Source organism: Pogona vitticeps, chromosome 5 (assembly GCF_051106095.1).
Source record: "Pogona vitticeps strain Pit_001003342236 chromosome 5, PviZW2.1, whole genome shotgun sequence".
NCBI classification, from domain to species: Eukaryota; Metazoa; Chordata; class Lepidosauria; order Squamata; family Agamidae; genus Pogona; species Pogona vitticeps.
This window is the reverse complement of record NC_135787.1, coordinates 134,813,273-134,947,046: the sequence shown is the minus strand read 5'-3', so window position 1 is coordinate 134,947,046 and position 133,774 is coordinate 134,813,273. Positions and strand designations below refer to the sequence as shown.

General features: G+C 39.0%; 2 protein-coding genes and 3 long non-coding RNA genes across 21 annotated transcripts; 3 read left to right on the top strand and 2 right to left on the bottom strand.

The window, feature by feature from the left end:
- The first annotated feature begins 1,636 nt into the window (after positions 1-1,636).
- LOC144583298 (uncharacterized) lies at positions 1,637-13,298 on the top strand. Its single transcript, XR_013537008.1, has 3 exons — positions 1,637-1,742; positions 4,956-11,751; positions 13,220-13,298. It is a non-coding gene; the product is annotated as an uncharacterized LOC144583298 (long non-coding RNA).
- Positions 13,299-16,432: 3,134 nt separating this feature from the next.
- Positions 16,433-26,379, top strand: LOC144583297 (uncharacterized). The gene is made up of 2 exons (XR_013537007.1): positions 16,433-16,509; positions 19,512-26,379. It is a non-coding gene; the product is annotated as an uncharacterized LOC144583297 (long non-coding RNA).
- Positions 26,380-31,382: 5,003 nt separating this feature from the next.
- Positions 31,383-44,720, bottom strand: TMEM168 (transmembrane protein 168). 12 transcript variants are annotated; one of them, XM_073000512.2, is made up of 6 exons: positions 44,600-44,720; positions 40,927-41,060; positions 39,794-39,920; positions 37,721-37,863; positions 36,095-36,369; positions 31,383-33,888 (listed from the first exon to the last, which is right to left on the bottom strand). In XM_073000512.2, exons 2-6 carry the CDS (start codon positions 40,953-40,955, stop codon positions 33,341-33,343), a joined length of 1,122 nt encoding a protein of 373 aa, XP_072856613.1. In that variant the 5' UTR covers positions 40,956-41,060; positions 44,600-44,720; the 3' UTR covers positions 31,383-33,340. The 12 variants fall into 12 exon arrangements, with proteins under 12 accessions (XP_072856613.1, XP_078232953.1, XP_072856612.1 ...); XM_078376827.1 differs by lacking the exon at positions 44,600-44,720 and adding an exon at positions 44,025-44,551 and having other exon boundaries at positions 40,830-41,060; XM_073000511.2 differs by lacking the exon at positions 44,600-44,720 and adding an exon at positions 44,025-44,551.
- Positions 44,721-45,272: 552 nt separating this feature from the next.
- Positions 45,273-74,356, bottom strand: SAMTOR (S-adenosylmethionine sensor upstream of mTORC1). 6 transcript variants are annotated; one of them, XM_020810446.3, is made up of 6 exons: positions 70,070-74,356; positions 63,663-63,764; positions 54,750-54,891; positions 53,693-53,857; positions 49,445-49,559; positions 45,273-48,921 (listed from the first exon to the last, which is right to left on the bottom strand). In XM_020810446.3, coding segments are annotated over exons 2-6 (1,053 nt in total). In that variant the 5' UTR covers positions 63,664-63,764; positions 70,070-74,356; the 3' UTR covers positions 45,273-48,291. The 6 variants fall into 6 exon arrangements, with proteins under 6 accessions (XP_020666105.1, XP_020666104.1, XP_020666106.1 ...); XM_020810445.3 differs by lacking the exon at positions 70,070-74,356 and adding an exon at positions 69,058-69,196; XM_020810447.3 differs by lacking the exon at positions 70,070-74,356 and adding an exon at positions 68,651-68,795.
- Positions 74,056-94,777, top strand: LOC110088245 (uncharacterized). The gene is made up of 2 exons (XR_002302062.3): positions 74,056-74,190; positions 74,295-94,777. It is a non-coding gene; the product is annotated as an uncharacterized LOC110088245 (long non-coding RNA).
- Positions 94,778-133,774: the final 38,997 nt, after the last annotated feature.

Genomic DNA, 133,774 nt, shown 5'->3' with positions numbered 1-133,774 from the left:
ATGGCAAGGTGGCATCTCAGCTAGGGGATTCTGGGAACTGTAGTCTTAAAATAATTTTTCCAGGCTCTCTTCCTGCCATCCACAATCTTCAGCATGCTCACCTTCATCCAAACTCCTTGCACTGTTTTTGTTCTGTTTTCAGGCAATTGAACATTATAGAAAGCTATTAATTTCCTTGAGCCAAAAGAAGTTTCCATCGCAATATGTACCTGGTCCTGAATGTACCAAGCTGGTAAATTTCAATATAAACATTTAGAAGGAAAAACGTATTCAGGGTCAAACTGCACTGTATTAAATACACACTTGCTTATATAAAACAGAGATGGGGAATCTGATGTAGAACTATAACTCCCAGCATTCCTGAGCCTTTACTAGGCTTGCTGGAAGCTGAAGTCCACAATTGTTTGAAGAACCACAGGTTGGTTCTGTATCATTTTATAACCAGTGAATGAATGTGCAGCACGGAGGGGTGGGGGCGTGAGGTCTGTTTCTTCTCTGCTATTTTATAGTTTCTGCCTCAGCTGCCTTCATGTGTTACTTGGGAGACTTGGCTGTGGTCTTAACTTCACTGCTTATAAGGAATTATGTCCTAGCTCTGTCTGTAGCTGCCTTATATTAGTGTGTTTTGTCTGCATAGAAAAAGCCTACTCATGAGCAGTTGTTCACACTCAGATTTCTGTTCACGGAATTCATATCTATCCAGAAATCCCCACAGTCCATCATGATCTGCTCAAGAGGTCTTGCTGCCCACCACAAGGGTAGGGAGTGTGTGATCCTCCAAACATGGATAGCTTGTGAATAGGGTAGACTCATCCTGAAATGCTGGTGTGTGGCACTGTCATGGCACCCCTCCATGAGCCACCTCTACCTCCAAGTGTTACTCCATTGCAACTCCCATCAGTCTTAGCCAGCACAGCTAATGGTGACCATGACAACGACAACATATGGATGGTCTCCCACCTTGGCATATAAGATACATTGAAAGTAGAGTAATATCTTTATTAGTATCCATTAAACTGTCTGTGAATATCTCTCACAGTTTGGAAACCTTACTGTTGTTGTTTTGCACATGCTGGCTAGAGAATTCTGGGAGTTGTTGTCCAAAACAGTAAGGTTGCCAAATTCCGGTACCTTTGATTTCTCCAAATATGTTAATCAGGCTGGATGTTAGAATGGGAGGTGTCGTGAATATTATGTTGTCCTAAAGTCTGTTGTTTATAACAGTCTTAAGAGCAAAGTGCAACAGGTCCAGCCAATGAAATTCGATTAAGCTAACTAGGTGCATGTGGGTAGTAGGGTATATTTTCCCACTCCTGAAAAATGTGCCCTATTAATCACTTAATTCTTTTCGTATATTAAACAACATTTGTATATTTCTTGATTCCTTGTAGCCCCAGCTGCAAGCTTAAGTTGCAAAGATTTCATTAGTATAATAAGTGTAACTCCTGATTTTGAACATCTGGAGTTTACTATTGAGACTAAAAACTAGTTTTTTAAAAAAGAGATTTAACAGCAAACTTCAATAGCAGATAGAAATAGTGATTAGGCATGTTTATAAACATACAGATTTTTCTGACTACAGCTTGAAGCATACAGCTAAACCATTGGGAATAATCCTGGTTCTTTCATTTCAGGTGTTTGAAACCTATTATCACATAGGTGTCGCTTTCCAGAAAGTAGATTACCACCGTGATGCTTCAGAGGAGTTTACAAATGCAATAGAAACTGGAAACCCTTCCAAAGTAGGGAACTTTCATACTCGTTGTACTCTGTATACAATCCATTGAGCTTCGGTCATTGCCTTGTCGAGGCACAGGGACCCGGAATTCATTGTATTTCAGTATTTCGGGAAGTGAATATATAAAACAGATGCAGTAGTAGATATGCACTTCTGTTCTGCATGTTTTAGCTGGCATATTTATCTCAGCTGATTGAGACAACAGGGTACTGCTAACATAACATTAATTATACACCAGATTAACAAAGCCCTTATGTTGTGGCACGTGTGGACTCATAGGCGACTTCCAGATGGAAAGTGGCTAGCACTAACAGATGCTGCTATTGCATCTTCTCTCCTTAACAGATTGTTTATGTTAAGAAAAGAGGTGGAAGTAGCAGTGGGAAAGCCCAGGAAGCTTAAAAATAGAGAACAGCATTTAATGGATTCCTCACCCACTTGCCCTTTTCTAAAATTGTCTGAAGGGGGCAGAGACAGTGAGGTTATCCTGGACTGGACTAGTCTAAACAGGGTTGCTGAAAGTGTGGTCTGAGATTTAGAATGATCCTTGGATCCATATAGAAAGAGCAGGTGGTTTTAGGACCGGAAGCCACACAGTAACCCTGTTTAGCCTGTTCCTGTCTATTGGCTTCCATGTCCCTTCAACCTCTCTTGTCTCCCTGTCTGTTGGGGAGCAGAGGAAAACTGGATTTTTTTTTAAAAAAAAGTATTAGCTACATACTGACATATTCTGTACTTTCTCTGAGGTCTTCCCCTTCTGTTTCTCTTTCATTTCCCCTTCCTTGAGGGGCAAGAGAAAGCTGGATTTTATTTTGTTTATTTTTTATTTATTAGTGAGTGACATAACATGTCATTAGATTACCATTAAAGTGAAACAATGCTAGATTGTAAAGACAACAAAAGAAAAGATTGCCCTCCACATCCTCTGCTTGCTTGTTTACTTGCTATACTTGCTATACTTGCTATACTTGCTATACTTGCTATGTATGTATGTATGTATGTATGTATGTATGTATGTATGTATGTATGTATGTATGTATGTATGTATGTATGTATGTATGTATGTATGTATGTATGTATGTATGTATGTATGTATGTATGTATGTCCCTGCCTGCCTGCACATTTAATATCCCACTTATCTCTCAGTACAGGAGCCCAAGGAGGCTTACAAAATAGGGGAAAGAACAGATGTGGATAAAACCAATAATAAATTACAATGTTAAATTCAAATCAACATACTGTATATTAAAGCATCTGTTGAATAAAAATACTTAAGAACAGTCTAAAGCAATGGGAAAGGAGGGATATTTAGTCCTCTTATACAACACACCTAGAATTTGATCACACCTGGCAAAAGAACCCCAATTATATGCCAGTTTTTAGATCATTTCATAAATTTTGAGCACCAAAAATATAGCCATTTTCCTGTCTAGCAGTATATTTCTAGTTTATTTTCTCCTCACTGGTTTTAAATTGTACTGATGATGAATCACTTCATTTCTTATTGTTTCAGTGTTTGTGAACATTGATGTTGATTTATTTCCTTTGCAAAGGGATCAAGTTTCTAGGTGCTGTGGCCATTTCATGGCCACTGTGCTTATACCCTTAAAAATACGTATATTTTAAAAGGCATATCAATACATTGAAGCTGCCACTACACACACACAAAGGAATGCATTACTCAGAAGCATCCTTGTGAGTAAGGAAAGAGAGCTTTGCAGAAGAGAAAGGGCCATTCCCTCTTGGGAAAACCCCTGCCTAGAAGTATGAAAAGAATCAGTATAACTGGGGTTCTTTTCTCACATGGGATCGAGCCCATAGTCAAGTCCCTCTCACCCCTCTGATATGGTTTCCAGTTTTTATGTGCAGCCATTCAAAGAATGGCCTTAGAAAAGCTATACCCACTCACCCTTTGATGTGACACAATCTTCATTCCTATATAGCTCACCATAGAGATTCCAGGGAGTTTGTACTTATGCAGCATTAAAAGTTAGCAAACTGCAGTTACCATGTGCAGTGGATTCTTTTTTATTTTAAGCTATTGTACTGTGTGCCTTTTAAAAAATTCGCTATGGATCCAAAACCAATAACTAGGTATGCAGTTCTGTCTAGTTGAACTGGGAGTGTATGGAACATCAAGGAGGTAGATTATGTGATCAACTTTGACAGCAGTGATCACCCCAGTCTGGAAGCTGGAGGCCTCTTTTTCCCTTGGACAGCAATAATCAACTGTGCATGACAAAAGGAGGAAAAGGAGAGACTGGATTCAGAGTCTGAACATGCAGTTTCAAGCATCCACAGTAGATTGTGAAACTGATCCCCTATGGATATAGGAGTCCAACTGTACAGACAGCTTATGCTGAGCCTCAGGATCTGGGTATCACATCCCATGTTTAAAATTATTGACTCTTCCAGATACCCTCCAAAAACCTATTGGTAACACCAGTGCTGTAGATGAGGTGGAAAGAAACAATTGTTATATTTACAGTATATATCTATATACAGTATCTATATTTTCAAAACATATCTTTGGGCAATATTTTATTAGGGCCAAAGAGACACATGACTATGGTTGCTTTTTCAAAATGGCCTTTATAGGTGCATATTGTTATGGTGAGGAATTGTAATAAAAACGTTGCTGAAGTAGTAATAAAATGTATCGGACAATAGAAAAATACCTTTGAATCTTATAGTTCCTAGGGTTAGTACCTCTTTATTCAGTTTAAGTTATAGAAAAATGACTGTGTGAATTGTTTTGCTTTCAGAATATATTCCTGTGATCTCGTTATATTCCTACAAGTTCTAATACATATTGTGGTGCCTTTGTAGTTCCTGCACAATCTCATTAAATTCTTTCTCATTCTTTTTTCCCTCTACCAGGAATAAATTGATTTATATGAGCATGCTGCTAATGCTATAGTTCCTTGTCTATCCCCTGGGGTTCTAATGTTTTTAAACTCAGTACAATTATGGGAAATGCTACCCTGGAAATGATGAAATAAATCATCCCCATAGGAGCCTGAATGGTCTAGAGAGTAATATTATAGAACCCTGCTGAGATAAATAAGACCAGTAATTTGGAATAAATAAAAGAGCAATGGACCTAATGTGAATGGCTGGAGAATTCCATTATATTCACAATGGCAGTATTTATATGGCACAACATTAGAGTGTATCACAACAATGGAGCTCACAATGATATCCTCTCGTCTCCAGGTTGGCTGCAACATGGCCTGTGCTTCCATTCCTTTCTACCAGACACCTGCATATGCAAGGAGAGCTTATGCGTATGTGAAATGTGGTAAGATGGTACACTTATTATTTTCTCCTTAGCCCCACATTGTGATGTAGGGAAACAAAAAAAAATTGAAATACAGTTGTTCAACCTTGACATAAGTGCAGAACCACAGGAAAGGGTGGAGGTTTAATATGTTATGTTGCTGCGTTAAAAGTCCTCGGCATATGTTTTTCTGTCTTGAGTGGCAATCTGAGGACGTTGTGGGGATTCCAATAATAACCTTTGACCCAGCTCCACGCACTCATTTAAAGGGGCTGCTTCCTTGATGCACGTTCTGCATTTTGAATTTTTGCATGTTACTCTGGATACATCCTACATAATTTCTACGTACTCATAACTTGTCCACAATTAGGGCTTTTCTAGGTAGGGGAAAATTCCCCTTTCTTCTCGTTTGTTTGTCCCTGGTCATTGTGAAGGAGTGCAGGGTTTATAGGAATCTGTATTCAAACTTCACTTTTAAATGCCACATCAGAAAACCGCTGGTGTTCAGTAAACAGTAGAAATCTTTCTATAACTACGTAAGAAATCAATTTCCATGCTATTGCTCTTTTCTAAAGCTTGCTTGTTTCCCTGATAATTTGAAGCTAATGAAAGGCTTCTGACCAGGAAGCTCTTGACCACAGAAATGAACTTTAAGGGAAGGAGATATAGCACAAACAAAACCCTCAGAGCAAATCTCAGAACAAAGCAAACCTTTTGGATGAAGAACAAAACATGAGAAGGCATAGATTTTGTCACTGTTGTTATTGAGACAAGCATTGCATTATATGGATGGTTGGAAAAATACTGATAACATCAGCAATCAGCAGCTACACAACAGAGAACAAATGATCGGTTTGAAATAGACCTTGTCCAGAAGATGAACACACATGGCAGGGTGCAGTCAATAACTATTTGTTATTGTTTAGTCATTTGTTGTTGTTTAGTCTAAATTTGTTGCTGTTTAGTCGTTAAGTTGTGTCTGACTCTTCTTGACCCATGGACCAGAGCATGCCAGGCCCTCCTATTTTCCACTGCCTCCCAGAGTTGGGTCTAATTCATGTTGGTAGCTTCGGTCACAGTAACCAACCATCTTGTCCACTGTCGTCCCCTTCTCCTCTTGCCTTCATACTTTCCCAACATCAGGGTCTTTTCCAGGGAGTCTTCTCTTCTCATGAGATGGCAAAAGTACTGGAGCCTCGGCTTCAGGATCTGTTTTTCCAGTGAGCGATCAGGGTTGATTTACTTCAGAATGCATACGCCTGATCTCCTTGCAGTCCAGGACTCTCAAGAGTCTCCTCCAGCACCATAATTCAAAAGCATCAATTCTTCAGTAGTCAGGCTTCTTTATGGTCCAGCTCTCACTTCCATACATCACTAATGAAAAAAAACATAGCTTTGACTATGTGGACCTTTGTTGGCAAGGTGATGTATTTCCTTTTTAAGATGCTGTCTAGGTTTGTCATCATTCTCCTCCCCAAAAGCAGGAATCTTTTAATTTCACAGCTGCTGTCACCATCTGCAGTGATTATAGAGCCCAAGAAAGTAAAATCTGTCATTGCCTCCATATCTTCCCCTTCTGTTTGCCAGGAGATGATGGGACCAGTGGCCATGATCTTAGTTTTTTTTTTTTATGTTGAGCTTCAGACCGTTTTTGCACTCTCCTCTTTCACCCTCATTAAGAGGTTCTCACGTTCTGCCATCAGAGTGGTATCATCTGCATATCTGAGGTTGTCGATCTTTCTTCCAGCAATCTTAATTCCGGTTTGGGATTCCTCCAGTCCATCCTTTCACATGATGTATTCTGCATATAAGTTAAATGAGCAGGGAAACAATATACACCTCTAAATTACTCTAAGGCTAATATCCTATTTGCTAGTCTATACTACAGAGTAGGTCCATTGACTCAACTGCTGAAAAATACATCAACACATATGTAAACATCACTAAATCATCACTAATAACAGAATATTGGCCTAAGTATTTAGGAGGATTTGGAATATGCCTATCTTGGATTGTAAAAATCAGTTTGGGATGAAATGACAATAACTCAGAGTTGAGAAAGCAACTTTTTGCACAGAGAACATTCCAAATAAAATTCTCAGCCCCTGAATTTAGCAGGTTAGGTAGCAGGTTCTAGAAAGTTGCCAATTTTAGCTACCATTACTGGACTAGATAATGACCTAATAGAATAAGCCAATTTCCTACATGACTAAAATTGATATGGGGATATATTCTGTCTGTACAAGTGGCTTGTCATCCATGGAAGCACTGGAAAAAATGGTTAATCTTTAAAGTGCCATAATACTTTTGTTTTTCTTGCTGCTGCTGTTGAAAGAGACTCAAAAATGCCACTATATTGATTTCGAGGCTGCTTTTGGACTGAGTTGCACCTCCTTGTGCACAGTTACAGATCTCTTCCCTCTTGTTATTTTAATCATAAGTGTGGGTTGGCACAGTGCTTTTGTGACTGAAGAATCTAACCTTTCCCCCCAGTGAGCCCCTATATTTTCTAATGAGGAGAAGGATGAGAGCCCTTTCAAGGCTAATGGATGTGACGTCTCTGGTTCGAGCAATATGGAATTAATTAATCTTTATAGGCTAGTTTTAGTACTGTAGCCTTACTAAAGACCGTACTACAGAAACAAGATGACACAACTAAAAGCCCACACTTTTTGATGTGTCAAAAAAGCTACATAATGCCAAAATAACTTTCTGTACTATACATTGGTGATAGGCAAACTGTAAGTTGGGATTTCTACATAAAATGTTGGCAGACCTACATGAGACATTCACTACAAATCTGCTCATGGTGGGGGCAATAAAATGCAAGATTCTGCTTCCTTAAAATATGCTGCTGAAGCTAAGAAGTCTTGGGGAAATATCAACATTTTTGGATTATAATGATAACAAGCTAAGGTCTGGCTGCCCCACTGATGGGGAAAATTACCTGTTCTTTCTTTGGATGACACCCCCAGGACACTCCTGAGTCAGCATGGGCACCGATCATACAAGCTAAGGTATTCTGGGATGTGTACTCCAAAAACATTTTCCTCTCCCCAACCCTGTTTTGCACCTGGCTTCAGATAGGTGACCAAACAGGTTTTAACAACAAACCTGTGGTCTGTTCAGTGGTCCTATGTTACAGATGGGTGTCATTTTCTGAAACAGTGGAGCAAATTGTATTCTATTCATCATCTAATCACAGAGGATAAAAAGTTCTTGCTTCTGCAAGTAAAAAACAACAACAACAACAACAACAGCAGCAACAACAACAGCAACAACAGCAACAACAACATAATAAAAAGAAAAGAAAGAAAGAAATTAATGCCTGCAGGTTGCTAAGACATGGTTAAATTTATTTTTAAACAGAGTCAATTATTTACTACCACCTGTTGAAGAGATTATAGTGCATGGCAATCTAGGTACATGCCCATTTAGGCATGTAAGTGATCGTTTACTTGAGTAACAGCAGTGCAAGCTCACATATTTAGTCCACTCCCTCTCTCTCCACCCACCCAGTTCAAAAGCCAAAGTGAGCTGAAACAAACTAGCAAGGTTGATGGGGTCTGTCCCTGAAATGAACAGAGATATAGAACACATTTATGTACACCCATGTTGATTTTTTACGTATGCCCATTTATCATCCAAAATCCTGAAATGAATAAGGAAACTAGGCATTGGGAAATGGTAAAAAGACAAATAACTTTATTGTTTCTAACCAAAGGCCTTTGCAATGCATAATAAAAAGTCAATTTTCCAATTTTAAAAACAGGAAATTACAATAGCTCATTAGCATGCTTATCACCAGTCAAATCATAACAGCCTTCAAAACAATCATCCAGACTCATTGATCATACTGATGGCATTTATACAACGTTATGGTCCTTAACAAAACAAGAACGCAGCTTCTTGGCTGCCAGTGCAAATTGTTCTCCAGCCAATGTGATAAATAACTGCTTATCAGCGAGCAATCCTAATGCTACTTCCTCAAAAGTACAGTTGGACAAACCACTGGATGATGGATGACAAGAATCTTCCTTTAGGATCCATATGAAGGGGAAAGAACAATAAATAGTGAATTGTATCTTCAGTCTGACTACAGTCAAAAAACATTTATGTTCTTTTCTGTGAATAAAGAAACTACACTATCAAGGTTTTTACGGTATTGCAGCTAATGGAAAGATAGGTACATTTCCAAATGGGAAGGAAGCCTTTCCTCTTTTTCTGCCCTTTCCAAAGATGGTGAACAGCAGCTCAGGATGACAAACCCAGCTCTCCTCTTTTTTTCTTTACTTGACTTTTAAAATTTATTTTTACTTGTGATACTGTTTAAGCTGATTTGGGAGGAAGCCTCACTGAGTTTATTGGGGCTTCTTTCTCAGTAGTTAAGAACTGCATTAATAATGTAGCACAGTATATTCTTTCAACTCTTTCTAAACCATAGTCAAGGGGGGAGTGTAACACTGATGCAAACCATATTATGGTGGTCTCCTTAGATGAAGTCCCACTGAAGTTAATGAGATCAGCTCCCACATGTGTATTGTCTTGTGACCTTAGGGTTAACTAGCATGTGTTTGAGTTTGTTGTCTAACAGTACCTATATGTTAAAATTTTGCTTCAGTATAACTTGTTTGCAATCACCTTGCCATCCCAGTTTTGTTTCACAGAGAGTTATTTTGCTTTAGTGGCTACTAATGAATGTTGTAGTTCTAGACCGAATAGCACTTGTTAGATCCAACTGGAGCAGCCCCATTGTATGAATGGGATGAATGTCATCAAATAGATTGGGTTTATTCAGTGATTCTGAAAGTGTGTGGACAGCACATACTATGAAGGGGTATAGACATACCCTCTGTTGTTGCTTTAATCATGCATCTGAAGAGCGGAAGGCTGTTGTATCCATAGAGGTAGTCCACATGAGCCAGCACTGATTTTTTTAATGTGCTGGCTGACTTGAGAACTGATGCAAACGCACTTCTTCCCCTTTTCTAGCTCTTGCTTTCCTGTGATTAAATAAATGATAGAGGGGATGGGGCTGAGGCACTCTGTTCACTGCTTGTGCAGTATACACTTTCACAATGATTGAATTGATCTTCAATGGAACTGACCATGGGATTTAGTTTATACAGATTGGTCATGTGCTAATCTAAAGTGATCAGCTGCTTTTGCTGCTCAGACGTGCTAATAAGCTTTTGTCTTCCTTAATGTAAATCTATAGGTTGATGGAACATATGTACGTTGTCTGTATAGTACCAGATCCTGGCTCAGCCTTACATATCTTAGCAGTTTCTGTTGTTTTTCTACATTATTTCTAGACAAAATTAAAGAAGCCATAGGTGACGCTACGAGAGCTGTGTATTTAGACCCTTCAAATCCTGTGAGTAGAAAAGTAGTGGTATTTGTGCTCTAACTATAGGACCACTATTTTATAGTCATGTAGAAACATATTTGTCCTGGTGTAGAAAATCTTTTGTAGCAGATTTGTGGGCCTTTCTTTTTAGTACAAGAAAAGACCACATCTTTAAAAATCTCTTTGCTGACTTGTGAAACAGGATCGAAAAAAGCAAGACATTGTCTGACTGTTGTCCAACCAAACCTCTGCATGACACAATCCCCATTAATGAATACTCCACTAGAAATCTTTGTAGGTCAATATAAGCGGACATGCTAAGTTTTACCTGTACTTTGAGTCAAGCAATAATATTTGCTTCTACCATTTCAGCACAAGTATCTCCCATGTTGTCATCTCTTCTCTCAGTGATAAAAAAAGTTCCAAAGGGTGTACCTGGCACTGCTTTTCTTTGGAAGTCATGGTCGTTGGAGACACAAACTTTTTCTTTCTCTCTTTTCTTTTTGTTGTAAAATGTGAGTTTATTTGCAAATATTTAGCATAAGTGATGATATATCTCAGCAGTCAAACAGGCAGGAAATCTGTTGCACCTGATAGAACTCCAAAAAGCATCCCTCCTTGATTCTGTGAGGGAATGGTTCTTCACTGGCTTCCAGTTATTTTCAATATATAATTTAAAGTCTAGTTTTGACCTGTGTTGTACTGTAAGCTGGTTTGAAAAGCACAATTTGGAAAAGCAGCTAATTCTGTATTTGAGTCTGCTTTATATACTTGATTTCCTCTCATATCCCCATTCTAGTTTGGTTTGTTATGATAACAACCCTGTGAAGCAGAGTAAGAGGCAGTACCTGGTAGAAGAGACCATTGAAAATGGACTACAGGTTCAAATAGGCTACTGACCAAACTGTATGGGTCAAACTGTAACATGTGCCCTGTCATGAGACCTCTGTGACTGAGCGATTATAATTTCAAATGAAGCCTGTGCTTATCTCCCAGGGACCAATCAGAAAATAAACAAGTTGGATTCAAGGTGTGGAAGGTGTGAAGAGCTCCTTCTGTGACAATCAGTCATTTTTAGCACACAATGAATTTGTATTTCTAATTGTTGGTTACATGTAATATATAATTTGCCCTTAACTGCTCCTCCTGTGTTTTAGGGATAAGGATTTTTAGTTTATTTTATGCTTTCCCTTTTCTAGGATGTGTACTGTGTCAGAGCTCTTGTATGGAGCTCAGCAAAAGAAAAAAGAAGAGCCCTTCTTGATTTGAACCTGAGTTTCAGGATAAATCCATCTCACGTGTGCACTTTAATCTTAAGAGGGGCCATTTTAAAATCGCTTGGTGGATTGTCTGGTTCAGATCAAAATAAAGATCATAAAATGGTAAGTTCTTCAGACTATTATAATGCACTAGATTTGTCTCATAACTGTATGGGTGTTTCTTTTTCATTTGAAGGACCCCATCCTTCCCCCCCCCCCGAAAAGCATTTATTAGAACAAGATAGACAAGCGATGTTCGTTTTTGTAACATATCATATTATACAACAAAAAGATCCTTGTTTTAAAAATAATTTTCAAACTATAAAGACACTTCAAGACATACAGTATTAGCTTACATTTAAGGACCCAATCTTAACAGCAGAGCTGGCTCAGCCATTAGACTAGCTGAAATAATTGCCTCAGGTGGCAGAGCTGTCATCATTATCTATTTTCTGGTCCCTGAGCCAACCACTGTTTGAACTGACTTGTTTCTTTTCCTCAGCTTGATGTTAGCTGCCACCCACTTGTGCAGGCAATATTTTTGACTCTTCTTCCCAATAATACCTTCCACCTCTACTTCCAGAGACTCCGCGTGAGGCATTATTACTGCATCTGGCTGAGGAACAGAAAGATTATGGAGGAATAGCTAGATTATAGGCTGTGGTGAGGAGAGAGACACTGCCACATGCTCTCCCTCCTTCTCCCCCAATGACTGTTGTGGGACCAGAGGCCAGCCCAGCCACAGCAGCAGCATGTGGCTTTTCCCACTTGAGGCAGCCAAAGAGCTTACACCAGCACTGCTTAATGGAGGCAGACACTGAACTAGTTTGAACATTTTAGCTCATTCTTATTTTTTCAAAAATCCCAAAATATTTATTCCACAATTTTGACCATTCTTGCTCAATTTGATAGACATTTCAGGGTTACTGGGTTTACCGTACCTACAAGCTGGCCAAGAGATGTGTGCAAATGTCCTGTCTTTCCTTACCTAATCAGCTCTGTGGCAGCCACCAGATTGCTGAATCATTTAAAGCCAAGGGAAAGACACCATGGGGTAACCTCTGCTGTGGGATGTTCTGGGATCAGGAAGGATGCTGGAGAGTGAAGAAAGCAAGCGCAAGAAGAAATATCCCCAACTACTCACAAGATTTTCCCACCTCAATTTTTTCCTTGTGTGTGTGTGTTTGTGTGTGTGTGTGTGTGTGTGAGAGAGAGAGTTGACTATGCCATATTCACAATGCTATCAAGGCTGTAAAATGCAATGGCAGTACTAGAAGAAAAATTCTTATGAATAATAAAGAAAATAAAGAAAGAAAGGGCTTGACAAATGCTACCGTTTCTGAGAAATTGGAGAATTTCTAGTCCCCTGGGGAAACTCTGTGAACTTCCTCTGTACCATTTCTCTGTCCAATACTACAGCAGAGAAGATTGAGAGGCCATTTGCACCCAGTGGTAGCCATAACATTTATATATGACACTAATTATAAAATTGTTAACAGGCTAGTTTCCAACACTGTCCTGCCAGTGCAAACTGAATACCTTTGGAGCTACCCATCTGTATAGATTATTATGTTGTTTTTGTTTTCAATAGGCCTCACAACTCTGCAGGGAGAGTATTAATTACTTTGACGTGGAAGATTTTCATAGTCCTAAAATGCCCTCTTTCTATGACAAGTAAGTATAAATACAAATCGCTGTTACATTCAGAATTGAACTACATAGTTGTAAAGACAAATCTGTCCTTTTTTGTGATTTGTGATCATTACAAAAAGTGTCTAGATAGTAGAGCACTCTCTCCACATCCCCTCCATTTTGTTTTCTTGTCTTCCACTTTAATTATAGTGGTGCCTTTATTGTGGTGTTGAATTTCTCCTTTAGGACACTCATTAATAGGTTCTATCCTCCTCCCCCCCCCCTTAAAAGGCAGGTAGCATAAGACTTTGCTGCTTATTAGCCACAGGTAAAATATGATGGAAATTAATGGCAACCCCTTTTTAGTAATATTTAATAAGAAGTCCCATCCAATGAAGGCTTCCTGTAACTTTAATCAAATCTTTCCTACAGGTTTTGCCTTGAATGGTTCCCTCCCACCTATTGAGCACCACAGCAGCATAACCAATATCCCTATGTCTTAATAATTTCTTAGGTGGTCAGTTCTTGTTTTCCATGGGAAATATGAATTTTAATAAACTTTTCTCTCTTTAAAATTGTGTACCCTGTTTCCCTGAAAATAAGGCAAAAATATTAATTTTTGCTCCAAAAATGTACTAGGGCTTATTTTCAGGGGATGTCTTATTTTTGTCATGTACAACTATCTACATTTATTCAAATACAGTCATGTCATCTTCTGGTTGCTGCACAATGGTAGAGGGCATGGTTTCACTTAACTAGGGCTTATTTTTGGAGTAGGACTTATATTATGAGCATCCTGAAAAATTATACTAGGGCTTATTTTCAGGTTAGGTCTTATTTTAGGGGAAACAGGGTAGTTGTTACTTCACAATCTAAAAATAAAACAAAACAGAATTATAATTAATGTGCTGATTTCCCTGGTGACAGAGGTGCGGCATTACCAGACTACGCCAGGGGGCGTTATGGTGAAATGAACTGCTCAGAGATGAAACCAAACAGACACTGTTGTAGTGTTGATAGAATTATTTACATTAAAGTTCATATATACAGGTACAAATACAACTTCTCTTGGTCTTTACACAGTCCTGGTCTTTCACAGTAGTTCTTCAGTTTGCAATAGTAAATTACAGGTTCAGTATCCAAAGATTGTTACCAATATAAATAGTCCAGCATCCACGAAGTCTTCTCCTCTCACCACAGAGATAGTCTTCCTCCAGGATCTTCCTCTTGCAATGTAGCAAGTCTTCATCCAGCGATGCAGCATAAATTTCTTTCACAATCAAATAAACAGCTCTCAACTACACAACCACCAACTACCCAACAACTTGTGTCTGCAAGCTTGGCTAGCTTTATTCTTGGTTGCTCCAATCAACTTGGTTGTCCCACAGCTGTCTCAATTAACCCAGCTGTATTATTTTGGTACATGTTGCTCACTAAATTCTGATCCTGTTATAACTTATCCACTGAATTGCAATGAACAATTCCTAAGGTTGATTTGAGACCTGTCACCTGGTTTCCTGTCTGACATTAATCCAGAATTTGCTGATTCGAACATGACAAGTAGTTCTGGATCTTTGTACCAAAGTTGGTTCACCACAGGAGGAAGGTGTGGGTGAGGGAAGAGTATTTGTCCATGGCTTCATAAACATTGGTTTTAAAACACAGACAAACAGATGTAGAAAAACATAAAATTAAACAGACAAGTAATATTAATAAAAGCATGGGAAAATAAATCCATAACTAATTTATCATGGTTTCAAAAGGCTCTCTGCAGGAAAAAGTAAAAGTTTTTTGCCTGATATTAAAGTTCATACCAGTTGAGCCTCCCTGTGAAATGCAATGGAAAAAGAGGGCCCCATAACTGAAAAGGTCTTTTTCCCGTTGACATCCACCTGAAAGAGAGGACACTGCATGAAGTACCTCTGTCCCAAGTTGTACCCAATACAACCTGGGACAAAGGTAGAGGAATTTTTTTCAAGTCAAGAGCCAGATTCAGAGAAGTCCTTGGGGCTTTACTCCAGCAGTGGATGAGACCAAAAACAAAAGGGTAAGACTGAAAATATCATCATATTTTCACTTTAATGCTCTTTATTCACATAATGAGCAGGAGAGGCATACCAGTCTTTTAGAACGGTGAGGGTGATCTCATACAGAGCTTGAGAAAGCATTAAAGGGTACTATTACCATGGCCAATACAAGGTTGGGCATGGCTTCTGTAGGTGAACCCCAAAAGGTCTAGACTGGGAGCCTGAGAGGTCCAGATTCTGCTCTAGGGCCTGGGGTCCTTGCCTCTGACTAGTGAGAAAATGATTTTTCAGGCATCTGGGTCTCAATCTGTGTAAGGCTTCCAAAGACCTCCTATTACACCCAGAAATGGTCTAGTAGCCAGTTAGTTTTTTTTCACAGAGCTGTTCCCATTGGCTGGTGCCAATTAGTACTTGAACACTGTTAAGCACTAGTTTTCAAGCCACCTTCAGCCATTTTTCTTTAGATTTAAATCACTTTTTCTTTGACACAGTCCTCACTGAGATCTTCTATGTCCTGCTAATTAAAGTAAATGATACATTGAATTACAATATCACAGTTTGTAGCCTTCCAGATGTTATTGGACTCTAGCTCCCATCAGCACTAGTTAGAATGGTTAATTATAAGAAATTATTGAAGCTATAGTTCAGCATATAGCTGGCTGGATAGCTCAGTGGTTTAGGTATCTGGCTGTGGAACCAGAGGTTCGAAGTTTGATTTCCCACTGTGCCTCCTGTGAGCAGAGCCAGTGTGTATGACCTTGGGCAAGCTTCACAGAGTACCTGCCGAAGAAGGAAAGGGTAATCCACTTCTAAGTATTCTCTACCTGGAAAACCAAGTACTGTACATGGTTACTTTTTTGATTCAGCAACATCTTGGAGGGGGTCCTCTTGCTATACTTAGATGATGACTTATAGGTGAATCCTCCTAAGGTTGCTGTGATTTACTCCCAAGTAAATGGGTATAGAATTCCAGATTCAGGGAGCAAGACTTTTATGTGCAGGTAACTAAAAGTTTCCAGAGCAAAATCAACAAAAGCAACTAGCAAGTGTTGAAGGATTGGAGAATAAAAATTTAAATAATAACTGAATGAAAGCCAGGCATACATGTTATTTAAGCTACATTCTTTATCTTCTGAAAATTACAGATTCCTGTGGTCTCTAAATGCATTCCACACAATAACAGAAATCAACCTGTTTGCTGGAGCATCATTCATGCCCAAGTGTAAGAGCAAGTGGATTTATTTGAAATATCTGTGTGACTTGTTTTTGCTCTATGTTTCTTCTAGTGCATTACAATCAATTAACTATAGAAAATGTCTTAGATATATTAGGACATTTCTGTAAGGATCTAAGTCAAAATCTTATGAAGGTTAAAACACACCTTTTTGTTCAGCTATTAAGAGATGCTCACAAAGAAAATTTATAGGATTAATTTGTTTTGAGTTCTTTTTATTTCAGGACCTCTCCTTATTTTGTTTAGGCCTTTTAAGGTACTGGTCATTTGGGGAAATCGGAAAGGGCCAAACGTATTTTATTCCGTGTTTCCCATTTCGGGTTCTGGCTCTTAAAAAAGGCCAGATGAGGCAAGGAGAAGGGGGTAGAAGACTGGGCTGCGAACTCTGGTGGTTGTGAGGCAATGATGTCAGAGGGAAAGGAAAGATCTGGGCTGGGCAAAATGGCATACATGTCAAACAGAGGCTGCCCAACAGTGGAAACTCAATACAAACTCAATGTTTTTGGGCCCCTGTCTTTTGGGAAGCTGAATTTATTGAGTTTCAAAGGCTTTTTATTGAAAAGCCTTGAAATAATATGAAAATGGGGGGGGGAGCCTCATTTGAAGGGGAGTGGTATTCATTCACATTTCTTGAATGCACATCTCTATCAGCAAACCCAGGGTTGGCAAATCTGTGGTGCACTAGATCGTTTTAATTAGGACTCCCACAGTACTGTACTCTTGGTGACACAAGCTGCAGATTCTGCAAGTCATAGTCCAATGCATTTGGCGTGCCAAAGGTACACCATCCCTTCCCTCTGAACAATGATGAGTTTTTTTCCCCTTCAGATGCTATCAGTGGTGCTACACAACTTCTCTAAATCACACCCCACGTCTTCTCCTTAGCCTGTCCCCTCCGCAACGAGGTCCAGTGTTCAAAGGTTTTCCTGCACGGTTCAGATATAAGTTCTGACGTCCATCTATTTTTTTTGATGCATCACAAAGAGCTTGGAAACATTAGTGCTAAAACCAATTTGTTAATGCTAAGACTGAAAGTAATTTGGAAAGTGATCTGCTAATATTAAATGTCTCAATCAATGATTGTGAAGTTGATTTGTTATGTTGCTAAGTTTTTTTAAATGATCTAAAATGATTAAAAATGTCCAAACCCCCAATTATCTTCCAATAGTAATAAATTAAAATCTTGTGAAACATTAGTTGTTCCCTAGGCTATTAACATAATTATCATTTACTAGTTTAACAATGTCTTTTAAAATCAATGTTGTAAATTCAACTAACTAGGGCTAGCATGTTAATTTCTAAAGTACTGTTTCCAAGCCTGGCTTCTTCCTGCTACATGTCAGGAATTTAGTTATCCTGAATCTATGCAAATAAATTGTTTTTTATCTTATTTGCACTGTTTATAGAAGTGTTATTTGCAGTAGCAGCTTTTCCAATAGCAAGGCTTATTAATTTAATTATACAGCTACTGCACTTAATAGAACTCCAGATTAAGACAAATGTAGATAAATGTATTAAGGAGAGCTTATTTCAGGAATTGGCTCAACTTTTGAGCCAGCTTGGAGTAGAGGTGTGCAGATTAGTGTTTTGGGCTACAAGCAATCTTGCCTGCTTATTTGGCATCTTATGAGGGGTTACTGTCGTTCCATGTGTCCTGTAGTGTCCTTTTTAACATGATGCATGCCATTATGCTCCCATTTTTGGTTGAGCAGGAGCATGGGAACAGCAACACATGCCACTATGAATGATGTCATAGTGCATGTAGGTCAGAATCCATTCACTTATGCAATTACATAAGGGCAATTCATTCATTCATTCATTCATTCATTCATTCATTCATTCATTCATTCTGTTTATATACCATCCCATTAGTGCAAGCATTAATCAGTGTGGTTTGCAAAATTAAAACCTAAAACTCCCCAATAACAACAAATACATTCAAAACTATTATGGAGATACACAGATAGAAATTAAATTATAAATAACCTTCTTAAATCTAGAATTAGTTAAAAAAAAGGCAGCATCCAAAAGATTTAGTTATTAAAGGCCACATTAAATAATTCCATGTTTAATGGCTTTCTAAAGATAAGGAAAGAAGGAGCCTAGTGTATCTCTGTTGGCATTTTGTTCTGGAGACTAGGGGCCATCACCTAAAAGGTATGATTCCCTGTATTCACCTTTTTGGCCTTCCTTGGTGTGGCCACTTGTAACAACAGGAAATGAGAAGAATAGGAGGAATGGATAACTGATTTCTGGATGAGACCTTCCAACAAGTATCAAGGTCTTAACCTGTCAAGAGTTTTGAAACCATCCATTTGTGTGGGGCATGGAAATTGACAGGGAACATCTCTCCTACTCCAGCAGACTCTCCTTCATGTGCCCAATTTCATACTAGTAGTTGTAAAATCAGTTTTGTGACCAATTGCACAAAGAGGATTCTTTAGAAAGGGGAAAAACACTGCACAATTTTCCTTTCACACACAAAGTATTAATCTAGATCAGGGGTCTCCAAACTTTTGACCCTGAGGGCCACACCAGATACTTTCAAGATCTTAGAGGGCGGAAGGAACAGGAATGTGTGTGTGTGTATGCGTATGCCCACCCGCATTCCCACACCCACATCTACACACTGATACCTGCCCACACTCTTCAAGTTGTCTTGAAGGCATGTAACAACAATATTGTACGCATGCGTTGTATTTGATTTTTAAAACTATCTGTGTAATATATTGTATTGATTTTTACTCAATTTGTCCTCACTTTACCCCTTTGAGCATGGCCTTCTCACAACTCCAGCATAAAAAGAGCAGGAGAAGATGCTGCTTTAGAAAAGTATCCCTAGTAGTTTGTTTCACAGTGAACAATTTCTGTTTTGATTTAAGTGTTTTATAGAAATTTATTAGGAATTTGTGGGTTTGTTTTTGTCTTTGTTCCCCTCTCCCCTGGTCATCCTTTAACTCATCAAACTTTTTATCATATTCCTGAATTAGCAAAACAATCAAGTATGATTCAGAAAGACACCAGGAAACCATTTAGATGTGGGTGTGTACCACCATATTCTAGCAACAGCAGCGAGAGCAGCAACAGCAGCTTATTATTATGGAGGAAAATATCTGCAAGATCAGGCGTGGGGTCAGCCACAGGAGTTAATGGTAATAATTGCATGGATTGCATAGATAAGGCACGAAATCTGTCAGTGTTAATCAGAGTAAATCCACTGAATCTAGGTCCAAATCCAGTAAGAGGTGTCCCACTGAATGTACTGTATGAGATTTTGCAAAGTCCCACAGATTCAGTCAATCTATTTTAAGTGGCACTAACAATTAAATTTATCCCAAGAATAAATTGAATGCTTTCATTTTTAAAGATTACTTTTGATGGCTGATATTCTATTGCTTAGCATAGCAAGTCACAACTAGAATAGGCACATTTGATTCAACTGAATTTATTGAGGAGCTAACTCACCAAATCACCACTGATTAAATGGGCCTATCTACTTGTAACTCGCTACACTAAGTAAGCAACAGGATTTCAACCATTGTCAGGCTTACCATCTCCAATGCAATTGTCACTGTATATAGTTTTGAATTTTCAGACTCGCATTGATAAAGGGCTGCTTTGACCTTGTTATTTTTAACATGTCAGGTACATTCTTATTTCTCATAGACCACATTTTATTTTGCATTTAGTGAGAGATGCTACAGAAACGGTGCAAGGATCAATATACAGTTGTATTGAGTCTATATTGTTAGAGGTATTACAGGAATTAATGGAAGTAGGAATATGGAGCTGTCAGTGACTAGACCTGCCAAAGGGAAAGATTAGATAATACAATATTCTTCTGAAGAGATGTTACAGTGCTCTGAAAGTATCAGGAATGTCAGCTAAACTCTTACTGAGGTGGCAACCTAGGGTAGGAGAAGGTGGCACCCATTATAGTTGGTGTGGTATGGGACAAGGTGATAGATGGAGCCAAGCATTTAATGCATGCTCTCATCCTCTTTTTCATGCACACTCTGTAGGCGTTCTCATCCATGCACAGACATTGTTAGAAAAACCTTCTCTTTCACATATATTGTTGCATTCTCACTCCCACACATAGGCAGGAATTCACAAGTATACATGCTCAGTTTAAGGTAAGCATTCTTGTATTTACACATGTGTACCATGCACCCATACACTCAGTCAGCCAAGCATTTTCCCTCACATACACTATTCTACTCCCTTTTTCTTACGCAGAACTCCATTGTTACTTGAGTAGGAGGTCCAATTTATATTCAAGCACTGGCCTCAAACCCAGCATTTAAATCAAAATACTAAAAAGAAACAGAAGGATCAAGAGGAAAGGAGGCATCCTGAAGATTCAGTTGCCACCTTTACTAGTTCCAGTTTAGATGCTGCTAAAAAAGGAATACATATTCTGTTTATCCAGGTAACAAGGCAGCACAGATTTAAAAAATATTAATGCTCAGCTCAAAAGGACTGGATACTCAAGAGTCTGGTGTAAACTTATAAACTATTGCTCCCTTCAACACATCCATCTCCCCCTACTTCTATTCAGGTACAAGATAAAGCATCAAGATCTGTGCTCTAAAATTCACCTCACTATTGAAAACCACATGCATGGTATTTGATGTAGCAACAGAGAAACACATACACAGAAGGAGCAGTACTCAGCTAATCAAAGGAAGAATAAATAGACTATTTTTTTCTTTCCTGTTATCTGATTGTCCTGGTGTCTATGTGCTCACAGCTGTCATACAGAAAATGGCCAATTCCTGTCTTTATGCATGTTTCACAGTTTGTTTTTTAAAGAAAAAACCTTAGGGCCATAAAATTAATGCCCATGACCTTTCATAGTTGTTGATCTGGAGGCAAGATGAGATAATCACTGCTAACACTGGGGGATGGGAGTGACAAATTGCTTATTAATAAAGTTTGTATGTTCACAGTGGGGCAGTGTTACTTGAGAAACCATCTGGGGGGCACAGAAGAGCAATTATATCAGTGCAAGTAGTGTAAAAGTCAAATTACTCCATGCAATTTAAGTCAGAGGGATCCTGGCCTGCATCTTTTAACATGGTATATTACAAGCATTACAAGTGTTACACCACATGTAAACACACTTGTATTGCTGGTTCAGCACACCTTAATATCAGAGTTTGGAAGTAACTATTTAAAAGTAATGCTTTACCATGAGACTAGTTGCTTTTGGGAAGCTACTGATGCAACTGGTATTTACATTACCTTTTAGGAGCAATAAGTAACACCTAAGTTACAAGTAATACCTGTTTACTTTAAAAAGATACATTTAAATGGTATTTTAAGGGATTTTAGAACCATTTTGATAGCAATTCTTCAGATTTTATAACATTCCTTTATATATCCTAAGTGGCAAGACAGATATTCTGTGGTTTTGGTTTTTCTGTTTTTAGAAATATTTCCAATGTGTAATATCAGAATGAGCCACGACAGGGAACCCAAGAGTGAACTCTTAAGAACAATGATTAAAAAAAACAGTTAAATATCATCTTATAGTAATTTCCTTACTTTGTCAAAAAATAAATGAAGGGCAGATTTATGTAAAGTCTTCTTGATATTTTCTGTTTATTTGATGTTTTGTTTTGTTGTCTGTTATTGATTTCCCAATAAATTCTAACATTTGTCTTCTTATTGTGCCTGAATACTGGACTGTGGTATGCAGTGAAGACTCAAGTTCATCAGTAGCATCTTCTGGTAATTAATGTTCTTTTTTTTGTTAATTCTTGTTATCACAGAAAGAGTTTCAAAATGTAGCATTTGAAAGCTTTAACATGTTCAACAAGTACTCAAAACTCAATGCTGCAGAAATGAAAACAGAAAACATGGTATACCATGTATATTATAGGAAATTTAAATCTCCTCAACATATGGCAATAGCTTCTAAGCCAGCAACTAAGCCCCTTTCTCCACCAGCAATGTTTGTTGTCATATAGGTATACACACTGTCAGGTGTCTGTCATATGCCCAGAAATTTCTGGAAGCCTGGAGCCATTTTATGTGCAGTCATCCATGGGCCCATACTTCTCCAAGTCGTGGAAATTCCGTTAATAATAAATAATGGTCAGATTAAACTTTATAGGTATCACATCATTAGGAGCTGAAATCATGCTAGTGTTCCAGAAATGTTGTTGCAGAAGATTTATCGAAACAATCATATTTGTAAATGGAGCTACTGTTTACCTCCGGTGGCCAATCACAAACAAAGCGTGTTAGTGTGCAAACTACAGGACGCTTGAAAAGCTCTTACTATAACAGACCCATTTGAGAACTTGAGAAATTTCATCTTTTAATGATGAGCTATCTGTAACATATAGTTTGACCCTGTGTGCTGGAATAATTTGCAAACTGACCTCACAGAGAGGATCTGGCCACTGCATCATGGGTCATAAGCCACATTTTAGCTTGGATTTTCAGAAGTGGCAGAGCAGCACAGGCAAAAAGGAATTTTTATTCATAGCGGGGAGGGGAGAGAGCTGTCTGTTTCTGTTGCAGAAGTACTAAAGATGTAATATATGTTACCGGGAAAAGTGTGCTTGAGAAGGCTCCTAGACAGGCTACCTTCTTATCATCTATATATAAAAAAGTTGTGTTTTGGGCTGGGGTACATGGAGCAACATTGTGTGATCTGGTAATAAAATCTGCCCTCCACCTATGAATATGGGGAGGGAGGAAATCTGCACTGATGTAGACCAGAATTATCAGATTATTTGCCCTTGCTTTCCCTAATAAATAGTAAAAGTTGCTTTCTATTATCACTGAATGATAAACTGGCATTTTCAGCTAGGAAAGCCTCAAGTCAAGGATCAGGAAATTATTTCTTATAGTTATTTTATTTGTTTTCTGTTTTAAAATTTAGTATCTAATTGTTTAAAAACATTCAGTGAGCCCCAAAGAGCCAGCAGACATTGAATGTAGTCTATGGCAATTTATATACCAAGCAAATAAGCCTTCTTCACACAGCTAGGCTTTCTTTATAGCATGATCTGGCAGCCCAATGAATGATGTTAGAGTCAGATGAAAACTGGAGTCCTGGAGATGAACTGACACTAGATGACTGGCTGCATAGGTGGCTTTGAATTTGTTATTGCTAAGTGGCAACTGGACCATGGATCAAAAAAGGCACCCATCAATCGTATTTGTTATTTGTATTGATGCATGTATGGTAGATGCAGCAATATGATATTCTGATGGCATTCCGGAGGACTATGAATGGATAATGGTGAGAAGGAAAAATTGTTGAATTTAAAATATGTTGGAGGAGAGCTTTATGGACACCATGGACTACCATAAAGAAAGATAAGTGAGCTGTAGATCTGATTCAGCCTGAATTTTTGCTAGAAGCCAAAATGGCTAAACTGGGCCTGCTTTGGGCATATTATGAGAAGGCAGTAGGCCTTATCTTAGAAGGCACATTCTCTTCCATGACAGTGACAATGTCTGAAATTCTCTTGCTCAGCTATATAAACAGTGTAACTTTTGGATGCAGATTACTGGAAGTTAAGAAATCTCCCTAGACATTATCTATTGCATCTTACTGGTCTTTGAAAAAAAACAACACACAACTTACTGGTCTTTGACCGTAATAAAGTTACTACTGCTATCTGTTGCATACTAAGTCAAGGCATACTGAGATGGCAAAGCCTGCTTTAAAAATGAACCCATTTGTGCATCTACACAGCAAGATTGCCACTAGAGAAACAATGGGAATTTCTCAGAAATTAACACATATGGAATTTTCATCAGCACTAGTGTTAAAAATGAAGTGTGAAAGATAACGAATCTTTTTCAGTGGCACCTTTTTGGTTCATTTAAGTTTTTGAATTGATTAGCTGATTTATTAAACAATACTGACATAATTAAAGCTAATGATAATGTCAGAGAATTTTAACATCCATTTAAACTCACATTTGCTTATGAATCAACTGACATTTTTAAAGATTTTCTCAATCCATTCTGCAGCAATATTAGCAAACTGCCAGAAAATGGGCAGAATCCTGTTGCTTATATACACCTTGTAAGTGCAATGGAACAAATCACAGTGGCAAGTTACTGCCAGTTAAGAAGTAGCCACTTGTATTCCTCACTGCACGCCAGCTGTGTGACTTGTCAAGTGATTGGGAATTCAAGTGACGACTCCCTAATTAGTGATGGTTTGCCACAGTGATTTGTGCTATTGCACTTACGATGGTGTACATATGCCACAGAAATCTGGACACCACTCTTGTGTCATTTTCCCTTGCCGCAAAACTTAAAAAATAATTTTAAAAAGTGTGTGCCAGAAATCTTCCCTCTGTCCCCCTCCCCAAAAAAGGCTGTGCAAGAGACTTTGAAGAGGAATAGTTACCAAGGGTTTTTGCAAAATCTTTTTAAAATGTTGAGAAAATCTCACGTATTTTCCATGTCTATGCCTTTTGTCAAGCTAGGAGATGTAGGCCTTTATGAGCTAGTTCAAGGAATCAGGATATTTTCTTTCAGGGATATTTTTCAGCAAAAGCATTCTGCACTGGCATTCTGTATTTTAAAGTTGGGACAAAGTCCCACTGACTTCCTTAGGACTTATTCTAAGATGTAGGCACATAGAAGTAAAGATGAATGGTATTTTTTCCCCTGATGCTCTGCTTGTGGTGCTCTTAAAGCAAAGCTGGTCTGGTGCCAAAGAACACAAACAGGTGCACAGTCATTGAGAAGAATACCATAACTTGTAACAGCTATGAGAGTTGTCCCATGGCATCATGTCAAAGTGAGTATGGGTCTGCAATTCCATGGATGGTCAGGATTCACATTCTAATTAAGATTTCATCGTTCACAGCACAGTAGCATCAATATACTTTGCCACCTCATAGTTAGCAACTACAGCAGATTAGTTCAGAACAGATTAAATAGCACAGGACTAGAGTGGGGCCACAGCAACATAGTACAGTATTTACTTTCTTTCATTGTGAAAAAATGAATATTTCTTTCTCTCATCTTTGCTTGTATGTCCTTTAATCAATTCCTTTTAATCCACAGAGAGTCTGATGTGTTAGTCCACCTGTGTTCTATTTCCTTGGGATTCTTATAGAGGAAGATGAGACCCAAAAAGATCTTGGAGAATCAAAAGAGGCAATTTGTATGAAAAGATACAGAACCATTTGCAGTTCGGGGCTGTTAGCTTCCTATGCCTACTCAGTGCCCCTGACTTTTGTGTAACAGCCTTTCCCCCCCGCCCTCCCCTGCTTGCATTTGTTCATAATGGCTCTCAACAATTCTGCATAAGTTTATTACACAATTAGGAAAATGAAAGAGCATCCAGCTGACAAATAATGGCTCCAGTAAGCATTGCTTTGAGAGAAATCAAGAAAGCAAAGTATAAATATGATATGAAAATAGGTTGTAGATTGTTCAAAATGTGATTTTAATCATGCCAATAAATAAAAATAAAGTTGTAGTGAAGACAGCCGTTTTCATCCTGTTCCCTAGGAGGTGAAGGCTTAAAGACTTCTGAAGTAACCATGGCCAGAAAGTATGTGAAAAAAGACAGCAGTCCTCAGCAAGCTCAAACTAGTGATAAAAGGATCAAGTGCAGAAATAGACTGGAATCAAATTCAACAGCAGCCTGGTGGTCTAGTATAACATGAGGTGCAATATAATGTCTGTGATTGGCACAGTGCTAGGCAATAAAAAGCAGCAAAAAATAGAGAGTATCCTGATCTTTCTGAAAATATAACTTGCTCCAAAATTATACACACACACACACACACACACAAAGCCATTTCAAGACTGATCAATTAAGTGATATTTTAAAACAATGAAGTCTTCCATTCCTTGAAAAAGAAACCTAAAGATGTTTGAGCACAGTTTATTCCAGTAAGTGCTGCATGTGACCTTGTCCCCTAGATGGGACAATACCTACACTTGTGCATTGATGCTGCTATGAGGTCTGTAGCCTCAGCCACCTTTCACATGCCCACTATGAGAGTTATTGATAAGTTGTGACTTTGTGTGATATTGCGGTTGGGGAGGTCTTGTAGGATTTTTTTTTCCAAATAAAATTGGGTGCTTTGAACACGCTGGTAGCTAGACTATACAGTAGTCACTTAGATCAACTAAGAAATACTGCACAGGAAAAGAAACATACAAAGAAGAAAATGAAGTGTTTCTCAGCATTACCAGCATTGGATTTTTCTCTTTAGGCTTTTCCTTAATGACTGGTGATCTAAAAGGGGTTTTAAATGGACTGTTGTGCTGTTGTTTTAATATTGATCTTAGCTATCTTTTTAATATAATGCTTGTTTAATTCTTTTTAATATGTGCATATTTAGTGTTTTTAGCTTTTAAATACTATTTAATAATGTAAGGTCCCTTTCAGAGAGAATGAATGAATAAATAAATAAATAAGTAAGTACAGGTCAAAAGTGCCCATGAAGCTTCACAAGCAGCTTCTGAATTTATAGTCTTACATGTAACTTGAAATAAGTATGTTTTAAATGAAGTTGCAATAGAGAGAGATCCTGAAGTGTTTTTTTTAAATACCTTATTGAGAGTGATATTTTATGTACTTTAAAACCTGAAGGCAAACCACTGTCAATTTTCTGAAACTTTATCTTCCATTCACAGTCTATGAAAGGCTTTGTGATTTTGTAACTCAGTCTGCAGTCCTGTACACACCTATGGGACTCTATTTCTGAATAGATAAGCACAGGATTCTTGCATATAATATGGTAGTTTTGGAATCAGCATTTCTTCAGATAATTTCATCCTCTTATTGGTTATTTGTATCTTAATGGTGGTAGCTGTTTCTGATGGTTTGGCACCCATTTTTGCCCTTCTTCCTACTGCTATAAGACATGCTAGTCTGGGATAATGTTGTTAACATGTGTGCAATCATGGAAGCTCACTGGAGGGACGGAACCCCATTTAAATACTCCACTTACCTTGCAAGCCCTATTATGGTAATAGTGATGCTGTTTCATGTTCTTGGTACAGTGGTGCCTCGCATAACGATTTTAATTGGTTCAAAAAAAAAACGTTATGCGAAACATCATTATGCGAAACACCATTTTCCATAGGAATGCATTGGAAACCGGTTAATCCGTTCCAATAGGCACGGATTGCCGTCCTTAAGCGAAAAAACCCATAGGAAACATCGTTATACGATACAATGTTTCCTCCATTGGAATGTATTGTAGCTGACTCAATACATTCCAATGGCTTTGCGAAGTCAATTTTTGCAAAATTAAGTGTGTCATAAAAGGGTCAAAAATGGTTTTAAATGCTTGGATTAGCTTCTGCACCCTCTAAAACGGATGCAAAAGTTAATTTGGCTTTGATCTGACTTTTCGTTAATTAATGGTGAATTTTTTCCCCCCAACTTTTGACAGCTGTCAAAATCTGACAGCTCCATTATTTCCTATGGGGGAAGAAAAAATTCACAAAAAATTAATGAAGACTCAGCAACTGTTCTAAATTCTTGGGTTCGTTAGAGGACCCCCTAAGTCGTGTGCAAACCTGATTTGGCTTTGATCTGAACTTTCGTTAATTTTTTGTAAATTGTTTTCTCCCCCATAGGAAAGCATGGAGCTGTCAGATTTTGACAGGTCCATTGGTTCCTATGGGCCGGAAAAAAAAAATTAACCATAAATTAACGAAAAGTCAGATCAAAGCCAAATCAGGTTTGCACATGACTTAGGGGGTCCTCTAACGAATCCAAGCATTTAGAACCGTTTTTGACCCTTCCAAGACACTTTTTTAATTGAAAAATAAAACATTGTTAAGTGAAGCAGGGGACCTAAAATTGCATTCGTTATGCGAAGCATGGTCCCAAACTTCGCTAAGCGAAAATCGCCCATAGGAAACATCGTTATACGGTGCATATTATTTTCTAAAAAAACACATCGTTATGCGAATTAATCGCTAAACGAGGCAATCGTTAAGCGAGGCACCACTGTATTTAGGTATATTTGCTATTTCTGGCCTTCAACAATTTCCTGCAAAAGTCAGATCAAGGCCTCTGCTGTGCTGCTGATTTAATTTAATCTTCAATAGTGTTTATTCATCTAAACAAGTATCTTACATTTAACAAATAAAGGAATAGGGGAGATCAATAAGAAGCAAAGATGGGAGCTCTTTGGCTGATTGCCAAGAATGGTGGTGTAGTTCTAGTCTCAAGTATGGTTAACATGCAAGTACACCCTGTTTGGAGTTCAAATAGAATTACATTATAAATATTCTGTATTTGAAAATCCAAAAAATTCCTGCTATATTCTTTGATTTAATTGTAGCCAATGACAAATAGATGAAATCTTTAAAAAGGAAGTTCCACTAAATTGTGAAACTTTGGGAATGCACCTATGTTGTTGGCTTACCTTTATTGGCGAATGAGATTTTGCCAGCTGAAATTTTCATGATGCGATGACAATATTGAAATTAAGTCAGAAATTCAGAGAAGCCCACACAGCTGTTTAGGAGTATAAAAGAGGTTGTTTAATCAGAACTATATGGAGTGTTCTGTCAATTACATTAAAACACAGACACAGAAAACTGTATGTATTTGACAGGAGACCATTCTAAGATGTATTTGCATAATGTTCATCTTCTTTACATGGAGAGAAGAAATGAGACACAAAAGAAGGAGCTGCATCTATTATTGATGAACTGAAATACAGCATTGCGCCAGAAAACAGTCCAGAGCCACATCTGATATTTGTAGACTTATTTTCTTCCTTGAAAGATTACAGGCAACTATTGTTCTTGGCTGTTCAACTAAAGCTTGTTTCTTGAATCCTTCTCTCTCTCACACACGCACTCACTTTTTATGGTCTTGTAGTCAGTGCAAATCAGCACCAATAACTTTGGCATCTCACTACAACTCAGGGCTCAAGAGAAAAAGTGCTCCTTCATCCATGCTGATCAGGCAAGCTAGATTAGGCAACAGCCATAAGACTGTTCAGTACTGCAGATGCAGCCTAGGCACATGTGCTTGGGTGTAAGCTTCATTACACTGTGTGACTTAAACATACACAGGACTGGACTGTAGAAAGGGACTTTGAAAAGGTATTCAGTTAATTTTCACATTAATGTCTCAACTAGGAACAACCCTAGAATAAACAGCACTCTGAGCAAAAAGTACGCTATTACTTTTAATAGTCTTAACTCTTCCCTAGCTTCTTTTCAAACTTTAAAAATTACTCTGTCCCAATATATGGACTTATAGTAACCAAGCCTAGCAGCCGCCTTGTATGGCAACTAGTTTGCAGCACAAATGAGGCTGATACCACCTTACCAGATACCATAGTGCAGTGGTCCCCAACCTTGGGCCTCCAGATGTTCTTGGACTACAGCTCCCAGAAGCCTTCACCACCACTTCTGCTGGCCAGGATTTCTGGGAGTTGAAGTCCAAGAACATCTGGAGGCCCAAGGTTGGGGACCACTGCCATAGTGGATGCACATGTATCATTATCAGGATAGGGTAGATGATCCAGTTCTCATCAATAAAGAAGTCAGTATATTTCAAAACTAAACAGCACAACACAATAACACAAAACTCAGGTTGTCATCCCCTTCAGCTCAACGTTAGCACTTCCTCAATTCAGCATGATGCTCTAGCCAAGTTCCTGGCTCACTCACCCCTAAGGGCACCTCCAATCCTGAATGGAAAAATCCAGCACTGCTTTCCAGGTGTGGGCACTCATCTGGATAGAAAGCGTAACTAATTTGTTTACAAAATTATTTTTTATTGAGTTTTAAAACAAGTTCATAAGAATATCGATGTGTTTCAAAAGGACCACATAGAATACCAATTGAAGCTAGGTAACAACTTCAAGGTATTTGTCATGAGATTTCTAATATCCCCAAAGACTTCTTAGCACATTTTCCCAGCTGCAACCATGCACAACTGGCACCTTGCTAACAGTACCATGTCAGCTTTTTTCTGCTCCCTAGCTATGGAAAGAGAGTCAGTCTTAATAACACCTGTAGGACCATAGAAAGAAAGACAGACAGACAGACAGACTTTGTATGTGTACCTGTCTATACAGACCATATGGTTATATCATGCCACACACAGACTGTCTGATCCACCACTCTCTCTCAATCTCTCTAGTGAGCATCCAAAATGTTCTGTAAATTCTCAGACACAAACCAGTAATGCTGCAGTTTAAATGCATAGGCAGTAGATGGTGCAAGGGTGAGAGCCAGCTGCTTGAAATTACCAGCATTAAATTGGTCGGGAACAGACAAGAGTGGCAGACACAAAAACTGCTGTGCTCAAAAGAGACACAACTTATTAGCCATATAGCAATTCCAGAATAAGGACACTCTTCTGAAGAAAAGGTACCTACCAACACTAGGCAATAAATCTTTTTCACTGCGCACTCTTGCAAGGAACAACCTACAAATTACGTTTAATCAGTTTCATATCTGCCTGATGACGAACTGGCAGCAGTATATAGATACACTGACAATTTTTAGCAGAGCCCATCTCAGATTTTTGCCCTCAAGTTACCACATTTTTCCATGTCCAGCAGTGTACTAAGAATGTATGGCTTTATTGCTGAAGAAAAATATATTTTTACCACCAAGTCTATCTAGTCATGTAGGCTCTCATCTTCCCAAGAAGTCCAATTAAAATAAAATAGCCCTTCAGAAGACTTCATGTAGCTGCCTTCTTTCCAGGAAGTAAAAGAAAAGAGAGGTTTATGAATGTTACTTTCAGTCAATCCTTGTGATTTTTGTCTCAATGCAATTTTAAAAATGCTTTTAAACTGAATGCCAAATAAGATGACTCGATGTAGAGTTAGAGAAATCAAAAAGTAAGAGGAATCATACAAAAGAGCCACATATTTTTAAATAATACCTTTATAGAACAAGTTCAATTTTTAAAAAACTGATAAGAAAAAATTCAAGATTAAATTTATCTAATGTTGGCAATAAACCCTTTAAACCATCAGGCTTAGCTCACTGTTAGTCAGCTTAGATTTTATAACCACAAGGAAGCACAGTGCATGTAACCACAATTTTCACTTTTTAATTTTAGGTGCAAGAACCTCAAAACATGACTGAAAAATAAAAATAAAAGAAAATAGAGGGAGTTACAACTGTAAGAGAAAGGAAATAGCTTATCCTTTTGCAAAGATTGCTTATCTGCTTTGCAATTAGATACAAGCTATTTGAAGCCTTCGTGAATATATAGATACAAGCTATTTGAAGAAATCAGCACATTACAGAAAATGAAGGATATAAAAAGGAAGAAAAATGAAATGTGAAGAGCCAAGATAATTTCTGCACAGAAATATTTCAATCTAAAACAACATTAGAATAAGAACAAGAAGTCAGGTGTCAAGAGAATCCGTCTAGTTCCTTCACACCTTTCAACATAAGCCTACATGAGAGATAGAAAGTTAACAATTTTGGAATGAAAGAGGAACTCTTGCCTGAATCTGCACTGGAATTGTAACAGTATTTTCAACTCTCACTTTGTGAGTGCAAGACAAGCATTCTCCTGTTGACCTTGATAAGACCTATGAAAATGCATTAAAAACCATGAAATGGTGGTAATAAACCACTTAGTTGTCAAGATGTCTTATGATACTTCTTAGCCAAATGTGTACATAATAATATTGGGCTATCACTCCTGATTTCTGAGTAGATTCCAATCCAATTTAATCACTATGGAGGCCCAACTGGCCTGCATTTCACAATCTATAGATGATTTTATCTGAATGTATAATAATCGCTAGGTGCAAATGCCAGGTTTAGGGCCAAAGATGCCTGCAGAACATTACTGCTGATGGGGATGGGTTATGCAATAGAAAGAATAATCACCCCAAAATTCTTCAGGCTGGCATGATTGCAGAAGGCTAAACATTCCTCTCCCCAGCAGGTTCCTGCTTGCATGCCTGGTCTCACACAAGTTGCAAGAACTGTCATACAACAGGGGTCCACTGGATTGGTGGGAAGCTAATGTGACTGTCCTTCTGCTCCAACTAACATGCTAGCCTTAATCTTTAAAATCATTATCTACTGAAGAGAACTACCATTAACAAGGTTTTAACTCCAACATTATTACTGTTAAATTGAAATTCTGAATGAACATTCTGTAACCCACAGTAATTTGACTCAACACAAGAGCTCTTACTGCAAGAAATAGTGAATGTTCAAAGCTGAAACACAGATTACTCAGTAGTTTTAAAAGTGATTGTTATCATAAAGGATTTAGATATGTTCTATTATGTTTATAAACAACCACTCATATTCTTGGCCTTGGTATGCACGCTTTTATCAAGCTTCAATACATGCTAAAAGAAAGATGAAACAACAACAAAAAAGGCTTGGTAATTTAACTTCTGCAGAAAAAGAAACTTTAATTGGGGGGGAATTTTTCCATCAGACTGATGTGCATCCATCTTTCATGTGGAATGTACAGAATGTAATAGGAATAACTATTTCTTTTAAAAAAAGCAAAGAATTTCAGCCAGTACAGGTTAGATGGCTCCAATAACAATGAGCACACAAACCTGTCTCTCAAGTGCACACTCCCATTTAATGGCTTTTATAGAATTCAGATCCAACCCAGGAACAAATTTTAGCTAATATCTATGTTGGCCTTATTTTCTACTGAAGATTTTTTTTTTACTCTTCACAAATGTTACAGCTGCTCTGAATAATGAGCAAAAGGAATACAGCTACAAAAGTAGCTACACTTTTTCAAACAGTAAACTGTGATAAATGAAAAAAGTTACATGTCAGTCATGTTTTCAAGTTCTAAGAGTTTTTACTCCTGATCATCTTTGGTTCATAGCTATGATCTGACGAGTTTGAAGCCTTGTCCTGTGTCCAATACTGTGGGAAGAAACCAACTCATTTTTAATCTTTTCAAACACCGAAAACAAATTTTGCAGACCCAGAAAAGATTAAGACCACAGAACCAATTTGCCAGATGAACTAGTGGGTAAGTGATGCGGGGGAAATATATCATCCAGTGTTTGGCAACATCACTTTCCGTTGGCAAGTGTAAAGTGTAGTCACTCCACCGTTTTGACACTCCATACACAGCTTTCATGTTACGTCCCTTTTCAAACCAGCTGATGCCACTGTCAGGGTTACAGTTGTATTCAACCCATTCTCTGGTAAAATCGCCGAGGTGTGGAGGGTCTGTTTCTTCTACATCGACCACTTTAGCCAATTCTGCTCCTTGAACTGCAATATACTGGTCACTGACTTTCCTCACTTCTTTAACCCAAGGCTGGGAGTTTTCACAATCCAACACTATAATAAGCCGTGAACAAAAAGAACTGTTCTTCTCTCTCCACCAGTCTAGAAGTGTCTCAAGCCGTAACACGTCACCACCTGTGGGAAAGCCAGGAACACTCTCCTTAGAGATAAGCAAGCAGAACATTTTTATTTTAGACCAACCAGTAATCATCTAAACCAGCTGCCATAAAAAAGTTACAATTTTAACTCACGAGATGTAGATATTTGTGGTCCATAATGTTGTCTCATTCAGATCAGTTTCTACAGTGATCTTACAGATCAAAAGAGTGGGATGTTTGCTGCATTGTATATGCAACCATGGCACAGAGACATGATTTACCAGTAAAAATTAAAACAACAACAACCAAACACCTACCATTCAGGAAGTAGAATCTAGGGGCTTCTGCTCCACACAAGGCTCTTCAAATAGACATAGTAAAGGTATTCAAGAACCAATTTAACTGAAAAAAGTTGAAAATCAAGCTCCTCAACCAAGAATTAATGCATTTAGAACAGGCAAGAGATGTAATATTACTAGGATTCCATGTTCTTTCTAGGACTTTTTCATAATAGTCTTAGAAGCTGTAGGCAAGGTAACTAGAGTAGCTATCTAAACCATTAAGTAGCATTTGTGGGAGCAGTTAATTTTTAATTAAAAGACTTCATTGTTCTAAGACTTTCACCAGTTTTTAGGGCGCAAAATAAAAAACAAACAAACAAACACTGAACTAGTCTTCTGGAAAAGTGGTCAAACTAATGCAGGATTTCCTCACTTAAATAGTACATAAGATGCAACTGCAACAACCAGCAAACGACAACAAAAGTGTAGAGATCTGTGTCAGCAATGGAACAATAATTATCCAATTTGTAAAAGGCCAAAGGAACTTCAAATCTCCAGCGGGGGAGATTTATTCATTTAATATTTCCCCTGCCTTTCTCCTTAAAAAGGACCCAAAGATATCTCCAGACTTGACAAAATAGTGGAGAAATGTTTTTCAGAATGGAAATGTTCTGGGAGAGCAGAATCCAAGCATAACAATCACTTCCCAATTCTGAAAAAAAAATGTTCCTAACTTTATTTCTTCCCAGTAGAGTCCAGTTAAAGAAAACAATCTAGTTAAAGAAAAGTACAAAAATGCCATTAAAACAAGCAATCAATCAATCAAACATTTACTGGGAGCAGGATTTTTGTAGAAGATAAGCGTTTGGGCACAATTCATGTTGACAAAGAATCACCAATTCCTTTTTTTCCTATTTCATCTATTCATGTGCTGCAGTTCCAAGAAGGAATATTACATAATACAGGAATAATACATACTATGTATATGCATATTTAGAGATAGCAGTTAAGCAGGCAGTTGCAGTAATATAGACAAAATTTTATTGCCCAAACCTTGTTTCTACATTCAGTCAGTGAACTTAACTTTCCATGTTGTTTTGCTGCTCATGGTTTATGTATGACTACTTAGCAGTTTATTTTACATACCACTGTGAAACTACTAAGCCTCCAACAATGCAGCAACATCATTGAACAATTCCACTACTGTAAACCACACATAACGATGTCATTAAAGCTCACAGATAATACTATCATGCTATGCTAAATAATCCCTCTGAAGAATTATTTGGAATCCTAACTGGATGTTTATATTTTTATTGTTGCAATCTCTTCTTAATTTTTTCACCCATGGAGGAACCCAGATGCAACATCCAGTTCCTCTATATAATAATGCATGGTGTGTGGGAAACAAACAGGATAAACAGGAAATTCTAATTGTATGGCACTTTACAAGAACTGATATCATATGAATTCCATATCATGATGTAATTCATATGTAACTCAAGATGAGAGCTTGTGGATGTTGCTTCAGAGGCACTGACTGTAATAGATGAGAATTCCTGAAGAATCTGAAAGTTGCTGGAAAACAAGAGGTGGAGAAATGTCTCTATGTTCAATTTGTGGAAACTATAGATAAGTCAGCCTGATGTTGATATTGTGCACAATGATCATTATTGATTTATAGCATCTTGAGAATATGAGCCAGTTTTTAATACTAAAACTTTTCCTAAGAATAAATGACTGGCCTTGGAGCTAGGAAGAGTTTGAATCCCCACTGTATCTTCCAGGATAGGGGCCAGCTGAGATCATCCAGAGCGCACATGGCTACATGGTCCCAGAGGGACTAGAAGGAGGAACTGGTAAACCACTTCAGAGCAATTTATATCTAGAACACCTGCAAGTCAGAATCAACTATATATAAGAACACACAAATCCAAGAAAAGATTATCAAAAACAGATTACCTGCAAGTGCCCACTCTCCAGAACTGTGAGAGTGTCCACTGTAATATAACACATAGGTATCATGTCTGGGTCCATCGGGTGTCCGAAGCTCAAGAAAAGATTTCAGCTTGGAATGAAGTGTATCAAAAGATAGTCCACTTGTAGAATAGTCACAGCCATAAGTCTCAATCATATGATATGCAAAAAACCTCTGGATAGCATTAAGCATGCCTGTTGATCTCAAATTAAGCTCTTGTACATGCTCAGGTGGAAGCAAGGTTGGCTGGCCATCAGGACTGAGACGGGAGTAAGATGGGGGGAAAAAGAGATGTTACCATAAAGGAACTTCTGCTATTAATGGTACTTGTTCCTGCTTTATGATACAGTTCATTTATAACATGGAATTAAGTTTTGAGCCTCTTTGCTATTGTGATTACTTATACTTTAAGGTTACAGTGTCTAGTACAGTGGTGCCTTGACTTACGAATGCCCTGACCTATGAACAAACTGATTTACGAACAGCTCCATTCACAAAATTTTGCTTTGACTTGCATACGGAGCTTTGAGATGAATGGAAAAAGGCAAGGAAAATGGCCGGGAATTTAAATATACTAACCGTTGGTGGCAAAGAGGCTGCTTCTTTGTAGTTCTTTCACCCCAACGAAAGAGCTATAAAGAAGCGGCAGTGGCGGTGGGGGGTTTCCCTCGCCAGTCAGCCCGCCAGCCCGGGAGACACCGGGCATCCTTGGGCGGCAGGCGAGCGAGGGCTCGGAGGCAGCCACCGGGGCGGGAAGGGGCAGGCCATCCACCCGGCGCGCGCTCACTCGCCACCCAGCCAGGGAGACACCGGGCGTCCTTGGGCGGCGGGCGAGCGAGGGCTCAGAGGCAGCCGCCCAGGGCGGGCCATCCACCCGGCACGCGCTCACTCGCCAGCCAGCCAGCCCGGGAGACATCGGGCGCCCTTAGGCAGCGGGCGAGCGAGGGCTCAGGAGGAGAGCACCCCCATCCCCGTCGCCACTGCAGATGCCGGGAGGAGAGCAGCCGGGGCTGGCTCTTCCTCCTGGCTCTCCCCCACCCCAATCGCCACCACCACCGGGCTGCAAAGGCAGACCTCCCACCCACCCCTGTGGAGACACACTCCTCAGCCCTGTCTCCGCCGCCGCCGCTGGGAGGAGGGCCGCTGGAACACCCGGGCTTTGCCCTGATTCCCGGCTCTCCCCCAGCCACCCCCTCACCCCCCGCCACTGCCGGAGGAGGGCCGGGAACACCTGCCCCCGCCAGTCAGCTGGGGGAAGGTATGGGGAAAAATCGCAAAGTGATTTTTCCCCATAGAGAATATCGCAATGTGATCGCAAAATCTTCATCGGTATGCGGATTCATCGTTAAACGGGGCGCCCATTAAGTGAGGCACCACTGTATAAAGGAAATGACATGGAAATAATTTTTAATTTTAAGTGTGTAGACATACATATGACCCCTTCCCATTCAGCAGAGAAGTAGCAAAACTTAAAGAACAAAAAAGTAGTTCATGAAGCTTTAGTGAACACATCAGTATTGAGTCACTGAGTGACACACAAGAGGTTGGCACAAAAAATAATATGCAACATCTCTATTAATGGTTGACATGTAAACTATTTATCAGGGTACCTGCAGAAATTGGTAGGAATCACAACTGCATAGCCAACACATGTTCCTCCCAAACAGTTTCCCAGTTCATGAAATAGGCCATGAGCCATCGATTCAAGAGGCAACACAATTAGAAACACACTCATGAAGATTCCATTGGATTTCTATAACAAATAAGATAGAGTTACTGTGTAGCAATTTCTAAATGCATTTTTGAAAAACCAATTCTGATGTAATCAAATTTAATTTCACAACATATTAAAATATGACTTTCAAAATAAAAACCGGATTATACTACACAACTTTGCAAAAACACAGTAATAAATGCAGAAATACTTTGAATATGCCTTACAAAATTGTATGCTAATTCCCTGAAGATACATGCGAAAATGCCCTTTTCTAGATCATTGTCACTACACTACTTTATTTAAGGCAAAATAGTTTTTTAAGTCTTCAAAGAAAACTTATGTTTTGAGGGTTCCTGTGACCTTTCACTGCCCTGCAAGTGCATTTCCCTTCACAGGCTACAAAAGTACAACAATGTATCTCCTTTGGAAATGTCTTGGGTGAGCCTCTTCTATACACACTCAGTTTACAAGAAGGCCACTGTTTTACCCCTTTGAAAGCCCTTTTTGACTGTCTCAGCCCTTTTAGCCTGAATTCCTTTGATTTTTTTTAAAAGGGTGGAACCAATCATTTTCTTTAAAGATAAGCAAGATGGGTTTCAAATTTATTTTGTCTTTTAATCTGGGGATGTTTAAGGTCATTTGTTTCTGCACAAGGACAGGTGAACACTTTAAAAAAGTATATTAACTCAAACACTCTTTGCCCAACCTTCCCCAAATTTGGAACTGAGCAAGAGGAGACTGACTGCCATGTCTGTGCTTAGTGTGGTGCTCATCCAAAGTCCAGTTTCAAAGTTATAATTTTTGTTTGGACTGCCCCATTTTTAGAATTGCCTTGTAGAATGTTGATTTGCTCTGCAAGCACAATAACATCACTGCACTCTCAAGCTGTGATAATTTACTGTTCTTTAATCATAATCTGAAATGATGGCTTCCACCACTACTGATGGTCATAAAATCCTCATACTGTAAACAGTTTGCTATACTGACTGAAGCTCTAACATGATTATTTCCTTAAAAATATAAATACTTAAATATATAGATATTAGACTTTACAAAACAACTAGTATACAAATATTATGATTTATTTTAATATATTTACTTATTTATTAGATTAATTGTATCCTTCTCTTCCAATTTCAAAAAGGAAGCATTTGGAGTAGCTTAATACAGGTGTCTATTTGGGCAAACTAGGAAAAGAGTTACAAAATGGTCCTTGTGTGGACTACTGTGCATTTCCAAATGTGTCACACATTAGCATCTCACCAACAGAGTAGTGATAAACAGACAGAAATAGAACAAATTCTCAATGATTCTTCTTGAATTCTATGGTACACGGAATGGACAAGGAGATCCTTTATTTCCAATCAAACACTGCTCCTATGGAGTGAAACAAACAGCTGCATTTGGAGACTTAAAGCTGACCCATCTGATATCAGCCATTCAGTGCCTATCAACTCCATGAATTTTACACATGTAAGTAATGTATCTTTCCCACTCCCTCACTCATTGCTTGGCTCCCAGTCAGCTGTAGTTGGGATTACATACTGGAAGAATTTACAGATGCAATACAGTACCAGCCTTTTTTCAGGGAGGTAAACATTTTTTCCAGTAACAACAAATATTCTTGCACATTTCAGACTAACAAATTTATTTGTTTGACTTACGCTACACTACAGCAACAAGCTTAGCTTCGAAGTTATTACACAAATGAATGTTTAAAGCACTTATTCCAACCTGAAGTAACATTACACAATGTATTCACTGTTTTCCAATAATCTGGCAAAATTTTGTTGCTTAAATGCCATTATGTGTCAGAAAAAGGCCTCGAAGGAGAGTATCTGGTTGATGGGTTCACTTATACATTTCTGATGTGGTTGTTACATTCCACAAATTAAGAAACAATTCCTCTGTTGCAGTTGCTTCAAACACCAGCAACAGGACACAAAGTAAAAGCATTATAACATACCTGCCAACAGACAGCACCTAAAACTGCTGTTGAAAGAAGACTGAAAAAAACAAGTCGCTCTGAAATTAAACAAAAATGACGCATTCCTTTTGATGCCATAACTCTATCAAGGCTGTTGTTCTCTGTCCTGTGTGTATAATAGATTTTGTGACAGTCATTTATTTTTGTATGAAATCCCCAGAGAGTTATAAGAAAAATTATGTGGCAGACCATCCAGAAAATGCCAAAAATGGAAAAGCCTGGTATCACAAAATACCAGACATCCAAATCACCCAGTTTAAGGGCTGACAGAATGAAAAAAATAAGTTCAACAAGCCCAACAAAAATAACTGAAAATCTTCGGCAAACTCTACCACGATACAAATATGGCTTCCAACGTTCTGTAACTGAAAGTCCACTGAAGTAGATGTCAAGAAGAGGGTTTGTTATTAGACAGCAAAAAAAACATCCCAAGGCAAATGGATTGGTTGGTATTTCTAAAGATGGAAAAAACAATAAAGAGGCAAGGACTCCAAAGATTACCAGATTTGGAATTGCAAGGAAAGACTTCATCCGCAAGTCAATAATCAGCATTGCCAAAGCCAAAACCAGTAAGATAATACTCATGGATTTTTCAACTAGCATAGTTGTGCTGGCAATTGCAAAGCCAACTAGCTCAAGAAACTCAACTGTTGTCAGCAAAGTGGGTTGATGATGAACACAGCCACATATCCTCTGCACAAAAGTGTACAATATTCTTATAATTATCGAGGAAAGAAGCAAGTATTTAGTTGCTTCTTCCTTAATGTCATTTTTAAAAGAATTATTATCAAGAAAACAGAGAAGGCCAAGTAAAAATCCAAACCAAAGATTGGAAAGACTTAAACTTGCTGCTTCCATTGAAAAATAGTAATAAAGTATACTGGCAATTCCAAGAACAAAAAGTCCCAGGATAAAAATAACAAGTATTAATGCATCTGCAGTCTTCTCCCATCTGACATACAGGCCCATACATATTGCAACTAATAAATTAATTCTGGCTAAGTAGCCCATATACCGGACAGAGGAATGCATGTTCACTTCTCGGTTTGCTTCTTCCAGTCTTGTCATTGCTGCATAGAGACAATGGCTAACACAATAACGCAGAGACCTACACATGTAAGCTGACTAATAAAGTCTGCATTCACTTGACAGAAAATAAGTGTTCAAATTTCGTCCAGGATGTGTGGGGCAAAACCAGCCTTTTGTAGTGTTGCTTCATCAACAATTGCCAAAGATGACAGAAATCCTGAAAAAAAAAGCACACGAATTTCAGGTTGTACAGTTAAAATCAAATTTACAAACTTTGAGCTTAATCTAATGTTACTCTGTTGAGACTGGACTTTCTGTTCTGCACTCATCTCCAGTGTATCTACAGGGTTTCTTAGTTCTAATGGGGAACAAAAGCCCATTCACCAGATGCAGCTCACAATATCACAACATAGACATAAGATAAAATTAAATCATAAACAAAATTAAAACATCAAAAAAACATATAGCTGAAGAAGCTACTTGAAGGAGCAGCAAAATATTTCAACCTAACAAGAAAGAAGTCCAGTTGCCATGACTCAACTTCCAGATAACCACACCTGGACGACTGAGAAGCTTCACAGATAAGGAGAGACAATTGTTCCAAAAAGTACAGGAAGCCAGTAATCATAATGACAAAATTAATTCAGGGTAAAGTGGTGGAAGACGTGTGTAAACATCCATGTCTTCAACTTGTTTTCTGAAGCCAAGGAAGGAAGGGCCAGTCATATCTCTACTGGGAGGGAGTTCCACAGTGAGGTGGCCACCAAAGAGAAGACCCAAGTTCCAAGTTATTGATTTCTGGGACTCCCTCAGGGTGGCAACCCATAACATAGAGCCCCACTATTGCAATAGTCTATCCTCAAAATTGAGAGAGCATGAATCAATATTGTTAGCCTAAGCTGGAAAAAGGTGGATCAGGCAATGACTGAGATCTGATTCTCCATTGAGAGGGCTGGGTCCAGAAGCACACCCAGACTGTGAACCTGATCTTTCAGGGGGAGTGTGGCCCCATCTAGACCATGTAAGCAGCCTCCAACCAATCAGGGTTCCCTTCCAACAATAGAATCTCTGTTCTGTCAGGATTCAATTTCAGCCTTAGTCCCCACCCATTGCATAACCATAGCTAGGCAGCACTCCAGCGTCTGCACAGCTTCCATTACTGAAGATGAAAAGGAGAGAGTTGTGTGTTTCATCAGCATATTGATGAAAATGGACACCAAATCTCCAGATAACTTTCCCCAGTAAATATATATATGATATCCTAATTACTGGTATGATAAAATTTTGGGAACAAAATCTTGTTCTAAAAGATACCAATTTGAAAGTGGCATTCACTTTATATCTTGAACCTGGAAAAAAATAAAGTATCAAATCAGGATGAAATTTTAGGGGTAAGGGAGGGAAACTTGTTTGGTGTGGTGAGATGTTTTCCCCTTATTCCCTAGAGAAAGCAATGCCAGATTTGTCAAAGACCTCTGATGTTACTGAGCCCCCAGTTGACTTGGTTTTAGTTATCTTTTTTTGTAAAGGTGTGAAGGAGAGCAGGACACAAGTGTGCCATCCTCATCTGCAGGACCTGAAAAAGAGTTGAAAGAGGGGAACCCAAGAAAAATGACAGGAGAATTGGAGGTGGGGAAAAGGGAGATAGAGGTTTGTCTGATAGAGGAATAGGAAGGAAGAAAAGGGGAGGAGTTATAACTATGTGGGAGGAGGAGATAAAAGTAGGGGGAGAACGACACTTCAGTAGTAGAGTGGCAGGGAAGGAAAGTGGAGGACACAAGGCAAGGAAGGAATCAGAGGGAGCAGAAAAGAAATATGAAAAGGGGCAGGATTTATTAAAGGACTTCCCCAACCTAAAGGTGGGAGGATTACTCCCTGACCCAGAGATCCCGCAAGAAAGTGAGACTATTTACGAGATGCAAGAATGGAAAGTAATAGTGTTTCCGTGCACGCAAGGATGTGGGAAGATGGTGATACACCCCGATTTGGTCTAGAATACTCCACCGAAGGAGGGAGCCTGGGCATGTCACCCCTGTTGTGGGACAGTGTGTACTATGAGGAGTGCTCCAAAATGGTGGATTAAACTAAATCATATACTGTACTTCACCTCTTAGAATGACCTAAAACAGGCCCTAATGTTAAAATGCATACAAAGATGACTCATCTTAACATAGAAGGCACAGCTAAAGGACTTTTTTAAAAAAATCTGTATTTTTGTATTTTCACAGCACACGGATTCACTCACTACTCCCCCTACCCTTCGGGAATTAAAAAAAAAAATCTGGGCTCTGGTCCAAAATTATCAACTGCCGACCACGGAAGCCTCTTAGGGAGCCTTCCTATGGTGGTCTCGTCCTTATTGCTCTTATTACTATCACCACCACCATCAGTCAAGCGTAAACAATTCTGCGGGTTTTGAAAATACAGTACTGTACGTATAGATACTGTATATAGCTGTGAGACATATGATACGCATGTCTGATTGTCTCTCCGGCCGCTGCTCCGGAAAGGCACACAAGTTCTCCCCTCCTGCTTGGGCTGACGGAGCTCTCCTGTCCCTCAGCCAGGAACCAGGAAGAAACCTCTAGTCTAAAAGCCAAAACGCGGAGCAAGGGGGGGGGACAACCTCGTGAGAGCCAATCAGCCGGCTGAGAGGCAAGAAGGACGCGTGAGCTCCAGTCAGCGAGGGAAAATATCGGGGGGCGAGAGATGGAAAAGGAGAAGAGAAGCACCCGCCACTTGTAGCTTGGGCGAAGTAAATACTTCGCGCTTCTGTCAGGAAACCCAAAGCCTCGCGTCCGGTTGAACTCCCAGTTCCTTGCCACCTGTTCTCCGCCCCCTCAGGTCCCTTTTGCCACGGAAGACTACGCCGCTCAGGCTATCACGCCGGCCTACCGCCCCTCTCCTCGGCACTCACCATCCACCGCTTGCTCGGAAAAGTTCCCCTCCCGCCGCCATTTTAGCCCGTCCTCCTCGGGGGTTCCGGTTGGCTACGGGGAGCGAGAAGGCTCAAAGCAGGCCGCGCTCGGCCCCGAGCGGAGGAAAGCGGCCCAGTCCTCGGCGCGGCAGGAGGAGCCCCCCAAGTGAGGGGAGGCTGCCTCAGAAAGAAGGTCTGTTCCTCGGCCTCACTGAACCTGGAGTTAGCGGATGGCTTTTCCGCGGGGGACACAGCGAGACCTACCGTAGGAAAAGCTTGGGTGGTAGATGCTTTTCAATCCCGTTCCTGCTGCGTGGATGCCCACAAGAGGCGTCCCTTGCAATCCCCCGTAAACACCCAGTCAGTACAATCCGGGAGGAGGGCGAGGTCGGGAGAAAGGGCGCGCCAAAAGTTTTGCCTTTGAAATCCTTTCTCTACCCACGGCCAGAAGTCCCCCGGCCAGGCTAGCTGAGGGATTCTGGGAGTTGTGGGCGAGAGGGTAACTTTTCCAGGCTCGTGTGGGCAGCGTTTAGAAGAAGCGGGAGTTCTCTTTTCTTTTGTTCCTTAAGCGAGTCACGAAGCTGATGCCAGTTCGCTTGCCATCTCCCTCCTCCGCAAAACCCTCCAGCGCGGCTCACCCTTTATCTGTGGCATGACTCTGCCCAAGCCTTTCGCTTTGGTGGAAGAGCAAACGGGGTCTCACCCCTGCTCCGAATTTGTTTGGACGTCCCGCACCCGCATCATCCCTAAGCAACGTAGGCGGTGGCGTGCCGTCAGGGAGGGCTAGCGGTTGTATCCCGCTGCCCGACCCCCCCCCCCCGCGCCCAATGTGGTCTCACCTGGAAAAGGCGACAGCTGTTCATTGCAAAGTGTGCAACTCCACAACAGGTGCAGGCATGCACAGGACGGGACAAATGACCACTCCCATCACAGCACACTTTCACATGTTGCATACTTGCCTCAAGGTAAGCTCAAGGGCCAGATCTAGAGCTGACTGAGCATTTGCAAGAAGTCCAAGAGGAAAAGCGGGCTGGGCGCAGTAGGGCTAGCATGCCCTCTACGGAGTATTTTCTTATATAATTGCCATTTACTTTTTTGGGTGTGGATGCAACTCTCCCCTCATGTCTCCTTCCCTCTCTAGTGTAGCGCCTACACCTCCCCCATGCCCCTTTAACAACCGAGATTTTTACTTCATTTATATCCCATTTTAAATACAAGCTCCTACTACACACCAGCCATTCCCTACAATATTAATATATTTTCACAATATGGCTAGCTTTTCAAATGTTCTGTAATGTAGTTATTTTAGTCTTTTTCATTGTGATTAACGTCTCTATAATCACATTTATCATGTATAAAATCTGATAAAAGTGCAACCGTAAAATACTGTGGTTTGTGTGAAAAAATCCTCTACTGTATACACTCCTTTGAAACAAAATAATCATTGCAGTTGTGTTTCCTGGATATCTAAAGCAAACTGGATGAAACAGTACACACCAACAACACTTGAAAAGCTGTTTATACTTTTTAATGTGCTCTCCCACAGAACTTAATGAACCCAAAACAAATGCAGAATTTGGTTGTAGTCTTTGTTTCTTGCATAGATCTGGATCGTTTACTTATCAATAAACTTAAAATCTTGAGTAGTCTCCCAGATCTATACAACCCTCTTGAGAGCTACATTTCTAAAAAGATGGTTTATCCAATGAACTGTAGCCAAGAGTTCCTTTAAAAATCATCATAAAATGGAGGGGGCACTGAAAGAGGTACAGTATCTACATTAGGCCACTGCCATTCCCCCTTCACTGTTCCTCTAATGAAAGACCCATAACACTTTTACCAAGTTTAGCCAATTTCTACCAATCAGTTTAAGCTATTTCATCTACATACACCATGACCCAAAATCCAGCATGTGAATGAATAAGAAAACAATGACATTAACATACACAGTATAACAAAAATGTGTCTGCTAAAGAATCTTAAAGAATTTTGCTAATATTAAACAGCACATACACGTTTCGGAGAAGTAACCAGTATTTTGTAATGAAAGGATAGCACCCAACATGTTCATTTTAACAACTGCAATAATACTAAAAAGGAACTAGTAAACCTTTAAAAGTCTGGCTATGTATATTTAGCAACATCTATTTGTCTGATCAACAGCTTGCTTTGTTCAAGGGCTACAAAAGCCTGTGGGTTGCTGTGATATGTCAATATCTGTCACCCTACAAGATTGGCCTATATCATCCACTGTCATATGTAGAACTCATCCACTTCAACCTTTAGTTGTGGGCCTGGCAAGTGGGTGGCTACATCCAGCCTACGCTTTACTTAGTTCATACTATATCCATTAATTTCACTTACATGACAGCTAGCTAGAACAAAACCTTAAAACATTTGGTATACAACTTCTGAAGAACCGCATCTGTTACACCAGTGGTTCCCAACCTTGGGTAACCCGGATGTTCCTGGACTATAATTCCCAGGAATGCTAGCCAGCACAACTGGCAGTGAAGGCTTCAGGGAACTGCAGTCCAAGAACACCTGGGTTATCCAAGGTTGGGAACCACTGTGTTAAACTAAGAAAGATGATAGAATGAAGTATTGGAATCTCAATGCTGGTGCAAAAGGAAAGAGGTCACTTAGGCTGTTCTCAGCACCAGTACTCATTCCAGCTGTTGCCCTCAATTGCAGACATAAACTCTGAGTACAGAAACACTATACAAAGAGATCTGGGGAGGGGGAGGAGCAGTGTCAGCAAGAATACCTGTTTTCTGCCCTTGCCACCTGTCACAGGGCCCCTATGTCTATCACTGCTTGGACAGGAGATCATACCAGCTTGTCTTTACTTGCTACTGGATTTACTGCTGTGGTAGATTTACAGCAGGATCAGCAGCACAAGAACCTGACAGCCTCTAGGGCTTTGTTTTATGTCAGTCTTTAATATAGTTATTGCCACTACCCACATTTAGTCAGTGAGCTTGTCAAAACTCTGGCCATAGTATGCATTTATGCCAACATAACTCCACTGTCCTGAATTTTAATTCGCTAAAACATCACCATAGGCATTTGCTGTTATGCAATTTGGCGTGCCCATGGGCACACTAATAGAAGTGTGGATTCTCTTATATGGAAGGGCTTAGAGAGCTTTCAAGTTGCCTCCTGAAATGACAGTTACCTGTGCAATACTTGGCTAATGTTACCACCCCCACTTTTGAAACTATCAAACTATTATGTCTTTTTTGGCCTTTACATTCCAGCATGTACCAGCCCAAACCCACAGACAAACAATTAAAACTGCTTTGAAGCCGATGCTTAGTGAAATGATTTTTAACTACAGGAGTGCAGAAACTGTGATGCAAATAAGTTGGTATTCATGTCACTATTAAAATAAACTGTACAGGCTTTTGAAGACAATAGACCAAAACCAATCTAGTCCTAACTCAGTCAGACTCACTGAAATTAATGGGATGTTATTTATGCTTCCTGAAATCAGGAAATTCCACTGATTTCAATAGGTCTGCTATAGCTGGGACTAGTACAGGATTTAGCCTAATATGTACTTTTAAGCTTACTATCAAATAAAGAAAATTCTTTCTGAATATCTTTAAAACTTTCATTATGCAGGTGAGCATTCCAGGCCACTAGCCAGTCTCTGAAACATTCAAGTATTTCCTATTACAGTATTTTCACTCACATGTGATGGGAAACCTTACAAAAATGTTAATAAAAGTTTGCAGGGCTGGGATGATCAAACCTTTAGTACTTTCATGAAATCTGAGACATGGAAGTGACCATTTATTACTTAAGTTCTCTACCGCAAAATACTTTGTGAAAACAGGGTAAAAAACTGTCATTTAAACAATGTTAATATAATAATAAAAGAGACAATAATATTCTAACTCTGAAGGGATGGAAAAGACTGCTTACGCCTATATATGTTATGTATTATCCAAGACAATGACTTTCTGCAGAATAATCCAACTGTTTAACTAAAGACAACTTCAGTGAACCCACTTTGCAGATATTCTCACTTCACTAGATCAGGACCAATTCAAGCAAAATTCCATCCCTATGCCATTTTTTTGTTCAAATCAAAAGGTAATAAAGCTGTCCAAACATCTTTCCTAAACATTTAATTTCCATTGATTAGGGTACCTTTTTTTTGCTCAAACTTCTGAGAACGTCCAGCATGAAATTCAACCAATAAAGATATAAAAATACTGAATCAAGACACATCAGCACATATTTCAGAATCACAGTTCACAGCACTGGGGGACGGGTACCTTTCTGAAGTATTTTACTGATACAAATATTAGAGTAAACTCTGTTTATGCTATGACTTAAGCCATTCTGCATAAGACATACTTCAACTTTTCTGTACAAGAATAAATTTTAAAATTCCTAAGTAGAAAAAAATAGGGACAGTTCTCAAAATCCTTTGCACTTCTTTTTGCAAATGCTTTATGCACAGAGATGATGTCAGTTTAGGAAAATTAGTTTTACAGTAGTTTGGACTTAAAGTATTACATTAACTGAGAAGCAATATAGGATCTTCTAGCTCATAAATCGGGATAGAGCTGGCCTGGCTTTCTCCTGAGTCTGAGTCATAGGGAGCATCTGGAAGCTCCATGAAGCTGTACGCCAGTTGTTCATCTTCGGCATCTGATCGGATATAGCAGAAATTATTAGAAAACTCATCTTCTTCTATATTGTTGAAATCCTGGGGGATGTACAGCATTCCTGGATAGTTCCTGCTTACCAAATCACTTGTCGTTTTAAGTGAGATCTTCCTAAATGCCATCAGGTGCATATGAGAAAACTTTGAATACTTGAAACGTTTAAAACCCAGTGATTCTATAGCAATTTTCCAGCTTTTCATCATCATAGCATGGCGATTCTGATGGGAAGAATCAGGAGTGATAATAAGCAACAATCCGTTTAATACTAGAAGTTCATGAGCCTTTTTGCAACATATCCACCGTTGATAGGGTGAAGGGAAGTAAGAAAGGAGGAGGGAGAAGACCACAACATGGAATAATTCTCCAGGCAGGGAATCAATTGGATTTTTTAGCTGTTTCAGAAAAGCATCAATGGCATCTTGTGCTAGTTGAAGAGGCTGCTGAATTTGAAGGTTTAAGAAATCACATTTGTAGACACTCTGGAGGAAGAAACACAGATGGAATTACATATGCTCAGAATATAATGGTGATCACATTACAACCTGTTATTTAAAGTAAGGGTGAAATCCGATTACAGACATCATATTTAATAAAGAAACATATTTGCAATAAATTAACCAATTAAACACACTTTCCTTGAAGTGTGAAAACATTGACCTAAGAAAGTTAAAGTAATACTGCAAAATGTCTGGCAAAAAACTCAATCTGTTCATACATCTGGGCAAATTAGGGATTACTCAAACCCTGCTATGACATCCAAATCAAATTTAGAAGCATATATGTGTAAAAATAAACAGCACCTTAGTAGATCTCACCAAAGCTATGGCAAAACTGCTATAATCTCTAAAGCACAGTAATATTAATTTCATTACGAGTTTTACATTTTTTGATATATTATTCCATTGTTCTGGAAAAACTGAATGCTGAAAAGAACACTGGTAGAAGCCAATGAGTACTAGTTGATATGTTATGATTTATTTATGTGATCATACTATTTCATACCTCAACAGCAGGGACAATATCAATGCCAACAGTCAAAAATTCTTCAAACTTCAAAAATGGGTTAAAACAGCTGCCAACATCAAGTAGTCTAATTTTTCCTGAAGGGTGCAGTGATCTAAATAGAAAGGAATTAAATATATAAAGCCACCTTTTGAGAAGCAAACAAGTTTCTTATAACCAGCAATTCTGCCTGAAATAGGAAGGCCAGGATATTTAGTTGGATCTGTGGTTCTTTGAGTGGTCATTTATGAATTCAGACAAAAGAGTTTTGCACTTGCACTAAGCAATCTATGGAAAGTTCCAGAGCTATCTCCAAATCTTTCTCCCTCTGTATAGACTGCACATACTCAGCCTTCTCTCATGAGACCCATTCTTTCTGTCATAACGAACAGACATTTAAAGGTGGGCCAGGAGTGTGTGAATTCAAAGATGCCTACTCGAAGAACTACAATTACAGTTAACCTGTCTTCTTTCGTTGTGGTCTCTATGATTCACACAAATGGGTGACAAGCAAGCTCACTTATTGGATGGAGATGTCATGCCAAAATGGAAGGACTGAACTGCCAGTTGAAGCATCCTTCTGTGATTGCAAGTTAATTTTGTAGTGTTCCACAGAAGTCAGTGGTTGTGATCATGTTGCAGCTCTGCAGTTGATACCTCTCATAAATGCTGCTGCTGATGGCACCACTCTGGTAGAATGAGCTTTAACAAGATAAGGTATTGATGTTTTAAAGCTAATTTTATTGTAGTAGCAACCCACTTAAGAGAGACATTGGGAAGACCCTGGTAGGCCTTTTCTAAATCCTTGGTAATAAACAAAAAGTTTAGAGGTTTCCCTGAAGTCTTTTGTTCATGACAAATAAAACACTAAAGCCCTCTTAACATCCAAGGTATATAGTGTCTTTCCTAAAGGAGACTGGAGGTTGCATAAGAAGGCCCAAGTCAAGAGTTGTGAAATATCAGGATAAAGAATAACTTTGTATTGAACTGAAGATAAGTCATAAAGCATAAAGGCAACAACCAGGATATAGGAGGAGTCTTTACATTAGGGTACGTTTTGGTTAACCTGCTCAATAATTTTTAGAGGATTGCTGAACAAGCTCAAAAATGGATGATTTTCAGGTTTGTGCGCCAAATAAACTGTCAATGGTGACACTGCTTCAAATGTAGTAGAAACTAAAGGGTAGCTATGATTCTGGAATACTACATGAATTGATCTGCAAATGCATAAACTATTTCCATTTGTACTCATACTAACGTTCATGGAAGGCAGCTATTTTCTGCTGCTCTATCTCTGGATGTTGAATTGTCTCATCCTGAGACATTAATATTTTTGGATATAATGGCAGTCTCAGTCTACCTTGTGTCGTTAGAAGTAATGTAGTGAACTGTGACTGAAGTGGCCAATATGGTAGATCATAAGATCATAACTGAGTGTCTTGTCTGATTTTTACTGTAGTTTGATGAATTAAAGAAAATGATGGGACTATATACATTAGACATCCGTTCCAAACAAATGTGAAAGTGTCTCCGTTTGCTCATCCAAGAGCAATACAGCTTGCATTTGCAGTTGCTGTGAGATGCAAACATGTTTACCTGGGCACTTCCCATCTGTTAGTTATCAAACTGAAAAATTGAGGAGAGTTTCCACTCACGTTGCTGTATTAAAGTTCTGCCTGTCGATTTTTGCCTCCAGTCATATGGAGATAAATAGTGATAAGGCATAAAATAAGTCTCTACTTCACATCAAGAATCTCTTGATGGTGACTGTGAACACCTGTAGCCATGGTAATGTGGAGAACAATGCTCTGATGTTGATTGAGACAGAGACCTTGATCTCAAATGCTTCCTTTGAACAAGTGACTTAGGACAAGAGCAATAATTCTCTCAACTAGAAAAGTTATTGGAGATGGTAGATTAGGTGATGACATGGGAAGACTGAATAGGATTTCTGGCTTCACTACATGAGATTAAACCAACATTCTCTTTATGTGACTCAGATATTAGATGGTTGGGTTTAACAGGAACCATAACTGATTGCACTTCTGTCATTTTATGAGGCTTGTCCTTGTTTTTAATTTTTGTCAGTGCCCATAGTATGAGCGGTGGTGCTTCTTCTTTTGTCCGTAACAAGTCATTTGATAATGGTATAATTTTCAACATCAACAGCCCAGTATCGTTAGTTAACATAGATGCTGATGTTACTGGGGGCAGTTTCCTGACCCAGAGTCCATGGTACTTCATTTTGTTTTAACTGTTTTTGAACAAGTCTGTCTGTGCCTTTCTATAAGAGCAAGGAATTTTCCCATGAACAAGTACTTCAAATGAGACTGATGATTCTTCAATGTCACTTCTGTGACATTGCAAATCAAATAATTTTTGGTCAAATGCCCTTTCTGTAAGCAGCAAAGACATTGATTATAGCCATGAACCTGAGATACTTTTGCTCAAAAGGCAGAAAAAAAAATTCATTTAAAGCCACTTAGCCCATAAAATAAGCAGGAAACAGCACTGGGGAGTCTACTGAAAGGGAGGGTGAGGGAAGAAGGTGAAAAGATACTATTTATTTCCTCTTTCAAAAAAAGAATAAGGAAAAAGGTGAATGAAAGTATTAAGGAAGCTATTTACAATATCCTCTTGAGATCCACAGTGCACCTTAGATGTTGCTGCCACAGTGGACTAAAAAAAGGGATAGAGGACTGAGCATCCATGGTATATACAGAAAGGCTTGGAAGCTGACAGCTTTAGAACCTTCCATTGACAGATGCAAAATCGATTTGTGTGAATCATAATGACCACAACAAAGACTATACCATACCTGCAGTTTCACAGCAAATCAATGCTGATGTCCCACATCCAAATAGTCTGAAACAGAAGCTGCAGTTTTTCCAAAGAAGTCTAGTCTAACCCTTTTCATCTATATGCCCCAACCCACCTCATCCCTGATCCTCCAAGCCCTATCTGTTTTTCCTCTTCAAACTGTATTAGCTAGTGCTGAGCCACTGGGGAAAGAAACAAGGGAGGTTCTTTCCTCTCCCTTTTTTATAATACTTGTTTGCAGGCCAATTTGGTGTGTCTTTTATGAGCAGCATATAAATATTTGTTTAAAAGAAAACAAATAGAAACTCACAAATCTTGGGAACATAGGTTTCCCAAGTCTGATGAGCAATGCTTGCATCTCTTCATAACACAATAAATTCTTCTCTGTCTATTACGCTTATCAGGAAAATTGTAATTAACCTGTGTAGGGCCAAGTGTCTTGTGTTTACTGATTTTATGTATCAGAAGAATTCCAGTGGTTTTAAATTTTTTTAAAAAAAAAACACCCCACTAGTTTATTCCCATTGTTCATCACATTAAAAATTAAAAACATGGATGTTTATTCAGGCCTTCCCTCCAGTCAATGTTTGATTCTTTCTTTTCATTCTTTCTTCATTTACTATTTACTCTAATTTTGTTTTGTAAATTGTCATTGGAAGATGTATATAATATTTTTGTGTTATTTTTATTACTTGTCTACATTATTTGGAAGCCGCCTAGAGTGGTCGTATAGACCAGATGGGCGGGATACAAATCAAATAAAATAAAAAATAAATAAATATTATGTTTTACACTTCCTAAATGATAATTTAGAAATACAATATTCTAGTAACACATCACATGGCTAAGAGATATCCTTGTAATTTAAGTTTTGTATTACTTTACCTGTCAAACTAGACAACTGTGGAAGTACTTCATCTTCTAATATTAGACCTATATTATCTGGGAAAGTGCTACCTAAATGTTTATGCTTGGTCTTAGCTTAAATATCATAGTAGTTCAACTATATCATCACCTCACAGATGCTTTCAAGAAGAGTGTTATCTCACTATTATAGAAACTGAGACAGCTCCTGCTTGGGCCTTTCTAGTGAGCTGACACTTATGCTGATTCTTAACAGTTTTATTTTCTGAATCCTGACAAGTTTTGAACAAAGAGTGGCACACATGATTACATTATAATAGTATTTATACTCAAAGCAAGAAAATGCATGGCATTTTTCAAGTTAGAAAAATTCAGTTATTTATTAAAACATATTATTTTTTTTCATCTATATTGCTGTTTCTTCTGTACGTGTTATTAATGGGAAAGTGAGGTGACACGCTTGCATTCTACACCGAATTTCAGTAAGACTTCAAAATGCTTAAATGAACTCCCTCCCTACAACCATACCTGCAACCATCATCTAATCTCTAATGAGACACTTACTCATCTGTTATAGAACTGTGGTTTGGATTTTCTGAAGAATCTTCTGTTTTTGAAATTGGATGAACACTTGTGGTTGGGACACTTTTGGCTGTAAGAACTGCTCTCTTCTCATCTTTTTCCAGAGCTTTCCGCTTTCCACCATTTTGAAAATATTCCCGTGACACACTTTGAAAAAACAAAGCAAAACAACTCAGAATTATAGCTGTCATACTTTTATTTTATAAGGCAATTTAGTACTCATATATTTTGGAACAAAATGTAATTATTCCATGTCTAGATATATCATTTGAAGAAATTAATTTTCATCATATCAACTATAAATTAAGATGTGGTTTTACATTAAATGTTGATTAAAATCATACAAAGTGATATTGTGGAACTATTTATCAAGTAATTTAAAGTTCATTCATTACACTATACAATCAGCTACTCTACATGGAATACTATTCAACATCACTCATCTCTTCCTCCCTACTTTCCGTTTCTTTTACTCTTCCTCATCCTGCATTTTGGGCAATGTTTTTACTGGAATTTGCAATTTACATCTCTAATGAATATAAAGTTGCTGATTCTTAAACTCAGGTGTGCTAATTGGTTTGGCACAGGTGAAACACTCCTACATGTAAGAACTGCGTAGAGTCCATAAATACTTATATTAGAGCATTACAGGCAACATCTTTTCTACAAAGAAGAATGAGTTGTTTGTGTAACTAGAGCAAACTAAGATTCCTTTTAATCTTCACATGTCTAGCAATGCATACTTTTAATTAATACTCCAGTTTGGTGTCAGTCATGTGGCCTGGAAATGACAACTACCACCAAAGAGATTCAACAGATGTAGGTTTCCTCTTGTATGCTTCTAACTACTACACATTTTGTTCACTTGTTACTCAGATACAAGAGAGTGTTAGAGTTACAAAAACCTATGATCTGAAAGAAATTATACATCGAAAAGTTCTGAGGAGGTATAATTCCACAAACTATTCTCTAGTAGATGGAGACTCCCACATTTATCACCAAAGCTCCATTATTCTCATTAGAGCATGCAAAGACTTACCTGCAACACCACTCAATACGTCCTTCTCCTTCACAGGTTTTAGCCCAATGATTATCAGCCAGGTTTTTCATTGCCTCAGCATATTCACAGAGAGTTTCTTCATCTTCACAGTGTTCACGCCAGATTTTATCAAAGTCCCCCACTAAAACACACACATAAGAGAGAGAGATGTGAGCAACAGGGAAACGGCTACTGAAAATGCAGAGTAACAAGGCATACTGTGTAAACATCCATCACAACAAAAGAACTTCTATTCCTAAATGTAGGTATTTAGTAACAGAATTATCCCCTCCTTGAACTTCTGGTAACAGAACAGCAGCTCTCTAGTTTTCTGCAGAGTGTATATTAGCCCAGGAAATTCAATTAGTGTAATAGGGGAAAATATGAAATAGTCTTCTTGGATCCTAATGGAAGATTCCATAAAAAGTTACTGAACTCTGAAAAACAAAACTTTAATATCTATTTATATATATTCTTACCACATCACTTCTAACAGGAAAGACAAAACACTTTATGTAAAACTGTTAACAGCTTTTGCAGTGCAAATCGGTTCTTTCAAAGAACTAACTTGAGAGCTGTTTTGAAAGGAGCAATTCTGTTGAAGTTTCATGTTTACTCTGACCTTTTAAAGTTATTCAGATCACTGAAAAAACAACACAACTTCAAATTAAGAAAACGCATTCACGGTTAATGCCTATCACACCACCCAGTCAGTAATCTATCCACAGAACATAAATGTTTTCAGAATGTGGTGCTGCCAGACTCACTTGAGAGCAACAGTAAATGCCCAGCTCAAAGAAGAAACCTGACAAAGTACCTCCTTTGTTATAACACCCCTCTTTCAATCTGATGCTAGGGACGTACTGATCTATTCTCTTCCTTTCCATGTCCAGAGAACGGCTTTCAATATCTTAATGGAAAGTTTTTGCTTGTTTTTCTGGCTGAACTGGCAAACTGCAGTATCAGATTACTAGTAACACAAACCGTTTAGTGTCCAAGATTGAGGTTTACTTAAACCACCATTTCCTGAACATTCCCACCATGCAGATGTAACTGACACTGGAAAGCTATATAATTCCTTGTAAATAGCCAAGAGAAGTACTCTGACCAGTTCCTGTCCAATATTCACTTAGTGCTGAATCAAGTGGAAAGCTACTAATCTGTAGAATGTACTGATGTACAAGCAATTTTATATTGCAGAAAGTATCCGAACTTTGAATGCAATCCTACTGTATATGTTACTTCCCCATCTATCACTGATTAATGAACTTTGGGGGGAGTTGTGCTTCCTTAACTAGCCTCTAGTAGTAAACACAGCCACCTTTGGTCTACCATCCAGTTCAGGGTCAGTTCAAAGGTGATTTAAGCTGAGTTGGACAGTGCCACAAAACTCAGCGAATGACCAAGTTCCTTCTCCCATGTTGTGACAAGATCAGGGACTGGGTGTGCCCCTGTGAGCTTACTTCCACAGGCTTCCAATGGCAGTACCCTTCAGCAAGTCAGTGGAAATTCTAGCTGGCGTCTTAGTGCATCAAAGGAACACCACTGAGCTCCAGTGTTCTCACTCTGCTCCTCATTCCATACTTTCTCACGTTGCATGCTAGGTGCATCACCCTAAGTATTACCATGAATTATTATAATCACATTTTTATCAAGCAGAACTTGAAGTCCTACATTTTCTCTGCACCAAACATCCTTAAAAACTGTTATGGAGAGATCCAAAACCTTGTGAATGAATCTCTGGTATGGGAAGAAACAGAAACCCAGCATACAATTTCAATTTATATTGTTAGTCAAAAATATTTGAGTTCTACATGGAAAAAGCTGCCACATGAATGAGTTTTTAAAGTATAAAAGCAAGCATAATTTATTAGAGAATGTGGGAGTAAATTAAGTTTTACAACTAGAGCAGGTCCACTGAAATGAATGGAACTTATTAGCCACCACTTACATGAATCCCTCTGACTTCACAGTTGTGCCTCGCTTAACGATTTCCTTGCTTAACAAGGAAATCACTATACAATTAGGTTTTTACGATTGCTTTTGCGATCGCAAAACAATGTTTTAAATGGTTTTTTTTTTGTTTAACGATGATCGGTTCCCTGCTTCGGGAACTGATTTTCACTTAACGATGATCAGCAAACAGCTGATCGTCGGGTTTCAAAATGGCCACCGGTTGAAGAAAATGCCCCCCCCACTGTTTTCTAGGATGGATTCCTCACTTTACAGGAACCGAAAATGGCCACCATATGGAGGATCTTCGTTGGACGAGCAGGTGTTCAGTCCATTGGAACGCATTGAACAGTTTTCAATGCGTTTCAATGGGTTTTTTCCTTTCGTTTGATGATGTTTTTGCTCTGCAGCGATTTTGCTGGAATGAATTAACATCGTCAAGCGAGGCACTACTGTAATAAGCAGAGCTTGAAAAATTTTAGAATGTCTCACCAAATCGTCAAAAACTTCACCAGTCAGCATGACTGGACTATAGACTTACAATTTATGTTAACAAATTTAAACTAGGCACTTGTTCACTTTTATTTCTACGCAACAATGTGTACAAACCCAAAATAAATTGTATTACATACACGGGAATCACTGATTGATACCCTCAAACTTGGGTTGCTTTATTACCTGTGTGCCTGTGGGGTCATGAAGCTTGTATTTTGAATGCCTTTCTTTTGAATGTCTCCAGCAAAAATAAAACTGAAAGTAAAAGCGCCCGGCCTCTTAAGGAGCCACAGTTCCCTCCCACCCCAGGATGTGTCCTCGTTAGGTTGAAATTGGGAGCAGGGACTCTCCATATTTTCCAGCATGGGACTACTATACATTCTCCTGCAGAGCTATATCTCTATGTGCCACTCGAACTCTCTTCTCCTGAGAAGAGGGCAGTTTTCCATTTGCAATAGGAGGGGGGGAGGGGAGGACTGCAGGATTAGAGAGAGAGAGAGAGAGAGAGAGAGAGAGAGAGAGAGAAAGGCTCATCAAGCAGCATTTTTCACTCATCATAGACGAGTGGATGAATGCATTTTTAAAGCCCTGTTAATAAGTCTATTCTTGATGTGACTAAAATTGGATGTAGCCCATGGAGCTTTTATTAATAAGCTACAGTCAATATATACAGGCCTTCCTAGAATATTCTACAAAACATTTAAATAGCCAGAGTAAGTGTGAAGTACTAAAATCCCTATCCTTTTTTCTTATGATAAAATTAATAAATTGCTTATGTACCAGCATGTTTGATATCAGGATAAAATGATAGTGAAAGGAGAATGGTTGACATATTATAATATTATTATGAGTGATAATAATTCCATGTGAAATAATGTTAATGTTAAAAGATTATACATAAAATTAAAGCAATTAAATATTATTTTGAATTTGTTTGGACTTCTGCATCTCTATTACACACAGTGGCATATTTATCTAAGAGCGGGTGCAAATTACTACAAATATTTCTTTCTATTTAATCTTCCCCATCAAAATAATATCTGAAGATTCAAATATACTCTTGATGATACTATATGATGGGGTGGAGCTCATGTGGCCATCCGAAGGCTATTTTTAATCAACCCTACAGCCTCCCAGAAATAAAAATTACCCACCAATTTTCTCCCTTCTCCTGGAGAAAAAAAGGCACTTCTAGGCGTACAAAATGTTCCTTTAAAATAGTGTAGCCCCAAACTTTGTTTCAGCATAATTCAAGTTTTTTTTTAAAAAAAGTGTCCTTTTAAAAAAATCTCCATTTTGTCACACTTGGAGGAGGTGATATTGCCCCCAGAGGATCCTAGAGCTATTAAAAATAGTGCCAGGACCTTGCCCATCCTTTCTATACAAGAAAGTGAAAACGTAACCATATTTTGGCGGGGGAGGGGTAGCATAATAGTAATCATGTATGGTAGTTGAGGTCAGAGATATTGCTAGCCAAATGCCACCTGCAGAGTACCATAGTTCTACAGATATGTTGTACCAGCAAATATATGAAGGCACTGTATATGGGCAAAATCCAGTTTGTTTATCATGTAAGATAATTATGCAGGCATAACACTTCAAGGCATTACAGCAAGGCAACAAATATGACTCATTGACTGTCCAATTAGTCATGCAATTCCCCTCATGACCAACTGAACGATGCACCTGTGGAAGTGAACAGAACATTCAACTTAGGACTATTACAGCTACCACTCACATAATATAAAGTTATGCAAATATAGCTACTCCACAGGATATCAGTCTATATTTAGAATGTTAAAGACACTGAACAATTTGGAGCACTCTTTGTGTACTAGTTCTATGTCCTCTCCACGACTCTAGTTCTAAACAAGAAATAGGGATGTACCATTATTGTGGAAATGTTGTCCATTAAAGTTTGCACATCTCTTCTCTGATAGTCTGCCACAAACGCTTCAAGTCTAGATTTCTTTATCCCAACAAGCTCTTGCCTTGCCAGACTGATGGCTTGTATTTGCTGTATCTACTTCTTCTACATTTTACAAATTTTTCAAGTTTGAGATTGTTATTCTAATCACTGAAAGCTATTCTGCTTAATGTGAGGGTGGAGAATATCATTAGCAGTGTTGATCTACTAAAACAATGTTGGTTATCTTGTCATTCATTTTCTGAAAAATCCCTATTCATGCTTTCATTACAGCCTTCCTAACCCACACAGCCACCATACTATCTATCATCCTCAGATGATTTGACTGAAGTGTGGAACTTACAACTGAACAGAGGGATTTAGACAGGGTTTTACCACTATTCAGCAGAGCAGTGCTGTCACACCACAGTCACATGCACACAGTTTAAGATGCTTTTGACCTTAGATGCAGAAATACATTGCAGAAACATGCTATTTGTCAACTACAGTACCTAAATAAAATCATTTAATTAATTAATTGTTATAAAAATTTTAAGAACTTGTTATCCTTATGTTGTAATCCGCCTAGAGTGATTGAAATGACTAGATAGGCGGGGTATAAATACAATAAAATAAATAAATAAATAAATAAATAAATAAATAAATAAATAAATAAATAAATTCTAGATCTTGCAAGAGTGTTAACAATGCAGAGATTCATCTTAACAGGAACTGAAAGATTAGAAATAAGCAACCTCACAGTGGGGTAGGATTAAATTAACTGGTAGGCCATCTGGGTGTTCACAGTATCTCTTTAATTTGAAGACCCTTTCCTTGATCCAGAATAATCATAGTATTAAAAACACAAGAATCATACTGGTCCTGCCAAAAGAAGATTAGAAAAAACTGTAGTGGTTATGTCTATCAGTGGCTTCTACTAGTCATTACATCTAGTACCATTATCAGAGGCACAACCTTTCTGAATACTACGTATTTCAGTGTAAAACGAGCAGGAGCTTCTGCTCTGCTTTTTAATTCCTTCTTGTAGGTTTTCAATCTTCATTTGGCTGTCCACTTTATAAAACAAACTCTGTTCTTGACAGGCCGTTTCTCTGGTTCAAAAACGCTTTCATTGTTACATACGTTACTCTTCATTATATACAGTATTTGGGCACTAAAGCCTATCCTATCCACACTAAGGAGAGCCGCTGGTGTATAAAAGGCTGTTTGTTACAGAACTGAACTGTTTTTTAAAAAAGAAAAAGTTCACTTGCACAGAGTAGTTAGAAAGAAATATATTGATTTTAATGTCCCACAAGCCTTCATAAGACCACTGAAATAACTCCATTTGCTTTAAAAGTATATACCATACAAAACAAGATTTTAAAGGAAAGTCAACCCCACCTAAGATGTATTCTTGAAGATATATTCTTCTTTCATTAAATTTTACCATTCAAACAGCCATTATCCTTTTGCAATGACAAACCATATTAGGCTGAAGAATAACTTTTAAATCCTGTACTTTTACCATGAACAGATTTAGTATGTTCAGATTCAGTATTATTATCAGTCATATGCAATGGAAGAAAAAAAAAGGTTACCAAATACATTTCAATGTATCGTGTATCATAGCCATCTGAAACAATGCAAGACACCCCCCCAGCCCTACCCCCCAGCTGCAATAAACCCTGTAGAGTACATACATTAAAGTAAAAACATACAGTGTACTCACCCAGAACAGACAGTCTCTCTGCTTAAAAAAAGAATGTCAAAAATCCAAAAATCAATTTTTTTTAAAAGCCAAAAAATAAAATTACAGTCCGTACAGCACGTACCAGGCAGTACCAGGGAATACCAGGCAGTGCCAGGCAGTCTGAAGGCTGTCTCCAAATCCACTCACAAAATGCTGGGAAGAGCGAGGAAGCAGACAGGCACCCTCTTCACTGGCCAACGGTTAACTGAAAGTTCACATTTTGTGCTTTCCCCGCCTCCCGCATGGGTTTTTTTTTCGGTTCATAACTCAAATCTAAGTTTGCAAGTTGAGTCCATATTTTCCTATGAGAGCATTTCATAACTCGAAATGTTCATAACTAGGGCCGTTCGTAAGTCGAGGGTTGACTGTATATGCAATGTTAAGGAAGTTAACTGGCACTGATATCCTTCCATTTAACAAAACATTACATTTTTAATATAAGAGACATTTTGCCAGATAAACATGGAGAAAGCAGATCTTTCCTTGCCTTTCAATGGAAGTCTAATGGGTAGAAGATAACCCACTATCTTCAATTTTGTAGAAATCTAGACCCCCGAGTAGACTTTGTCTAGAGGGGCAGGGTAGAAGTCTAAATAAAGTAAAAGCCTATACATATTTACTTTAAAATAAGTCCTATGAAGTTTATAGTTTACGAGCACAAGATTGTAACATTATAATGTTGTATGAATCAGTGTGGCTTCCTCTGAAGATGTTAGATGGAGTGCCTAGAAACAAAGCACGACCAAAATCCTGTTGCTTAGCAAAAAATTCCACTAGAGTAGGCCCACTGAATCAATAGGGATTTGGTGAATGAACTCCTCCATAAGTTCAATTGATTCAAATAGGCTAACTCTAACTGCAACTCAATTTAACACTTAGAACAGGCCTGTTTGAATCAATGGAATGTATGGAGGAGTTGACTTGCTAATGCTCGTATGGAATACCTGGAACTACTCTTCTCCACTATATTTAAGGCAAAAACTCCCAAGCATTCAACATGGCCCAGAAATCAACAACCTGGAAATGGGCCTTCTCTGTGGTGGCCTCATTGTGGAACTCCATCCCAGCGGAAGTGTGACAAACCCCTTAGCTTCATAAAACACGTTAAGATGTGGCTGTTCAGAGAGGCCTTTCCACAGTCTTACCCCAGATTAATTTTGTTGTTCTGATTACTGACCTGTTATTTTTGGAATCAATTTCTCTGTTCTACCACCATCTTTTGTATCAGTTTTTTTTTTAAATATATGGTTAGTACAGATTTGGGTTGTGGAACTGTTTTTGTTTGATGTTTTAATTTTGATTATTATTGAATTTTGTCATGTCTATTTCTTGATATTGTAAGCTGCCCAGAGTAGTGGCCTGGCCATTAGATAGGCAGGGTAACAATTTAAATAAATAATAAAATAAATAAATATGAGCAATTAAATGTGATCTTTGAAATAAAAAAGACATCCCATTCACGTCAAAGAGTCTAAATAAAGACAGAATGTGGAAGTCTGCAGATAAGAGAGCAAGATAGAGAAGTGGAAACCAGGAAGCACAGTATTAAATTTACTAAGCACAGTACACAACAACAGTTAGTTAATCTGCAAGTCATATTACAAAGCTGTAACCCAAAAGTCCATAAAGGCAGTGCCAACAGCTCTGCCTCCAAGAACAACATCACCCACATACTAGTGTGGAGACTCCAGTCACTAACTGAAAAACCATTGGGAGAAGGGTTTCACTGCACTTCTGATTTTGGAGAAACGAAAATGCACTGAGACTCGCATTGCCTAGAGTGGTCCATCAGTCCAGATAGGCGGGGTATAAATCAAACAAACAAACAAACAAATTAGCTTCTGACAGCCAAAGTTTACCACAAACTGAAAGATTTATACACTTCCTTCTAAGCCCTCTGCTCATGCCAGATGATCTGGAAAGATGTGGAGAGGTAACCAAAAACTAACTATTTTGTGCCAAGGGATATGTAGTTTATATCCTTTGGCACAAAATAGTTACTTTGGGTTACCTTCAATGCAGCTCTGTTAGTTCCCTTTTATTTTGGGTCTAAAAGCCCTCTATGCTTGTTTCCCTATGTTTGCAATAACACATTTCTGAAAAACACAAGGCCTTCAATATGAATAGAAGTTTAGCAATGAACACAGGCTCTGAGATTTCCAAAATACTGACTGAAAGCAAAAATACAAGATTTAATATTGTATTTACAAGAGGGGAAAAGAATTAACAAACCAATGCTAAGGCCTGCATCACCAATACAAATGACAGAGACATGCCACAAAAATGTAACATTGTTGCAAGGCCAAAATAATAATGCTAACACCAGAAAATATACTGTACCTCCAAATATAATTTAAGATTAGGGTTTAGGATTGTCAAGATTTCTTCTAATCACCATATTTCAAAGGCAATGAACAAAGCATATATTTACTGGTTTCTTGACAATACACATCAGGCTTATTACCTTAAAAACCTAATTCACACTGTGAAACACTGACATATTTTTTCAACAAAGAGCTTTATACCCATCTTGCTTCACAAGACAAGAGACAACTAGCTTGTGCACATATAAATAGAGCTATATATATAAGAACTGGCTTTCTTGTGGTGATGTATTTCATTTCAAAGAAATTAATACACTAACACATTGATTATTTTCCTGTATCCATTATGCTGAGACTGGTAAGTATGAAAGTAAAGCCCCAAAATGTAGCTCTAATCTGAAATCCTTCAATCCTCCTATTCTTTAAATCTTTCCATTATAAAAAGGTTCAGTAACTACGAGCTGAAAATTTCCATTTCTTACTTTTGCTTCAGGCTGGCAGAGCTGAAGGTCTTGTCTGAGAATGAGAAGAGGGAGTATCTTTTTGGTGGATGCCAAGTTTTTCCATCAGTCTTACTGTGAAGCCTATGGGGGTACATTAGAGTCACAACCAACTAAGAGACAATTGTTCTGATTTTAAGTACCTGAATACCTGTACTTGGATTAAGAAAATATCCAAGAATAACCTGAGATATCAAGAAAGCATGTTTATTACTTTCAAAACAAGCTACAGTTTTATTGCACACACCCACAATCTCCTTTAATTTCACAGATGCAGGGCTTGAACAATTCTACTATAATTCACAAAAATACAAGGAAGGAAAAGTATAACAGAAAAAAATAACAAACCAGGAGAGCAGCTTCCATCACGCATAGCAGTTAATAGAAATCTAAGGCCAAAAGACAGGAGTATTTTGCAACTGCTATGATGATCTAACTGCCAACAAGGAAATGGTTTATAGCTTATTCAGCTGTTAAAAAAAAAAAAAAGTAAATCAGCGTACCTAGCATTTTACAGCATAAACAAGTTGAGTCCCTGGCCCTAGGATATAACTTGAACATTTAGATGGGAAGACGAAGACATTTGGGTAGGGAAAAAGAGGGAGTGGCAAGAGTAGAAATAAAAAATTACAGTACAAGCAAACAGTTCTACAAACTTAAGTGACATTCAATCACACATGAATACATGAAGGATTCAAAACCTTAATTGGAAGTATTCCATAGAAAAGAAATAATTTTGAACATCTTAATTTTAGTAATGGCTTTTGTGTTACCAAACTGATTGTCTCAGACACCGAAATAAATTTGTTAGTCTTTAAAGTGCCCCAATATTTTGCCTTTTTTCTATTTCCCCCCCCCCTTTCTTTTCCCATCTAATTTTGCCAGCAGGCTGAAACAGACTAACAAGTGCTTCTTTGAAAATTGCTACTGAAAGAGGTGTCACCATATTTTATTTTATTTGTCAGTGCACTCTTAGTTTAAGTCAATGGTTCTTAACCTTTGTTACTCGGATGCTTTTGAACTGCAACTCCCAGAAACCCCAGCCAGCACAGTTGGTGGTGAAGGCTTCTGGGAGTTGCAGTCCAAAACTCCTGAGTAACCCAAGGTTAAGAACCAGTGGTTTAAGTGACAACCTCTTTCACAAAATGCTTTCCTTCAAATTTTATTCAAGCCTCCCAGCTCAAAACTCAAGAGTATTCTAAGGCTGTTATTAAGATATTGCCCACATAATTGCAAATCAAATGATCTGTTACCAACATGTGAAAAATACACTCCCCTGTTGAAACTTACTTTTCAGCCTCTGATAAATGAAAAGGACTGCATCTCTAACTACATTACCACAGAAAATGCACCTGTTTTAAGATCAGTGGTGAAATTTCATGACTAAATATTCATCTGCAACATAGGAAATGGACCATGATTGCATACAGTTTCACTAGTAGGTTAAAATTCACACATGAGAATGATACTAGTAAGGTGTTAAAAGACTCTTTCAAAACACCATAGTGATAGTTGGCTCTCTCAAGACAAGTCTTCTTTTGGCTGGAGTTTCTCTTATAGTATGGATGTAACAGAGCTGTGCATTTGGCTTAACAGCACATGATTATTTATAGTCTACAACACACTCATAGAGATGTGCAGTGTGCCACTGACCCTTCTGTGCCAAAATAAGGGCCCAGTGATTTAGTGCCTGACCCACCCTGTGTCCTTTTGCAGACATTTTGTCCGTCACAGATTTGTCCTTGTGCAAATCTACTATGGCACTTGCTTGTTTCTGGTTCACTGTGAAAACCCCACTCCTAAAACTAGTGAAATATAAACAATAAGATTAGATCATAGACAGCATGGTATTAGCAGGAGAGAAGGGCAACCACAGTGGTATGCAGAGCTGGGTGCTCTATTTTGTTTGTTTGCTTTTGAGGGTGAGTTTGGTCATTTCTTCTCCATTTGCCAGGAGAAAGACACTTAAGAAGGAAGTGAGTGAATTACTTTTAAAGGGGAAAGGGGCACAGTCATCCTCAATTCCTTAAAAGGTCATTCAGAGATCCTGCTCCTCTTTTTCTCTCCATCTTCTCTGACCCCACTCTTCCTGGCCTCTGGATCTGAAATTAGGAATGTTGTGGCCACAAACTGGTGATTTAATCAATGACTGCAAATGCTCAACATCTTCCTTAACCTTTTCTTTCCCTTCCCCCATTTCTAACCACGATACATGAATGTCAGATTTGACATGAGTGATTTGTAGTTCAGCTTCTTGATAATTCTAGGCTGTTTGTTCTACTGTGTAGTGGCCCTGGACATTCAACAAATACCCCTGATTTGGTTCAACTTTACAATTGAAAGATAGTGTACACCCATAGCATTAGTAAAGGTAAAGGTTCCCCACCTTGACAATTTGTCCAGTCGTGTCCAACTCTAGGGGGAGGTGCTGATCCCCATTTCCAGGCCATGGAGCCAGTGTTTGTCGATAGTTTCCATGGTCTCGTGGCAGTGCAACTAGACACGGAACACCGTTACCTTCCCACCGTAGTTTAGTACCCATTTATCTACTCACATTTTTGCATGCTTTCGAACTGCTAGGTTGGCAGGAACTGGGATAAGCGACGAGCGCTCACTCCATGGCATGGATCTGAACTGCTGATCTTCCAACCTTGCAGCCTAGAGGCTTTCTGCAGTTTAACCTACAGTGCCACCACGTCCCACCATTATATCCCTAGCATTACATATCACTAAAATGTGGCTGGCTAGTAACGAAAAGTCAGTGCTGTAAACAAAGCTACGTATATTATAGAATATATATAGTATGCATCAAATGCTGCTGAATAACTTGCATGAGTACACACACTAGCATTTGGACAAGGGCAGTGTAATCCCATATTCCTTTGCCAAGGAGTAAGTAGAGAGGCTACTGTTTAAATAGTTACATATATAATTGTATTATACATATAAATATATAGTTGACTTGCAAGAACAGTTACTAGTTACTCTAGATTAAGAAAATATTTTGTCTGTTCTAAATCCTGCTACAAAGAAAGGACAATGAAAGGGGATATTTCAAGAAGGGGTACTAGAAGTAATAAAGGCCCAACATATTTTGAGCAATAGGAATCCTTGCCAGGGACAAGTAAATAAATTTCAAAAAGGTTTGCTGATTGAAGCTTATCAAAAAGAAAAGAAACAGTCATGTGTGTTATCTGACAGATATACTATCAGATAAGATGCACCTATCAAGACACTATGCACAGCACGTTTGCTTTAGTTGAACCTTCTGATGAGATTTATTCAGTTGACACTGAAAGAGAACCCCTTTCTGGAATAGTGAAGCCTTGTGAATTCATGAGGTCTCAATGAGAAATGGCAGTATACAAGAAACAGCTCGATGAGTGAGAAATAGAGAAATGGATAGTCTCAAAATTCCCAGAATTCAAGATTCCAGATTATTTCCTGTCTGTGCATACAAACAATTCACCTTCTCTTATATGCCTTATAAAGGGCAAGCAGATAATGGCATCATAATACTGCACCCTCTTGAAGAACTGGTATTCAGTTTCTAAATTGTCATTCCAAGATTTTCACTGTGGACATCTGTTCTAAATTAGCTTAGGGTCTCATAATTTACACTTTAATTTTCATACACCTTAAGAAGACGAGACATATCCCAAATTTTTGAAAACAGTATGTAACACATTTTGCTTGTCACTAAAACTTTAGTAACTAAAGACATTTCTTTTATACTCCCACACTATGGCTTTTTCTGATGGAAAGTCTAGGGGTAAGGAAAAGAAGGAACTTTCTAAACACTTTGATGCCTATCAATTCTCAGCTGGAGAAGTGACAGAGGTTGCCATACAAGTAGCTAGTGATCTCCAGTCTTTGGGGCTTCAAAACTGGGCTGATGGCTAGCTATCTGTCACACTCACAAGGCAGTGCCACATTGGCTGGGTTTGTCAAAACCTGCTTGAGACCCTGTTGGAATACTTGCTCTGTTTTCGCATGCATACACAGCACAGAAAGAATGAAATTCAGTGGAATTTCTCATTCAAGAGTGACAAAATAGAAAATTCTTCCTTTTAATAGTACTTCACATATCAGCTTCTCAGACTGTTAGATAAATCAGTAACAGTCTTTGGAGCATTAGAACAGGAACAGTGAACAATGTCCATTAAATTTTACAACTCCGTAACAGTTTTGAGCAAGTGGCAGACTTAATTTAAAAAAAAAATTAAGTGGAATCTTGTTAACCATTTACCCCAGTACTTTTTGTGACAAAATAGCTTTATAGCTTTTATTCAGATTTGTGATACCTTTACAGCATTGGTATCCTTCGCTGTATCTGGAGGTACCGTATTTTTCACTCCATAAGACGCACCTTTCCATAAGACGCACCAATTTTTTAGGAGGAGAAAACAGGAAAATATAATCTGTTTTCTTCGCTCCATAAGACGCACAGACTTTCCACCCCCCCGTTTTGTGGGGAAAAGGTGCGTCTTATGGTGCAAAAAATACGGTAATTCAGATATAGCTGAGAAAACAGATCTAAACCTTTGGCTTTAAGTCCAATATTCTCAAGCGCATGTTATCTTTTTTAATTTTCTACTCTTTTCCTGTCTACCCCTGCCTATGCTACTCCTGCAGTTACTTTTTTGGACCTTTCATTCAACTTGGCTCAGATCAGAAAAAGGAGTTAATAGGCTCCAAGCCATGGCAACTTATGAAGGCAGTTGCTTTCCTACTGAAAGAACACCACAGTCACCCACTCAACTCCTCGTCAAAGACCCCTGAGAAACTATTAATGCTCATTAATCAGAAGGAGAAGCCCTTTGTAATTTAGAAGGCGGCGCCAGACACTGTTGTCCTGTCCTTCCTGGCTGGAAAGACTGAGCTCAGACGACACAGGGGAATGACTTACTCAGGGGAAAGAGGCAGGAAAACCCATTTTCCAGCTCCCCAGCTAAAAAGGACTTACTTACCTTCGGGAAATAATTCAACATGACGTCCTGCTTCCCTTTCAGCGTTTTCTGCCTCGCTATTTCGTCCGCGGCTCCTGCTTCCCACCCAGGAGCGAGGAGAGGCCATGGGCGACCCTCCCTCCCTCACCCACCCACACAGGTAAGGACCCCCCCCCGCGCCCGCAGCATCCCCCGCCCTCTCCCCGGGGCCACGCCTACCGAGCGAAGCCCCCCCCGCCGAGAGGAAGAAAGGGGGCGGCGCCCGGGCGCCACCCTCCCCCCCCTCCCCAGCAACGGGAGCGAAACCTGAGGGGAGGGACGTCCTCAGGCAGGGCAAGGCGACCCTGTGCCGTCCCCATTCCGACCTGAGGCGCGTCCGGTGGGTGGGTGTTTTAAGGAGCAGCGGCCCGGGCCAGACCACGGTTTACCTTCCCGGTATTTCTTGCGAAGGCGCCGGTGGACGCTTTTCACCACCCCGGAGAGCTTCTCCTGCTGCCGTTTCCGTTCCTGTTCGCGGGGCTGAGGCTCAGGCGGGAAGGCGGCAGAGGCCCCCGCAGCGGAACCCCCGGTGTGGGTCCAGGGCTCAGGCTCCATCCTGATGGCGCTCCGCCTCCCCTCCCCTCACAGGCCGTCTCTCTCTTCCCCAGAAAGGGGGCGGCGGCAGCGGCCGTCCTCGGACTCTTGTCTCTATGGCTCTGCAGGCGGGGTTAAAGTTTGCGGACGGGCGCAATCAGGTGACGCACTGCCGCGCCCGTGGCTTGCTGGGAAACGTAGTCTTTCGAGCCCCCACATTTAAAAAAAACCTGCCTGCGGCTGCTCCTGCCTCTCGCCCCCCCCCCCCCCCCGTCACCTTTATCTTTGTGTTGGGCAAAACCAAATATCCTTGTGAAGGAAAAGCGGCAAGGTTTGTGTAAGCAGGAAAGAAAGGTGAATTCCTGAAACAAGGAGAGTAAGAGCAGGGAATTTCCCTGCCTCCACCATGGTCTTTCCCCCCCCCCCCCACATCCATTCATACGTAATCTAAAACGACGCCCAGGTCTGTCAATTGGAAATAAGGAGGGCAGCTGTACAAAGCTCCCTGGGAAACGAGAGTGGCGAGCGACTGCTGGCAACAAATAAAAGCAGGACTGGATCCCTCAGGGAAATGGAACGGGTCACAGGAATTTAAAATAAAGGGATGATAGTCTGAATAAATAACTTTCATACTGGCTTTTAAATTGTAATGTTTATGCCTGCTTTAATATGATTTTAAAATGTTTTGCTGGCCCATACCTTACATATACTGTATGTGGTTTTATTTTGTGACTAAAGATCCATTTTTAACTCCACTTTCTGCTATGATAAAAATCAGTCTTCTTGAAAGCGTTGTCCCTTTATTATAAGCTATTCTGAGAGCCTTAAAGTAAGCTGTGGAATTGGTCAAAATGCAATGAAACTTACCTCTTCTGTTATCTCCTCCTGAACCAGTGTCTGGCCTTCTCATTTTGTTCAGTTGAAAAAGAGCTGGCAAGACTGAAGTTTGCTTTCTCTAAGTAGTCAGTGCAGCCTTCATACCCAGTGCACTTGGCTGTACAGCAGCTCTCAAATATGACACCTGGGCCTGTTGGCCCATTTATCCAGTTGGCGGGCTGGTCCTGAAAGCTAAAAGGTTAGACAATGTGGAGTCCTTGGCGGGTGACGGGAATTTAGAGGCAAGTGTTCTGCAGAAATTAATCTACAGTACTACTATTGTAAAGCTTTCCCCTCCCTTTCCTCTCCCTTATGCTCTGTTGCATGTATTTCTTCTTAAAAGATAAGCTTGTAGCCATCATAGGTGTTGAATTTGTCATTTTTTGCTAGAAGGACTGTTAATCCTTCACAGCTGCATGATTAGCAGAAAATCCAGTGAAACTTAAGCAACTCACTTGTTAAATATCTTGCTTATCTAGCAGGTTTTAAAAGTGCAGTCTTGTTAGGAAAAATAAAAATAATTCAGATTATGAGAGGTAGTTTTACAGTTAATTTGAATTAGATGTTTTACTTTTGTCTGTTTGAATGTTGCTGTCTTGTCTAAACATCCAACAGGATAATTAATCTCAGATCTGTATGGATAGGAATTTTAGACTGATGTTTAAGGACTAACTTAGTGGGATAAATCTATTAATTAGTGCCAATTACACTAGACCCATTGAAGTCAATGGGACTTGCATAAGGGATGATTAACATGTCATATTCATTTTAATGGATTTACTCTATTGGGACTTACAATTAATTCAGGCAAGTATATTTATGCACAATTATATTTTCTGAAGCTGGGATCTTATGTCTTTATTGTTGCATGTTTATAGTCTGGCTAAAAGATTGAGTTATAAGCTAGGAAACTCCTGGTTATGAAATCTCAACTCTTCTTTTAGCTTCAGCAATTCGGATATATAGCCCTCCAGATATTATTAAACTTCAGGTCCCAGCATCCCTCACTAACTGAGTATCCTTCTAGGGGTAGGAGTCACAGTCCAGTAACATCTAGTGGGACACAACTGAAGCATCCTTAACTTGCTAGGTGGCCTTAGATGAGGCATTATTATTATTTCACGTTGTAATTCATTCATACCTTTGTTTGGTCAGAGATGGTTTTCAAGATGGCTAACATAATAATAAATACAGATGAAAACAACATCTCAATCAAAACATTAAATGTTGATAAAATTTCACACTAAAAAGAAATAACAGTTAAAAAAATCCTTCAGCAATGAATCTGTTTAGATGCAAAATATTTGTCTGAAGTTTTCTGTTGTTAGAAGGATTAAAAAGACTCAAGTTAGCCTGCTTTGGAGAGGATATTTGAGAAGTTGGGCACTGCTGTTTAGAAAGCAATCTCCAGTTATGGTGAGATTGAAAAGGGACCTTCATCAAAGACTGATATGGGAGAAAATAATAATTCAACAACCTGTTCCCAAAAAGGAAGGGATGTTGAGTTCATCAGGGTGTGTTCCTAGCCAAATGAATTCAGAACTGCAGCCTCAGCCTCAGTCTTTACAGTAGAACAATGTACCATTGTATGTTACACAGGGGTATACTCAGTGTGGTATAATGGCTTAGGACCCGGGAGATGTGGGTTCAGTTTCCTGCTTGGCCATGGAAACTTACTGGGGGTGCAGAATTGGTAAAGCCATTCCTTTAGAATTTCTTTTACCTTGAAGGCCCTACTAAGGTTGCCAGAAGTCAGTTCAGACTTGATAGCACATAATAACAGCTTTACACAAGGCCGTTTTGAAGCTTACCTCAAGTTGCAAAGTTTACTTCACCACTATTGCATCTATATAATGGCACAAAATAGAGCTCTTCCTGGCTAATGATATATATTTTATGTATAGTCCTATAAGGGGACGTGTAAGAACTGTAAGTGATATACTATGGCCACTCACATTGTGAAGAAAATCGCTTGCAGGCTTTCAGACTTTCCTAGTAGCAACAGATGGTATTTTGAATATATCCACTTTGTTTGCTTCCTCTGGGATTTTTGGTTCTTTTCCCATTTGTGAATACAGAAAAGATCCCAGAAGAGGTGAGATCTAATTTTCATACTTTAGATTCTTCCATCAAGGTATGTAGAATCAGGTAAGAGAGCAGAGGAAGGAGACAAGGAGTGCTTGTCAGTGAGAATAGCTATCATGAAAGAGTTTAGAAGATGTTTAGCATCAGGAAAAATATCAGCATTTGTAGTAGGTGTAATAGGAGCCTCCATGTGTAATTGTTGCCACATGTAACAATGCTTACAGAATACAGAGAGCACAGAAAGGAAATTTACAAATATGGAAAACTTGCTGTATAACTATACTATTATTTGCTTTCTAATTTCATATTCGTGTGTTTCCTTAATACTGTATTTGTTTTTTTCACTGTTCACATTGCAGATGGATATATGTGCTCTGACTTTACTTAATACACCACTTAAGCTTTCTATGATAAAGGCTCTTACAACTTCTTTACAGTCATTGTAGTACAATAAAAAAAATGTAATCAGCCACAATACAGTTTTTGACAGTTCATATGATTCATAAATCCATTGTTTACAAAATTATTTTCCAAGTATTTCCACAGTTTGTATTTGCTGAGCCTTGAGCTCCTGGTATGCCTTGCAGTGATTTTGCCCATTTCATGATCTTTCTTCAGAAACAAATTCTCAGTGCTTAAATCTTCCCATTGGAGCCCATATCTTTTTCTAAAATACACTCCAATCCTTTACAGCATGGCAAAACCTTCTGAAATTCTCTTAGTTGGGAAAAAAAGTTCCAAAGACGTTTGGCATAGAGACGTCAGGAAAATTTCAGTGTTTGTAGTAGATGTAATAAGAGCCTTCACATGTAATTGTTGCCACACATAACAATGCTGGCAGATTCCATCTGCCACAGGAAGATTGTCCAATTGACTTGTGAATTAGAATTACTCACTTCTCTTTGGCACATGAGTGATGCCTGTGGTTTCAAAGGAAGCTGTGGAAGGCTACTTCTACTAAGTATGTACGTTCTCAACCCAAGAGTTGTTAAATTTTGCCCAATCTCCCATTTGACTGATTATAAAACTTATTACTGCAACTGGTGCAACCTTTCTCTAGGATACATTTTGCAAGACTGGTTATCTGAATACATATACTGTACATTTTGTTGTGGGTTCCAGCCTTGTTGAGAGATGAAAACATCAATATGAGTCCAGGAAACACTGATAAATATCTAGAAAGCAAATATAAGTGTTTGTTCATTTAAGTTTATTTTACTTTAATAGTTAATTTTAAAAGCAACCACTGTCCTGGAAACTGTTTTGAACCTTTCATGCACACAATGGGATCCTCAGCATTTTGTATGAAGTATCCCATTCATACTGGGTGTTTCCATTTGTTTCAGGAGACTTATATATTGCTGTGGAAAACTTTTTGCTGAGTCAGTCTCAGGAACAGTTGAGTCATTAATTAATTCTCTAGGTCATACCCACATGCCCACTATGGTCAACAAGGATGATCCCGGTGCACTAGCATATATTGTGTATTAGCAAACCATTTTGCCTCTGCAGAATAATGTCAGTGTTTACTAAGCATTTGAGAGAATTAATCTTGTCTCAACAATGCTCCTCCCCAATTCTGTTTTTCCTTCTGTGCCTAAGTATCTTGTTGACTACTGTTTTTCTTTCTCTTTTTATGATTCATGTCTGTGACAAGCTATTACTGATTTTCAGCATGAGCTTTTTTCGTTGTTGACCTTTGGCAGGCATAGGAATTTGATTCTGTTTTTGCTTTTTTAATCTAGCAAGTATTGTCAAAACACCCCAGCTGGTCCAACTGGCTCTTCTGTTCTGATGCCACTCACAATGTTCTATGTCTTTTGCACAGATTCATTATTCTGTCAGCACTTGCTATGTATAATCTTGCTTACTAGTCAGTTCAGGTGAAGTATGCTGAGAGGAGTCCACTGATGTCAAGAAATGACAGGATGGCAGATGTATGGAGGACTAATCGAAAGTGGCTGACAATATTGAAAAGATAGATCGAGATTAATGAATGTTCATGCAATTTGGATAAGCTTCAACAGGTAACACACGATGGAAACCCTATGCAAATGAAGTCCATAAACCAAACCAATGATTCATAATCATATACTATGCAAATCATATGTACTATTTTTTCTCACTGCAGATCTTTAAAACATTATTCATTCATTTTGAAACCACAGATGTTGAAGAAATGTAAGGAAATATATGAAGGAAAGAGGTATATAAATCATCCAGATATGAAGGCAAAGAACAAGAAGGCACCCTCTTCTATCCCACATAGAAAAATTAGCTGAGTTGGTGGTTGAATCTTTCCTCTGCACAGGAGATGGGAAGGCATTCTTCACTCCACCTAGAAATAGCAGGTTAGCTAAAGGGGTGCAGGTCAGGTCATGTGACCCATAATTTTCTCCTCCTAACAGCTTACTACGATTTTTTGCAACATGTGCCACCAGAGGTAACTATCTCAGTCTACCTAACAAGAGGGCCAGTCCTGAAAATATAAAGAAAATTCAAAACTGCCCTATAAATGTTTACCAGCAGTTCAAAACAAGCCTAAACTATGAGTGAAATGGCAAACTGTGCATTCTGTGGTGCCATGTTACAGTGGCACCATAGAATGCACAGAATGGTGCCATGTGTTGAAACCTGAGGACTGGTGAATATAAAAACTCCAAGGGGTAAACACTGAGTGAAAGCAGTATGATATTGATTTAGCAGGACAAAGATTGGGAGTCAAACAGCTCTGTGAAGTAACTGCTACAAGTACTGTAGTTACCTGCAGCTAGTTCCTTTTTGGACAATGTAAATACTGTACAGTACAGTCCTTCAGTTTACTTTTGGCAACAAGTTATATGATTGGTAGTAACAAAGTTATACCAAATAGAATGCAACAGTTGCAAAGCTTTTTTTTAGGCATAGTGAATAACAGTGTCTAGTTATTTTCAAAACTTTCTTTTGAAGGTCATTTAAAGAGATTTTTACAGGCATTCTCAGCTTTTATGCCATTCTCTTATCAAAGTTGCCGCTTCTATTCTTTTTAACATTTCTGTAAATATTTCCAAGACACAATTGAAGAAAATACAGTATATTTCTCTTTATTCTCTGCCCTGGGTGTAAGGTCAGTGCAACACATTAACAGTGTACAATGCAAGGGATTACTTGCATGTTTGGAGCAGCGGTAGCAGCAGTAAAATGGACTCTTTCCACCTTCAGCATGGATTGCTCAGAGAACTGTCTTTCTGCCTGGAGAAACTTAGCAATTCCCTGAGACCTGGCAGTCTTGCAAGAGATCCTTATTGTGGCCCAGGATATTCAGTCAAGCAAGAAACACTTTGGTGAGGTCATCCAGAGGTTTTGGCTAGAACAACATCACTATGCTGATGACACCACCTGATGTTAGAAGACAGTGGAAAATCAGCCTGTTTCTGGAATTTTTCAAAGTGGAGTATAAATATTTAAAACAGCTGACATTTTTCCATCATCAAAACTCTTGAATCATCTGTTCTTACTTTCCTCATGAATTGGATGTGTTTCTATTAAAAGTCTGGCACTTTGGGTCGTCTTTAACAGCCACTTCATTGGCTTGCCTTTGTTTATTTTGCAGATTTTTGTGCTCCTTTTTACCAGTCTACTGGCTCAGTTTCTTCCAAGTAATAAAGTGATTGACAGTAGCATTTTCTAATTTCAACTTGTCTGCTAGTTCAACTTATGAGGTACACATTTTGCACATCTGTAGCTTGCAAAAATGATTTGTGGAGCTAAGTACTGTAATGGAAAGATCAAGTTGGCGTTAGGAGGGACCTTAGATTTGATGTTGTAGAACGGATAGATTTTGCTGCTTGCACACTCTGTAATGCAGCCATTCTCAACAGGGGCTTTATAAGGTTTGTTATCTAACCTATACAATCCTGATTTGGACTATATTTCATTCATATTATGTTTATGACCATGGCCAAAAAAGGGTTGCGAATGGCTGGTCCGGTGAACAACAGAAATTGTTGATATTTCTGCTTAATTTTAATTTTTGTGAAAGCCCAGAAATTTTGAAATAGAAACAATAACAGAATAATGAAACACAAAGTAATGAAAGTGCAATAGCACTGTGTGCACTGAGGGTTGGAGAATATATTAGGAGAAAAAGAGACAGAAGAGACATGAAGAATGATTTTAATAAATTTGTTTTCTCTAAAATTGCAAACATTTTTACTGGCCTCCTTCTGTTTATAGTCCTATACTGTCTTAAATTGTACAGTTCATCTAGTGGTGATTTATGAGAAGAGTCCACATTCTCTTCCCCATAGAACAGAGGTGGGCAAATTCCAGCCTTTTAAGAGTCCCAAGGCCAGTTGAGGACACCTCCCCCCATCATAGCTATTATGTAAGTACCTGTTTGATTGTCCTTTAAAAGTCCTACATCTACTCCTCAAGGCCTCCAATAGTGGCAGTTTTAGCACTGGAGATCCTGGGGTGGTCCCATAGTGTCCAACATGCCCAACTTCCAAAAATGAAACGGGAAGTGCTCATCTGTGTGTTTTTTTAAATGGCCCAAAATCTATTTCTGAGGTTGGTGCAGCTTACAGTAGGGTATAGGGACCAATATTTAGCCTCAAAACCCACCAAAGATGCCTAACCTTACCATAGAAACTAATGGTTGTGTCTGTGTTTTTTTTCTTGTTTCTTTTTGCAACCTTGCATGTGTTACATGCTGTCAAGTCAGAATGGACTTACAGCAACCCTAATAGGGCTTTAAAGATAAGAGCTATTAAGGAATGGCTTGAGTAGCATCCCTCACCCCCCCCACCTCATTAGTTTCTATGCTGAATTGAGATTCAAACTCTGTTCTCAAGAGTCCCAGTCTGTTACTCTATCCATTGCACACTATTCAATTTTTATCTGCCTGGTTTTAGGTAACCCAGTCATTAATTCCATGCTTACCTTTTTCAATGTTTTTGCTTACCTGTAGAGCCCACAGATGAGCAAGAGTTTATCTGCTTCAAAAATATTTCTCTGTATATGGAGAAAGCAATGAAGAGGGGAACAACTGGTCACCTCTCTCTGTGCATAGTAATAAAAAAACCAGGTAGGCAATAATTGAATAGCTTTCTTTTTTACTGTGGTTATTTACTGATGATGAATTCTGCTTATTAATCATTCTACCTTTTGAAGGCTTATTCTACGCCTGCTACTAAAGGCTCTTTCTATGCCTGCTACTCAAGTGGGCAATTCTGAGTGGCAATTACGGAGTAGAAGTTGTGGTTTTCTAACCTTGCCCTCTTGTTGGACTAGTGTGTGGTGGAAGATGTCTGAACCTAGAATGTGTTTCCAGGGGCAGCGTTTGAGCATAACATTAACTGTGCATGAGGGGCAGAATTCAGAGTAGGGAACATGCCTTGAGGGTGATAGTAGGAAACAAGCAGGTTGAAGGGCCACACCGAAAGAACTCGGGGGCTGCGTGTGGCTGCATTCTGTTGTTGGTGTTGTCAACACTCAGGCTGCCCTTTGCTGTGTAAAGCTTGGCATCCTTTCTCCTGCTGGCAACAATAGCATGATGTTGTGCATCAATATTAAGCCATCTCCTGGCATTTTGAATCCAGGATGCAGAAGCACAATATTCTACATTAATAAATGGGAAGTTTATTGAAGGATTGTATTTCCTGGCTTCTAGAAGTGTATGTTTAAGTATGCATATAGTACACTACACACAAATTCCAACAGAAACTTCCTTCATTTAGAATTACCCAGTGCTAGATGATCCCAGAAGATGAGCACATGATTTGTACTATTGTTGCTGGGAGAGGACACAAGCAAGAACAACTTGAATGTGGCTACAGTCCCTCTGTTAAAATATGAATTACCTTGAGATACATGGCAAAATGTTCTTTTCTGCAGGCCTGACACTCCATTACTTACTTACTTACTTTTTTAAAGCAAACCTATTATTTTGGCTTTCAAAGAGAACCTGTCGTTTGACTGTTTCTCTGACATTTTATTGCCCTCTTTAACACCTCCCTTCCCAGTCCATGAAGCTACAATAATGTATCTACTTTGGAACGCTCTTGCTGGTAAGTCTATGCGTGCTTGGATTATAATAGTCAGGTTTACCCTTTTGAAAGGCCTTTTTTGAGGATCAATATCTCAGACCCAGTAGCCTGGATTCCTTCCAAATAAAATAAAGCAGGTAGGACCAAAGAATTCTCTTTAAGATAAGTAAGATTGGTATTTTCAATTTATTTTATCTGTTTTAAATCTGGGAATGTTTAAGGTCAATCATTTCTGCATGGGGACATAAAATTGATTTATTACTTAAAAATCATATCATGAAAATCTTTTGCCCAAACTTTCCCAAATTTAGCACAGACCAAGAACAGTTTCTCTGATACATATGTACCAAATTTTGTGCTGATTTGAAGTCCAGTTTTAAAGTTGCAATTTGGGGAGGCTATCCCCAACTTTTTAACTGCCTTGTGGAATGTTTTTGTTCTGCTGCACAATAACATCATTGCACTCCTATGCAGTGACAATGTCTGATGGTTACAGCAGGACCTATTTATACCCAGCATAACTTGAAAATCAGCTTACTTTGTTTTATGATTGGTCATCAAGAGGTAAGTATGATTGCTCAGTCCCAAAAGGCTCCCAGAATAAATTTCATCTTCTAATCACTGGCTATCTGAAAAGTATACTTTGGCCCTGAGGGAATTCTCAGCAACGTCACTAAAGTACAGTTTGCTAGCTCTTTTGAAACACTGCATGGTAGCTAAATGGCTATAAAATTGATATATGTTTCTAGCGTAGATGAGACCTATCACTCCGTCACCCTTAATGAGACTGATTCTTTATGTAGCCTTGAATGATATAGGTTCTGTGGCCAAAATGGTGATGTTACATTGCTATTGCTGTTTGCAGATGGTTCAGGACAGCTAGTGTATTTGCATTGTATCTGATGCAGGAAGGGTGTAAGGTACACATGCCACAGAATGGGATCTGTAGCATTGGAAAGGATCAAAAATCTTGGGTGGTTCATTTGCAACAGTAATTTGAAAATCCTATTCTTAGAAATGCAGTCTACTTTTTGTTCTGTTAGAAATAAAAGTAATTTTCAGAGTAAGTGATTTTGCAAATACATATGGAAAATCCCTAGGAGGAAATAAAAATACATCTTGAAACTTAGATTTAGCTATTTTGCTACTACATGTACCCCGGGGAAGGGAATCCAGTTGGTTTTGCAGCTGCTTTTGTAGCTGATGTCATCTCTTGGTACTCATTCCCTTCAGGTATAAAAGCTTTTTGAAAAGAAAGAAGCTATTTAAGTGAGGAAGCAAGAGTACCAAATGATGTTATTTGAGTCATTCCCATGCTTTTTAGCCATGCCTGCAGGTCATGTTAATTGCAGTTCACCCTTTTTTTTTGATCTCCCAAATTATCCTCTATAAACAAAATGCAGTATAAAAGTCTGCACCATCTGCAGCACACAAATGAAGGGTTCAGCAAACAGTTTTTCTTGCAAGCCTGAATGTTCCACAATTCTTGCTTGCAAACATAACAGCAAAACTGGTAAACAAGGAAATGAACGATAACATCTCCATTCCTATTGAGCAAATCAAAACTGCATGCATTAGCAGTCTTATGCATATTTATTCTGGATCATGCATTATGGTGTAGATTAGATGGGATGTCATGGGAAGTTACCACTCAACAGACCAAAAAATTCTCTTCTGAAAATGTTCTTTCCAAATGAATGGGAGGTCCTGTTCCAAAAAGCTGTGGCTTGTTGTACTAGTGATGTTGCATCTTCACTGCCAACATTGTAAACAGCATGACTTTGAACAATTGCCATTCATTTCAGAATGGCCCGATGGGATAATATTCCCTTGGATTCCCCCCATTGGAGTAAAATACTTGTTGGTGACTAATGCTGAAATACAGATGCATGGGGAATCCCAATATATATTATTAGAAGCTCTGCATCTGCCTTTATAAACCTAACCTGTGAATGGTTCGATGGCTTTTTATAATCGGTACGTGCACAATGTCATTGCTGTGGAAACAGTTGTTCTGTCTATATTAGGCAATATATTATCCAGCCATTGTTTATATGTTGTGCAGTGTACAGTGAAGAACACTGTATAAACAGTTCCATCAAACCAACTGAGCAGCATAACGATATAGCCTCAGTGTATACTTGCTCTCTCCTTTTATAGAAAGTGTAATAAGCAAATGCTTGCAGTTGACCTATGGGAACTGCAGTTTAAACTGAAAATTATTTTGACGTATGTGCAGTGTACTGTATGGTACAGAAGCCTTCCCTAATAAACTGTAATAGCTGTGGGGAACATGAATTCCAGCAAAGAGAATGGAGGAAAAGAAACCTACGCTATGTGTAGTCCATTCACAGGGCTTGAGAAGGAAGAAAGTATGAGGAAATGTGAATCTGTTTTATAGTTAGGGCTTTGTTCCAGATAAACACAGTGTAGTCCAATGCATTTCTGCACAGAAATAAGTCTTACTGAGTGCAGTGAGCGTTTAGCTGCAACAGACTTACCCTGAGGTTGTTGGAAGATTCTTTTGAAAGCATCATCTCTTTGTAACTATCTGTCACAAATGTCCAATACAGACATTTGGGAATAGAGCAGTTTGTATCTGTCCTTTTTATTGGCTGTTTCTTTCCCTTCCCATTGCGCCAAATAGAGGAAAGGGTTTACCTGTGGCTGAGTTAATCTTCACTTTCTTTTCAAGATGTTACCACCTCTCCCCTTTGAACTATGTGTTCCAGATATAAGCATACAGTCAGCTATTAGGTAGGAATCAGGCTTTCCTATCAACATACTTTGTAAACAAATTTTAGTGGTCATTTTACTTAAATATAAGCCTCTAGCTAGTCTCCAGAGTACATATTAACAAAAGTGGGTTTAAATGCCTACAGGAAAAGCCATGACAGCTAGTCTGCTAATAAATGAAATCTTCTGCCCCTTCCCCCAAAAAACACCAAATATATATGAGAGGAATAAGTTTCACTGAACTTAGTGGGGATACCTCTCAGCAGACATGAATTTGCATTGACAGTGTTTTGTGGTTTTAATTGTAGAACATGGTGGCTATGGCAGCTCTAACAGATCCTCTCCAAATGAAAAATCTACTGTCACCACTGTTGGCTAGCCTTTTTTTCTTTTTTTTTTCAAATAATAGTATCAACTCAGGTATTTACAATTGTTGAGAATATGGGGGCACTGTAAGATGGTAAGGACAGAACTTGGAAAAATAACTTCATTAAACTACAAATTCCAAAACCACCGCCTCTCCGTCCAGCATCATCAATAGCCATCCTGGCTGGTGACTTCTGGAATTTGTAGTTCATAAAAGCAACTTTTGCAGGCTCTATGGAACAGAAAGGGTGGAAACCACTCTCTTTTTTTGTGTGGGTCTCCATGCTGCTTAGCATTGCTTGTTTGAAACAGATAAACAACAGCCTATCCCTATGCTCTGCTGGGTTGGTAATTATTTTTCAAATGGAATATGAAATACTTCATTTCATTCAATCCAACTCCAAAAGTCTCTTTCTGTAGTCTTCACATATTCTCTTTGTTTCACCTGTCATCAACATGGGCCTTGCCTTGCCCCTCTGATGTGGCTGCAGCTGTATGGTCTCTGCTTCCTTAAAACATTGTGTATGTGTAAAAAAAAAACACCCAGACAATAATGGAACATGATCTTGCACTTATTTCACAGGAAGGGACCAACATAGAGGTCATAGGATATTACCTCCATGTCACATAGGACCTCACTAAGCCATCTTTCCTGTCTTTCCACAAGCAGGCAAAGACCTTTCTCTTCAGGCAGACTGTCCCTGAGTGACTGGCTGCCTAAATGCGGTTTTAAAAGGGATCATTGTACCTTACTGCTTTGAATGTGTTTTGGTGCTACTTAGGTTTTTATTATGGTGTTCATTTGATCCTTTTGTATTAGCTTTAAATATTGCATTTTAATGATGTAAGCTGCCTTGGGTCCTTTTTAAGGAGAAAGGCAGCTAAAAATAGTTTAAATAAGTAAATAGCACAGTCTCTCCATCAGATGCTGCAAAAGAGGGGGGCAGGGGAGATCTGCCCATGGAGCCCACTTTCCATCCCTGAAGATATGTCTGCAAACCTGTGTCCTGGCCTCTATGATATCACAAGGGCCCAGCTGTTGACTCCTCAGCTTTTTCCAGCCCAGCAGCTTCACATTCCCTGAAATCTCATTTCATTGACATCCCTGAAATCTCAGGGAATGGGAAGCTGCTGGCCTGGAAAACCTCATCAGGATCCTTACGATACAGCCTAGTGCTATTGATGAACATAGGGCTATTTCTCTAGGTGAAAATGTTCAAATAATAATTTTTTTTAAAAAAAAAAACCCTCCTAGAGATTCTTAGAGTCCAAGAACACAACACATTTTCCACTCCATCGATGAGCAGGTGCTGATGTGACCGATAACTGACATGGTACTCATAATGGTGGTATCCAGTTATTTTAATTTATATAGCCCCTTTCTGCTGGTTATTAATCACAGTAACATTCTAAGCAATTTTGAATAACTGACATGTTCATAAAAATGCAGCCTTTTTAATTGCTGGCAGCCTTATGAAACTTAATGAACCAATGGATTTCAATCATTTGCTTTTAAATCATAATTCCCGCCATATATACATGCACTCTAAGTGTAAATCTCAGTGAACATAATAGGTCTTATTGCTGAGCAGACATGCATAAAAGCCTGCTGTTAGCTGTTGTGTTGAAAATGAAATGTCATCTCACAGTATTAAGCATCTATAGTACAAAATGAAGTCACTGCAACTGCTACCATATATCTTTCTGATTAGTATTTGAGAAAAGTTTGATAAAATACAAATGAGACAGAATTTGGACCACGTTTCACTGATTAGACATGCCATAACAGAATTAATAAAGGCATGATAAATTTATTTAACTTGGAGTTTAATTATGCAGCCCATTTGTTGCTTGGTTTCAGACAGAAAAATGTCTTAGGTCAATCTTATCTGCCAGACAGTAGTTTATATAATTGTGGCCCAGGCAGAGCACAACCAATAACCTCCTGCTCTTTTATGAAGCAACTGCTTCACTCTGCCCAAGAGTAGGGTTGGCCCTGCTGGCAGAACTCTTTAGGTAGAAGAAAAATAATTTCTTTAACCTTCTCGCCTCTAAGATGAGAATAATTGCTGCAGGAATACCTGAAATTTCAGGAGAAACTTGAAGGTTATATGCTTCTAGCATCTTGACTGGCTGTGCTTGTTTCTTTTAGTTTTAAGCCAAGATCTGTTAGCTCAAATATATGACAAGCTTCCATGCTGTTAAACCCATCTCTCAACTACTATTATACTACATTTATTACATTATACAATAATAAAGTAGCAGCAGCTCAGGCACTGAAGTCAGGATGGTGTATGTAGCTGTGCTCTTGTAGCAATAAAAATATGCTCCAATTAATAGGCATTCTGGGCACATTAATTGCTTCTGCACACAGAAATGAAGAGGCAGTCCCTTGTTACCTATTCTCATCATCCTCTATTTCTGATTAATTTGCCTCTGTCCTCAGGGCTTCTTAAAGCACTGAAGAGAGAGAGAGAAGAGAGAGCATTTCTTCCACATATTTAAATATTGGCTGTATTTCTAGTGCCTTTGAGATTAATAGTACAGAAGAAAGCAAAAATAAAAGCACCTTGTTATGTGTATTATACAAAACCCATTGGAAGATCTTAGTATCTAATATTGTAGATTCCAGGAGCATGAATTTAGCTTTCTTTCTTTACCTTCGTTCTGATAGTAGTTGGCAGAAGGTGGGTTTGGTGGAGAATATAAATATAATGAATGAACAACAGGTGTCTGTGGAATCTGCACAAAGCCTAGGAAGTTCTAAAAAGTAAGAACATAAGAAAAGCCCTGCTAGATCAGGCCAAGGGTCCATCTAGTCCATCTTCCTTTATCTTACAGTGGCCCCACCAAATGCTTTCTTGTGAGGAAAGTGGAGGGGGAAAGCACTTTCCTCGCAAGAAAGTGCTTTCTTGCAGGGAAAGTGGGGGAAAGCAGGAATCATCAAAGCACTTTGATTTCTGCTTTCCCTCTCCACTTTCTAGCGGGGAAAGTGCTTTCCCCCTCCAATTTATTTGGAAGAAAGTGGAAGGGGAAAACAGGAATCGCTTTGATGAATCGCTTTGATGATTCCTGCTTTCCCCCTCTACTTTCCTCACAAGAAAGTGCTTATCCCTTCCACTTTCCTCACAAGAAAGCACTGTGTGATAATCCTGTTAAACTATTTAGTGTGGCCACATTTCTGTGAGTATAAAAGAAACATTTAGGTTGGTTTCAGAATTCTTTAATTCTGAGTGTATGTCTTTTCTGCCTCGCATCCGATGGGGGAATCTGAGAGCTCCATTTTTAAAAAGTAGATATGACAATCCTGAAATCTGCCCACCATGGTTTTAAAGCAATCCTGTCAGTTCATATATCCAAGCAAGGCTACTTGACATGTGGCAGTAAAATCAGCTTTGCAGTCATCTGCACTCGTGAAAGAGAGCACAGCTGATCTCTGAATTCCTGACAAATGTACCCATAACATATCCATGCTTTCAAATGTATGCATGAAACATTTTCCCAGTCAGAAGAAGACTGGGATTCGGAAGGGCAACAATGAAGAAATTAGGAAAGATGCGTCACTGGAAAGAAATGCTAAGATCATCAACATGATTGTATTTTCACTTATTATGTATTAATGTGAAAGCTGGGCAGTGAAGAAAACTGACAGGGAAAAAACTAATTCACCTGAAATATAGTGTTGGAGGAGACTTCTGTGGATACCCTGAATCATTAGAAAGACAAACAAGCGGGTTCTAGATGCATTCAACACTGAGTTCTCTCTAGAGGCAGAAATGACAAAACAAAGGCTGTCACACTGTGGCACATCATGAGAAGACAAGATTCACTGAGAAGGACAATAATGTTAGGAAAATCTGGAGGCAGAAGAAAAAGAGGAAGATCTAAAATGAGGTGGACGGATTCCATAAAGGAAGTCACTCCATAGGGTTGTCATAAATCAGAAGCAAGGGGATGGCACATAACGACGTTCACTCCTTATATTTAGGTGTCTGCTTTGAAAATTATTGGGATAAAATTAAAGATATTGCTGCTTGGATCCTAAGAGCAGAAGAGTGATTTTGCAGTTATAATAGAGTGTTGATGCCTTCATGGATGCTAATATTAAAGTGGTGAGGGGATTTGAGAATTTCAGGGAGCTGAGAGCAATATTGCCAGGAAGCTAAGCTCCACAGTGTGCTTAGATTCCTAGTAGGTGTAATGATCAAAGCTGTATGCACAAACTAACATGAAATGGAACAGGTCATTTTCAGTCACAAAGTGTTTTAGTCTGGAAACAACAGACTCAAGGAGATATGGCGTGGCTGTAATTGTGAGGTAAAACATAGGACATGCAGTCGGGCTATAACAAAATCTGACTGCTTAATATCAATCAGACTTTATGCAAAACCTGTCAACATAAACGTAATTGAAATCTATGTTCCTACTGCAAGCACTGAAGAAAAGAAAGAAATAGAAAGCTTTTATACAACTGTCCAGGAGGTTTTCCATAAATATTAAACGTTATAGTCCCTAACTGCTTGTGCTACCTCTTACTTCACTATTAAAGTCACACAAATAATGAGTTTGCTATTTCCAGAATAAAACACTGCATAATTCTCTGATGGATAATATCCTATTCCAGTCTCTTCATCCCAAGTATCACATTGTTTAACCATTCAATTTCTTATTTTATAATTTTGAGCTTACTCTGTTTCATACTGTTCACATCCATGTTTCAATTCCATGTATTGCTCAATACTGGACTGTTCTTTCCGTTTTAACTCTGTTGCTTTGTTAGTGAAACTTTTATTCATATTTATCCTTTGCCCTTTCCTAGTAGCCAATGGAGTGGCTTCTAACTTTGGAGTCTTAATTTCCAGCACTATCTCATATTTTGTTGTCTCAGGTATAAATATTGAGAAGTAATTTACCACTGCTACCTTTTGAATGATACTAACAAAATTAGCTTGAGTACCACTGCTGTTGTCAGTAAAAGATGCTATGCCAGTGTCACCTTTCATTAATGCTGCTGCCCAATAGCTTGCTTTTAGGAATTTCTCTACCACCAGCAGACCTATCAATTATCTTCTGCTCATGTACCTGTTAATTTCTGAGGAAGATATATGTGTTGAAGTCTGTTGTCTCAGCTTTGATCAGTCTGCCCTTGGTTGACCATATTATGAGTCAAGAGTCAGAACAGAATCTAGCCTTCTGATTCACTCAACCCCTTCATGACATAAAGGTATGTATCCAAGAAGCGGGTCTTTGCAGTAATTATTTGCAAATCAAGACAGAGTGACAACAAGGACTTCCACTGATATGCTTTCAGCTGTCTTGTTCCAAAAGTGATCCCACCATGAACTACAGTGAATATGTATCCCGATGCTATCTATCCAGAATCAAACCTTTTGCCCTTTATCAAAGAGCTATGTGTTTTTAGCTTTCAGATTTCTGCTTAGGATCTTTCTTATCCATTTTGTATAATATATTTTAATAGGCTGCTAGATAACATATGAGCCACAAAGGGGGGAGGGTAGCTAAATATAGTTTTAGTTCCCCTTTGGGGAGCCATCACTTGAGCTTCATTACTACACATTTTTGTAGAATCTAATTTACTCGTGTGGCTGGCCCCAGGTGTTTGGAACGGCAACCAGCGAAAAATCAGATCATGCTAAAATTAGACACTCTTGGACAGCTTCCCATGTAGGAATTGAAAACACACATTGTTAATTAAATAGGATATATTTATGAAAAACCAACAGTTAATTTGAAGGAATGTATGTACATACATTTAAATACAGAAATATATACTGTCTTCCCCAAATATCCTGAGTAAAGATTTATACATAATAACACAGAGAAATAAAAACATTAATCTTAGCCTTCAGAATCCAGAAGGCAGCATTGAGTCGCTGTGAGATTATGAGAACTGTAGTAGCAAAAGAGGAAAAACAACAACAGCTCCATATTTAATAATATTAGTAACACTTAGCATCTAGACTAGTAGTTCCCAGCTTTGGGTAACCCAGGTATGCTTGGACTGGGACTCCCAGAAACCCAAGCCAGCACAACTGATGGTGAAGGCTTCTGGGAATTGCAGTCCAAGAACACCTGGGTTACCCAAGGTTGGGAACCACTAATCTAGACAAAACATGTGAAGTGTTCAAAGTGCATGTGTATCTTCTTGGTAATCTTTCTAAATAACCTGGCAAAAATGTTATACAATGGTTGTTGTGGGTTTTTTGGGCTCTTTGGCCGTGTTCTGAAGGTTGTTCTTCCTAACCTTTCGCCAGTCTCTGTGGCCGGGCATCTTCAGAGGACAGGAGTCAGAACTCTGTCTGTGCTCTGGTGCAGTTTGTTTGGATAGTTGAATATTTATAGCTGTGGGATCAGCTTTTGTCCTTTTCAGAAGATAGGTGATTGTGGTGATCAACATGTATTTTGTTGTGGGAGTATTGTTGTGATAAGAGGGAGAGATTATCTGTCACTGTGATTGATGGGTGTTGTTAGCTGGTCAGATAATCTCTCCCTCTTATCACAACAATACACCCACAAAAACACGCTGAGCACCACAATCACCCATCTCCTGGAAAGGACGAAAGCTGACCCCACAGCTATAAATACTTAACTATCCAAACAAACTGCACCAGACCACAGACAGAGTTCTGACTCCTGTCCTCTGAAGATGCCGGCCACAGAGACTGGCGAAACATTAGGAAGAACAACCTTCAAAACACAGCCAAAGAGCCTGAGAAAGCCACAACAGCCATCAGATCCTGGCCGTGAAAGCCTTCGAGAATACAAATGTTATCCAACTTTGTATTTCAGGTGGGGTCAAGGGCCAAAGTGAATGTTACATGTAACTGTAACCCAAAAGGTAGTGTCTAAAAGTCAAATTTAAAGGGCACAATTGTTAGTTGAAATGTGATAGGGGAAAAAAAGATATACTGTAATACCTTCTTATCTTCCATTTACTCCTTCAAAATGCCCCTTTAAATGGCTCCCTTACCTTTAAAGGTTTAAAGTATATGTTGGCTGTTACGCATTTCCAGTCACAGAACAGTCTTGAAGTGGCATCGCATAATTTTTTGCAGGCAGCTCAGCAGAAAGAAAACATGAGCGCTTTCTTTAAAACTACTCAGAATGTAACCTTTAATTTTTGTATTTCATATCAGAAGAATCCGCTGATAGTCACCATAGATGGTTCATAACTGAAGCACATAGAAAGGAACAAATTACAGTGATAACAACTCCTGCAGTAATGCATGTAACCTTTTATATAAAGAAAAGTTAAAGATTAATGTTAGGTTAAAAGCTCCACAGATCTGGTATTTTTGATCCAAGACGTAGCCTTACATGTCACAATACCACATGAATAGCTGTTCTGCACTTTAGGACTAGCTAATGTTGTTATTGTGCATATGTACTCATTTCATGTAGTGTGAGAAACAGAAACAATGATGGCAGGCCACATGCCTGGAACACACTCTTTCAGGCAGGCCACCTATTGGGTTTCTGGACAACTGGGTGGCTGACTCATCCTGTGGTTTTTTTCAGAGGGTTTACATGGTTTTTGTTGCAACGTTTTGAATTTCTGGTAACATTTATTTTGCTATACACTCCAGCAGAAATACAGAGATGCACCAACAATAATAGCTACAAGTAGTCCACTACCCAAATAGTCCACTCCTTTCTCATTAACTGGCACTTAAAATCTCAATAACTCACTTTGAGGCATTTGTAGGAGAAAGAATTAAAAAATTATTTACTTGCAGTTGCTTGAAATTACATACTTGTGTAACCTACTTTATTGCACACATACTTAGCAAACAGCTGAACAGATCAGAAGGAAACCACAACTGACACAAACCAATGAAAGAGAGGGAAAGAAACACTCTAGGAGAGAGACAGGACACTTTCAATTCAAAGAGTGGAAGGAATGTTTGGTTAGTACTGGATAGACAGTCACTGGAAAGGCCCAGAAAAGACCCTCCCAGTCACACAAACAGCAGATGAGGTTGCAAATAAAAAAGTTTTATCATTAAAAATGCTGTTAGAGTGAATGCAAAACAGGGCCTTTGGGGTGTCCCATTTATGAATCCTCTTCTGAAGAGAAGGTAGATTGACAGATAGCTCAGAGAAAAGCAAAGCAAAAGCAAAGCAAAGCGTGCTGCTTATATACCGCCCCATAGCGCTTCAAGCACTCTCTGGGCGGTTTACAATTTAATTATGCAAGCTACACATTGCCCCCCCAGCGAGCTGGGTACTCATTTTACCGACCTCGGAAGGATAGAAGGCTGAGTCAACCTTGAGCCGGCTACCTGGGATTTGAACCCCAAGTTGTGAGCACAGTTTTAGCTGCAGTACAGCGATTTAACCATTGCGCCATGAGGCGCAGTAGTACATCACAAGCAGCTTCATCCAGAATAACATGCAAGTTGAGTACTAGATATGTGGTATAGTTATTGGCTAGAATCCTGCTTGGCATTTTCCCTAGTGTTACTGTGTTTCCCCAAAAGTAAGAGAGGGTCTTATATTAATTTTTGCTCCAAAAAAACACGCATTAGGACTTATTTTCAGGGGACTGTTTTATTTTACAATCATGCCATCTTCTTCTGGTTGCTGCACAATGCTGCACAATGGTGGAGGGCTGGGTTTCACTTACCTGGGGCTTATTTTGGGGGTAGGACTTATATTACGAGCATCCTGAAAAATCATACTAGGGCTTATTTTCAGGTTAGGTCTTATTTTCAGGGAAACAGGGTAGTGTAATTGTGTAAATCATGTTGGCAAATTGCCACTAATTGACAAGAGGCTGTTCACGTTCTTTGCTGCAGGCCATGTTGCACAACTGGCATGTGACAAAGAACAGGAAGAGCGACTTGACAATTCACTATTTAATCAATTCTATCTACAGCAGCACAAACCCCCAACAGGATTCTGATTATTTAAACATGAACAGTGTTATCATCTAATCTGTTTTAGATGTGTTTCTATCTGCTTTTGTTGAGGTCTGTTACCTGTCTTGTGGGCTATGTTTTACTAGAAAGGTACAGCAGGAATGTTACAAATAAAGCAAATAGTGTAGCCAGAGTGCTGTGGTAGCCAGAGTGATGACCTCTCCTAGAGAGAGACGGTCTCTTGGTTACAAAGTTTATTGGGCTTCTTGGGTTCCTTGGCAGTCTCTTGGCTTCAAACACCGACAGGACTGTTGTGAAGATGAAATGGGAGGGCAGAGAACCAGGTGTCCTGGGCTGATTCCTTGGAGGAGAGGTAGGTAAAAATGCAGTGAACAAATAAATGAATATGCCCAGAGAGCCCTGTCACCGCGTTTTGAAATAGTCTTATCAAATTTCTTTCTAAAGGGCATTTCATGAATGCTGCTTGGCATGTAATTGGATATTTGGGGAAACCATACTGGGATGTGAAAACATCCATAAGCTAGTATGCGAGCCATTTGATGTCTATAAGGCCCGCTCTGAAATCTCTCTTCATGAAGAAAACCTGGCAAACACCACTTTGATGTGTTAAGCAGGACAATATTAAAAGGGACTAATACACTTTACGGCCATCGTAAAGTTTAAGATGCCCTTATCAAAAGCAGCCATTACAGTGGCACATAAGAATAATTGTCTGCTGAACACCCACCTAAAGCGGAACTTCAAAGGAAATATGTTTCTAGGGTGGATTTGCAAGTGCATCAAAGAAACATAGAATACATTAAATCACACAGGAGTCGAAAATGAGGGAGGATGAATATATATTATTAGAGTAAATGCAGAGATGACATCTCACATTCTCAAGAAAGATGGTGTAAGAGTGATCAGCAGTGCTTTTGGAAGGGGAAAGGTGAATGTGGTGAGTTCACATTTCTGACACATGGATGCATTTTTTTAGGATTCGTTCCATTTTGACCATGGAAGGTAGTGTTTTTACAAATCATGGGGGAAATAGAGCTCAGTGGTTGTCACTGTTAAATCATTTCATTATTGGTGGTGGCTATTATTCTTATTATTACACAATAATCACAACAACACAGACCAGTCAGCTGCTGCACACATAAATATGGGTGTCTTGTAATACAAATGAGTAGAAACTGAAGAGTATGTTGGATCTACAAAGGAAAAAGCAAGGAAACAGATATATAAAAAACCACCCCATCTATTCACAGGAAGTGAGGAATCCAATAAAGAATTGCATTCTTACACAAATAACCAAGACAGTATCTGTGTCCTTAAGAATATGGACAATATAAACAAATCTATGAAATGTCTGATACCCGCTCTAGTGTCATAGAAAAACATGCAGTTGAATTTTTGATAGACATTTTCTTTTTCTCCAAAAGTTTTAATATATACTATGTTTGACAATAACAGCAATTAGATATTGAGAAAGGAATCATGGCTACCCAGAGATCAGGCAGATTCTGAGAGATAGCATGATTTTTTATCTATGGCTACCTTACAACCTTGCTTCCAATAAATGAAAAGGAGCTGGTTTTGGAATGGCTTCTTGAGTAAAGGTAGTGTGTTCCTTTTTATGTAGAAATTTCTCTTAGATAAGCAAGAGATGAATACTTTCAGCTGGACTTGGGGTCAGTCATAGTTGGAGCAGAGCCACTGAAACTAATGAGATGTAAAATAGTACCTTAAGTCAACCCCGAGGTCCAGCTAATTTCAGTAGGTCTATTCTAAATATGACTCAAACCTACATCTAATCCTTTGGAGTTACAACAGTTTTATCCCATCTTGATTGCATGGGACCATCCTATTGGATCTTTGAGATGGCTGGTTCACTGAGGTGCAATGTATTGCTAGAGTGCTCTGGTGTAGTCACCCAGAATGTAACAGAGAATTTGAAATAAGAGTTCCATGGGAGAGAATCACAGCGGTTAACATGAGCTCAAACTACTGTAGCGTAGATATATCTTTGGATCCTAAAGATGTAACAAGACTGTCCCAGAAAAAGCATGCAGTCCACACCTAGTCAATAGACTGTTCATTAATTTTCGTTTCGAACAAGTCTGTGCTTGCAGAGTTAGCATTAGTGGCAAAATAAAAATCCCAGACATTCTTTCCTATACATTCTGTCAAAGCTAGATATTTAAGGCAAATAGTTTGCAATAAATTTCTCTGCTGATATTGAACTATTGGTTGGGTTTTTGTTATCCAGCCTTGAAACTTAATTACTTTTCACAAGAATACATTACAGAATCTCAGGTGGGTGATGCTGTGAAGTGTTCATGAGAAGTGCTCTTTTTCAACATGACATTTTTGTCTATGGTCCTATATACAGGCTTATCTGGGATAAATCCCATTAAACCCAATGAAACTCAACTCTGGGTAACAATAAGTAAGCCTGAGCTGTATGTAAATGATTTACTGGATATAGAAACCAGGTTGCCCCATTTTCCTTTATATCCCAGTTGGCCAGTGTCATCTTCTACTCAAGTAGCAAACCTGGAGACAGAATTAAATACAGGTAAATATAAGACTTAACATCCTTTCTCTAAGACTCCTCCCTCTCTATGAAAGACCAAGTTGTATTTTGTTCTGGAGTGTCAAAATACACAAGGCAATATATTTGATAGTGGGGAATATGATATGATTGTTGATAGGCTGGACTTTTTCACATGAGTTTCAGCTTCGAAATTGTTAGTGCATGGTCTGGCCAGGCAAGATACATAACTTGACAACTATGTTAGTATAAATAAATGATTTATCTTCATTGTCATGCTGGGCTATTACTTAGAGGACCTGTTTTCAAATCCTCACTTGGTCATTGATCTTGGGCTGGTCATAGTCCCTTAGCCTAACCTACTTCACAAGGCTTTTTTTGAGAACAAAGTAGTGGGGGACAACCATGTATTGTATCTCGAGTTTAACAGAGGGAAGTTGGGATATATATACAACTAGTTAAGAGCCAATGTAATGTTGTGTGTAGAGTGATAGACAAAGATTGAGGAAACCTGGGTTCAATTCCCCTCTTGACCACAGAAACACTTTTGCACATGTGCAAAACCATTCCTTAAATAGGTCACTTATTTTGAAAATTTTATTAAGGTCACTGTAAGTCAGCTGTGTCTTGTTGGCACATAACATAACATAAAAATGATAATTCAATTAATCTGAGTGCCAAAGATAGGCAATCCTGATTGTATCTCAAGGGTGGTGAAAATACTACTGCAAACTGAATATTTGATCATCTTATGTCTATTCAAGTATCTCATACTCTTTACTTTGTTTAAAAATAGAACCAATCTGGATTTTAAATATTAAGACAGTCAAGCCATCACATACAGATTCTCAAGCAAGACCCAACTGTAAAGAACCAAATCGTATACCTTCTTATTGCTGCTTTCTTTTCTGAACTGGGATGAAAGACTGAATTTGAAATCATTATCAACTGGAACATTTGAAAATGTAACCACTTTATCCATTTTTGGCAAAACAGTTTAGAATGATCTTCTGGTGTTCCCCAGCCCCCTGAACTCAAGGCTCTGATCTCTAATGTCAGAGTTGAGAACATGTTTTTGCCAGCAAAAAGGTTCAGATTGTGCAAAGATCTCCTATTTAATTAATTGCCAAATTTTTATTACATTTTAACAGAGTCTTTTACATCAACGTATTTAAAAAAACATGCAAAGAAGTGTCATGATTGCTGAACACAATACACAACAACACAACTCACAGGCCTAGTCTTGCATTTTGAAATGTTCAATTAACCACCAGAGGGAGTCACATGAATACAGTATAAATGTTCTATTGCTAATGTAGAGAAATGACATTTCCATAATTTAGGGCAGTAGGCTCCGGGTTCAAGACGATGACTTTATTTTCTTCTTTGGTCACTGCTAGCACTAAAAGGGATGAAAGTTATGGACATACTGCTAAAAATCCTTGGTTGAAATATCATCCTATGTTCCTTTTAAGAGAACAGTAAACAGCAAAGGAGAATTATGTAATGGACAACTGGATGCTTCTTTTGTGCATTGGCTGCTTCTGTTATCATGAACAATTCTTACCAAGATGGCATAAAAGTACCTGAAATGAGACATGCAGCTGGCTGTTATTCTGATGTTGTGCCAGGTAGGTTTGCTTGTTATAATGACTATGATCAAGACAAGAAAATTCATGTTATACTAAACCAGTAGAGAGCTGCCCCAGGTCTTTTTTTTCTCTTTGAGGCAATAAATACTCCTTATTTCACATACAGAAGACAACTTTTCTGGGAACCGAATCTTATGCCAATACTGGGAATGATACCCCTGTATCTGACAAAATTAAAGAAATGCCCCTTTACATAGCACAAGCAGGCCACTCTCTGTGTAGAAGAATAAATTTATTTAAAGTGAGTGTGGTGTACTGTGGTAAGAGTCAGTTTTGTGTAATTGGATTGTACTCAGGAGACCTGAGTTCAAATTCCTATTCCACCATGAAAACCCCTTTTGGGGTTGCAATGGTAAAGCCACATCTTGAACACCTCACATACCTAAAAACACCCTATTACAGTCACCATAAGGTGGAAATGATTTGGTAGAGCATACCAGTAACAGTATTGCAAGGATGTCTGCACTGTTAACCACCTTTTATTTAATGGCCACTCTATAGGCAATTGTCCCTGCCTGTAAATAACTGCTGGATAGCTCAATAGTTTAGATATCTGGCTGAGGAGCCAGAGGTTGGAAGTTCAATTCCACACCGTACCTCATTGACGGGCTGGACTTCATGATCCATAGCATCCCTCCAGCTCTGCTGTTCTAAGATCATGATGACATAATGATGATGAATTCTGTTACTTTTGGCCTTGTGAATACAATCCAAAACACACAAGACTTCAGCTAGCGATTAAATTCTATGTCTTATACTTGGATTAGACCAAGACTTTTAACCAAAATATATGTATGAGTCTGCTTGTTCATGCTATGATGCCCTTGTCATCTCCCAATTATAATTTGTTCAACAGCCTCTGTAAAGATAATCATCAATGTTTTTGTACATATCTGTTTAACATCCTGCTCCCAGATCAACATATGTATAAATATGAGTCTAATCAGGTAACACATCAGCATCTGATGAAGTGAATTGCAAATCTGCAAAAGTTTATGCCAAGTGTACTAGCCTTTAAGGTGTCACTGAGCTACTTGTTGGTTTTGCAACAGACTGACATGGTTATCCTCCTGCCCTTGTATTTGTGGGCAGCAGGTGAGCATGGAACAGCCTATGTGGCATGCACTGCTCTAGTCAACAATAATGCACCCCCCTTTTCCTGAACCACAGCATCTGCTGTCTAATGATAATGCTGGCCCTGAACCAATACTTGGGCTTGGATTATAATGCAACCCTTTTCTTTAAGAACACAACATGCTTTCCTCCTTCATCCCCATACTAGGTACCAAGCAGGGACCTAAGGGGTTATTGAGTGCAACCTGTACCATCATCAACATCAACCATTAGTTTCCAGAGTTTTTACTGTCTTGACTACTTTCTTCCGGATATATTCCAATTTGTTGATACCTTTTTAAAACTCTGGTGCTCAGAAATGGACACAGTATTATGGGTGAGATCTGACCAAAGCAGAATAGAGTGGTAACATTACTTCCCTTGGACAATATACCGTAGTTTTGTTGATACACTCTAGTATTGCACAGTATGGACGTTTTATGCCACTCACTGCACTGATGCCTCATATTTAGCTTGTTGTCTATTAAGAGCCCCTAGATCCTTTTCACATGCCCGGCAGGTGTCATCCACCTTACATTTATGCATTAGTGGTATACACTTGGTACACAGAAGGTCCCAGGTTCAAACACTATTATCTCTTGGTTAGGCTAGAAAAGAATCCAGCCTGAAACAAAGGGGAACTATTGCCAGCCAGAACTGACAATCCTGGGCTAAACAGAATCAATGGTCTGTCCGAGGCATCATCTTCTGTTGCCTCCAAAACATGCTGAAAACCAGGTGCCTGATACGGCATTCTGGAAGAGCAGCAGGCATGGGATAAGCTGCACCGTGGCAAAAACCAGAGGGAAGGCAAAAACTGGTGCTTATTCTTTCTCTACTGCAAATCAACCTCTCCACCCCTATTTTACAACTGTGCATTGATGACCCAGATTCCTAGATTCAAACAGTTAGACTACAATTCATAGAAAGAGGCACTGAAATTCATTCTTTGTTTATGCAGAGAACTAAGGACTCTCAACGAAAAACAACTAATTATTATATATGTTAAAACTGAAAATATGTGTCTTGATTTCTGCTGGTCAGAATTGTTACAATTTGTTTTCCTTTTCCATCTCTTGAGTAAGCAGCATAGTTTGGGTGGGTGGGTTGGTGGGTGGGAGTAATGCTATTATGCAAGGCTGAATAAAGCAATCTCAGATGTAAAGGGAAGAAATCCATATCTATGTTAGGAATAGAAGAATATTAAATAGCCTTGAAGCAGCAGCACTGTGATGTGACATTTTTACAAGGAGCTCATTTGTAGGAAAATGAAGCACAGGCACTCAGAAGAGGCCAAGAAGAATTAAGCTATTGTGCTTTCACATGATTTGAAAAGCTGATGATTTGTTACTCTTATCTACAGAAAAAAATATCCTTCAATAAAACCAAATCCTAGAAAAATAGGGAGGCTAGATATATTGTGATAAGTCTGTCTCCTTAATTCTTCTATTATTTTAAGTAACAGTGACTGTTCCTGCTGCTCCCCTGCTAATCTCCTTGGAAAATTACCCAGGAGTCTAGCTGTACTGAAAAAAATATATAAAGAAAAAGCCTTCTGAAGAGAAGACAGAAATTGTGAGAGTTACTTTTGCATGCAGGGGTCACCTTTGTAGTGTGTGTGAGTGGGTGGTTTGAACACCAAAAGACCCAGCTCTTCCTGGGGTGTGTCTGTGAGTGGAGAGGGAAGAAAGATGGATCATCTTACTAGTTCAAAAGCATTTCTGCCAAATAAATTTCTGCCAGATAGCAATGACAGCTGGCTTTGGTGATCACTCTCCCCACAACAATATAGAACGAAAGGGATAAGACTGAACTTGGGTATGTAAAGAAAACCCTTCCACATATAGGTATTTAAGATACTACAAGTTTAGAGGGCTGCTTCCAAGAAGAACTGAGAGGGCTGACCTAAGATGTTTTTCTGACTGAGGTGGAGAAACAAACCATGCCCTTTACCCACATCAAGATGTATATAGTACCTAAAGCCTGTTATTTTGGAGTTTCCTCATTCCTGAAAATTAAAAATATAACAAAACAGTGACAATGAATTAAATAGCATTCTACTGTCTCAAGGAGCCACTTTGCTCTGCTTAATAGGAGGGCCAATTCTAGGTACTATGGAAGAACAATAGATGTGGGATTCTAGCATCGGTACAAGTGTACAGTTTTCAGAGGCATCAAGACGGTAGGGTAGCTCCCAAGCCTAGTATGTAAGTCCATCATTGACTGCAAGTATACAGATTTGTTTAAGTTTATCTCAGCTTTGTCAAAGGTTCTTTTCTCCTCTTTGCAGAATCAAAATTAAAAAAAACTGATTCCCAGCAATACAATCAATACTTCTACCATATACTTGTGTGTATTTTGGTGCAATTGTTACTGGCATCTATTACATAGTCTCCATGTGAATTAATGCACTTTCCTTCCCAGTGCTGGAACTATTTTTTAAAGTTTTAATTTGTTACTGCAGGGTGTGTATTTAATCACAGTATTTAAACTTTTGCAGAACAATATTTCTTTAGCTGAAAGCAGCTTTTTACTATATATCACCCCCATAACTGCATATAGCCCTTTATGTAATGAAAAGATGGTATTGGAATAGCGATCTCACCCTTGGAAGCAATACCTTAATATTTGTGTATATTTCAAGAACTGATTTTAGAATAGATTTTCTATCTGGAATGAAACTGGCTAGGCCAGAAACTGTAACTCAGTCAATTTCAGAAGTGCATTGACTTGTATGGACAAATGGGAAGCCACTCAAATAAGCCCTTTCCCTTACTAGGTGGTACAAATTACCAATTTGCCTGCCATGGCTAAGGTAGGACCAATACGTAGGACCAATACGTTAGGGGATATTCATTTTTGCTGCTGTTCCCAAATGGTTTGGCCTGGTTTGGTGTAGCCTTGGTAATGTTGCCATTCTAGCCTTGAAATCTAGCCCACTGGAAGCTAATGCCTTGTCAAATCTCAGTGTCAATTCATGTGTCACATTTTCACATCATTTATTTTCTACTTTTATATTTGTTACCAGACATCTTTTCCAGTTATATAACATGTTTATTCATAAAAAATTACAGAATGGTTACTACAGTGCAGTGCACATAGTATGTGGCTTCTAGGTGCACAAACACAGCTTGTATTGATACAATCAATGAGGGATGGGCTAAATAGCTTCCTAACAAATATTGGCCAAAATCTTGTTGTTTAGCATTACAAAGCACATTAGAGCAGGCTCACTGAATCAATGGCGTTTTAGTGAATCACCTCCTCCATATGTTCCATGGATTCAAATGGGCTTACTCTCACTGCAACTTCCTATGCTAAAGTAAGCCACAGTCAGCATAAGTTCATATGAATCAAAAGAACTTGTGGAGAAATGGACTCACTAAATGCCCATTGATTCGGTGGGCCTGCTGTAGTGCACTTTGCTGCACCATACAATAGTATTTTGGATGTGCTGTAGCAGCAGCTTTATTGTATTGATAGTTGACCATTGAAGTCTCTTCCAACTTGGTGAGTCAATAATCAAAAGAGCAAGCTTTCATACAAAACAATGAAGTTTGCTACTTACTAATATAGGATCCATTGTTGCCTGTTAATATAGTACAAGATCTCAAAAACTCTTGAAGAATCTTGGAAATTTGTTAGTTTAAAGGAATTAAGAGAGGATGGGATTATGCATACATGCATTTTGTCAGGGATGCCTAAAACTGTCACAATGCTGAAACCTCGAGTGTATCTACACTACATAGTTATAGCAACAGTGTGCTATTTTAGCTACCATGGCTTCATCCTGTGCAATCCTCAGATCTGTAGTTTATTGAGGTGGTTGGTCTTCTCTACTGGAAAGGTCTGGTACACTTTCCCACATCACAGCACTAGAGCTCTATAGAAGAGAATTCTGAGTAGCTCAATAAACTTCAACTCCCAGGTTTTCATAGGATGTAGTCATGACAATGAAACTACTATAACTGTGCCATATAGAGGAGAGATGTCATCATGTGCCTCAACACTGGCCTTAATAGCTGATACCTAATTCAAGACATCTTAGCTCCTAATGATGACAAACATATAAAACTCTTGGAATTTTCCAAAAAGATGTGATTCTCCATTTAGCCAACAAGGGAAGTCTCTATGCACGGGGGACGATAAATAATGCTTTTGAAATATATTTGCAATTAAGCTGCATTGAACTGAGCGGATTAACTTCTGACTCATACTGTGTATAGGGTTACACTGGGAGTTAGTTATGATTACTTTACTGGTGAATGGCAACAGAATTAAAGTACTGGTGAATGACAGAGAAGCCACATAGCTTCTCTTTCCATTGCCTGGGATACAGGAAACTGCCTACAGATTCAGTCACTAGGTCAAAAACTGAAGAACAGGGTATGCATGGAATGAATTTTTCACCAACATTTGAGATCAACCTGTTATCTGTTGTCGAGTGCCAGCAACAGAAAAGACTGACAGATGGAATGAAATAGCCTTTATGCAAGGAAAATGGCCTTCCAAAGATTTGTGTCTGGCAGATGGCATTCACTGGCTATTTAGTGAATGCTTTGGGTGAATGCCAATTAAACCTTCCATTCTAGAGTCATGTGATACTCAGTACATAGCAGGCCCAAGATAGTTTGCTGCCAGAGACAAAAAACAAGATAGCACCACCACCACTCTGACCCCAGTTCACATACAGAGGTTAATTGGGTTTATAAGTGAATCATGCTTCAGTATGAGTGATGGGTTAGTGTTCTCCATCACACCAGAGGCAGCAAACTAGCTTAGGGGAGCCCAGTCAGGTTGTATGGTGTGGACACAACTCAGTTTTCCAAAGCTGATAACTGCCAGACTATTAATTAGGAGCAGCTGGGAGCCTGCCCCAGCTGCAATGCAATATCTAGCCCCTGAGGCAACCAAGAGTAAAGCCAGCTGAGATGGAACAAGTCGTAGATTCAAAGTACAGTGGTGCCTCGCTTTACGATTGCCCCACATTACAATGAATCTGCTTTACGACGATCTTTTTGCGATCACAATTGCGATCGCAAAACGATGGTCTAAACGGGGGAATTTCGCTTTGTGATGATCGGTTCCCTGCTTCGGAAACTGATTCTTTGCAACACGATGATTTTTAAACAGCTGATAGGCAGTTTCAAAATGGCCACCGGGTAACTAAAATGGCTCCCTGCTGTGTTTAGGGATGGATTCATCGCTATACAGGCAGCCAAAATGGCCGCCGTATGGAGGATCTTCGCTGGACTGTGAGTTTTAAGCCCATTGGAATGCATTGAAAGGTTTTCAATGCATTTCAATGGGCTTTTTATTTTTGTTTTATGATGTTTTCGCTTAACGGTGATTTTCCTGGAACGGATTATCGTCGTTAAGCGAGGCACCACTGTATCTGGTGGATGCCATAAGTTAGGCCCAGAGCTTCGAAGTGCTGATTCTTCAAAAATAGCTCTCAAAATTCCCACAGCCAGGCCGGCTGGGGGATTCTGGGAGCTGCCATCTAAAAATATAATCTTCCATGCTCTGGTCAGAGATGATTTCCAAACTACGTACTGTATAAGATGAAGACGTTTATTTTATTTAAATATGTTCCATAACCATCTTTGTCTTTGCTATCAATATCAAAGATGACATTGCAGAAATAAATGGTAACATTTCCCACTCAAATCAAGTCTCCCATATTGCTAAAAATGGCTCTGTAATGATGACTTCTGCATTTAAAAGATTGAGGCTGCTAAACAATGGACTATTACTCATCATTACAAAGGAAGTTTGAAGGTTATTACATTACCTATTTAAAAGTAATTTAGAAATTTAAAATCAACCTCAGAGGTACCAGTACCTAGATAGAACTCTAATCTTCCTGTTTGTCGTGGTGACCATAAATTTAAAAGATGACGGCCAAACCCCAAGATTAGGAACTTCATTATAGGCCCCTCAAAAATAATTTCTAGTCATTTAAAAGTATTTTGTCATGCACACAGATGGTGCTCCCAGAACCCTCCAAAATCATCAGCATGAGCAGTTTGAGATATTCAAAGCAGATGATAAAATACTTTTTGTCAGGTCTACATAGCAGTCCAAATTACCCATTTAAAGAACATACTGCCCTAATTAGCAGCTTTGGATCTCTGTAGTGCTGGATTCAATCTATCTTTTGCTCATGAACTCACTCATTGTATAGCAACGGTCTATATTTGCTTAGATATCCCTCCTTCAGCTTTGGTTCAACAGTTGAACTGTCTGGCTACCCAAAACTATGGGGTTGCCATCATGAAAGTCACTATGCATTACTTGGGAATCATTCACTGTGTCCAGCTATCCCCTGGCAAAGTAATAGCACATGTATGCTATACATTTGATGCCATTTTAACCTCCATTGTTGCCTCCTAGTGCATCCTGGGATTTGTAGTTTGCTGAAGTGCTTATTCTCTACTGTATTTTGAACAATACTTTACAATTCACTAGCAAGTACCCCATCAAGTTACACATTCCAAGATTCCTTAGGTTGGAGCCATGGCAAGTGCAAGTGGCATCAAACTCGTTGGTACATTCTAAGAGCTCTGGAACACAGGATGCCAGATCAGACTATTTGTTGAAATAGTTGAAAGTGTGTCCCTTCAGATGTTGTTGGACTGCTGCTGCCAGTATTTCTCACTACTGATTATGCAGGCTAGAGCTGATGGGAGGGCCACAGTTTGCAAACACCCCCCCCCCCCGATTAGCCTAATATCATACAACTGACATGATGGAGGTGGAAGTCAGTTTAGCTGTTGATAGCAATGTCATGGGGCCCAAGCAGTGATGCTCAGCAGTGGCAATGCCAGGTAGAAGAGCCACCAGAGTTGTCCTGAACTCTACCAGCTCTCTAAGAATGCCAGGCAGTGCTGCTGAACTTGGTTGAAAGCTGGTATTTTTAGACAACCTCTCAGAACTGGGGATGTTATCCTGGTATTATACCAGCCATTACCAAGCTGGCCATATGAGCAGCAGGATTTATTAATATTAATATTTAATGTTTTTAATATAGGGTATTATTATAATATTGCCTATTTTTAATGGTTTTAATGTTTTTAAAGTTTTAATATTGTTGTATGCTACTCAGAGACCATTGGTAATGGTGTGGCTAAAAAAAAATCTTGTAAATAAAATAAATAAACAAACAGGAGTACATGCAGAACAACATATTACTCACTGTACAAACAAACAAAACAACTTGCTTACATCAGAAAGAAGCATGCAACTCCTCAAAAATTCTCAAGGTGTGTTTCCTACCTTATTACTTCTTGATGGATGGTATTCATAAATATCACAATCTCCCCAAGGTTTCTCAGCATTCTTAACATTGTTGTAAGTGAGTGTGGCATTCGCCCTTGTGGCCTCTGTTTTATTTTGTCCTCACAAAAGCTCACACTCCTTCCTCCTCTTCACGCTGCCACCAGATGTTTTGTCTTTAACATCAATAAAGTACTGGACACTTATGCTGCCAAACACAATCAGTTTATTGAACAGGGTGGGGTTAATATTCAGTTGCGAATTGCAGTATAAATCACAGGAAGTGAATCACAAATATTAAACAAGGTTTGGTTCATTCAGATCACTCTTTTAACTCTCCCTATCTCTCTCTGACCCTCCTGGTCCAATTCCCAAGCCTCCAGCTCTCTAACCCTCTTTCCAGCACTCCCCCTCTCCTTTCCCCCCACCCCTACTCTTCCGGCCCCGCCTTCCAGTCTCTCCATTGGCTCCCCTATCAAGGTTCCGCCGTGATGGACAGTTGTCATCTGGGCTATCTGCTACAGTGAGCGGACGAAAAGTGCTGCTGATACTAGTGGCCAGGTGTAGAGTTGGTGATTGGAAGAGCAATTTTGGAGGGAGAGGCAATGTTTACTCAGAGAGACTGGGCTATAACTCTTTCCTGTGCTTTATGGGAGGAGGGCTCTTGCTCCTCTTTTGCTATTTTGGAGTGGATTCAAAAGACAGAAGTGTTGAATGCAGCCATGAATTGGGTTTTCCTGAAGTACAATTTCCCAATCCACTTGAAGAATGATGTGATTTTTTAAAAAATTCTAAACTGCATAAGATTGTAAGGTTACAGAAAATCTGTCTCTGAAATGCTGCCGGCAGTGCAGGGCTTAAGCTATAGCAGTTAGACAGCCACTTGGCATCCTGCTCTATTGTGCAAGAGGATACTAGTCCAATGCGTGATCTGGACAATCTCCTCATACTAGTCCCATTACTCTCTTGTGAAGTCTAATCCCTTCCCTTCTCCTTTGTCCAATCTGTCTTGACACATTCTGGACAAACTTGATGAGTTTTTGACTGTCGGTCACCTTCTTGAAGCTGTTTGCTTCATTTCTCACTCAGGAGCACCATTCCCTTCGTATGTTCCATATAAATCAATGTGGTAGTGAGATTACTTTTCAAAAGGGCACAGCTTTTTCATGGTTTTCATCAGACATGATAGCCCAGACTGTATAATCAAAAACTGCTTTTATTCCAAGCCAGATAATGGGTTTACCTAGCACTGGAATGTCACCAGTAAGGTTGGAATTGTGTAGTCAGCTGCCCTCATGCACCTTCAGGATGTTTTTCTACCCCAAAGCCCCCAAGTGCCTCAGTATTCCACCCAGTCACCCTACCATTACATTGAATTAAATGATTTCCTCAGGCAGCAGAATTTGGATATCATGAAAGGTCCGTAAATGGTTAGTTGTTTAAGTTATTATTGTTGTTGTTGTGTATTTTTTGGCCAGATGTGAAAACATTTCAGATTTTTTGTCTCTTGTACCACAACAACTTGCATAGTTTGATTACTGTGAATCGCTGGGTGATGCCATTTGCTGCTCTGCCTCAGACAGCAAAATGTATTGGGCTTGCTCTGTTCCCTACAGATACCATGCATTCTGAAGTAACACAGAATATATTGCTAAATGGGGTTAGGGACTCTTAAAGGCCACTGGCGTGTTGCTGAATGTGGAATGAATAGTAAGGTGATCCATACTAATGACTCTAGTGGACCTCAAAGCACTAAATAATTGATGCTTTTAATATTGTGTTGATTCATTAAACACTGCACCCCCTTCATTTGTCTCTTGCAATTGTGAAGGTTCCAGTGCAAGGCTGATATGTTCCCTATACTCTGGATAATGCCAAGATTAGGAAGATGGATTTCCTCAGATATTAATTAGAGGCTTTAATTCTATCACCTGTTCAAGCCCAAGTAAGCCACGGCATTGGCAGGTTTCCCCAGCGTAGTGCGCTCCAGCTGTTTGGGACACATCATTGATTGTGCCGCCTAGGAGTAATAGGATTTGATACAGCATATAATGGCCGGGAGTTCTCCATTTTTTGCTCACCTATTGGGAGTATTTTATCCTTGTAACCCAAGGGCAAGTGTGAAGTGGCAGCTGCTGGTAGCTATTTGCATAAGCAACCCTGTAACAGGGTACCTGTTGACTTTCAAAGAAGACAACAGTGTTTCAAAGACAGTCCCTCACTGTGATTCATACCACCAATCTCTTCCACGTGTGCTGTAAGCATGCACAATCTGAGGGCAAAGGGACATAGATCTATGCTACAGGCCTTGTTTTCAGGGTTACAGTCTCTCCATAAACTGGTACAAGATAATTTTGCCACCCAAGGGAAATAATTCAGGTCCTTTTCCATTCCACATGCAGAAACAAACTGGGCTAGCAGATGGATGTTACTTCAGCACTGTCAGTGAGCCAGTGCCTTCACTGAGGGTAGTAGGCTAATCTATAGGTCTATATTATTTGTGAGTTTTGGGTTTTGTATGTGTGTGTTTGTGTTTTAATCTGTTGTAAACTACCCACTAGATGGGCAGTATATAAATGTAATAAACAAATAAATAAAATATATAAATCAAAGGGTGCTGGAGGGGCTGGGTGGCATTCTCAGTTCTGTCCTCCAACAGAGGGAATGGCTAAAGGCCTGCCATTGCTGCCCGCACCCCAACCCCATTTGTCATATAAGGGTGTCTTAGAAGAAGTAGCTGTATTAGTCTGTGCTTGCACGTTAAGCAAAAACAAAAGAAGAATAAAAAATAAAGAAGACAAAAATGATGTGGCATCTTGAAGACTATCTGCTATATTTTAACGTGAGCTTTCATGGACACGTCCACGTTTTAAGACACAAAAGTCAGTCCATGTCTGAGGAAGTGGACTTGTCCACAAAAGCTCACATCAGAATACAGCAGTTAGTCTTTAAGGTGCCACAACATTTTTATCTTCTTTATTGTTTTCATTCTTCTTTTGTTTTTGCCTGATGAGGCTGTCTTATTACTTTTCCAGATGGTAGGCACTCCTTAATGGGTATTGATATGCATCTGGCAGTGGGCTATGATCGAGTTATTCAAGGCACATGTTCCTATGGAGCATCTTTCATGTATAAGGAGACGCAGATGCTGGTTCTGTCTCTGAACCTGCCTCTTCTGACATAGGCTTGTAGAGTATGGCAGTCCAAAAGGTGGAGCCTTTACCTGAGTGGTTTTTATTCAGGTACCCCATATGACTTGGATTCTTGAACATGCAGGGGTTTGAATCATATAAGGGAATGTATATAAACAGATGCCTGTAGGGAGACTCTGTTTTCAAAACATCTCTATTTGACATGGGGACATTGGTGATGGTGGGGAATGGAGCTGGTGCCACTTGCAATATTTTGGGGAGACCAATAATACAGACAAGCACCCACTTAGCCACTGGTGTGGAGGAAAATTCCTGAACATACAGCATCTGTATTCTGAATCCTATGCTTCATCATGACTTTGGGTGGGGCACAAAGGAGTAACAAAAGGGCTAGCAATTTTTGCTAGTGTATGCAAGTAGGAGAATTTTTGCAGGACTTCCTGCACTCCAGTCCCCCCTCCCACACACCCAGGTTTTTAGAAATTATTTTGCTTTTCCCCTTTTAGTCAGAAAGACTCCTCTAGTGGCATGGGGGCAATTTTGCTATGCTTTGAGAGTTCCCAAGGACCCCTGGCTCCCCAAAGCCCTCATCATTTAAAAAATAAATAAATTAGTCACCAGAGGGCAGAAGAGAGCTTTTCCAGTTTTGAAAAATTCTTAAAAGTTAAACAATTTTTAGTAAAAGAGACAAACCTCAAAAAACACAGCACCAAATTGTAATACCATTGCAATACCTTTACAAAGAAGTCCATATGCAAATTAGTCTCTTTAGCCATTTCTGTTTCCCCTTTTAGCCCCCTTTCCTTGTGAGAGCAGCCCTTGGCCCTCCTGAAATCACCTACCCTAGCATTAGGTTAGGAACGTGATTGGAGGAGCACAGAACCTAACATATCTGCTTCCAATCACAGTGTCCTATTTCATTTGGGATGTGTTAACAATAGAGATATAGCTATGTAAGATTTTGCTGAGACCAATAGTTGGGAATCTCATGTCCAAAGTTATAATATATAACTTACGAAGCGCAGAAGGGCCACTTTTTGTTCCAAGGGACACCTGCTTACCTACATCTCCTGCTTACTTGCATCTTGGGAAAGCCCGGGATGAGCAAAGCTCACTGAGGCCAAGTAAACAACCCTCTGGGCACCTGCACCTCCTTTTGCCACAGCTGGAAGCCTCAGGTTGCTGGTTCTGGGTTTTGCATACTGGTACTGGTCTCTCCCACTGCTAAAGTAGTGGGTTAAAGCAGGTCTTTCTATCTGTGCCATTATATGTTAAGGCACAAAACTAAGTATTGGGTTTCTCATGTTGGTTCCACACTGAAAAGACACAAGAAGTAGATGGTTTTTGGGGTTGTCTTGCAACCTTAGATTTAAGCAGCTAGACTGATTTGTGCTGTGGTTCACTGAAAATGACTGATATGTCACAGTCTGAATTTTACTAGTGGAGATGGCCATACACTTTGAAGAGAGACAGAATTCATTGAAAAACCAGTGCCTTCTACTATTCATGGGAAAGTTAGCTTTTTGCAACAGATTGATGGACAGATCTGTTTCTGGCAGATGAATGATGCAATCAAGTGCTATAGAGAGGAAGCCTTGGGTGTAATTGCACTAGACTGTAAAGATATTGTAGGCTTGCATGATGTTGTAGGCGAATTTGGAAAATGGGAGTTGGGGCTGTGATGTTAAAGATGTATGTCTGACTTTCCACTCTCCCCTTTTCATCTGACTCAGGTGCACTTTTTGTTGTGCTAGTTTTCATATTATTTTTTAGTTTGTGGAAAATGTATAAATATGTAATTAAATGAACAGGGCATGCAAAGGTCTGAGAATGATGGGAACTTTGAAATCTAGATGGCTCTAAACTGCATGCATATACACAGGTGCCTGTTTGTGTAAGAGCTGGAAATAAATCTATGTTATAACAGCTAAGGAATCAGAAGTCTCCGAGTACTTCTTCTTCCAGGCCCGGGCGGTAAAGTTCCTACTTTTTAGGGTGCTAGTATTGGTATTGGTGTGTTTATCATAAAGCTGCTACAAATTGCAGTGTTTAATTACTCACAATGCCCAATGCAGCTTCTAGCTAGATCGCTGTAGAAAATGAACTTGGGGGCCCTCTCAGGGGCTATATGGGGAATATAAAATTGTCACTTGCTAATCTCTGTATTTAGTAATACCCTAGCCCTAACTAACCCTACGCCTCACCCTAAACCTAAGCTAGGGTTTAGGGTTAGGCAGGCGTCACCACCAAGGCTTGGAAGAGTTACTTTGATGGATTTGCTCCTGGCCAGATTGACTGGGAGATTCCGACCCAAAGAATTATTCCCCCCCCCATTTCTGATCACCACTGGTAGGTCTTGTAGCAGTTTCAGGTTGCTCAGTGCTAATGCCAGAATCACCTTATATCCTTTAGGTTATTTATCCCTGGAACTCTGTGGATTGCTCTTGCTGTGTTGTGGTTGTTATATTATTATTAATAACATAGTGCTTCTAGAGCTGGTCATTAGCAAGAGTATTTTCCAGCATGTTATTAATTTTCTGAGTAAGAAATTATAATAAGATGCCTATAAAATGATTATCTTTGAGACTGATAAATGTAAACAATGCACTGAAAACTACATTCCCCGGTTATTAATGTCATAATCTGTTTCTTTTCATATTTTTTTAAAATTTCCCAGCTGCAGGGACTTAAAGCAAAATGTGTTCTTGTTCAGCACAGCTGCACATTAAATTTTTAAATAATCTATTCACCCGAAAGACAAACCCAGGTTACTTACAGAAATATTTAAGTATAAACATCTTCAATTCTACAGAGTGGGAACTGGGGAAAACAATGTTTTTCATAAGAGCTGTCTGAGATTATCTCAAGTGTGCTGTCAACAGATGAATCCAAACAGTCGTTCTAGGTGACTTTTATAGGATGCCTTTAGATTTCCAGCTCAGGGTCTTATGGCTGCAAGGACAATTATGGGGCTGTCTCTGTTTGTTACAAGTCCTACACATAAAGCAAATACCTTAGCTTGATCTTTGAATTGTGAGGTGAATTGTCTGAAAATGGAAGCTAACCCCACTGTCGTAGTTAGATGATTTCCTGGTGAGGTTTGGGCTTACAATGTCACTTCTAGAACCTGTCTTCTGGATAACTACTGTCCAGGCAGAAACACACCCTTTGGGGGGAAGCTGATGGAAAATATTGATTATCCACTCAAATTTCTAATAATTTATGGAACTGAATCAGCCTTCATTACCCCAATGAATTATTTTTATCAAGATTTAGACATTGGAATGTGATTGTTTTAATTCAATTATATTTTTCATCAGTTTTTCAAGCACTGTCTCCTCATGAATTGGCTTGATGGTGCTGTGTTGAAAGCACTGTGGAACATTGGTTTCCATTTCAACTGCAAGGTCTGTTTCAGTGTGTATCTTCTGTGACTATTTCTCAATTCATTTCCATCTGTGCTGTGGGGCTTTGTAGGGTGCTACCCTGTCCCTGACATTATTTAATTAGTATAACATATTTGAAGGTGGTAATTAGAGGAAGTAAAGCAAAGGCAGGATATCAATGAGTGAAATGAAATGAAATGCTGGCAACACCTCGCTGTATCTCGGTGTAAATCTGAATTAAGTGGAAGCTGTGCTTGAAGTTAGTGTCTGTACTCAGTGATGGGCTGGATGAGGGCTTGAGGTTGAATTGTGCCACAACAGAAATCTTGCCGGTGAAATAGTTTGAGTAGCAGAGCTATTAGCTGTTTTGGTTATGGTCACATCCTTCTGAGGGGTTAGGTCTGTAACAAGGGGAAAGAAAGCCTTAAGACTATTCTGTGCTGCTAGAGACCCAACTGGCTGCAGCAGTCTAGAGGACTGGGCCAGTATGCAACTCTTTTGCAGCGATGCTGGTAACCTTTGCTTAGCAATTCATGTCCCAGCCCACCAGTTTCAGGGTGTGCTCCAGTAACTTCAAGAAGGGATTGTTGCAATACACTCTGCTTATTGCAATATAATCGCTATATATTGCAACACACTCATGGAATAAAAAGGGATTCAAAGCTGGACTTTTTAAGAGTTTAGTACTATTTTAATGATAATGGCCTAATTTATTGATATTTTATACATTTATTTTTCATAGTTAAACATTGCCTTATGTTCCATTATTAGAAGAAAAGTGGAATATAAAAAAAATAATGAGGATGTGCCCTTAAGGTCCCAAACTGAGCTACTAGAGAGTGGAAATAGGTCCTGTTGGCAGGAGCTTATTTTTTTTAATCAACATATAACAAAGGAAATGAATTCGCTACCAGCCCAGCTTTAAAGTTTGGGGGTGAGTAAATAAAACTGTTATAGTCTGAAGCGACAGAAATGGATATTTTATCAGAAGTGTTGAAAGACTGTCCAACACAAAAGGCAACTGAACAATGAGATTTAATATATAAATGGCTTGAGTCACCAGATAGTACTTGAATAACATAGATTTAAACTAGGATGTAAATGTAAGTTAAAACCTGGAGGACAATCAAACAGTAGAAAAGCGGAAAGTCGAGTTGATATTGAATCATGGATTGGATGTCAGTATATTTTGTGTTTCTCCTCCTCCTCCTTTTTTCCTCCCATATCCCCCTTTACCCTCTGTATCCCTTACCTTATCCCAAGTTATTAATTAAAAAAACCTGTTACAGTTTGGGACTAGGATATTTGAGAGTGCACCTGTCTGGTTTCTGAGATCACTGAAAGCAACAGTCCTGATGGCTCCTGCATCCACCTGAATTCCATATGGATATCAGTTGGCGTAGAGCTTTCAGTGTATCCACTGCCATTCTGCAGAATTCCTTCCTGGCTGATACCAGCCACGCACCAACATTGCTTCACTTCTGGTACCTGCTAGAGACATTTGATTCGAACAAAACGTGCCTTGATAAAATTAGTAGCCTTGCCTTTTTTTAACTAATGCAATTGTTCTGATCTTTCAAAAACATGTTCTTATTATTTTGAAGTTTTTATTACTTATACAACTTTCTGGAATTTTTCTTTAAATGTAGCAAAACGGACAGAGAGACAGACACTGAAGCATGGCAATAATCACATGGTACCTGCCATGCAGTTTTTAAAGATGAAAAACCTGTCAGAAGAAAGAGGCTGCAATCCTTTAGAAACATCACTAAATACAAAGAGATTCAAAACTGGACTCTCAAGTGTTAAAACACTCCAAACGCCTTTCTTTGTCTGGATGGATAACTCTGTTAGTATCACTTTCTCCCACCTTCTATGAGGCCATGAGGCCAAGGTATTCTAGCATAGCCCCGCATTTGGGCTTTGTCAGTATCTGGAACAACTGTCCTAGACTAGACCAAAGCAACAGACATGGCAAATTATTTCTTTCATGTTCTATCAAGACTACCAGGAAGCAGAGCAGCTGCACTGGAATGCAAGAACACCTGGTGGAAAAGGTTGCCATGCAGAAATGATATGCACTTGCAGCATCTTTTAAGCTAATGGCCTGCTGTTGAAATAGGCTGTGCCAGAAACTCTGCAGTTCCAATGGGGCACACTGATTACTGTACAAGTGTAGCATTCCAAAACACATAATATACTTGTTCCGCAAATACATTTTAATAGAGCTGCAGGTAGACGACTGCAAGTGTAGGAACTGAAAAGTCATCTCAGTTTATGGGAACCATCAGTTCTCATGCCTACCGCCACTGATTTCATTGCTCTAAGTAAACTGCATATTTGCTTAAGACAGCTGCCATTAGGCCTTTTCAGGCCTTTCAATCAACCCCAAGCTCTACTGTTGTCAGCTATTTGGTTTCAACAAAGTGATTTGGATCCAAATGGCCCAAAGCATCAGGGAGCCTTCCGAAATGTATACATATATAATCTCTAATGTACAAATATATCAGGAAATCATAGTGTGCTTTAGGATCTTATTTTTAAAACAGCAGAATTCTGCAAGAATGCAAACCCATTTTTGCAAACCCACTGAAAGTATCTCATGGGATGGTGAATAATGAATAAGATTTCATTGCAAAATGCTTCTTGGCAATAAACAGGCTTATCTTTTTATACTGCGATGCTGCAGGTAAATGGCTTTTGAAATCCTTTGGGGCTATAGGATGTCTAGAAATAACATATTGCATTATTACAGCAAAGCAGAAGAGGATGTCGAACTAGTATAGCAGCAGAGACATGTTGTGAGGCAGTAATCAAAAGAAACATGTGAAAGACACCATAGGCACAGGTAACATTGGTTGCATACCACTTGGGAATTTTTCTTTTAAAGAAATGGAGCCAATAATAAAATGTCCTTCAGTTTATGAACAAGGTTTTTTTTAAAATGGATCTTAGTTCAAGTTGAATGCAATGGGCAGCTTAATTGCTTCACATACTGTGTAATCCATAGAAAACTGAACCCAGGAGAAGCCTGCACATCCATTACTACACATGTGGTTCCCAAAGAACAACCACAGCCAATACTATAGTATTTGCCTTTGGAAAGCTAATGTGTAAGGAACATATCCTACCACTGGGGAGCCAGGAGGCGCATTTGACTCAGGCTTCATGTCCACATGAAGGGCCCCAAATTGAAAATGTGTTCACAGAGGGCCCCAATTGAAAATATATCACAATTTTTGTAACCTTTGTTTAGAATTTCCTCACTTTTTTCCCCCCGCTCTCTGCTTCTTTTTATTTTTATTATTATTATTATTATTAATTTGGATTACAAACTACCCCACACCCTCCCCCCTTTGAGGACAAGGGTTCAGACTTCGATACAGATCAACTTTCCCGAATTTCAGAGAGCATTAAAACATAAACAAACACAGCTGAGGGAAAAACAAAAGATACGAAGAAAAAGAAAAAAAGAACCAACACAGTTCAGGAACCACATTAGCCTATCTTCATATCTGACCCTGGGCCCAAACATGTATTGAGTTCCAGCTTTGTTTTGCATAGTCTCTTGGTTGATCTCATAGTGCTTCTGATAGTGTGTCCAGTTCTATAATGTCCAACAGCTTCTTCAGGTACTCCTCCATTGTAGGTACAGTACCTCCTCACTTTTCCATAGAATTTCCTCACTTTTTAAAATATACCAAAGGTGTCAAAAGATGGAAGGGCTCAAGGCCTCTCTTAACTTCTGAAAGGCCCTGGTCAAAGAGAAGGTCAAATTTTTATCTCCCCAATTTTCGATTTGTAAAAAATTTGAGGATGAAGTTTTTAAATACTTGCAATCTTGTTTCTGAAGCAGTGTAGCTATGAGGTCAGTGGCACACACTTTTCTAGAAGTAAAACATCAGCTAATAGGAAAAAGGACTTGGTCTAAGATGAAGTACTCACCACAGTAGATTTAATGCTCTGTGGGGCTTCACTTCAGAAACAGCCTGTCCTCTTGAAACCTCATCTTCTAGGGATGTTCTTGTCGTCTAAGAAACCCTGATTTTGGAATTGCTCACTAACATGGCTTTTTAAAAACCACATAGGTGGCATAATGTCTAAGTGTAGGTAATGGAATGCAGGACATTAATATTGGGGGGGGGAGAGAGAGAGAAAGAGAAGCATAATGTTGTGGCACCTTAAAGACGGGTGGATTTATTTCACTGTGAGCTTTTAGGGGTTAAAATCCACTTCATCAGACTACATCACCAATATCAAAAATATTGTATACATGAAGAACTAAGGAGGCTAGAACATTTTCTCCCTCCCACAGTATTTTTTGGGATGTTACAGAGTGGATGTATAAAACTTTGAACATCATACTGCAGTCTGAGGAAGGACTGTGTTATTTTGTCCTGTGTCAAATATCTTCTTCATATATATGAACTGGCTCTTTACCATACAAAAAAACTTAAGCAACACCAAAATACATTCAAAGCAGTAAGGTACAACAATCCATTAAAAAACCCCACTCAGGCAGCCAGTTACTCAGGGAAAGCCTGGCTGAAGAAAAAAGATCTTCACCTGCTTTTGGAAGGACAGCAAAGGTGGGACCAGTTGTGGGAAGAAGTTCCAAAGTCTGGGAGCAGCGACAGAAAAGGCCCTCTCCTGTGTACACACCTAACACACCTATGAAGGTGACGGGACTAAGAGAAAGGCTTCTCCTGATTATCTTAACAGACACAAGAAGGTATGCATTGGATAGATCTCAGTCAACTTGTTATGCATAGATTGCAAAAGCCATTTACATCTCTATGGTGTGTTGCTTCTCTCTAGGAGTCAACTTCTTCAAACCTCCCATTTCCAGACAGCATTACATTCACAGTGAACAGTGTGGCATGAAGAAGCTTCTTGACCCATTCTGTGCCCAAACAAATGGAACATAGATGGAGGCTGACCCATCTTGTTTTGCCTAGATGATCCAAACTGCTTTGTTTATGAGTCCCAGAAATTATCTATGCATTTCTAGAGCTCCTTAAAACAAATTGTGCAAATGGAAAGAGCTATGACCTGCGAGAGAATTATCTACTTATTTAATATCCATCTTTCCAGAATCACATACACAGTCAGCCCAAATTTTAGGTTAGACATCGTTCAGTCTCGAAAGACTATGGTAATGCGCTCTGTGTGGAGGACTTGGAACTAGAAAAAAGCACCTCACCAAAATGTCTACCCAAACATACCTGCCTTCCTGCCCTCAGCTTCTTCTTCAAGAAAATAATAAAGCCAGACCAAATAATGTAATAATATTGCAGTAATACTTTATAAACTCTATGCTGATTGAGATAACAAAGAGAAAGGACAACTATCCAAAATGCAAAAAGGCTATTTAAAGAGTGCCATAACTCTTGCTTTTCACCCTGCAACTCCATGAAACAGCTCTCAAGAGTGGCTCTAAGGGAAAATTGGTACCATGTGGTGACTTCAATCTGAGCCTTCCTTACTGCCTCAGTAGTTGGGACATCCAGGCAGAATTGGGGCTTTATTCCCAGGTTCAACTGCCACTTGCCTTCTCCTTTGGTGCAAGCAGCTCATTGTTGCGCATTTCTTTTGATTGCCCCTTCCCATATTAAAAATTGCTGATTGCCTTTTTAAGCACACATACACTGAATGGGATGCAAAGGATCCATTGCGATGCTGCTAGGCCTCTGGGGTAAACAGCGGCTCCTTGCTCAGTCATTCTGGAATCAGAAAATACCCCTGGTGTGGTCCATTTTGGCACATTTGTCTGACAGGAGGGCATGTGTAACAGTATGCAGTTTTACCATTTCCCACTCTTCCAGAAAGTACACATGCGAGCTGCCAGTCATGGCTGAGACGAAAGCATGAAGAGAGAAAAAGTTTTCCTTCTATGACATGGTCCCAATGAACCCCCCTCCCCAAACATATTTGGAGCTTTGAAAAGGCTGGCTACAAAATGTAATTGGCCAGCTGAAGAACATTATTTAGGATCAAACTCTATCACATAATTAGCACATTAAATCATTCAAGTAGTTCCTTATCTTGCATTCCAGCAAGCTGTTTTGTGATTGGTCAGTGGACATGGGTTTCCTTTGCAAATCTGATTACCGACCTTGAGGCTCTGAAGCAATCACACTGTGGAAGGAAAACGGGGTAACAGCAGACAGATAGTACACACTTTCTCTGGCATATAATTTGACTCTTAGATTTCAGAAGTCTGGAAATAAAGTTGACATTCTGCTTGTAGCTGGCCCAGGATATGGTGTTGCCTGAGTGGTAGTACTAGATTGTGCACACTCCCAAATCCATGTGCAGATGCCAAATTGAACAGGCTGTTGAATCTTACAAGAGGACAAATCTTCTCTTACATACCTGAGGGCAGGAGGCTAGTATAGGTAGTTGCAGCTCTGATCTCCAGCTCTTCTTGCTGCTCTCCTTAGCATTTGTCCATCCCAAGGCATCCACCTCACTTTGCTGACTAATAGGCAGAGCCCTGCATGCATTTTGATACATCATCCACATCTGGACTGATACAAGGAAAACAAACACACACATTTCGTCCACAGCTGGGCTGTTGCACTCACATGAATTTCAGCTGAGAAGTGTTTCTGTCAGCGGGGGGGGGGGGGGTCACACTGGGTGGGACTATTCTTTCTGTGTGGATGCATTCATGTGGACATTCTTATATGCAATATTTCTAGGCAGCCATTGCTGTCGTTTGCTCTCTCTTTCTAACACTTCTGCTTTAGTTTTGTTAGAACGTTTTATGGTGCCATCTTAGAACACAATTTTATTCAAAGAGCTTTTGTTCATGCAAATCTACGTAAACATAAAAGTTCAGATCCTCCTAGGGAAGCAGTCTAAACTCTTGATCTATTTCCATGGAATAGTTGATAATGTAGCACCAATTATGTCAACTCTTTGAATAGTACAATAGCTTGAATACCTCTGAAATCAAAACAGCCCACAAACCAGCAGCTTGCAGTAAAGGCTAATAAATTATTATTTAAAAGTTGGAGCAGATATTCCTGTTCCCAACTCTTTGCTCCACTCGTCCTAGTGAACAACCATGGTATTACAAGCAGATACCTTCTCAATGTAGGTGTAGACCCACCGATGGATGCCCTACCCGCCTCCCACCATTCATTTCAATTAAAGTGCAAGTACATAACCCCTTTCCTCCTATGAACCAATTTCTCTGTTGCAATCAAAAGTGGGGAATGTGTGGTCCTCCAGATGTTGGCTGACAATCTCTTACAATCTACAGAAGTTGGCTTTGCTGGTTTAGGCTGATGGGAAATGCAGCCCAACAGCTTCAGAGGTGCGGCACATGGTCCCCTGTCCCGGTTTAAATTAATCAAAGAGTTTGTATGCCTCCAAGTTCAAGTTGGCAAGCACACTTAGTTCTTACTTGAAGCATCTGAACTTAATGTCAATCCTACCTACTCTTCAGCTTCAAACATCTATAAATATAGACCACTGTTGTCAAGTGTGCACTTTTGTGTTATTTTGAACACTGGTCAGAGAGGACAGATAAGATCAATACTCACATTCTCAACTGGGTCCCACTCATTTACAATTAATCTATTTCAGAGTGACCCCTAGTTAAAACAGGGGGTGCTCCAAATAAGGTTTATAGAATATTCAGAATACAATGCTATTAACAGACCTGACTTGTTTATGCAAAGCTAATGCTGTAAAATGAACAAGACATCACCAGATCTCATTTAGTCTAGTGTGAAGGAATTGTAGATCATAGTTTAGTGAACATATACGGTACTTGTTTGAATAATCACAAAGTGGCATTTTACTACAGAATTTTCTGCATTATATAATCTGAGAATTGTAGATGTCTTGTTATTATGCTGGAAAATACTCCATTTTAAAAGCACCAGAATTTCTGTCTTTGTCTTATAGTACTTCAGTCACAACTCTGCAACTATAAACTATATATGAAGCTTATCAAGAGCTCATTGTTATTGCCAATGCACTGCTTGCATTCTCTCCTTGGTTCTAAGAGAACTGTTGATATTCCTCATCCACCTTTTCTTCCACTGTATGTGCTTATGAGGCTACACAAATAAACTGTGTAGTATCAAAAATGCAGGAAAACACCAGTAAAACAAAGAAACTTTAAGATGTACTCAGTTATGACAGACCAGCACATAGCTTCCACAATCTCATGCAACATTTGAAAGTGGTATGGGAATCTTGTAATGTGATCTTGTGTGAAGATAGAAATCAACTGCTTTTTACAAGAATTAACAGAGAACTGAAGTTAGAGTGACTTTGTTGGCATAGTCTACTGGTTTGGAAGGAAATTCACTGAGGATTTGACCTTGAGAAAATCAGTAACAATATCAATCAATCAATCAATTACAGTGATGACTTACTTTGCCATTATCAATCTTGAAATCCTGGGGAATGCTGTGGGACATGAGCTGAGATCACATGGCATGATAGTGAAGCTCAAAATACTTGGTAGAAATGAAGCATCAAAATATGGAGGAAGGATATGCACTACTTGTGATGGTGGTCAAATAAGCTTATTTTTGCAACAACTTTTACCACCAATGTGAGAAAAACAGGCACACACCAGGGAGCTTACCAGAGGGGTGAATGTGTGCACAATTGTGTTTATTCCTCTCTTGTCTTTTCTAGATCTTTGCATAGCTTATTACTCTTGAGTTCTTCCCCTTCCCCTCCCTTTTGATGTCATATCCGATATCTTCTTCCCTCACCTAGAAACAGGCAGATTCCATGATGGCTGTCAATGAAACCTCATACAGACACTATACACATGGAAATAACCTGTAGGGCCTTCTGCATATGAGTTACAGATATTTTCTTCCTGAACCATCTTAAATGGGTTACCTTGTTAATAAATAGTAAATTTCCTTTAGTGCCTTGACACGTCTCCAGAGTGATTATTCCTCTTCAGTACTCATAATGGTCAGCATTTGGCAGGTAAAATACCAAAGCCAGTATCCTGTTTCCTAAATGCATCCCATAAATATCCCTCCACCACTCTGGGAGGCTTCCCATTGTGGCCAGTTGTGCGACCAACTTTGTCAACAGTGTAAATATAGGCATGTTCCAGGGAGCTTCCTGGAGTTAGAGCAGCATGCTTACCTGATTGCCTTTCTCTGCACTCAGGCAATGGGATTCTGCTCAAAATAATTTGAACAGCAAGGACTTTATGCAAGTTGTATGTTCTTCAGAATCTTTTGCAACATGAAAGATTTTCAGGGGTTTCGTACCAGGCCACTATCAATACCTGAAATCTTTGGGCAGCTTCAGGGTGTGCACTGATGCTGAAACTGTGCTTTGGGCCTATTTGAAGAGATGGTTACAAGCCTTCATTGAATGAGTAAGTAAATGAATGAATTTTTAAAATCCCAATAACCGTACAGTGCCTCAAAAGAGCATAATCTGACGTGCTTCAGGGTCACTGTGGGAAATTTAAAATGGCAGTTAGAAGCCATACTTCCTGTGGCTCCCATAAAACTGGTGCCAGTCCTTGATTCTTGGCAGATAATTTCTCTACGCAGTGTTCTCAGAATGCAGGAAGTCTTAAAAACCATTGAAATTGTCTATGCTTGTGATATTGTTCTGGAAAAAGCAGACAAATGTTCCATCAGTAACAGAAAAAAAAACAGTACATGCCATTTCTGATTTTAATCATGGTAATTTTCATAACTGGCATGACCTAGTGGCTGAATGTAACACATTTTAATAACCAGAAAAAGCTGGTACCCTTAAATCAGAATAAAAATTAGTACAATATCAGATCGCCTTTATACCTTCTCTGCATAGTATTAGGTTCATGTGTTTATGTGTGGTTTCCAAATTCTCTGACATTACATCCAAATATATTTCTGCCTAAAATATACTGTTTCACATTAAAAGACATATTATGCAAATAAAGTAGAAATGGGCCATGGAAGTGCGAGTGAAATAAAATGACTTGTTTACATTAAAACATCAAAGAAAATGAAATGCAGCACTTAATGAGCCCAATCCTGCATGTCTTCCATCCCAAGAGCTGCTGATGTACCAAATCCCACCACTTTAGAAATACTGGCGTTAAGATCATATAAAGATCTGAGCAGGAATCTGAGAATGTCGAAAATTTCTGTGGAGAGATATAGCCTGTTTTGTATTTAAGCCAAATGTGAGGAATATTCAACCATTGGGCCAAATTCAACTTCATGTAAGTTCTGGGGCAAGAAATGTATTTTCAGCGAGGCCAAAGTCCAAAAACACTAGCAAATTTTAGCTGAAAAATGTTAGCTTTTTTTACAGTGGAATACATACCTGCACAAAAGCTGAAAAACCACCAAAGGTATGTTATGAGAGGTGCAGCTATTTGAGGAACACTGAAGGGCTAGCCTGGGAAGTCACAAGGGCAGGGCTTGAGGTGCTTCACTTCTGCTTTGAGTCAACAGTTTTCTGATGGGAAATTACTTCCATAAGAGGAAGATAATGGTGAAGCCCTACAAATTAAAGCCAAAGACACCTCCCCCAAAAGAAAACACCATTGGTGGCACAAGAAGGAAAATCCAGCCAAACAGAGCTGGTAAGCAAAACTTTGTTTGATTTCAGTTAAAGTATGGAAAGCTGGCTGTGTCTCCTGTGAGTACAGCCAAGCTGTGTGGTCTTGAGCAAGCTGCACAGTTCCAGGATGCTCCCAGAAGAAAGGAATAGTAAACCAGTGGTTCTTAACCTTCGTTACTCGGATGTTTTTGAACTGCAACTCCCAGAAACCCCAGCCAGCACAGTTGGTGGTGAAGGCTTCTGGGAGTTGCAGTCCAAAACTCCTGAGTAACCCAAGGTTAAGAACCAGTGCAGTAAACCACTTCTGAGTACTCTCTACTTGGAAACCTGGAAAGGGTCACCATAAGTCACAATTGACTTGATGCACATCATCATCATCATCATCATCATCATCATCATCATCATCATCATCATCATCATCATCATCATTATTATTAATTAGACACCAAGAACAGTCAAATCAAAACTATAAAAGCATTGACTGGTATTATATAACAGATACATGTTTTAATCAAAAATGTAAGTATCCGTTAAATATTAGCACAGTATGTAAGCTGTTCCTAATATGACCGGGTTTTGTAGCTCTGATGGCGTTATTTCTGAGATCTGCATCTGCTTATAGTACTGTGTGAAATTTCTTGATATTGTTCTCACAGCTGCGATGACTACGTGAAGTACTGAAGTGTGTTTCATCCACAAGCAAGATGTTTTGAAACACACTTCTGTGATCCCCATAGTCGTCATTATCATTATCAACATTGTCGTCATCGTTGTATGAGGGGGGAAAGGACACACTGAGACCTATCATACCTTTCTGAGATATTCCTGTTGCAGATTTCCAGAGATGCTGCCTACAAATACATGAACTCAATGTAGCTAAAGCATTCAACCTTTCTCTCCCTGTCAGCGTAAATACTTGTTCTGAAGGAAAATTGAGGAGGGCTTCCTCAACACTCGTTAAAATCTGTAACAAAAAAGTAATCTTAAATAATCTCTTATATTCCTATAAATAACTTCTAGAGATTTTCTGTTCTTTCTCATAAACTGTGCATACATACTACTGACCATCTGGTCTTTTGTTATGTACTATAAAGTCATTTCTGACTTGGGGTGATTCCATGAATTAATGACCTCTAAAATGTCTTATCATTAACACCTCTGCTCATGCCTTCCAAACTAAATTGTGACTTCCATCATTAAATCTGTCCATCTAATGTCTGATCTTCCTCCTGCCTTCCACTTTTCCTAGCATTATTACCTTTCCAAGTGAGTCTTGTCTTCTCACAATGCATCCAAAGTACAATAGCCTCGCTTGAGTCATTTTTGCTTCTAGGCTTGATTTGATCTAGAACCCACTAATTTGTCTTCATACCATCCAGTCGACCAGGACCAAAATCTAATATGCTAAGGATGCCAGAGGATTAACTTTATTTCTACTGTAGTTAACTTGATTTAGGAATAATTGCTTCCTTTGAGCTTTAAGCAAATACATTATTTATGGTATTTCTCTTTCGACAACATGGATCAGAAGGTGTTGCTATTAAGCACAGTATCCCCACTGGCCATCATCACATCATCTGTGATGTGAAATTAAAGAAAAAAAAATAACAATGACTTATTTCAATGACGTGAAGCCAAAGATTAAATCTATTCATTGTAACTGGACCCGTACTGTTCTGATTGCAGCTGAAACAAATTAAACCATTCTGCATTGTGCTGTCTAATGATGTTCAGGTTTACCAGAGCGTTTTGGTACTCAGATTTATTATTTGTTTGGATCTATTGCTTTTCCTGACAATTAACTTGCTATGTGATTTAAGTGGGTTACAAAAAGTTGCCCTCGAAACATTGGAGGTTAAAATTAATTTTAAGAATAGAATTTTGCTCTGAAAACAAAGACTGAAGTTTCCCTTGACATTAGCACTTTGCTCGAGGAAACACAAAGGGACTGGAAAGCGTTATGCAACCACTGCACATGTTGTGCATGGCTGAAGCTGAGGAGAAAAATACATCCCTGTACTTTTCCACATCTTATATCTTACACATCTGCGTGAAGATACACACCCTGTCTGTAGGAGTATTTTGCAGCCCATTCAAATACTTCCTGTTCAAAATACTGTATGTCCACAAACAGACAGGTCAAACTAGAATATAAGAAGATAATTGATTAGACCAGTAAAGCCCATCTAGGCTCACATTGTGTTCCCCTGTTGCCTATGTGAAGCCCATAATCACAACATGAGCAGAGATGGGAAAAGTTATTTTTGGACTCCAGCTCCCAGCATACTCTAATCAACGTGGGCATTTCAAACAAGTAACATTTCCTGTCTCTGGATATGAGCTGCATGTGTACTTTCTTGCTCAGCGCCTGGGGTTTTGTCCAGATAGGCAAAACTACTTCAACTTATCAGCACAGTTAGGCATGGGTCATCCCAAAAGGAACTTGAGCTTACTGATTTGTTTGTTTGTTTATTTATTTAATTTATATGCCACCCACACTACCCAAAGGTCTCTGGGCGGCTTACAACAATTAAAATACAGTAAAAAAATAAAACAATTAAAATATAATTAAAATATATACTCTAAAAACTGCCATCAGGACCACAGTTGATATTATTTCTATTAAAAGCCTTCTGGAACAGGAAGGTTTTGACCTGGCGCCGAAATGTCACCAGTGACCTCTCCCAGTGGTTTCATGTAGATGTTAAAACAGCATGGGGGACAGTATCGAGCCCTGAGGAACTCCATGACACAAATGCCATGAGACAGAGCAACTGTCCCCCAGCACCACCCTCTGGACACGGTCAGCTAGGAAGGAGCGGAACCACCGTAAAGCAATGCCCCCAACTCCCAACCCAGCCAGCCTATCCAGAAGGACACCATGGCTGACGGTGTCGAAAACCGCTGAGGGATGCAGGTTTTGGCACCTTCATCCCACTGCAAAGGCCAGATCCTTGAAAATCACTTCTGTAGGCTTCCCAGGAAAGAAACCCTTATAAATTCCATCCTCACTGCAGCTTTGCCTGTGGAAGAATTTTCCCCCTCCATTTTAAAAGTCAATTAAAGGCTTAATTAAAGACTTCCAAAGTGGTAACCTCTGACAAGGAAAGAAAGCACAGCTAGTGCTGTTGAGCTAAACTCCACTCCCTTCAACAATGCGCCATTTTAAACAAAGAATATGAGCCTCCCAGGAAGAACAAAGAACTACAGAAGACAGGACAAGAGGCACAGATCTCTGCAAATTCAACCTTGTGTCATCTGGTCAGTGGGAAAAATAATTGAAAGGAACAGCGCTGAACTAGACATTTTTGCCTGTGTGGAATATGCCCCTGGGATTCAAAAGCATATTGCCTTTAATGGCGAAGATAATATACAGTCATCATGCCTAGCAGCTATTGGTGGTCTTATCCTCCTTGAGTTTACCTAATGCCTTTGTAAAGATGTTCAGGTTGGTAGCCACCACAGATCTTATGGGGGCAAATTCCAGAGTTTCTAGACTTGCTATGTGAAGAAGGCCTTTCTGCCATCTCTTCTGAATTTCCTCCTGTTGGGCTTTAGTTGATCACCCTGGGCCCTATTACAAAAGATAAAGAAAAACTTTTCCCTGTCCACACTCTCCACACCATGCATAATTCTATACATCTCCAACACAAATCCTCTTGGAGGCCTTTTTTTCCTAAGCTAAACAGACACAATTGTTGCAATCTTTCTTGAAAGCGGAGTTGCTTGATTATTTTGTTTGGCTTTCCTGTACCTTTTCCAGCTCTTTCACAGGTGCAGTGACTAGACCTATACATAGTATTCCAAGTCATCTATAGAAGCAATGCATGCCTTTTCCTTCTTGACAGTAGGTCACAGCCCCGCTCGGTTTGCAGAAGGGGAAGGGGAAGCAGGAGGAGGAAAGGGAGAAGAGGCAAAAGGGCAAATGCTTTGCTAGGCAAAGAAGGCCAATGCACAGGCATGCATCCAGGTATACTTGAATCAATAGTGAATTACCCATCTGAATCATCACCAGTGGTTTGGAGACCTCTTTCAGATATCCTGGGCAATCAAAGTATGTGAGTTACCTGGTTTATGATTGCTCTAACATACTGGGTGGATTGATCAAGAGGAACATGGGAGCTGTTCTGAAGAGTGAGTTATGGGGAAAAACATGCTTGCTGCAAAATGACATATTATGGATGTAATGCACACTATGCAAAACTCTGGTGATTTTGGACATATCACCCTGGAACCCCTCCAGAATCCCCACAGTGACCCTGAGATATCCTGGGACAGGAGCAGCTGGGAAAAAAAATGCTGAGCACTCTTCTCCCCAAATTTCTGCACAAGATTAAGTATGACAGTCGTATGCCACATAGGTTTATCTCTTTGTTACTCTTAGTTTCAGGATCTTACAGATGTTAGTTTCAAGTAGTTATGATAATCACTGAAGGAGATTGTACATAACCATTTGAAACTGACCACTGTTAAGAGTTTGCAACTGACGAGCATTGAAGAGATGCAAAAACTGGGTGGAAAATAATACTTCAGACACAAGAAATATAGGACGGTCATTCTTGCACAGAAAACAGTAAGATTTAGCTAAGTGTTGATAAGGAATCCTGTGGAGGACATCAATGGCTGCACTGTATCCCCTTTCATACGGAAAAAAAGGATAGTTGATAGCCAGGAAATCCCAGAGGGGGGAGAGAGAAGGGTGGGAAATCCTATACAACATTGTGGGGACCAGGGGGCAGCTAGATCTACAACTCTATGATATATGTTACAGACACAAGGAAACAAAGATGATTCTGAACACATTGTCATGTCCTACTTGCAGAATTAGTGATCTGACTATTAATTTGTTAGCACTGAAACTGTTAATACATGCACACATCATTTTTATAATAATTAGTTTCACATATGATTGATAAGACTGAGGTATTGTATGTGGTGGGGGATGTAGTGGTAACATTGCAATCCGTTTGTGCAAGTTTATAGTGAAGTTCAAACAGACCAATCTAAAATGCTTTGCTGCAGAACGGGAACATCGAATGATAACCCCCCCTACCTCCCATCAAGTCAAAGTACAGTACATGGAAATCCAAAGGTGGGACACATGGAGACTAAACAAACAAACAAATAAAATTTCTCAAATTCCTAACCTCATCTTTACATTGCTAACCATTTGTGGCTCTTTCACAATACTTATAATCTGCTTCCTGAGGCAGTTACCTCATGCTGTCTATTTGTAGGACTGGCTCAGGGTTCACAGTATGTGGGTTCAAACTCCAGGATTCCCATCACTTATGTAAAAAAACCAAGGAGGGTGAGGACAGGACGGAATCTTCTGCTGTGGTTCTAGCCGACCCCTTTCACACATTGATTCTGTACAATTTTAGAATGTCTCAAAAGGTCTTTTGTCTTTATTCTTTGATGGAACTGAATACAGTACATGCTGCTTGACACAAATAGTGGGAAAGCCCTGCTAGTTCTAAGCTTCCAAAGGCGTCTAGCTGCCAGCATTGAGCATGAAGCCACACCTTGCGTATGTCGTTCTACAAGGCTTTGTAGGGGCTCCTTTTGTTCTATAAAATACAGTCACAGAGACTGCAGTTTGAAGGGAGAGACCAGCATGGCAAGAGTGGGTCTTCCTTCATGCATATCTATATCTCTACGGTATATCTATGTATAAGGTTACACTCACATTTTTTACTTTTACATTTTATGGATCAATGAGATACTGTTTGTTCTGACCAGAGCAATACTGTTTTTGCAATCCATCAGTGTGCCTACACTAAGCAGTTATAGCAGCATGACTCCACTTTAACGGTGATGGCTGCATCCAATGGAATCCTGGGATTTACAATCTGATGAGGTGCTTAGAATTTCCTGCAGCAGAACTCCAAAGCAGTCCCCAGAGTACAGCAAAGAATTTAGTACAGGATAAAAGAATTTACCTCTACAGACTATATAGGTATGCTCTAACTGTGTGGCATATACCCAGTCTTCATTTCACTCTGACAGTAGAAGGGCTAGAGCTCTGGGCAGTCTATTGGCTGAAAAACATTGTTTCTGCACCATTAAGAAGAAGCTTCCATTATCTCTCCTTGTGTTAATAATGGAGAAAAATTAATCTATAAATTGATTCAAGCCCACACTATATCAATTTAAGCCCATTTAGTTCGTTGAAGCCAAAGACTCTAATTTACTTCTGTCTCAGAACTCCAGCATGACTGTTTTGTGAATTGGCACCATTTCTATGCACCACTGCACATTTATGCCTGTCATAAGAAACTGCAAACATGAATAGTGTCTCAAATTATGGAAGGACTTCTTTCCATGACTATGAAATGTGCAAGTAATATTACTGGTGACACCATTGGTTCATAGGTTTTTGTCACTAGCATTTCTTGTTCAAAAAGGTATCTAATCTGTACTAGATTCTATGGTATAATTTGTATTAAATTCTCTGGATTAAAATGCCAAGCAGTTTATACTCTAAAAAGAAACAAAAGGAAAGGGAAGCTGGGAAAGAAAATTTCTCTTATTTGTCAGTATTATTATTATAGAACTAATATTAAATTATGAAATGATAACAATGTAGTCATATAAGCTACCCGCTTAAAAATTAGATGTAGAAATTAAGCTCAATTAGAGATTGCAACTAAAGATCCATTGAATTAAGAGAACTTGTTAAATCCCTGACTCTACTCCAGTTAGGCCTAGCTATTAGATTCAGCGCCATACATTTATACAAGTTGGGAAAGTCTGTATAGTCAACTGTCTATGGTGTTAAACAAAGATGCCAGTTGGGTCATGAACATGAACACCCTATCTGTAGTATTCTACAGTTTTAATTCCACAAATGCCTTATTTTAGTCTCCAAATATAACATGCTTACATTTCTTCTCTATTTCAGTTTTGCTATCTCTGTATTTATCTTCTGACACTTTTCTCTTTCTTCATGAGCTTTTACCTGTATCACCTGTGTCAATTTCCTTTCCACATCAGCCTCAAAAAGGTGTCTCTGTGAGAGAAAAAATGTTTATAGACTAAAGCGAGGTCTACAGTCTTTTGTCTTCCCAAAACTGTCAATTTATGCTGCTCCGCATGTTACAAAATGCAGACATGAGCCCTGTATTTGAGCATTTCATCAGTTTTCCTTTCCTTTCTTTCATTTTATACCTCAGAATTTTCAGGTTATTATCATCAAATGATTCAGACACTATACAGCAGGGCCATGGTAGAACAGAATGTTCAGTTACACTCATATTTCCTTTAGCTATTGTGGTGCTCACCTTCCATTTCCAGATTGGCTATGTTTCTTTTTTCTTTTCTTACACCTGAAACCCAACCTTCTACTGTCATAGTTTACCCCCATCCTCAGGAAATTCTAGTCCCTGAAGCCCAAGATTTTCTTGCTTAATTCTAGCGTGTGTAGGTTGCCCAATTTACTAAGATGTCCAAAATCAGTCTGTGCTTTATAGATTATAGGAAATCCTTTGATTGGGTAGATCCATGAAAAGCTATATGGATCATGCTAAAAGGAATGGGTGTGCCTCAGCCTATGTTTGTCCTGATACATAATCTATATACTGAACTAAGAACTACTGTTAAAACAGAATATGGAGAAATTGAATGGCTTCCATAGGCAAAGCTGTCAGACAAGGGTGCCTTTTATTCCCTTATTTGTGCAATCTGTACATAGAACATACTATATAGAATGATGGATTAGATCCTGATGAAAGAGGAGTGAAAACTGGACCAATAATGGAAGCCATGGTCTTGAACTTGCAAGAGCTGAGCAGATCTGTTACGAAAAGGACCTTTGGGAGCTTACTAATCCCTAAAATTGCCATAAATTAGAAGTGACTTGATTGCTCATAACAACTTATTTTGATATTGAACACAACATGTTTCAATTAGCAAGGCAGAAAACAGGCAAGAGTTCCTTTCAAGTAGCCTCTTTCACCTACTAGAGAGGTAGTTCAAAATGACTTCCTGGAATCCTATTGCAGAACTCTATATTCACAATGGAGATGACATTTGTAAAAGACCACTGCTGATTAAAGGCGTCCTGTAGCAATTTCAGTGTACACATGATTTTGTTTCAAGGTACACATAAAAGGCGATTTCAGTGCACCTTGAAATCGCCGTTATCTGCAGCAATGTGCTCGTGCTGATGACATCAGCTCAACTGTGAATGCTGGGCTATGCCACCTCTGAAATTTTTCCAAGAGGTGAGAGAAAGTAATTTGAGATCCACTGGTAGATCTCCTGATGATTTGTAAAAAATCAGCAAGCTTTTTCACGTCTAACCTCCCCCTCCCCCATTCCTTTAACAACAGCCACAGCAAAACACCCTGTCCTGTCTTAAAGTAAGCTCTTAAAAATAAAGTCTGAGGTGGAACGGTGGTGTGTGTTTGTGTGGGAGCTCCAGTTCTGGTCTGATATAAATACTCAGGACAAGTATGTCCTCAAAGGCACCTGGCTAGTCCTACTATTGAGCAGGCTATTTAAGCAACTGGTTTTGAATGCCATGAAAGGTGCAACTTGTTATTTATTTTTTCTGAGCCTTGTTCTCCCACAGGAACAAGAACATGGGGATCTTCTGCCTTAGGTGCTGTAATATCTTAGCCAGCCTTGGGTACTAAGCACTACGACGAAGGGACGATGGCACTGCCTCAGGTTGCTTTGCTCAGGTTGTAGAATATGTTGGGTCAGCTCTGATCCTATGTTTGCTTGTCGTCCAATGTTCTACACTTGGCTCCAATTGATGGACCTCAAAACCAATCTAGATCCTGCAAGCTTTAAACCTGCCTACCTCTACTTTACACTATCTTTTGTGTATCTCTGTGTTTGACAGACAGGATTTAGGGATATTAAGGAAATTCATTCAAACACATGGAACTGCTGGCATATTTTTCTCTTAAATATCACAAGACAGGATCAGTTTTAGAGAGGTATGATCCTGTTATGATTAAGCCTCCTGATATAAGAGGTATGACTGTCATTTTTGAAACAAAGTATTATGTGTTAACAGCAGGAAGACAAGTGTAGGATAGGAGTAATTGTTTCTCTACAGATGAAGACTATTCACTTCTCTCTCCCCATCCCCCTCTCTCACACAGAAACATAAGTTTCTTTATGGAAAGATAGATGGGGTATAAATAAAATGAATGAAAATATAGTTTTTATATACACATATATTTGATTTTATGTCTGTTACAAGGATACTATTATAGAAATAATAATACAGTATTACATATTGTCAGGTCAATTCCATTTTTTTATTTTTTTTTTTTGCCATTTCCAGGGTTTCTATGGATAGCCTAGTTAGATTTACCATTCCCTTCTTCTGGGGTGCACAGCTTGCCCACGGCTACACAGGCTGGGTCTTCACCCAGGAAACACAGTGAGGAATTGAATTCCCAACCTCTGACTCAACAGCCAATGCCCAACTCACTGAGCCTTCCAGCCAGCTAATATGGAACACTTCATAAACGTATATGTCATTTTGCATAGGACCCGTGCTAAAATCTATATTTTGTTCAATTTTTAGTACCTGTACTGCTGAAGTGAGTGTAGGATATTGTTGTTATGCATTGCTAATGTAAAGGATTTTTATATATGAGGCAGAATTCTATTGCTGTTTCCATAATTTGCTGCAGCTAACTGATGGGATACTGGGCTGTATATTGGTTGTGTGTCTGGTCATATGTTTACAACATAACTGAGATGTGCTCCAGCACTTCATCAATTAGCCATGATTAGCTTTGACAAGTTACACAAATCTTATGTAAACATCCATAGGGCTATGTCCATTTATTATAAAATGTGTATTAGGATCACTTTATGTTCTTATTTGAATTTCACAGGGTGTTGTATCTAGGAAAGGATTGATAACCTACTGTTGTTAAAATATACCATACAGGGTGCATTCTAATACACTTGTTTTTTGAAAAATTATCAAAATAATGCTGCTTATACATAAGAGCAGGCAGTTTCACGAACAAGTTAGTAATATTAAAAACACTTCATCCATGAAAGACAAAGGAAACACAATGTTCTTAGAGAGAGGGAGTCACACACCCACACAATGGGCTTCTATGCCCCAAAATCTAAAGGCTGATGGAAAGCTATTTCATAACAATAATTTGTAGCTCTATGTGATACTATTTTGCTGTCATTTGCTACAGCTGAAAGATTGTCCAATGGCTGGCATGCCAGCCCAGATCCACAGGGAGCCAGTAGAGTTACACTAAATTACACCACGAAAGAATCCAAGACTATGCATTCTATGGAGCAATTCTATTCATTTCTACTCAAAAGTAAGCACCACTAAGTTCTACAGAACTTTCTCCCTAATACATTTCCAGCCTTAATCAATTTTAAGAGATATTCTAGGTAGTAAAAGAGTAATACATTGCTTCTTTGCTTTGAGGAAAATATCCAGTTATTTTTATTGGGTTTAGACAACGGGTTTTCTTTTCATTTACAAACATACCTACGTGGCAGCCTATGGCACAGAATACTGAAAATGAAATTTGTTATCTGTCATAGGAGAAAATGATTAATCTCCTATTTCAGATGCTCTTGCCTACTGAAACCTTGACCACAGGATCAACTACCACTGCTAAAATTTACATCAGCCTTTATCATTACATTCATCAGAGTCTCAACATTATATGTCTGTCACAACACACAGAGGCATAAACATCATCCTGAAAGTGTTGTTTGACAAGTCTACCTCTGGCCCTAGCTGTAACATCTCAAGAAATGGGATGCTCCTGACCTGGCAAACCTACTCTTATGCTAGCAAAGGGAGAAAAGAAAATTGGACATGAATGCTTCTTGAGAGGTACAGTCATTGGCATATCTTTGCATCCCAGCACCCGAGAGCATGTTTCTATCAAACATTAAGAAAGAATACTCCCAGTGCAGTTCTTTTTATATCTGTTCATGAGTAGAAAGGCCTTGAGAATGTTTTTGGTAGGTTTTCCAATTTTTGTCTTAATTTTGCAGACAGTTTGGATGATTAAGATGATAATAATAATAATAACGAGAAGAAGAAGAATCCTTTTCTAGAGGGATTCTGAGAGTTCTAGTCCCAAAAAAGAAAAGAAAAAGAAAAGAAAAAAGAATAGCTCTGCTCTTGCAATAAAAAATGAAGACTTGGATGCTACCTTTATCGTTTCCCCCATTTCATAGCTGGAACAACTGAACAGTATGAACCAATTTAACACTGAATCATCTACAAACTCATCAGCTCACAGGGCCTTTGCCACCATGTTCTATTCATGTTCCATTCTTCCACATATATGTTTCTAGATCACGTGAATAGAGGACAACCAATGGTTAATATCAGGACAGATATATATAGGGACAGACTGCAAACTTTAATCAATGAATTATTACATCTTTCACAGATTGATCATTAAATGAATCAACTGCCACCTTAACAGCAAATTAAAAATCTCATATCAATTAATCATTATATCTTAGAGCAGTGGTTCCCAACCTTGTTTCCCCAGATATTCTTGGACTACAGCACCCATAAATTCTGGCCAGCACAGCTAATGATGAAGGCTTCTGGAAGTTTTAGTCCAAGAACATCTGGGGATCCATGGTTCAGAATAATTGTGTTAGAGCAAGCAAAGACTAAAGTCCGAACTCACAACTATGTAAGTTACTACCATCTTCTTCCTCAAAAAGACACGCTTTGCACCAAAATACTGTAACTAAAAAGGAAACTCAAAAATCCCCTACCACCACTTTGTCACTCAGTCTAGCAGGTGATTTGCCTTACATAATGAAGTATGAATTCCTTTCCTTCTATTAATATAAACCACAAGTATGAGTCACAAATAGTGGACAGTAAGTTGAAATCAATACAAGATTTACAAATATATAGAGTTTTGAGTTTATATACTTTACTGTTTTGTTATAGCGCTTTAAAAATTTGCAATACAAAATATTCAAAGTTCTGTAACCTAAAGAAAATGGCAGTAATAAACAAGGCATATCCTTCTGGTGCCAAATAGCACCTATTGGTTGTCTATTTCTATTTGAGGAACTCTCCTTCCTATATAATTCTTGGAATGGGCCTTCAAAGATGTTTTGACATATGTTTAACCTAAATGACTGCTGCTAATAAGTTAAAAACCAAACTAGCTGAATATCAGAAAGTGTTGATGAGATAGGGACTGAAAGGTGCACAGGCATTCAACATATTGTGAGTTGAGTGGACACATATATTGCAAAGTCATTTTCAGCACGTTTGGCTAGTCCTATGATATGGGACGTGGTGGCGCTGCAGGCTAAATGGCTGAAGCCTCTGTGCTGCAGGGTCAGAAGACCAGCAGTCGTAAGATCGAATCCATGCGGTGGAGTGAGCTCCCGTTGCTTTGTCTCAGCTCCTCACCAACCTAGCAGTTCAAAAGCATGCAAATGCGAGTAGATAAATAGGTACCACCTTGGTGGGAAGGTAAAACAGCGTTCCCTAGTCACGCTGGCCACGTGACAATGGAAACTGTCTTCGGACAAGCACTGGCTCTACGGCTTCAAAACGGGATGAGTACCGCCCCCTAGAGTCAGACAAACTAGACTAAAATTGTCAAGGGGAACCTTTTATGATATGTGCCAGGTAGGACCATAAATAGATTGCAAAGGTCTTCCAGAACTGCAAACCAATCTGTGAGTTGCTGTGAAAGGAAAGAATCAAAATCATCACAAAAGGGGACTGAATTTTGATAAGAGGATGAAAATACGCATTCAGTATTGGGACCAGTTGAACCAAATGTAGAGGGAGAAATTGTAGGGAGAATGAGTACAAGCTAAAAAACCTAATTACATTTCAGTGGGCTTAGCATCTATGTTTTTTTTCACTGAACAGACAGTATTCTATGTATTAAAGTTCCTAAAAATCAAACCACACATTCAAAAATACCAGTACAGCATGCTCTGTATATGAGTAACCTTTTGCATAGTCAGCTATATAAATCAATCCCCACCTCAAAGTGGGTACAATCCAATGAAAACTGTATCAAGTGGTACTTCTGGATGCAAAAGTCACCTCTAATACTAAGATAAAGAGACAAAAAGAGAAAGAGAATATTGACATGTAGAAGATAACATGAAAGGCAACCTCCAATAAATGTATCATTCCTTTATCAGTGCCCCACATCCCAGCATTTGGTACAAAAAATTACAATACAAAAAGTCATCTTTGCAACAACAGAGATAATTTGCTTCTCAACCTCCACCCATGAACCAAATAATACCCAAAATGTTAACAGCTGTCTGCAGACACCATTTTAATCCATGTAAGCATATAATCCTTTTAAGAGTTGTATTAAAATATTTGCCTGAGTAATTTTGTGTCACAGTGCATTTTGCAAAAAACAAAACAAAAAGGAACTATATGTTATATTAAAATATTTCATGTGTTGCCTTTTAATTTCATTTGGTACAGTTCTGCTCATCTTCTCAAGGGAGCAAAATAAAAGCAAAACCACATGCAAAACAAATCTTAGTTTAAACCTTTTAACTGTATATCCTTAAAATTTTTATAATTTCTGTTAGCAAAATTATAAACCAATACACGGGAAACAGTGCCCACTTAATATTCCCAAACTATACAATTAAAATATTAGGTTCTCATTTCCTGCTATACTTACAGGAAAGCAACTTGACTGAAAGTCCGAAAGTTTCTGGCCTTTGAAACATCATCATCTATACATCTATGATTAGACTTGTGTTTATTGATGTTCATTAAATATGTGAGTGATGCATCTTCTGATGGTAACTATTGGATGAAACATAGTCACCAATTTATCTTAGATATAAAAATGTTTTAATAAATATAAAATAAAAAATAATGTTAGTCCTCTTGAATCTTAAGCTACAGATGTAT

Bases quoted from the DNA above. Each gene is read 5' to 3' on its own strand.
- TMEM168 (XM_020810452.3), bottom strand. From the start codon at position 40,930: ATGTGTAGGTCTCTGCGTTATTGTGTTAGCCATTGTCTCTATGCAGCA. The intron at 37,864-39,793 runs GTATGTTATAAT...TATTTGTTATAG, and splicing joins TAGGTGCTGTCTGTTGGCAG to AAATCCAATGGAATCTTCAT. The intron at 33,889-36,094 runs GTAATCTGTTTT...GCTTTCCCACAG, and splicing joins TGGAGAGTGGGCACTTGCAG to GTGGTGACGTGTTACGGCTT.
- SAMTOR (XM_020810442.3), bottom strand. From the start codon at position 69,223: ATGGAGCCTGAGCCCTGGACCCACACCGGGGGTTCCGCTGCGGGGGCC. The intron at 49,560-53,692 runs GTAAGTGTCTCA...CTTTCTATTTAG, and splicing joins CACAGTTCTATAACAGATGA to ATCACTGCACCCTTCAGGAA. The intron at 48,922-49,444 runs GTATGAAATAGT...TTCTTCCTCCAG, and splicing joins ATATTGTCCCTGCTGTTGAG to AGTGTCTACAAATGTGATTT.